Genomic DNA, 144,179 nt, shown 5'->3' with positions numbered 1-144,179 from the left:
AGAAGACATAGCACTGAAACAGCCCTGCTATGTGTGCTTAATGATCTTCTGATGGCAAGAGACAGAGGTGATTGTTCAATCTTAATCCTTCTGAATCTCTCAGCAGCATTTGATACTGTGGACCATGGGATTCTAATTGAGCGCCTGAAAAATTTCTGTGGACTGGATGGCACAGTCCTTAGATGGTTCAAATCATTTCTCACTGGCAGGTCACAGAGAGTTTCTCCTGGAGTAAACTCTTCATCACCAGTGTCACTTCCATGCGGTGTCCCACAAGGTTCTATACTATCTCCCATGCTTTTTGCAGTATACATGCTGCCACTGGGTGAAATAATCAGACGTCATGGCCTGGTTTACCACTGCTATGCAGATGATACACAACTGTACCTGTCCTTTGCTCCAGGTACAAAGGACCCAATAACAGCCCTAAATGGCTGCCTAGCTGAGCTTCAGGAGTGGATAAGTGCCAGTTGGCTGTGACTGAACCCTGATAAAACAGAGGTTCTTATGATAGGTCACAGGACAGGGCTACAGCATAGCCAACCAACAGGACTTACACTTGGGGGTTCAGAATTACAAAACACTAAACATGTGCGGAATCTTGGTGTTGTCCTGGATAGTGGTGACACTTAAACATCAGGTATCAACCACAATCAAATCCTCATTCTTTCATCTGACGAACATAGCCAGAATCAAGCACTTAATTCCCTCAGAAGATCTGCCTAAAGTCATACATGCATTTATATCATCACGCCTAGACTACTGCAACGCCCTCTACCTCGGTCTCCCAGCAAAAGAATTACACTGCTTGCAGATGGTACAAAACGCAGCTGCCAGGCTATTAACCAACCAGCCCCGTTCCAGCCACATAACACCCATCCTCTACTCCCTTCACTGGCTGCCTGTTAGATGGCGAATTGCTTTCAAGATTGGATTAATAACTTACAAAGCCCTTCATGACCATGGCCCAGGGTACCTGAAGCAGCTTCTGATTCCCTACTGTCCCACTTGATTACTGCGATCCGTTGATGAAGGACTATTAACAGTACCTAGAATCTCACGGAATTCGTCTGGGGGTCGAGCTTTCAGTTTTGTGGCTCCAACCTTATGGAACTCACTTCCCCGCACAGTTCGAGAGGCCTCCACTCTAGAATCCTTCAAAAATAGACTCAAGACTCACCTATTCACCCAAGCATTTCACTAATGTCCCTTGTTTAAGCTTATTTTGTATTTTGTACTGTAAATGTAAAGCACTTTGAGTGCTTTAGGAGAAAAGCGCTATATAAATAAAATTATTATTATTATTATTTTTAATGTATCAATTTTATGTTATAAGACAAAAAACTTTTTAATAAAACAACTGTCTAAATATTTGTTTATTTCATCTAATGGTTGGCCTTTGTGTCATTCTTTGGGTGTTCTTTTGGTGAGAGGGTCTTTTTTAGAGAATCCAATCAGGAGCTATAGATTCATCTATCAAGTGTTCAGAAGTTTATCTCTGAATATAGTTGAGAAAGGAGAATCCTAAGAATCCAAGATCACATCTTAAATTGGACATTTTATTGGACATTTTATGGTGCAATATTTTATTGCTCAGAATTCATCTTTTATAAATAAGATCCATTGGTTTATGTACCCACTAAATTTATTTGTGTATATATGCCTGTTTTTAGAAAAACTTTCTCAAATTGTTGATAAAAGTGAGGTTCATTCGAGTAGGTCTGTTAAGAGTTTTATAAATTGTAATTCAACTTTTGTGATTTAGCTTATTACCTGCCCTTGCGGGAAGAGGTATATTGGTAAAACTAAGCGTATGCTCAAAATACGTATACTTGAGCATATGCATAATATTAAGAACAGTGTGACCAATCATAGTGTCTCTAAGCATTTTAAAATATGTCATGCCTGTAATCCTCATGGTATGAAAATTAAGGGTATTGAATCAGTTCCCCAGAATAAGAGAGGCGGTGATAGACAGAAGGCTTTATTAAAAAGAGAAACATTTTGGATTTTAACATTAAATACCCTGGCACCGGTGGGTCTTAATGAGGGTTATGAGATCACTCCCTTTATTTAATTAGATATGCTGTTTATATCCCTCTGTCCCTCCAACTTTGGTCCTTTGGTCTATTAGATGTCCTAGTATGTATTTTATGCATTTTTCATGATATTATCTGTATCTATGTTTTATATGTATGTACTATTACTGTAACATCGTTCCGTAAATTTGTTGTACATTTTTATGTAATCTGACACTATTTGATTGGATTGTACTAGTAAGCCTGTTGTATACTGAATTGGCTGATATTAGCATACAAATTTATAGTTGATGTGAATGCATTATTAGTTACTGTACCAAGGTTTTTGTAGATGTGCTAATTTGTTGTACATTATGCTAAGATTAAGCAATCCAGTAGTTTTACTAAGTCTGCTTCGTACCGAACGGGCTGAGATTGGTATGCAGGAGTGCACCATTTAAATGCACGCGTCATTGGGGTCGTGCATTGTTTACATCTGTAATACCACCTAGTTAACGGGCTGATTGGTTGCACGCCAGGTTAAAACTGATACCAAGCGTCACTAGGGCCAGCCCTCTGATGAAGTAATCTGATGAAATGCGTTAGGGCGTGACCTTAGTGACGCAACTACAGACTGCCCGGCATCTCCCCCTGTCTCCTCGGTCTCTGTGGCACCGGCACGATCCTGCTTCTTCTTGCTGCTCGGAGCATGGGGTGTGTGTCCCTGGAATTTCCCTGGATGATGGTTGGTGTTTGCCTGGCTATTATATATTCTTGCCGTGTGGTAATCAGTCCACAGCGTTTTTTCATCTGGTACGAGTACACCTCTTACTGTGATTTTTATTCATTTCTGCTAGCAATTTATGAAATACTTCTATGCACTATGGAGCGCCCCTCCTTGTTTTGTTTTTACCTTCACTAGAAATCCACCCCGTGGGATCCGGGACTGTATACAAGAGGGAGCTGCAGTCTTCATTGTTGGACATTGGTGCCTCCACATGCTGCACTTGTTGCACGTTGTAGGTGAGCTCACTCCAGTCATTCCAGTCTCCAGCCAAAACCATTTGTTTTATATATATATATATATATATATATATATATACACATATATACACAATCAGGTGCATAAATATTGGGACATTTACAGAATATTCATATTTTGGCCTCTATTCACCACCACAATGGCTTTGAAATGAAACAAACAAGATGTGCTTTAACTGCAGACTTTCAGATTTAATTTGAGGGTAATTACATCCAAATCAGGTGAACGTTGTAGGAATTACAACGGTTTCTAAATGTGCCTCCCACTTTTTAAGGGGCCAAAAGTAATGGGACAAACTAAACAATCCTAAATATATCTATCACTTTTTAATACTTTGTTGCAAATCCTTTGCAGGCAATTACAGCCTGAAGTCTGGAACGCATAGACATCAGAAGACACTGGGTTTCATCCCTGGTGATACTCTGCCAGGCCTCTACTGCAAATGTCTTCAGTTTCTGCTTGTTCTTGGGGCATTTTCCCTTCATCAAGTGAAATGCATGCTCAATCGGATTCAGGCCAGGGGATTGACTTGGCCATTGCATAACATTCCACTTTTTAGCCTTAAAAAACTCTTTGGTTGCTTTTGCAGTATGCTTCGGGTCATTGTCCATCTGCACTGTGACGCGCTGTCCAATTAGTTCTGAAGCATTTGACTGAATATGAGCATATAATATTGCCCAAAACACTTCAGAATTCATTCTGCTGTTTTTGTCAGCAGTCACATCATCAATAAATACAAGGGAACCAGTTCCATTGGCAGCCATACATGCCCATGCCATGACACTACCACCACCATGCTTCACTGATGAGGTGGTATGTTTTGGATCATGAGCAGTTCCTTTCCTTCTCCATACTCTTCTCTCCCCATCACTCTGGTACAAGTTGATCTTTGTCTCATCTGTCCATAGGAAGATGTTCCAGAACTGTAATGGCTTTTTTAGATGTTGTTTGGCAAACTCTAATCTGGTCTTCCTGTTTTTGAGGCTCACCAATGGTTTACATCTTATGGTGAACCCTCTATATTCGCTCTTGTGAAGTCTTCTCTTTATTGTTGACTTTGACACATATACACCTACCTCCTGGAGTCTGTTCTTGATTTGGCCTACAGTTGTGAAGGAGTTTTTCTTCACCAGGGAAATAATTCTTCTGTCATCCACCACAGTTGTTTTCCGTGGTCTTCTGGGTCTTTTGGTGTTGCTGAGCTCTCCGATGCATTCTTTCTTTTTAAGAATGTTCCAAACAGTTGATTTGGCCACACCTAATGTTTTTGCTATCTCTGTGATGGGTTTGTTTTGATTTTTCAGCCTAATGATGGCTTGCTTCACTGATAGTGACATCTCTTTGGATCTCATATTGAGAGTCGACAGCAACTGATTCCAAATGCAAATGTCACACCTAGAATCAACTCCAGAACTTTTACCTGCTTAATTGATAATGAAATAATGAGGGAATAGCCCACACCTGTCCATGAAATAGCTTTTGAGTTGATAGTCCCATTACTTTTGGCCCCTTAAAAAGTGGGAAGCACATATACAAACCGTTGTAATTCCTACACCGTTCACCTGATTTGGATGTAATTACCCTCAAATTAAATCTGAAAGTCTGCAGTTAAAGCACATCTTGTTTGTTTCATTCCAAAGCCATTGTGGTGGTGAATAGAGGCCAAAATATGAAAATTCTGTCAATGTCTCAATATTTATGCACCTGACTGTATATATATATATATATATATATATATATATATATAATTATGAATATACATATATATATATATATATATATATATATATATATATATATAGCTTCATCCAGTAACTGGTTTTATTGACATTACTTCTGCCTGAACTGTTTGAAAATGACAGACAATGGAGTTGTTCTGATCAGAGATGGCCAGCAGATATTTGATGGAATCACAATGTAATCAAAGGCCTCTCCAGCGTATTTGGAAACTAAATGCTAGTTCCTTTAGGCATACAATAATAGTCATACTTAAAGACAATGGTTCATTCAAAACACTCATCTGCATCTCACAGTATGTGTGTGTTTTTCAATTACTAGTCAAAGACATGTACACAAGACTTGTCTCCCAGCCCTGACCAACTCTTGCATTTTTAAATATATATAAAGTCTTTAAATATATATGTGTATCCATGCACATTTATTATGTAAAGACTTTAACAATGTACAGTAACACGGCAGATGTACACAATGCTAATATAGCACTGTACACAATGATATTATACTGACTACACCAGATGGCATCATGCAGACAATGCAAACATGGCGTCTTCAGATATTTTCAAAGATCTGATCTCAGCCAATAATCCAGCTTCAACAAGTTGGATGATGATGATGTCTCCTACAGTCAGTACATACTATTCTGATATATCCTAAGTTACACTGTACACCCCACATTTATTGTTTAGGGTTTAATGTCCTGGAATAAATCTAGAAGTAACTGATGAAAACAGAGACACTCTATGGCTACACAGATGAGCAGTCTGCTGACTGCACATTAACATAACAGTAAGAAACACTTATTTTTAATAAAATTATAATGTGGAGAATTTAAACTTGACTGTGACACTAAATGATCTGCAGAACCTCATTATGATAATCCCCATGTGGTCACACATAAAGATAATGACCTACCTATAACAGCCATACACTGACCCCAGGCATCTCTTTTGGTCATTTCACAAATCCATCATTCTGCCTTGTGGTTCTACTAGACCAGTATATAAGATGCTCCAGAGACTGAGGTTACCATACAGCTAGATAGATTCTCTATAATACAATATAGAGGCTACTAGAACAACAAAGAGAGCGATATATGAGCAAGATGGATAAAATGTTCATAAAATGAACACAGTGACAAGTCTTCCTTTGGCCACATCACTACAGGTGAGATAATGAATGAATATGAATGAATCAATGGTGCCTTATGCTGGATTTTAGGGGACTGTGTGGTTCTAATATTCAGTTTTTGTGTATGAAAAATATTGTGTTTTTATAGGGCATACAGTACTGTATGTGTTAACTGTATAAATGTAAGGCTTTCTGTTCTCACCCCCTCCCCAGTATAGCACAGTACATAATTACAGACAGTATCTCTGTTTCTTAGTATGTGACTATAGTATAATCTATAGGGTACATATATCACTGTACACTTCTTCTATTCACTATGCAAGCAGTGAGCTGAGTGACCGTGGGAGTAGAGGAGTAGAGGAGAGATAGTGGAAGGGACAAGTAACCTACCACTCTTGTTTCTCTCCTTTCTTACTGTCATGATCATCAACCAGTGACTTCAGGAGGAAGCTCACAGTGACACGTGTCTCAATGCCCTTTTATTGTAACTACTGGTTGAGGAGCACAGTGATTGACTGCATAGTGGTAGCAGCTGATGAAGAGTCCAGTGACCATGAGCTGGGATCTTCATCACTTCTTCCTTAAGAATTAAAATACTTTAAGTGAGACCAGTGAGTAAAACAAATCATAGTGTGATCATTACCTAAACCAGATTTATCTTTCAGCTTTCCCAGCATGAAATAAATGGTTTTGGTAAGCTGCAAATTTTAATAATTCATTAACTATCCTTCATTTTCCTCTTCTAGTCACTTTCTCTTCAATTTTATTTTATCTACTTTTTCTCTCATGTCATTATTTTAATTAAATTATTCACTTCTCTCTTTTGCTGCATTCTGTCTCTCACCTACTCGCTCACTACCTCACTCAATCACCCTTTTTCTGCATTCTCTCTCTCTCTTTTTCTGCATTCTATATCTCACTCTCTCTCTCTCTCTATCTCTCACTTTGAAGAAACTTTCCTCATTCTTACACCATCACAATATTTCTTCTTGACTTTGACAGATCCAAAAACATTGAATATGGTTAAGGAGATGGGAACATTCCATAAAGGTAAGAATACTATGAATTGGCATAATCCACATTACAATAGTATTATTATAGTATATATATAATGATTTCGGTTTTATCCATCATTTCTGTCAATTAAGCCTTTTTTTAAGGACACAAAAAAAATGCCCATGACAGGACTAAGTACTCCCAAAACTACCTACAGTTAATTAACAATTGGTGACCGTGACACCCGCTCTACAGGAGGGGGCATTCCCAAAAGAAAATGCTGTGATTACAAGATAACTAAACAATTACAATAAGCAGTGTAACAGATCTTATAAATATAACAATATATCTTTTAGAGCAAATAGAATAGATTTCCTAAAAAGTTAACAATGTATATACATCCAAAATCAAGTAAGACAGAAAAAAAACACAATAAAATAACAAACTAAGCAACTGAGATAATGTATAAACAGTCTATGGTTAGCTAAGGGGTGATGCAAACAATTACATACTGTATTAGATGCAGTAAATCAGAGAACTGTTACAGAAATCAGGGGACACAATAATATAAAGTGACACCTAACCATGATGACTGTGAGTAATATCCAGTCTGTGTATCTATGTACTATGTTTTGGAGAGTGATTAAGTGGATGAATAAAAAACACAAACCAATCAGCTCCTAACTGTCACTTCAAAGGCTGTGTTCAAAAAATGACAAGAGCTGATTGGTTGGTATTTTTGCTCCCTCAAAGACTTAGTACATAGACCCGTAAGTCACCTATAGTAAGTATAGTAAGGCTGGTCTCACACCTGTCAGCACAACAGGTCAATTACAAATCTTTCTCTCTCTAAATCTCTCTCTACATCTCTCTCTCTCCATCTCTCTCTCCATCTTTCTCTCTCTCCATCTCTCTCTCTCTCTCTCTCTCTCTCTCGGTCTCTCTCACTCTCTCACATCCAGAGACACTGAACAATGAGAAGGAGACAGCAGCTTCCCATTCAGGTAAGAATTATAAGATAAAGTACAATCCATATTACCTTAGATTACTTATATACCAACAAGAATATATATATTTCCCTTAATAATGAGAAATGCTTATTTACATCATCACTATCACTGCTATAATTATTTGTCTAATTATAACAATGTTTCATGTAAGTACCATTTAGAAATGTACATGAGTATAATGTAATAGTGTAACAAATAGTGCAGTTATTACCACGTGTGTGTGTGTGTGTGATTGCACTGACACTGCCATGGTGACAGCACCTTCTGTAGTTTGGTTACTAGAATTACTCTCACTATTGGTTACACATCTTATACTACTGGCTAGAACATGAATGGAAATAATTAGCAAGGGTGTGACATTAATTACATTGTAATTATATTGGAATCGGTATGATTTACCGCCGGACCCATACCCAGCAGTTGGAATCCCGACACCAGCATTCCAGCAGAGGAAGAAATCCGGTTTGTCCTAAGGTAAGTATTGACTAACCTATTTCTATACCCTAGCCCTAACCCTCCCCTAGGGGTGCCTAACCATAACCTTCCCCCACAGTGCCTAACCCTAATCCCCCCTCTAAATGCCTAAACCTAACCCCCCCCTTTCCCATCACCTAAACCTAAGTTCCCGGGGGGGGATGCCTAACCCTAAGTCCCCATTGGGGGTGCCTAACCCTTACCCTACCTTCCCCTAGCCTAAACCTAACCTCCTGTGGGGGTGCCTAACCCTAACTCCCCCCAGCGAACCCTAAACCTAACCATCCCACCCCGCGGCTATCTGCGCTCAGCGCCCAGCGTTCCTTTCAATCTGGATGCCGGGCGCCGGTCTCCCGGCATTGGTAAAATGACAGGCATTTAGATGCCTGTCATTTAACCCTCACCAGGGTTGGGAAGCCGGCTGTCGGGATTAAGTCCGCCAGATTCCCGACTGCATACCAATTATTTTCTAGGTGACACTTCTAACATTCTAATATTTTCAAAAAACAATTTAGAATTTGTTTTAACATTATAACAGAATCTGTCTGGAGTGTAATGTAGGTAAAGTTGTCTTATATGTAGTCTGTACAATCCCCATCACACTAAAGCAATACTAGTAACTTATCCCTATCAATTACTTTGAGCCACATGTAATTGTAGGTTATAGCAGGTAAAACTGTGCCATGAGAAACTCTTCATAGAACATATGTATCTGGTCATAAGTAAGGACATGTATTGTATCTGAAAGATCATTGATAAGATAACTGATAGGAATTAATTTAGTATGATGCTGTTTATTGCACTTGAACCACTGCAATATATGCTCAATTTACTATCTAGGTAAATGTAGTATTTATGGTTATTATATTGTATGTACATTACTATTTACAGTAGACACTGATGCCGGAGTGCAGGAAGGGACCTTCGGCAAGATCATTGAAGTCAACAAAGGTATCAACATACTACTATATGCTAAAAAGATATAAACCAGTTAGGTTAAGAACTCTGTTGGATCCTTAATGTCTATGATGTGTGACACAGTCAGGATAGGGGTCCCTCTCCTGGGTAGGTGGACTCCCTCTTTACACACACAGCAGCCAGAGAAACAGGACACAATTCTGGGGTTCTCGTGCAAGCTGGTCGGAGCCAGTCATTATTGTACTGGACACACAAATAAAATAAAACACAAACAAAATCCTAGCCATTCTGGGCTCTATCTAGACAGCAGGTTCCCTCACTAACAGTAGACTAAATAAGTTCACGTCCACAGTACTTACAGGTGGTATCACACAGTGTGTTAGAGCAAACTGGCCAGCGGGCCTGCTCTCCCAGGTACGAAACCCTTAGCCATAACAAAACCCAGCTTATCTGAGCCACTTTCAGGTGCAAGCCCTAACAAGCCTGCTACCAGGCTGAAAGGCCCAACACCTGGAGTGGCCTGTGGATGGAGCCCTCCCTCTCCTCACATCCACACCCCCAGGATGCATTCCGGCTTTTCACTAAAGCCAACATTTTTATTTCTCCTGGGGGTTTTAAAACACATAGGATAGGAATATTGGACAGACATAGAAGCCATTCAAAACTTCTCCAATGCTTCTATCACATATCCTCCTTCTTTGTTTCAACCTGTGGGGCGGAACAACTGCAGCCCCCAAGCAATGAATGTGTGACAAAGCGTCTGCATGTTCCAGCTGGCTTCCTGGCCTATGTTCTACCAAAAATTTAAAGTTCTGTAATGCCAAGAACCACCTTGTTATTTTCCCATTGGTCTCCTTGTTCTCTGACATCCACTTCAATGGGGCATGGTCAGTGATCAGTCTGAATTTCCTTCCCATCAAATAGTACCTGATATTCTACAACACCCATTTTATGGCCAATACTTCCTTCTCAACTGTAGCATAGTTTCTCTCTTGTACATTTAATTTCCTGCTTAGATAAAAAATAGGTTGTTCCTCACCTTCCTTGCTCTGGGACAGGACCGCTCCTATACTTACTACTGATGCATCAGTTTGCACAGCAAACTCCCTGTCAAAATCAGGAGTCATCAGAAATGGTTGGGAACACAACGCTATTTTCAACTCCTGAAAAGCCTTCTCTGCTTCAGGACTCCATTCCAAAATGACTTTCTGTTTGCCTTTGGTAAGGTCAATCAGTGGGACTTCAATGGTGGCAAAATTCGGTATAAACCTCCTATAATACCCAGTAATCCCTAAGAAGGCTCTCTCCTGCTTCTTATTCAGGGGTTGTGGCCAGTTTTGTATTGCCTCGATTTTATTAAGCTATGGCTTTATCAAACCTCTGCCAATGGTGTATCGAAGTACTTCTTCCATCCCTAGACAACACTTTTTTGGGTTGGCTGTCAAACCAGCCTTATAGATAGAGTACAACACTGCTTGTACTCTGGGCAAGTGAGACTGCCAATCAGGACTATGAATGACCACATCATCTAGATAATCAGCGGCATACTGTCTATGGGGCCTTAGAATCCTATCCATCATTCTTTGGAAGGTAGCAGGTGTCCCATGTAGCCCAAAGGGCAACATCTTGTATTGGAACAACCCCTTTGGTGCAGAAAAAGCTGTCTTTTCTTTGGCATTCTCAGTTAACCGCACTTGCCAATACCCTTTGGTTAAGTCAAGTGTGGTTAAATATCTGGCTGACCCTAGCCTTTCAATTAGTTCATCCAACCTAGGCATAGGCATCGAACTTTGGCACACTGTTCAATTTCCGGAAGACATTGCAGAAATGCACACTCCCGTCGAGCTTTGGAATAAGCACAATGGGACTTGACCACTCACTATACAACTCTTCAATTACATCCAACTGTAACATTTTTTTAATTTCTTTCGATACTGATTCTCTTTGGGCTTCTGATAACCTATAGGGCTTTAGGTTAACCTTAACCCCTGGGTCAGTGATTGTGTCATATTTAATGACTGCGGTTTTTCCTGGTAGGTCAGAAAACAGTACCCTATTTCTGATAAGAAATTCCTTAACTTCCTGCTGTTGAACCGCTGACAGGGTTTTTGCCACTGTCACTTTGGGAACCAAGGGCCCGGCCTTTACTGGAGGGGCTCAGACAGCTGACAGAGCTGCTCTATCCTTCCAGGGTTTTATAAGATTTACATGGTATATCTGTTCAGGCTTTCTTTTCCCCAGCTGGTAAACTTTATAATTAAACTGCCCCACTTTTTCTAAAATTTCAAAGGGTCCTTGCCACTTAGCCAACAGTTTACTTTCTACTGTGGGAACCAACACCAACACTCTGGACCTCATTCAGAGTCGGTCGTAAGCGGCCGCTCGGTCGTACGCATCCGATGTTTGCACACCACGCATGCACATGGTTAGTTGTGCGCATGTACGTACGAGACCTTGCAATCCAAAATGCTGTCATTTGTACGTCTTACGAGCAGGAAGTGGCTTCCGAGAGTTGATTGACATGAAAGGCCGTTTGTAGGTGTTGATGCGGGTGGTGGTCTGAAAATGCAGGCGTTCCTCACCGTTTTCAGGGCATTTTAGGGGCATTCATAAATGTATTGCTATGACTGACTTAGAAGGCCAGAAGTAGGAAAATGTCACTCTGCGAGCAGGTTCAAGGGCTGGTTGATCGTACAGCTTGAGGTAGGGTACATGCTCCCGCAAGCCACAGAGTACAATCGATACTAGCTAATGTTACTGATGTTACAAGTGATGTATCTATTTGGAACCACTCAATGCTAGCAGCTAATAATCGTTTGTTGTAGCTAATAACACTGCTAATTGGCTTGTAAATGATTCAGGTGCGTTTGCATTATTTAGCCTTCACCAGTCTTTTTATAGCCTATGCTTTTTCAATACCTTTATTAATCATGTTTCTATTTCAATATTAAATCAGGCCTGATTTCAGTTGTTTGTTCAATATTTTTATTCATTTGTTTTTTAGAATAAAACAATACTTTTTTTGGCATTTGGCAGCAGGCCAAAAATTAAAACATTAAACAAATCAAAAAAATAAAAAAATTTTGGAAACCAAAAAAAAAAGAGGTGGAGGCATTGGTGACTAGAAATATGGGGACTGGACTTCAACAGGGCAAGGTTCATATAGCCAGGGCTATTTTCTACGTGTTGGATGGCTCGGCTGAAGAGGCTTTTTAGGAACAGTCGACTGGCGTGTTACACGCCGACTGGCCTGGCCAGAGCCAGATGGTATTGGCTCTGGCCTAGGCATAGAGCTCACCATACTTTGGGGGGGGGCTGTTGGGATGCCAGAGGTGGTGGTCCTTGGAGGAATGGAGGTTCGCTCCATCATGGCAATTCTGTTTGCCTGCTCTTGGCCATCGGCAATCCGAATCTGGGCCACAGCACATGTCTCCAGGGCCTCCGCCACCCTCAGCAATCTGTCATCTATCCTCACCAGAGTGGTCTCCATCCTCAGGAGAACAGAATTATTCTCCTGAGTTTTGTCAACCAACTCGGTGAGGAGAGACAATGCAGGGGAGGGTGGTGTCGAAGCTGAATAATTGGCTGAGACAAGTTCAGTTTAAAATTGAATCGCAGCGACACCATCTTGCGACTGGCCGCAAGACGCCATTTTGCGAAATGGCTGCCTAAGCGCCATTTTAGATAAACTCACATTTTAGTACATGTGGCGATAATACCATTAGCATCATATGAATGCATCTGTGACCATTATCATATGTTACGGTGATTCACTAATAGCCTATTTCATTACTTTACGTATTATAAAGGATATATTCCAGAAATGGCTTTATAGTATTGATGAGCAAGTGGCCAGGTGACAACTGGCTTGTGTAGATAAGCTTCCTGCATAGTGTTTGCCCACAATGGGTGGTCTGGCTAGAATAAATAAGCAGGCTTCCTGCAATGACATGATTTCAGGGGCTGGAGTGACACCTTGGGTCTGTCTCTTGTAGTTGGGATATTTTTCACACAAGAGACCGACAGAGGTGTATTTCCTTTGTACACAGGAAAGGTGGGAGGGCTGCTGACAGGACATGTAGAACTGTCTAACCCAGCATGCCACACTGCTAAAATGTTCACTCAGTTAGAGACAAATGCATTTTCATACACACATTAAATATGTCTTTATACCAAACCCTGAATACCCACATATTTCATATTCATACATAAGGTTCAATAAGCTTTAAAGTGTATGATTCAAGAAGGTTCAGATAGTTTAAATGCTAAGAAATAAAGATATTTGTTAACTATGGAATTATACAAGATAAACACGTCATTCTTGGAGTTGTCCTGATGCGTACACTTTCCACAGTTTCCCGGTGCTATCGGTGAGGAGATCATATTATGTATTCTCGAGTTATGGACCGCAGAACCTACAAGCAACCAAAATGTATATTTTAGATTCAACTGTTAGGATGCTGACAAAGGCGTGAGGAGGAAGACCCCTAGCTGTTAGAGGCAGGGAAAGTCTATTTGAAACAGACTGTTAGATGCACTGTAACAGATGCTTCACCTCTGAGAACCAATGACATCAGCAACAGACATACCTTTTGTCTTGTTTATACTGGGGGGGTATAAGTATGGGTGCACGGACACTATTTGGGAGTCTTCGTGCTGAATGCTGAATGACGAGGCGTCTTTTGCTGAAGCCTATCTCTGGGTCCAGAAGTGCCTGCGTACATATACTGTACTTGTGGTCTGTATGATTTACTTTTGCGCCTAAATTGTGTCTTGATCAATTGCGTGTAACTGTCTGAACTTTTACCTGAATATCACTTGTGCTTTGGAACCACAGGTTCTATGTCTAAGTCTTTATTTATGGTGTGACTGTGTACGCAAACTAGCGTCAACCTTAGAAGGTATAGGAGGTTCTGATCCATTATTGTTAGATGGGGGCTCATCGAGTGAAGTCACTTACCTACTCACACGGCACAGACATCTAGCGATATCTCAGCAAAGGGTGGAGTGGCCACATACAGGGTTTTCCTGTAACCGCTTTGTGCTGAAAGATCGCTATCCGTTTTCGTGTGAGCAAAGGAAGTTGACTAGAATCCAGGAACAAGAAAGGAAAAAGTTTTTTTTTCCTTTGTTGATAGAACCTAACGTTTAAAAGGGGTGCTGCAGTACTGAGTACGTGGCTGAGTCGCAGTTTTGCGCACAGTAAAAGATGCACTTTTGCGTACGCAGTTAAAAAGTAATTATACGGTTGTGTGGTAGTCGCATTAATGTGTGTGCGGCTGGGTGCACAATAGCGTATACGCACTTCCGGTTCTGCTGCCACATGTTTGAACAAAGCTGTTGAGGTTTACATGTTTTTAAATATTACCAATATCTGGGTTAAACATGTATTTTTCTGCGCAGAAAAAAAAAAGTGTGTAACAGTGAGTATGTGTTGGACAGTTAAGGGTGCAAGGGTTAGCCTAGCCACTTGGTAAGCAGCTTACCGTTCAGTACACAGAGCAGGTGTATGGTTTATTATTTTTGTTAGGGACCGGCTCTCAGTGTGACTGCAATGTTCAATAATATTTGAGCATTGTAGTTCAGCCGCACTAGGTGTGATTGTGAGCTGAGAGATAATAGGTGAGCGGGGGCATCTAGAATTTCTTCCGTAGGTGAGCGGGGGCATCTAGAATTTCTTCCGTAGGTGAGCGGGGGCATCTAGAATTTCTTCCGTAGGTGAGCGGGGAGCATCTAGAATTTCTTCCGTAGGTGAGCGGGCACATCTAGAAATTTCGTCCGTAGGTAAGTGAAAGTATCTTGATTGTCTTTCACCAGTTTAAATTTTTATTGAAAAGCGTAGGAGTTGTCTCAGAATGGGAGCCACGCAAACAGTAGAAATGTTAGGCAATGATGTGCTGCTAATGGAGGCTCCAATTGGATCAGCCCATCGTATTATGCATACTAAGTATGGTACTTATGCAATAAGGTATTGTGATTTATGGTTTAATATGACGAGGAAGAGTGTTAGACCGTTTCCCAGAATTGGTAGTTTTGACAAAAGTGTGTTAGACAATGTCCAGGATCACATCAGTATGGTGCGATCCCGAGAGAAAAAGATTAAGTATTTTGAATGTTTAAAACTATGGCAGCATGAAGGGGATGCTTGGCTTAAACATGTGCAAACAACACGAACCAGCGTTGCGAGCGCATTGCCAGAAAATACATCCGCGACGCTGAGTTGCAATACGGGCGAGCCACAAATTGGCGCGCACGTGCGGCAAGGTAGCGTCGTGGAGAGTATTGCCATCAGTTCACGCGCACCTCCCCCACCCTATGTGGATGGAGGTGTAAGTACAGTTACCAAAAATACCTATAAAAATGTAACAAGCAACTTGTACCCTCTCTTAAACAATTATAAAGAAAATGTTCATGATACGGATGATGAGCCTATTGTAATGTCTGCCATTTCCCATGCTGTGCAAATGATAGATGCTGCATCACCACAATCACGGGTGGTGCCGCCATCTCCATCGGTAACAGCAAGGGAAGTGTTGACACACTCTGCACCCATAGAGGAAGTTGTTAATACCATACATAGCAGCAGCAGATTAAATCCCCAGCCAGGTAACCAGGTCAGAGGTAGCAACGCTGCCGGTCTGCATCCCATTTGGACAATAACTGTTCCAAATGGAAATGCGGATGCAAACGGTGTAGTGCCCACGAGGGAAGTAGTAATGCATTGTCCATGGACAAGGGCAGAACTAAATTCCATCATAAATGATTTCCCTGATCCAAAAAAAGAATTAGCCAAATGTCAAAGATTTTTGAGAAATTTGGGTAGTTCTCATGAGCCAACTAATAAAGATTGGCGTGTGGTGTTAAGGGCCTGTCTACCATGCAATACCGACGTGACAAAATTTATCGCGGATTGTGTATTGGATGGCGATGTTCCCTTAACAGACCAAGTAAACCAGGGTAACATTTCCCGCATTGTGACTCAATTGGGTATATATTTTCCAGTAGTTGTTAACTGGAACAAAATTTTCACAATTAAGCAAAAGGAGAGTGAAACTGCAGGAGACTATTGTGATCGGGCTCTGCAGGCTATCACCCAGTACACTGGGATAGAAGATATTAAAGATAGCATTCACCACAGGGGAATGATAGTCACAGTACTCATGGACGGTCTGAAAGACGATTTAAAGATTCGGGTTCAGACCTCACAACCTGGCTGGAGGGGACTTACAATAGATAACCTCATAGAGTCTGCCATAGAGCATGATAAAAACATCTCCAAAAAGAGAGAAGCCCAGAGCGAGAAACTAATGGCTGTGAGTATACAAGCTCTGGAAGGAATGACAATAACATCACAGCCAACTGACACACCTGCACCCACACACACACCTGCACCTGAACAGTTACAGGTCCTCACCAATCCTACACCACAGCAAACACATCCTTACCCCACATATCATACACAACCACAGGTCCCATACTCATATCCCCCACAATATCCTTGCCCTACCTATCCTTACCCATACCCACCACCTTTCCCTCTTGCTCAAATCCCACAACAATCTTTTCATCCACCCCGTTCAAAATTATGTTTTAACTGTCACCAAGTGGGACACATAAGTAAGTACTGCAAAGTGAAGAACACCACACAGGAACACGAGTTTCCCATGGGTTCATAGGTAACCCCAGTATCTTCTTCCAGGCCTTATATGACTGTTTATAATCTTTTCAACCTATCAATGGGTCTGCTCTAATGTAAAATGTGGATGATTTATTGTTGTATTTTAGGTCATGTTTAAATGATATTAAACGGTTGTGCTTTATCTCCCACTCATAGGACACAAGGTTGCTGAGGATAAATGGCAGCCATGCCAGGCTGAGGTCGACTACTCGGAATATTATCCAAAACAGTGGCACAGGCATTATTTAGAACAGTAGCTATTAATAACAAGATTTAATTGCAGGAACCTGTATGCAGATACTATATCCCTAGAATTATTAAAAATGATAGGGGGACTTATTTTACAGGTGACATTTCCAAGAACATGTGTAAGATGATGGGTAACAACACTAAGATTATCCCAGACTGTCTTTTCCTTTATTTGCCCCCCTTTGAGATACTGTCCAAACAGGCAGACTCATGTGAAAAATTGATAATGAGTTTACTGTGCAGGGTCTCACGAAGATGAATGAGAATAACCGAAATTAAAAGTGTTATTAACTCACATGTCTAATGCAACCTGTCATGATGTCAAATCTGGAAGAATTTGTTATGATCCCCAATTTTTTTTTAGCTCAGGTTGTTTATCAGTGGAAAGGTCCATATCTGACGATACAGCATCCTCAAAGGGTGGCCGGGGAAGAAACGTGGGTCCATTCCACTCACTATAGGGAGGTTAACCAACCGGTGGAGATACAAGGCAGAGACAAGGCCGATAATGTGGACCTGTCGATTGCGAGCTTGTGCCGGAAGGATTAAAAAGGAGACGGTGAGATATCTGAGCTAAAGAAATGTGTAGATCAGTGCTTCCAGCAATGGAGTGGTCTGCTGTGGTCATCCTAGTTCTTTTTCTTTCCCGAGTTTTTGTCATGATGATCTGTTTGGGGATCCTCAGTGTCTGTGATGGGGGACCAATAAAGGAGATGTGAGCTGATGGCGGAGCTGATGGAGTGGAGTCAGGAGGAGAAGTGCAATGCCAATCAGGGAAGTTTCTGACCAATTGTAGTATTGTAATTGTTATGTTATTTGGAAAAAATACTTCCAAAAGTTATGACCCTCACACTTGTTGAAATGCTGGGTATAAATAAAAACACACCGTCACCATATCTTCACACACAATATGAACACAGAGGCAAGAGAAATATGATACCTGGTGATATGCATAAAGCCGCTCAGTTAATCAGTGAGACAACTGGCTTCCAAGTTTTAGTCGCCCTGGATCCCACCAGGATTGCTAAGGGTACATTAAATTTTTGATATATCCAAGAACTTGCTAAATTAATAGATAATATCACCGAGATGTACGATGACACATTCAGGTACACAGGGAGAGAATTGCAAGCGTACAAGAAAGAACTAGTGCAACACAGGCTAGCGTTGAATTATTTAACTGCTGTTACTGGAGGGTATTGTGTAACGTTAGCCACCAAATTTGGAGTAAAATGTTGCACTTATGTCACCAATGATACCAGCGACCCTAAGGAGGTGATAGACCAGAAGATGGATGAGATTCTGCAGCTAAAGTGGAAATTTCGTAAGAACCATAACGCATCAGTGGCTGAAGCAAGGGAAAAGATAGAAGGATGGGTGTCATGGCTGAACCCAGTGAAATGGTTCTCAGGTCTAGGGGAATGGGTCCAGGAAGTGATCGCCAGCATATGCAAATTCTTGATCCTTATACTGATTGTCCTCATAGTAATTGGCATATGCGCCCGGTGTGTTCCTATTGTGTTGAAGTGTGGAAAATTTAAAAACAGAGTAAAACGAAAGAATGAAACTATGATGTTGGTCAGAAATGATAATATGTATACCGAGGTAGATACAGAACTGCATTACAACCCTGAGCTAGGTAGTACCATCATTTAAATGTATAATATTTAGACATGCATAGAAGATATTATTGAAATGTTATTTATAAAACACCTGAGACAATGTAAAGTCTCAATTCCCCCTCAAGACTGCTGTTATAAGACTGGTGCATCCCCACACCTTTCACATGATCTTCCAAGATCCGCGGTGTGCGTATAATAGAAGTTTTATGTCCCCACTCAGAGACACATTATTGATGGAGTAAGAACCACCTTGTGCCATCCCATAATAACACTAAATAATATGTAAATGTAAGCCTAAATTAAATTTTAATAGCTGATTGTGATAGCATGTTGTTTGCTATCAAAGTGTGGACTGTCGAAGCTGAATAATTGGTTGAGACAAGTTCAGTTTAAAATTGAATCGCAGCGACACCATCTTGCGACTGGCCGCAAGACGCCGTTTTGCGAAATGGCTGCCTAAGCGCCATTTTAGATAAACTCACATTTTAGTACATGTGGCGATAATACCATTAGCATCATATGAATGCATCTGTGACCATTATCATATGTTACGGTGATTCACTAAAAGCCTATTTCATTACTTTACATATTATAAAGGATATATTCCAGAAATGGCTTTATAGTATTGATGAGCAAGTGGCCAGGTGACAACTGGCTTGTGTAGATAAGATTCCTGCATAGTGTTTGCCCACAACGGGTGGTCTGGCTAGAATAAATAAGCAGGCTTCCTGCAATGACATGATTTCAGGGGCTGGAGTGACACCTTGGGTCTGTCTCTTGTAGTTGGGATATTTTTCACACAAGAGACCGACAGAGGTGTCTTTCCTTTGTACACAGGAAAGGTGGGAGGGCTGCTGACAGGACATGTAGAACTGTCTAACCCAGCATGCCACACTGCTAAAATGTTCACTCAGTTAGAGACAAATGCATTTTCATACACACATTAAATATGTCTTTATACCAAACCCTGAATACCCACACATTTCATATTCATACATAAGGTTCAATAAGCTTTAAAGAGTATGATTCAAGAAGGTTCAGTTAGTTTAAATGCTAAGAAATAAAGATATTTGTTAACTAAGGAATTATACAAGATAAACACGTCATTCTTGGAGTTGTCCTGATGCGTACTCTTTCCACAGTTTCCCGGTGCTATCGGTGAGGAGATCGCATTATGCATTCTCGAGTTATGGACCGCAGATCCTACAAGCAACCAAAATGTATATTTTAGATTCAACTGTTAGGATGCTGACAAAGGCGTGAGGAGGAATACCCCTAGCTATTAGAGGCAGGGAAAGTCTATTTGAAACAGCCTGTTAGATGCACTGTAACAGATGCTTCACCTCTGAGAACCAATGACATCAGCAACAGACATACCTTTTGTCTTGTTTATACTGGGGGGGTATAAGTATGGGTGCACGGACACTATTTGGGAGTCTTCGTGCTGAATGCTGAATGACGAGGGGTCTCTTGCTGAAGCCTATCTCTGGGTCCAGAAGCGCCTGCGTACGTATACTGTACTTGTGGTCTGTATGATTTACTTTCGCGCCTAAATTGTGTCTTGATCAATTGCGTGTAACTGTCTGAACTTTTACCTGAATATCACTTGTGCTTTGGAACCACAGGTTCTATGTCTAAGTCTTTATTTATGGTGTGACTGCGTACGCAAACTAGCGTCAACCTTGGAAGGTGTGTATAGAGGTTCTCATCCATTATTGTTAGTGGGGACCCAAGAGTGGGCTCCACAGGGTCCCCATATGGAGAAATTGGCTCATCCCCTGCAGAACCGCCATATGTGCTGGGCCCAGCCATCACCTCAGGAGCTGGCACTTCCTCCTTGGGTTCTGTAAAGAAAGATAATTATTAAGCATATTTTAATGGGATATTTTGACCAAAAAAAATTTTGCTTTGTGTGTGCATTTTTTCTTAAAATGAATTACCTTCTCTGACATGTGGAGCATTAAAGTCAGCCATGTCAGTGTCCATGTTGGACATGCCAACTAACTCCTCTTCCTCCACACACCCCTGAGCCATCTCCTCCAAAGCTGTTAAGGTGAGCTCCTCAGGGATGGAACCACCACCTGTTCCCCTGGCATGGTCCGCCCTATTTCCTAGCTTCCTCTTCAGCCGATATTTGAAGTCCATCCATCTGTCAAGGTTAGGAGTTAATTTAGTTATGTAAATGCAGCTACATTCTACACTTTATTTTGTTATCAACATTCACACTGGAAAATCAGTACCTTTTGCGCACTACATCATTGGATCTGTGCGTAGTTCCAACACTATTAACAGCCCTGGCTATCTCATCCCAGATCCTGTCCTTTTGTCCAGCCCCCATATTTCTGGGTGCATGCACAATATTGTCCATGCACATAGTGAGCAATGCCTCTATTTCCGCCCTCGAAAAGGGAGGCTTCCGTGTCCTCCATCTTGAGCCAGCCACCTCCTCAGTGTGACTGTGAATATTGGCTCTTGGCTGGCTTGGGCCTGGCTCCTCCTTAGTCGTCCTTTTTTAAAATATTTTTAAACATTAGAAAAAATAAAGCAACAAACCAATAAAAGTGTATTTGTTTGCACATACAAACAGTGCATAAAAACACAAGGTACAGTATGTCACTTATGTTTTTTTGAAATATTTTTCAAAAAAGACATTTTACGGCCAAAAAACATTGAAGGACATAAAGTAAAGACTACTATTTTGAGGATACCACAGGGAATATTGTTGAACATATGATGTTGGTGTTGCTAATATTTTGTGGCTAAAATTTTTAAAACAAAAAATCAACAAAGGGTTAATGGTTATATATCCTTAATGCCGACGGTGTCGACATTTTGGAACTAGAAATGTTAACTAGATTTGAAGACACAAAACAAAAATGGAAATAATTACCTCCACAGGCACCAATTTAAAAAAAACTAAATTTTTTAAAAAACTATTAACACAGTTGTGCACAGTGCAAGCATACCAAGAAAAGAATTTACCTCTAAAAAAAAACTGCCTAATTTGAAACATTAAGACGTCCTAATAAAAAAAAAAAAAGTATCCCCCCCAAAAAAATATTAGATAAAAAAAAGGCCAGACAATTATAAAATCCTTAAAAAACAAAGAAAACACCATGGAGACCTACACACAAACATCCTGTTTGTCTTAAGACAAATATATTTTTAATGAAAAAAAAAACAGTACCATAAATCCATGCCCGGGAAGGGGATGCCTGCTCTTCCATCGGGGGAGGGTGTCCGAAATCCCCTTCTGGTGGGGTAATTTGGGATGATGTTTCTGGGTCAGGAGGGGTTATTTGGGATGAGTGGGAAGGGGAGGGAGGGTTACTTAGGAAGTTTGGGGCAAGGGAGGGAGGGTTACTTGGGGAGTACGGGGGCGGGGAGGGAAAATTGGGTTGGGAAGGGGCTAGGAGGGGAATTTGGGTGGGCATTGCACCCGCTTCTACATAGCCTTCTCCGTCTATGCTGATGTCCTAAGAAGTGACAAATGACATTTCCAAATTAGTTTCCAAATAACATTGGAAACAAAATATATTTGGCAAACACTTTTTTAAAAAATAACCAGTGCATTATATGTAAATATTACAAACTGACATTTAATGAAAGTAGTTTCCACAAACTGTCCAATAGGTACAACATATTTTACAGCTTGTTTACTTTTTAGTTCAAAATTTGTATTCATGGTTGAAATATAAAAAACAAAAACCGCAAAATGCATACTTATGCCGGCATATTTGCACACGCTGATTCGACAAAAGCAGGGGCGAACCCCGCCGGAGATCCAACCAGCGGCGCTCTAACTGGGAGATATTGCGCCTGAAGCCCAACGCCTGCAGGCGCCGTCGGACCTCCGCGTAGGCCTGCCTTTTAATCATATTCGAGATGGGGGGGCAAATTGCCCAGCTGCCTGTCCATCACATCGACAAGTAATAATAGCTCTTGTCGTGTAAGTGCCGCTGCTCTCATGATGGCAACGGCAGATTTTACAGTAAACAATTAATATAAATGGGTGACATGAAAAATGATTGGCTAAAAATTAAATCAAATTTAAATATACTAACTTCAATTGGACAATGCATTATTCATGTGACCCAAACTAAAAATTAATAATACCATATCTGATTGGCTCTAGCCCTTTATGTGCGAATGCACAGTAAACTGGGCAAATGACACTAACTTACATTCCTAATGTAAATTAAAACATGCATTTAACAACAACAGAACATTAGTATTCCAAAATCCTGCTTCAAAATCTATTTTAATAACAAACGCACTACCAGTAAAACATCAGCATGAACTAAATGACATTTGAACAATAGAGTTTTTAGAACAATTGAAAGGGTAGAAAAAAAAAGGCAGCGACACTTTAGAACACTAGTTAAATAATTCACAACAAGCTATTAACAAGTTGATTGATAGAGCATGGAAACATGACATGTGGGCATCAACACAACACAAGCGGCCGCAACCATCAGAACAAAATTAACATACAGTGACTGACAACAACTGAGAATGATTGACTTGATCGCTAGCGGATATCACTTGCTAGCTAGAGGAGGTGCATTGGTCACGAATGGGCGTCACTTTGGTTGCGACCGAATGGCCGTGCGATTGCTTCCTTTTTCACTTTCTCAGTCGTTAGGCATACAACCGAGCTTCCGCTTACAACCGACTCTGAATGAGGTCCTCTGTCCCCAGAAGCAAAGACGCGTAACCGAGCATTGCGGTTGTATACCCTCTGCTGTGCCTGTTCGGCCTGTTCCAAGTGCTCTCTCACTTTTGGCACCACAGCAGCAATTCTTTCTTGCATTTGGGAAACATGCTCAATAATGGTTTTATACGGACTGGACTGCCCCTCCCATGTCTCTTTGGCAATGTCTAGTAACCCCCTTGGGTGTCTCCCATATAACAAATTGATGAAAACCCGGTGGAGGATTGAGGTACTTCTCTTATGGGCAACAACAAATAAGGCAACAAGTAAGCCCAATCTCTACCATCTTTGTTGATTACTTTTCTTAGCATATGTTTTAAAGTCTTGTTAAACCTCTCCACCAACTCATCAGTTTGGGGGTGATAGACTGAAGTTCTTAACTGTTCAATTTTGAACAGGCGGCATAACTCTTTAATGACTTTTGGCATAAATGGGGTACCTTGGTCAGTCAGTATTTCCTTAGGTATTCCCAATCTGCCAAAGACATGGACTAGCTCTCTACCAATGGTCTTGGTTGATGTATTATCACCAGAATATATTGATGGCCCCGGGCAGACTTCATTAAGGGTCCAACCAAATCCATTGCTATTCTTTCAACTGGCACCTCAATAATGGGCAAAGGGACTAGTGGACTTTTAAAATGTGGCCTTGGAGCATGATAATGACATTCAGGGCAGGATGCACAATAGTCAGATACCTTTTTATGGACCCTGGGCCAGAAAAAGCTCTGCAAAATTCGCTTAGTGGTTTTCTCTACCCCTAGGTGGCCTACTGTTATATGACCATGGGCTAGATCTAACACTGTTCTACTGTATGCTTTGGGAACTATTAATTGTTCCACAATATATTCCCTTTCTCAGTCACCTGATACAAAAAATCCTGACATACTGCCATGTGAGGATATGACAAAGGACTATCGGGGTCTATGGGTTTACCATCTATCACCTTGACATTCTCCCTGGCTTTTACAAGAGTAGGGTCATTTAACTGCTCCAGGGCAAAGACCTCTCTTCTGACTTCTAAATCAGGCAGATGATCAACTGGCTCAACAACATTCCCCCACCTCAGTGGGAGGCACATAATTTGGTGAGCCACCATCATGCTCTGCATTCTCTAGTTCAGCAATCATACTAGAAAAAGTGAACATCTCTGACTCTGAAGAAACTTCCTCTGCTTCTACACCAGTATCCTTCTCAAATGGGTCAGGGTGATACCTCTGTGCAAAATCAGCTTTCCCACAATGTCCAGAAGTGAGCAAAGTCTCTCCCCAATATTGCATCATACATTAAGCCATGTACCAAACCCACAGAGACTATCGCAGAACCACATGGTATCTCAATGTTCACTTCTGCAGTAATATAATACCTAGTATCCCCATGTATGCAGGTCACACCAAGTTTTCCCCTTACGCTTCAAGGGGTTCACCAGTTCAGCTTTTATAAGTGTAACCAGGCTACCAGAATCTAAGAGCATCTACTCAGTTGCCTTCTTCAGTGAGTACACACATGTGCTTATCTGTCTCAGCCTGCCGGTCAGCAGTACAGGCTGGCTGTGCAAAGAAAACCCCCCTGCAGTTGATATGAGCAGTATCACATTGCATAGGTTCAGAGGTAAGTGAACAATTAGTCACAATATGGCTGAAAACACCACATCGGAAACACTGAATCATATTATTATCTAGTCTTTTACAGGGTGGGAACCTTCCTATCCTGGCTGGCCTATCTCCAGGTTCCACACCCTCAGTCTTAGGTAAATTCCATCGCCCAGCACCCTTCTCCCCTGGAACAGTCTTACGAGTGTCGATGGGAGTTCGCCGATGCACCATCGGGGCTCAGTGGGGCAGACTCAACAGCTCCCCAGCCACCAAGTACCTCTCCACCAGTTCAACTAACTGGTCTGTGGACTTAGGGTCTGCATGGCTCACCCACTTGCGCAGAGATGCAGGTAGCGATCGCAGATACCGGTCCATCACAACTCTTTCGACGATCTGTGGTCCTGTTAGTGTCTTGGGCTGTAGCCATTTTGTGGTTAGATGGACGAGGTCATGCATCTGTGCACATGGAGGCTTTTCCATTTGAAACTCCGAGCGGTGGATTCGTTGGGCACGAACAAACAAGGTGACCCCCAAGCGAGTTGGGACCTCCCATCATAGCTTTTCATTGTCCTTTGCATCAGCCATGCACAAATCATAGTAGGCCTTTTGTGATTCTCCAGACATGAAGGGTGCCACAAGACTTGCCCACTATTCCTTGGGCCAACTCTCCCTTTCTGCGGTTCTCTCAAATGCCATGAGATATGCCTCTACATCATCACTTGGAGTCATCTTCTGTAAAAAATGACTGGAGCAAGTGTGGGTTGGATGGTCAGTGGATGCATCTCCAGACCGGGCTACCAAGTGTTGTACTCTTTTAAGGCATGGCGGGTTTCCTCTATGGTGACTTGTTGTTGCCTCTGGGCTGTCTCCAAGGCCAACAGTTGCACATTGGTGGATTCCTGCTGAGTTCTGGTAGCTTCCTGTTGAAGTTTGTTCATTTCCTGCTGAGCTTCCGTAGCTTGGAGCGATGTCCTCCATGATGTCTTTAGGTGCAGGTTGGAAGCTGAATCTGGCTTCTCTAAGCATCTGCTAATGCCACCTTCATGGATTCCACAATTATGTGCCTGTTCCTTTAAATTTTAAAGGAAAAATTTTCCTTGCTGCAATTTCAGTGTGTGACTGCCCGCATTCTCCACCAATTGTGACACAGTTGGGATAGGGGTCCCTCTCCTGGGTAGATGGACTCCCTCTTTACACACACAGCAGCCAGAGAAACAGGACACAATTCTGGGGTTCTTGTGCAAGCTGGTCAGAGCCAGTCTTTATTGTACTGGACACACAAATAAAACTAAACACAAACAAAATCCCAGCCTGTCTGGACTCTAACTAGATAGCAGGTTCCCTCACTAACAGAAGACTAAATAAGTTCACGTCCACAGTACTTACAGGTAGTATCACACAGTGTCTCAGAGCAAACTAGCATGCGACCCTCAGCCATAACAAAACCCAGCTTATCTGAGACACTTTCAGGTGCAAACCCTAATGAGCCTGCTACCAGGCTGAAAGGCCCAACACCTGGACTGGCCTGTGGATGGAGCCCTCCCTCTCCTCACATCCACACCCCCAGGACCCTATTATGGCTTTTCACTAAAGCCGACATTTCTAGTCTGATTTTCCAAACAGAAGTCTCCTGGGGGTTTTAAAACACATAAGACAGGAATCTGGGACAGACATAGAAGCCATTCAAAACTGCTCCAGTGATTCTATCACAGATGGTACACGAGTATGCAGCTGAACACAAAGGAAAGTAATCATAGAAAGTATTATTAAGACCAGGGATAATTATAGAGTTACTCTGTTCTTTGCCTTTTCCCAAAAACTGACAAAGAACTGCCCGGTAATACCATTTGTAGTTACCCAACTGCTAGTACCGTAGTCTATACTATCAGCAGTCAGTACTTGTGAAGGAGGATGCATTACACTAATCCCTACTGACTGTACTGGGTGCCCCCTAGATGACCAGTCCCAAGGGTCAATAGGATGAGCTTTTATAAAATGGTGGAGAGAGTGTTTTTTTTTTATTCATTCATTTATTTATTTTAAACTACTAGACAGTAAGTATCCACCGCCCCTGTCCAGCTCCTTCCACCGGATGCTGGTGCTTTGTGTGCCTGCATGAACTTTAGTTAAACTCGGGAGTGCTAAGTTTCACTACTCCAGAAAGAGCAGTGGAAACATTTTGGGAGACAGATGATTATTGGATGAACTGTCTCCATGCCAGCACAATGCTGAATTGCTCCAGTGCTCACTGCAAATTAGTGTGTTAATTATCATTGTCCAGCCTGACCCTGATAATTAACATATTGAACAGACCCTTAAGTAAAAAGGCACTGTAGGTGTGTTAACAAGCTAAGAAACACATCTTTAATGGAAAGATAAATGGGTATAATAAGTATGTTATTATTACAACAAAGGATTGAATAGTCTTACATAATTCTTACATATATTACACTAATTTATGAATGCTTCTTGTCCATGTAACTGGTAAATGTAGGTATCAACATAACTGTGCATGAAGGAGATTTGCTCATGAAACCTGGACGCAGCGCCATCAGCTGTAAAAATTGCTTATGGCCTAAATCTGCAGATGGGACTGTCCCTGTTCCATACAACTTATCCTCTGCTTATAGTAAGTTATCCCTTCCTGACAGTATACTAAAGTAGTCATGGCCACCTATTTTCTAATATAATAATATAAGCACAACTTCCTTTCTCTACAGATGACTATCAAGTCAAGTTGTTCAAAACTTCTATGCAGGAGTTTGAGACATTGACGTGTGTGAGGTTTGTACCACGGACTGCAGAGAAGGATTATATCAACATTGTCTCATCAAATGGGTAGGTTCTTCCATTCTGTCTAAATTATAGAGTAACACTAACTTAGAGGTTTCTGGTAACAAAAGCAGAATTTTCTGTTCTTCATGATTACTGGTAATTCTCCATAAGAATAATTCTGGAATTGATGACTGTTTCTTTCCCTGTGTATATAAGTATACAGTAACCATTGAACAGACTGTCATACTCTGTCATACTGTACTGTCCTCACTGCCTCCAGCTGTATGTCATTAATCGGACGACAAGGTGGAGTACAGATGGTTGGACTAAATGTTGCTGGTTGTATGTCCAGAGGAGCTGTAGAACATGAACTAAGTCATGTCCTGGGATTTTACCATGAGCATATGAGGAGTGACCGTGATGACTATGTCACCATCAATTACCAGTATATCTCACAAGGTACTATGCACATGGCAAATGCACAAATATACTGATTGTCACACAGTTTTGTGTTGTTTCCATTCAGATGTGATGTGTAGTAATGGGGACATTTCTTGATACAGGTAATGCAGAGAATTTTATAACAAAAAACACTAATAACATGGGTCTGGAGTATGATTATAGCTCAGTGATGCATTATGACAGGTAAGCTGCTATGCATAGAGGTACTACATGATAGAGGATGGTGCGTGCATATAATTAGTGCACATTGATGTTATAACTGTCTCTATAATTCTGGACTGTACTGATTTCTACATGATATTGTCATTATTTATTGTCTGTGTGACAGGTATGCATTCTCTAACACTTCAAAGAAACCCTACATTGTACCCAAGCCTGATCCTACCATAACCATCGGTCAAAGAAAAGGACTGAGTATCTTGGATGTTTCTAAAATTAACCGGCTCTACCAGTGTAGTTATAGATGTCATATAACCTCATTTATAGTTAGGAGTAAATTTAGCTAATACCTACAATGTCACACCTTAGCTAGGCCATGTTGCACTGCAAGTGGTGGCAATAAGGGTCTCACGCAACCTATCCCAACTCTAAAACCCAATTTAAATATTTCCCTGGCCATTATCTGGGTGCTATGCATTTGTGCCTCTTGTGTCACAACATGGTTTATCTAGGTGTAGACTTGCTCATTTTAGTGGGATTGTTTCTTAACACAAAGTGAGGCCCATTACACTGAGTGGCTGTATCTGTCACATATGTAGCTCACCCTAGTACTATAATAACTCACTATACTTCACCACATCTATAGTCATTAATTTATATCACTTTCTACCTCTTAGGTGTTTGTGCAAATTTGTTTAATGATAAGAGTGGAACACTGACCTCAGCCAATTATCCCTCAGCCTATCCTAATGATGCCAGATGTGTTTGGTTGATCAGGACCCCATCTGGACAGGTATGGCAATGAATGGAATTAGCATATACATATATATGTACTATATATGTACTACCCACTTAATTCAGATATAAGAACGAGGCAAAACGTTATCTTTCATGGAGATCTCTGCACAGATATCCATGAAAGATGATGCTGACCGACTGCTCTGGGATAAAATCTCATAGAAGCCATCAGATCGGCCCCGAGCTATGGGTAAAGATAGAGGTGTATGGTGATTTGGAGCATTTGTGCCTGGGATTTATTTAGACTGCTGAAGCTGATGCTGTTTTTTTTTGTGATTGATATCATTCTAGCACACATAGGGCCACATTTAATAGGGTGAGAGTTTGGAAAATGTGAGAGTTTAGCAGTAAACGCTCACACTATTACATTGGTTGAGTTGTATCTTCAAAATGGGAAACAATCTGGAAAAGAATTTAAATCATGAGAGTTTTCATGTTCTCGGACTCTATTACATTGGCCGAGTTTAAAAAGTGTTAGAAAACTCTCACTCTTTCTAAACTTTCACAATATAATATTTGGCCCATAGTGTGGCTGTGACTACCTGTAGCCCCATTATACATTTGCAGTGTATTTGCAGTGGAGTGCTCCAACTATGGACTTCACAAATATTTACAATTTATTTACGTCAATTCATAACCTGGCTCTGTGCTAAGAGTAATTTACTTGGTTCCATATTTGAACATAGTGGAATGTGCTCCATAAAGACTGTGGGTCTCATTTATTAACATGTTTTATCATACGCAACGAGTGATAAAGCTCATTGCATATTATAATGGTGCTCCAGCCAATCATCTCCTAACTGTCATATGTTGAGCACCATTGGTTTGAGCACCAGTTATCATACCTAATTGATTACACCAGCTGGCGCAACTGGGAACCTTTTCTCTGTGTGCCTTATAGATTGGGCAGTTAAGCAGCTGTCACATCCCAGTTTGCTGCATTACTAGTATGTAATTATATCTAGGTATTATTGTACTAGCACCAGGTTCAAAGTATTTGGAGGTCATTCTCTGATACTTATCTGTTCTTTTTATAGTAATACATCCTCCTAAGAATTGTATAATTTCCAACAGGAAAGAAGGATGTGGGGGGGGGAAGTATATACAATGGTGACATACAGTATGATGGGTTGTTCTGCTCAATGCAAAGATGGAATTCTCCATTTAAGATTTCACAATACTCAAGTAAATAAGCCTAAATAAGGTGATCACATCCTTCAGTTTGATATACAGTGTGTACATTAAGCTACATATGATCTTATTTGCAAAATAAAAAGACTAAATAAATAAGTTATTGCTGACTCCCTGATATGTCTTACATTAAGGCTACCCTGAATTTTAATGGCTTTGATGTCCAATCCTCACCTGACTGTGCATCTGCTATTGTACTTCATGCAGTAACTTTTTCCTATACAGTAGGAGTAGAAACAGGAGGAAAACTACCATTAAACTATAATTGGAAACAAGTCCATGAGAGTCAGTTTTGAAAAAATGGATCTCAAAGTAGAAGAGCTGACATGAATTGGAATGTTTTATTATTATCATATGATTTAGCATGAAAAGTTTTTTGATATATATATATATATATATATATATATATATATATATATATTTATAGTATGGTAATTGCGCCAACCTATCACAACTCTCCTCTACGTAATAGTATTTTAAAACATGAAATATTTATGTAAAACAACCACACTCCCTAGGTTGCTGAGGCAACTGATATAGGACAATGGGTTAATTGCCCTCAGAAAAGTATGTATATGTATAGTCACATTAAGTGCCTGGTGTGTTGTACAACAATAGTGAAGTGGAACAACCATATACAACCTTTGTGAATTAATATTTGTGTGTGTAAGTATACCAAACATATATGTAATAAGTGTACCTTAACACAAGTGACATTTAAAACAATTTTTCTGACATATGACAAACATAAAATTTGACCGGTGGAATTGCAAACAATAATAGCAGCGATAATAGTTCTTTTTGTGAAAAATATGCTATAAAGTGCCATGTGCTGTGCAAACATATAAAGTGATTGAGTAGTTCATAGAATAAATACCTCAGGTTAAGCAGATAAATATGTTTTTAAAAACTCAGATATAAAACACAGAGAGAAATCTTTCTTAAAAATAGGATAAAAGAATTTTGTTCTAAAAGCATTGCTTATCTGAATTGATGATAAAAAGTTCAAAGTTCATCAGGAAAAAAAAGGCAGCTTACCAACGCATTTCATCCTTCTGGGACTTTATCAAGGGGTACTGCTGTCAGAGGGTGGCTCTTACTTATACCCCCATAAATTAGAACTGATTGAATTGTTGTTAGTGACATCTCTTCCTGTTTGTGATTTGCACAAGCGAAGTCCTCTGAAAGTTTAAATCAATGCAGCTTGGCTGCTGTCTTAAATTGCTGTTTATCTGTAAATAGCACCATACATCATCCTTTTTAAAGTTAATAATTATAGTGTTGTAATATACATGATCCAGAATGCGGGACCCACTTCCGGGTCTGCTCGTCACTTTCACCCACACACAGTTCACATCCGCCCGGCTCTAAGTTCTGCTTGTGCGCTGGGTCTCCTAGCAACATCCTCCAGTTGCTTCCGCCCGGCTTCTGCTAGATGTCCATCCGGCTCAATCCATCTCTGCACATGCGTTTGGTCCCTGTGCATGAGTCCTCGATCTCTACAGTATCATTCCTGGTCGCCATCTTGGTGAAGTCCAAAATGACATTCTCCTGTAGACAATGGAAGGTACTATTCTTTTCCGCCTATCCCGATGTTGTCTGATCACATGCTGTCAGTTTTTTGACTTGTATATATGTCACTATAGTTCAAGGACAAAAATTAGTTTAAACATGCAAGACTACGTTTTTCAGGGTTAGAATGCATGCCTAAAATGATAACTACCAGGGCTGCATATTCAAAGGTTATTATATAAATCCAAAGGGTAGGAGGTAATATGACGGATTAATAACATGATGGTTAGTGTAGCTACTTATTATCCACCAAGAACAATACTTCTGTATTTTTAATATATTACTAATTATTAAATATCCACTGAAAAATAATTTCTGATTTTTTGTAATTAAAACAAGGGGGGTTGGAGGAGGAGAATAATAGTTTTTTGAAGTAATTTGATGTTCACATAGTTCTTTGATATTCACATAGTTCTTTCAGTTATTAGATTGTAATCCATAATTCCAGACCAATTAGATGAATCCTGAATAGAAATAAGCTCTACATGTATATTAACTGGTTCATATTATTGGTAATATGCCTCTTAGGGAGCCAGTAAAATTCCTTTACTCTTACGCCCTTAAGCATATTTGCAATAATATCTACAGCACCTGGTATTTCCTGGAGGTCCCCCATCCAAGTACTAACCAGGCCCAATTATGCATAGTTTCCAAGATCGGACGAGGTTGGGCATTAACATAATGGCCTAGCTGTAGGTATCAATTTAGCCGTTATGCCATTTATCTCAACCTTCACAGGAACGGGGCTATTTCGTAGCTTTCATTAAAACCGTACAGAGCCAAAGTATTGAGTTCGAAGATCCAGAACATTTCTCTTCTTGAGAGTTTGTTTCCTAGGTCACCTCCTCTCTCGCCAAGGGTGACATGTTCAATTGCCTTAAATGTCAAATGTTCCGGATTGGATCCATGATGTGAGATGAAGTGTGTCGATATGGCATGGCCTTCTACTTTATCCTTAATGTTTTGAATGTTTTCCTGTATTCTTATTTTAAGTGGTCTCTTTGTGTTTCCAACATACTTGGTACCACACTTGCATTCCAATAAATAAATAACAGACGTTGAGTTGCAATTCATATAATTTTTTTAACTTGAATTCTTTGGTGTATCAAAATTGGAGAAGACCTTCCTTTGTGGATGTAGATATTTACATATAATACATCAGCCACATTTATAGCTGCCCAAGCACTTCAGTAATATTTGATTCTGTTTTGGGTCCATGTTCTTGATCATACTCGGTGCTATAGAGTCCTCAAGGTTCCTCCCCTTTCTAAAGAATATCTTCAGTTTAGGGGGTAGTATCTCTTTTAAAATTGGGTCCATCAGGAGCAGATGCCAGTGTTCATGTAAGGATTTGCAGATCTCTGTCTCATGTCCATTGTAATTAGAGGTGAATGTTACTATATCTCCATTTTGGCTGTCCTTGGTCTTATACTTCAGTAGCTATCTTCTATCAAGGTCTCTTGCTTTGTTTTCCGCCTTTAACAGAAGTACTCTAAGGTATTCTTTCTCTATGAATCTGTCCTTGAAGATCTGTACTTGTTCATCACAATCCTCATCCTTAGTGCAGTTGTTTCGTTTTACAGTGTGGAATTGGGAGTATGGGATGTTCTCTTTGCACGTTTTCAGGTGTCCACTCTTATAATGTATATAGCAGTTCATATCCACTTCTTTTATGTAATTCTTTGTACAAATCTCTGCTCCTTCACCTATCAAGATCAAGTCTAGGAATTCCACAGATGTTTTATTAAAATGAGACGTGAATTTTAAATTCATATCATTGTCTGTAATGTGTACTAAAAACTGTTTAAAAGTCTCTTCTGATACTTCCCAGATCATTATAATGTCATCTATGTATCTTTTGTAAAAGATGACATTCTTCTTAAAAGGATTATTCTCATACACAAAATGATTTTCCCAGCATCCCATAAAAATATTAACAAAGCTAGGGGCAAAACTGGTACCCATTGTAGTGCCACGTATTTGGTGATAAAACACATCTAAAAATGTAAAATAATTGTAATTCAAGATAAAATACATAAAATCACATAAAAAATTTGTGGCACTGATGGATTCATCCTTCTCCAACATCTCTCTACATGCATTGACTCCTTTTTCATGTTCAATACATGTATACAATGCCTGTACACCTGTTGTGACCGAGTTATATGACTCTTGCCATTTTAATCCTTGTATGTGTTGTAGAACATTAACAGTATCTTTGAGTAATGAGTCCAGTTTAATTACATATTTCTGCAGGAAGATATTCACGTACTCGGAGAGGTGTGAAGTCAATGAGTCTATGCCTGCCACTATCGGTCTACCGGGTGGGTCTTCAAGGATTTGTGTATTTTTGGCAAAAAATAGAATATGGGGCTAGTGGGATTGGTCATCATGAGGTACTGGAATTCATCTTTGTTTAATATTCCATTGTGTAGTCCATACACCAACAAGATTCTTAGTTCATCTGTGTACTCTTGTACGGGATCTTTGTCCAGGGTCATCCAATAGTCTCTTGGTTTTTTTTAAGTAGGATGATCTATTCATTATGATCAACCCCCCCGCCCTTTATCAGCTTGTTTAATGATGATATTAGAGTTCTTTTGTAGTGTTTTCAATGCCTGCTTTTTATCATTCCTTAAATTTTGCTTTTGTATAGGTTTCACATCTGTGTCGCATAGACATTTTTTATGAAAAAGTCAAGAAAGACCTATGTGGCTTCCTGTGGACTAAAGCGGGTAGTAAGTTGATTTCCCCTTCAAGCCTGATTTGGATGGGTTCTCATTATAAGACCTTATGGGTGCTTGTTCTTTCCTTAAAAAATGTCTCTTCATCATCAAATTCCTCACAAATTTATTCAAGTCTATAAAAACATTGAACTTGTTCATATTGCTAGTAGGAGCATATTTAGTCCTTTACTCAGTAACTTTACTTCAAGATTGGTCAAGGTGTGGTTTGAAAGAATGTAGATTCCTTTTTTCTTTAGGTCTATCGGAGGTAACTCCTTTTCAGACTTCTACCGCCCGTGTTCCTCTTCTTCTCTTTTTCTCCTTTTCATAGGTGAGGCTATTCTGGTGGTTTCTCTTACTGGTGGTCTCCGTATATTTAGTTGTGGTTCTGGTGATAAAAAATGGTCTGTATCGCTATTGGAGTTTAGATGCTGTAGTGTTGAAAATCTATTATTCTGGATTGTATTCAGTCTTGGGGATTCTTGGGTATCCTCATACCTTTTGTTGTTATAGAAGTTATGTTTTGAAACCTGCTTCCAATTATCTGAATGCTGCGTTTGATACCGATCACTAATTTTTGTGCCAGGTCTGCTCCAATGCTTAATCTTATTCAATCCATAGTCCTGTTTATCTCTGATTAATTTATTTTCTTTGTCTTTGATGACTAATTCTTCTGTTTTTTCCAATTTTTTGATAAGCATTTTTTCATTCTCTTTATATTCCTCTTTATCTTTCTGATCCTCCATCTGTGTCTCTTTGTTAACAATGTCCTTCTCCAATTCAGTCAATATTCCTTATTTCTCACATATTATTATTATCCTTTATTTATATGGTGCCACAAGGGTTCCACAGTGCCTAACAAGTACAAAAACAAAGTACAGAAACAGTACATAAACAGTTGAAAAGAACAAGAAAAACACTGATATACAGTATAAGACATTGCAGGACAAGTACATGGTAAATAAACATTGCTGCAACAGTAGCAGGATTGCAAAAGTCAAGGGTTAGGTGCTGTTATAAGGAGTATAGAGTAGATAATATAAGTAAAGGAAGGAAAAGCACATGAGGGAAGAGGGCCCTGCTCATGAGAGCTTACATTCTAAAGGGGAGGGGCAGACAGACAGGTGTGACACAGATGGGGTAGACAGTGAGCATGGAACAGAGGGTTAGAATGACAGATGGGTGGATTCCAGTTTTACATTATGTGAGCAAGTAATATGGAGTAAGATTTACACCTCTGACATTCTACTTTATGTGACAGTATTTGTAGGTGTCTGTGGAAAGCCACGGTTGGTTACTGTATGGTTAAGGTGTGAACCAGCAGTCTCAGGTAAATGTAGAAATTGGTGAAAGTAGTTGTTGTAAAGAGCTGTTCAGATGTAAAATAATGATAAGTTGTGATAGAGTGTGGATTCCATAAGGCACATTTATTGATTGGGAGGGTGATGGGGGACACATGGGTTTGCAGGGTATTTATTCCATATTAAAACTGCTGTGTGTTTGTGTGGAGCCTGGATTTGGTCATATGTCACCAGATAATAAAAGCAGAAGGTTAGAGAAGTAGATATAGTTGTAAAAGTTTTTTTATAGTGACACAATGAGGTTGTAATAGTCAATGTATGATGAAAAGAAAGCTCATGAATTTTAAGAGAAAGGGAGTGAATCAATATGCAATGAGTACAGGGAAGTGAGATGCAGGGAGAGTTAAGGATACTATATCCTTAGAGAAAATATAAAGAATAGTTTTGATGAAAAGAAATGTGTAGTACATGGTGAGTATTAGGTTTGTTACTTTAAAACTGATTTCCTTAAAATGTATCTAAATCTGAAATTACCTTAGATGTTGGTCACTGTTTGTTCAACTGTTTGATTAACTGTTATTTAATCACACTTTGTGCCTTTAACACTTGGTGCTATTAACCCCAGCTGCCAAACAGCCCCAGCTGCCCCCTATACTGAATATAAAGGAGTTGTATCCTTGTTTAAGACAGGCTACATCTGACTCAATTGGTCTGCTGATCAAAGGAGATAACTTGCTCTGAGTTGGAGCAATAAACCAGGCCAGATATATACCATAAGCTATGCTTCACTGAACAATATAGACTATACATGTAAAAAAAAAATCTATGTAAGAGATGAAATATCACATACATTTAAAAACTGCACATGATTGCATGAAGGTCTATGCAGAGTATATATGCAGTAGGCAGGATGAGAGATGAAATATCACATACATTTAAAAACTGCACATGATTGCATGAAGGTCTATGCAGAGTATATATGCAGTAGGCAGGACGAGTGATGAAATATCACATACCTGAGGGATGAAATGAAATAAACAGATGATTAGTCCATATTCATGCAGGGTAACTGTTTGATTAACTGTTATGTAATCACACTTTGTGCCTTTAACACTTGGTGCTTTTAACCCCAGCTGCCAAACAGCCCCAGCTGCTCCCTATACAATTTCATAAGGTCAAGGAAACATCTGTGTAAAATCCTGTCCCATATTTAATGAATTTGGGTTTATCTAGTCCAAAAGTGTGAGTTTTTACAAGCCTTAGGCCTCTTGGGATCCTATCCACAGAGATAGAGTGTTCTAGGCCTTCGTCCTGCACTCTTTGTTATAGTATTGTTTTCATTAAAAATCCTTTGACAAAGATCACTTCTTTTAGTGGTGTGATCATTAAATCTGAACATACTGATATATAGTGAGGGGAATTTATAGGCGGCCACACAAACCAAGAATACCCAAAAATGTAGAATTATAGTATAGTGATTGCGCCAACCTATCACAACTCTCCTCTACGTAGTAGTATTTTAAAACATGAAATATTTATGTAAAACAACCACACTCCCTAAAGTAATACTTGTCTGCTGAGGCAACTGATATATGACAATGGGTTACTTGCCCTCAGAAAAGTACGTGTATGTATAGTCACATCAAGTGTCTGGTGTGTTGTACAACAATAGTGAAGTGGAACAACCATATACAACCTTTGTGAATTAATATTTGTGTAAGTATACCAAAAATATATATAATACGTGTACCTTAACACAAGTGACATTTATAACAATTTATTCTGACATATGACAAACAAAAAATTTGAACGGTGGAATTGCAAACAATAATAGCAGCGATAATAGTTCTATAAAGTGCCATGTGCTGTGCAAACATATAAAGTGATTGAGTAGTTCATAGAATAAATACCTCAGGTTAAGCAGATAAATATGTTTTTAAAAAATCAGATATAAAACACAGAGAGAAATAATTCTTAAAAATAGGATAAAAGAATTTTGTTCTAAAAGCAATGCTTATCTGAATTGATGATAAAAAGTTCAAATTTATCAGGCAAGAAAAGGCTCTGCCCAATGCGTTTCATCCTTCTGGGACTTTATCAAGGGGTACTGCTGTCAGAGGGTGGCTCTACCTTATACCCCCATAAATTAGGACTGATTGAATTGTTGTTGGTGACATCACTTCCTGTTTGTGATTTGCACAAGCGATGTCCTATGAAAGTTTACATCAATGCAGCTTGGTTGCTGTCTTAAATGGCTGTTTATCTGTAGATAACACCATACATCATCATTTTTAAGGAGAATGTAGCTAGGAGACCCAGGTGTGCATGCGCACAAGCAGAAAGTGGGTCCCGTGCTCTGGATCATGTATATTACAGCACTATAATTATTAACTTTAAAAAGGATGATGTATGTTGCTATTTACAGATAAATAGCCGTTTAAGACAGCAGCCAAGCTGCATTGATCTAAACTTTCATAGGACATCATTTGTGCAAATCACAAACAGGAAGTGATGTCACCAACAACAATTCAATCAGTCCTAATTTATGGGGGTATAAGTAAGTGCCACCCTCTGACAGCAGTACCCCCTGATAAAGTCCCAGAAGGACGAAACGCATTGGGAGCTGCCTCTTCTTGCCTGATGAACTTTGAACTTGTTATTATCAACTCAGATAAGCATTGTTTTTAGAACAAAATTCTAAAACAAAACACCAGCTGCTTGATATGACTATACATACATATAAATATATATATATATATATATATGTATAATATTTTTTTATATATATATATTTTATTTTTTTATTTTATTATTTGTTATCTTATCAATTTGACTCTATTATTTAAATATTTCATTCATTTCTGTTTATTTCATATTTATGAGCTAATATGCATATAAAATATTTTTTTCTCTCTTTTGAGCAGCATGAAATATTTGTAAAAAAGTATCCTGTTACCTTAACTTTGAATTTAATAACAGTACTATTATACCCTTAGCATGAATAGGAGCTATGACAGTCTGCGATCATCTGAATTAATTTATTTACATAAACCCCTGTTTTGTCCCCTTATTGGTTCCACCACAGACGTTATACCTTGGCAATGGTCTGGGACTACATTGGAGAATTACCCTGTCAATCAGGGGTTTGTGTCCAATGAATTCACAGCCAGGTGTATTTACTTCTGGCTTTCTATCATGTGAGCCTCCTTGAAAAAGCCTCCTAGGTGTAACGCGCATCGGGCCACGTCTCCTCGGGAGTCCCTGAGTGCTCGGGGATCCCCTGCACCATGATCTCTAATACAGGCAGCATACTTCCTCCCCGCTTCTTGCTGACAGGTATCTTCTATTTCTCCTTTCACTAGACTCTCATCAGCTGCAGCCTTTGCTTTTCACCCTGCAATGCTGTAGCAACAGGGCGTATAAATTGCCCGCGCTGACAGCAGAGAAAGTACCTTGTTTTCTTTCATTGTGCCATGGGACAAGGACTCTCATTTCCAGTTCAATACATTGGTAAGACTGGCAAAAGTAGATCCTTGTTCTGTTAAGTACACAGACACTTTATTTTCCATCTTCTAGCATTATCTAAGGGAACATTATCGGGCTAATTGCCTACTGAGGGACGCCTCAATTTACTTACTGCTATTGATATGTCATGAGATTCATGGTGCTGCTGTCACATTCTACAAAATTTTGACTAATTCAATGACTCAATTGTTTATAAACTTATAACAAATGTGTCGGAATATTTTACACGGAATATTTATGTATATATATATATACATATATATAAAAAAAATGTCACCTTTTGATGTAGTAACACAATATAATTTCATAATATTAACAAGATTCATTGGATACTGTATGTGATTAATTTATTACTTGTCAACTATTTATGTTATGAACAGACCAAAACATTTTTTTTTCATGTTTCTGATTCATATATTTGCACTTAGCACTTTAGATTGGATTGGACAATCCTTTATATTGTGAATAGACAGATTTTTGTTGATTGATGTATTTACATTTGGCACTTTAGATTGGATTTGCCAAATGGGGCATCTGCACAATTACTTTCACACCCCAGCTTGTTTGACATACTTTATTGACAACTCTGTTGATTTCCTTGGCTTATTTTCATGTACATGTTAATAATTCCAATAATTCCATTATACTTTATATATTCTGACAGTCATTTTTGTTCAAGGATCTGCATTATTAACTCAATTTTTGCCCTACTTCATTTATATTTTTAGAAATAATAATTATTAAAAGTTATTTTTTAACATATTTACAACAGAGTGTGCCCCTTTTATAGGAGTTACTTTCTTCTTCTTCTTTGTCCATTGATATTAGACTCTTTGGGAGCACCTCTGTTTCACATTTGCTTTAGGGCTTGGTTAACACCAGTGTACAACATTACTGTTTCACTGCCATTTTAGAGTATCTTTACTCCCTGTGCTGTGTTCCCCCTTTCTCAATTCCCTTTTCCCCTTTTTTACTTTTACTATCATCTTTGTAAGATATCTTCGGCATCAGACAGGTCAGGCTGCTATTGTACTTCATGCAGTAACTTTTTCCTATACAGTAGGAGTAGAAACAGGAGGAAAACTATCATTAAACTATAATTGATAACATGTCCATGAGAGTCAGTTTTGAAAAAATGGATCTCAAAGTAGAAGAACTGACATGTATTAATTAATTAATTAACCACTGACGTTTGATTGTTTTTAATATTTCAGTAATATTGTACCATGATTAATTTACTATACACTAATTTATAAAATATTGTTTCCACTGGAAATGGCAGTGTTAGTATGAATAGAAACTATATCATATAAGCCCTCACTAGACCTCAATAGCTCCCTTTACATATAAATCTGACCTTTTCCTGATATATATCTCCTCTTGCCACCTCAGTATATCTAGAGACCTACTTTATACCTTTCCTACCCCTAGTAAACAGACTCCTCCTGCAGCGCTTCCCACCTGTGGGAATCCCTTTCTCAACTGCCCAACTCTTTCTCAACCTTCACTACTTCAAATGGTCCCTCAAAACCTATATCTTCACAAGTGCCTTCTTCTCATCTACCGCCAACATCTCCTACCACTCATCCCTTTAGCCCCTGCCCTACCAACTTTTTCTGCCTCCCTCTGCTGCCTACATCTAAAGCAAGGACCTCTCAACCTTATGTCTCACATCTATCTCTGGTTTCCATCCATTTACAAATTGTGCTATCTCCTGTGCTATCTCTAACAGTAAAACCATTATATGATATACACTACTCTGGATTGCATGATTATACCTACTTAAAATGCTCCAAGGTACGGGAAAACAGTCAAGCACATATCAGCTATAAGCTGAATGGACAGAATGCAATGTGTGATAACTCAGGGTAAATTATGACAAACCAGTTCAATAAACTTCAAGGATTAAACTCCTTCAGTCATAGTGTAACTTCCATCATCCTTTATGTATCTTTGTTTTAGATTGTTAGTTTCTTTTCCTATTCAGCACTGTGGAATTTGTGAAACCTTATGAATAAACTTTGATGATGATGATTAGAAAACCACAGGCACTTAGTAGTAGACATACACTTACAAACAGAATTATTAATGAATTGCTGTCTCTAATCAGTAACTACACCATAAACACATTTTTTATAGAACTAAGTAAGTTTTATGGAAGCTTTGTCATGTAATTCATCATATCTTAGAGAATTACATAGCCTGGGCCATTGCTGGATTTTGGATAACAAATGCTGTTTGTTCTCTGCTTTATATCATATCTCCCTAAAGTACAATGTGGAGGGAATATCTTTGCCTTTGAGAAGAACTTTACATCTCCTGGATACCCAAATGCATACAGCCCAAACATGGATTGTACCTTCAATATTACAGCTACTCAGGGATTTCGGGTAAGAACAGTTTTGAAGCCTAAGATAATTTGTGTAGTGGATTCAGTAATGTTATGGAAGCTTTATGTATAGATAAATAAAGAGAGAAAGAGATGATAGATAGATAGATAGATACTGTAGATAGATACTGTAGATAGATAGATAGATAGATAGATAGATAGATAGATAGATAGATAGATAGATAGATAGATAGATAGATAGTGTCTTATGTGTGAATGTAGGCTCCAGGCCAATATTAAGTTCATCGTGGGCTGTGATATGAGGTAAGTGGCCAACTCACCTCCTTATCTAAGAATATATTACTCCCATTTGTATGATGTAGTTTGCTGACTATAATGGCTGTGGAGATAGATTTATTTGAAGGAGTTTCATAGGCTCTAAAACACAATTTGCTTGATTGGTTAATAAAAATATTCTGCTTTAAGAATGCTCAGTATACAGGGGCGGATTGGTTATTAAAGTCACTGGGATGTTTCCCAATGGGCCGACAGGACTGTGGGGCTGCCTGTCACCCCTCCCCAGTAGCTCATCACTTACCCCTGGCCTTGTAGGATTGACAGCCGCAGCCTGTGAGCGGCCCCGCCTCCTGTAGCGCATCTTGCAGTGTCACTAATCGGGGGCCTCCTTTGATGATCGACAGCCCGGCGCCTCCTATCAGCGCCCCCAGTAGCGCATACACCATTACTTCACACAGGCACTAGCAGCCCGCCGCCCCTGGAGGGGCCGTTAAGTGCCAATAGCAAAACAAATGAAGAATGTCCAAGAGACATATTCCTGTCACAAAGCATTGACGGCGGCAGCGGCTCTTATTAGCCACCGACGCCGCCCGGTATTCCAAACCCCACTGTGCCTCATATTTACACACTACTCAGTATAAGCTGTCTGCCACTGAGGTTCAGTGACTGGCAGCCTATACCAAGCAGCGTGTGAGAGCTCCGCTGTACCTGTCTCCCTGAGCGCAGGTGCCTGTTTCCAGAATTTCTCCCCTTCTCTAGGAGCCTGATCAGATGCCCGGCTTCCAGTTTGTATTGTGAGGCTGTGACTGGTATGTACTCTTATGCAAATTTGTAACTGTATATATGAATATATGTGTACTGTGCATATGGATATGAATGTGTGCTTATGTGGTTGGTATCTGTATATTAGTATATGTGTCTGTATATATATACCTACAGTGTGTTTATGTGTATCTTAACTATGTGTATTTGTATATGAATATGAGTGTTTGTATGTACCTATGCATACGTGTATCTGATAACTGTATATGGATATGAGTGTCTCTATGTACCTATGCATACGTGTATCTGATAACTGTATATGGATATGAGTGTCTGTATGTACCTATGCATATGTGTATCTGATAACTGTATATGGATATGAATGTCTGTATGTACCTATGTATATGTGTATCTGATAATGTATGTGCATGTTCGTACCTATGTATATGGGTATAGAGTGTCTACTATATGTGCACATGTATGTATCTATGCATATGTGTATCTGTATATGGATATATGAGTGTCTGTATGTACCTATGTATATGTGTATCTGATAATGTATGTGCATGTTCGTACTAGGGGTGAGCGGGTTTGGATTTCTGAAATCCGAACCCCCCCGAGCCCCCCCGATCCGAGTCAGGCTCGACTTTTCCCGCCTGACTCGGATCTGAAATCGAGGCAAAACGTCATCATCCCGCCTTCCGGGTGTTGCGGGTTTTGGATCCTATATAAGGTACCCGCGTTGGGGCCATTTTCTCACTCGGCTGTGGACAGTGAAGAGGGAGGGTGGGAGTTAGGGCTGGCTGGGCTGTGTAGTGTAGTGTAGTGTAGTGCAGTGTTGTGCTGTGCTGTGCTGCGCTGTGCTGCTGTTGTTCATAGGGGCTGTGTCCACTACTTCAAAGTCCATAGGGGCTGGCTGGACTGTGTTGTGCAGTCAGTTGTCCATAGGGGCTGTGTCCACTCCAAAGTCCTGTGCAGTGTCCCAGTCCTAAAGGGGTGCTGTAGTGTTGTCCAGGGGGTGCTCTGTCCATCAGGGGTGCTCGCCCCAAGTGCAAAAAAAATATATTTTTTCTGTGTTTGTGAATTGTGTGCACTGTGGCAACACGTGCATCAACAAAGTAGCAGCGCCAAGCGTGCACCTGTGTCCCATAAGTAAAAGGCCAGCTGGCTTGTCCGTTAAAGGGTGCTGTAACCCCCAAAGGGCACTCCAAACAAAATAAAAAAATATTTTTTTTTGTGTTTGTGAATTGTGTGCACAGTAGCCGCACGTGCATCAACAAAGTAGTGGCAAGCGTGCACCTGTGTCCCATAAATAAAGGGCCAGCTGGATTGACCGCTAAAGGGTGCTGTAACCCCCAAAGGGCACTCCAAACAAAATTAAAAAAAATATTTTTGTGTTTGTGAATTGTGTGCGCAGTAGCCGCATGTGCATCAACAAAGTAGTGGCAAGCGTGTGCCTGTGTCCCATAAATAAAGGGCTGGCTGGATTGACCGCTAAAGGGTGCTGTAACCCCCAAAGGGCATGCCAAACAAAATTAAAAAAAAATTTCTGTGTTTGTGAATTGTGTGCACTGTGGCTGCACGTTCATCAATAAAGGAGCAGCGCCAAGCGTGCGCCTGTGTCCCATAAGTAAAGAACCGGCTGGCTCATTTCTTAAAGGGTGGTGTAACCCACAAAGTGCACTACTCTCCAGAAAAAATAAAAAAATATTTTCTGTGTTTGTGTGCCGCACGTATATATCAATATAACATAAATGGAGGACCAAACTTTCTCCGATAAAAATAATATAGGGAAAGATCAAAAACCACTTCCTCCTAGTGCTGTTGCTGCTGCTGGGAGTTGTTCATCATCCCAGAGAGGAAGTAGGAACACCACTACTTTTACTAAACAATTGACAATCCAACAGTCCCTAGCGAGGAGGATGAAGTACGACAGCAGTCATCCTGAAGCAAAATGTATAACTGAGGCCTTGACTGCTATGTTGGTGTTAGACATGCATTCGGTATCCGCCATTAGTGCAGTGGGATTTAGACAATTGATGGAGGTAGTGTGTCCCCGGTTCCAAATCCCGTCTAGATTCCACCTGCATCCTCAAAGCAGCAGCGACAAGCGTGCGTCTGTCTGTTAAAGGGTGATGTAACCCTCAAAGTGCGCTCCACAAACAATAAAAAAATTCTTCTTTCTTTTCTCTTTGTGAATTGTGTGGGCTGTATCCACACTTGCATCCTCAAAGCAGCAGCGACAAGCGTGCGTCTGTCTATTAAAGGGTGGTGTAACCCTCAAAGTGCTCCAAAAAATAAAAAACTATTTTTTTTATGTGTTTGTGACTTGTGTGCGATGTAGCCGCACGTGCATCAACACAGTAGCAGCGCTAAGCGTGCGCCTGTGTCATAAGTCAAGGGCCGGTTTGGACATCTGGTCCGGACTGAAGGACGTGCCAACAATTTCTGACAAGTCTACTGTCACTGCATATGATACTGTCCTCAAAGCAGCAGCGACAAGCGTGCGTCTGTCTGTTAAAGGGTGATGTAACCCTCAAAGTGCGCTCCACAAACAATAAAAAAATTCTTCTTTCTTTTCTCTTTGTGAAATGTGTGGGCTGTAACCACACCTGCATCCTTAAAGCAGCAGCGACAAGCGTGCGTCTGTCTGTTAAAAGGTGGTGTAACCCTCAAAATGCTCTCCACACACAATTAAAAAATTCTTTTTTTTTCTGTCTTTGTGAAATGTGTGGGCTGTAGCCGCACCTGCATCCTTAAAGCAGCAGCGACAAGCGTGCGTCTGTCTGTTAAAGGGTGGTGACACCCTCAAAGTGTGCTCTAAAAAAAATCTTCTTTTTTTCTGTCTTTGTGAATTGTGTGGGCTGTATCCACACTTGCATCCTCAAAGCAGCAGCGACAAGCATGCGTCTGTCTATTAAAGGGTGGTGTAACCCTCAAAGTGCTCCAAAAAATAAAAAACTATTTTTTTTATGTGTTTGTGACTTGTGTGCGATGTAGCCGCACGTGCATCAACACAGTAGCAGCGCTAAGCGTGCACCTGTGTCATAAGTTAAGGGCCGGTTTGGACATCTGGTCCGGACTGAAGGACGTGCCAACAATTTCTGACAAGTCTACTGTCACTGCATATGATACTGTCCTCAAAGCAGCAGCGACAAGCGTGCGTCTGTCTGTTAAAGGGTGATGTAACCCTCAAAGTGCGCTCCACAAACAATAAAAAAATTCTTCTTTCTTTTCTCTTTGTGAAATGTGTGGGCTGTAACCACACCTGCATCCTTAAAGCAGCAGCGACAAGCGTGCGTCTGTCTGTTAAAAGGTGGTGTAACCCTCAAAGTGCTCTCCACACACAATTAAAAAATTCTTTTTTTTTCTGTCTTTGTGAAATGTGTGGGCTGTAGCCGCACCTGCATCCTTAAAGCAGCAGCGACAAGCGTGCGTCTGTCTGTTAAAGGGTGGTGACACCCTCAAAGTGTGCTCTAAAAAAAATCTTCTTTTTTTCTGTCTTTGTGAAATGTGTGGGCTGTAGCCGCACCTGCATCCTTAAAGCAGCAGCGACAAGCGTGCGTCTGTCTGTTAAAGGGTGGTGTAACCCTCAAAGTGCGCTCCACAAACAATAAAAAAAATCTTCTTTTTTTTCCTGTCTTTGTGAATTTTGTGGGCTGTAGCCGCACCTGCATCCTTAAAGCAGCAGCGACAAGCGTGCGTCTGTCTGTTAAAGGGTGGTGTAACCCTCAAAGTGCGCTCCACAAACAATAAAAAAAATCTTCTTTTTTTTCCTGTCTTTGTGAATTTTGTGGGCTGTAGCCGCACCTGCATCCTCAAAGCAGCAGCGACAAGCGTGCGTCTGTCTGTTAAAGGATTACATCAGTGACAGCATCCAAGTAGGCATGTCAGACAGTCTGTACATGTACTGGCAGGAAAAAGAGGCAATTTGGAGGCCCCTGTACAAACTGGCTCTATTTTACCTGAGTTGCCCCCCCTCCAGTGTGCACTCCGAAAGAGTGTTTAGTGCAGGCGGGCACCTTGTCAGCAAAAGGCGTAGGAGGTTGCTTCCACAAAATGTGGAGAAGATGATGTTCATAAAAATTAATTATCAACTTTTCCAGGGAGACCAGCCTCCAGAACGTACAGAGGGACCTGTGGTGGTGGATTCCAGCGGGGACGAATTAATACTCTGTGAGGATGAGGATGTACACAACACTGAAGAGGGTGAGGAATCGGTGAATGAGGAGGATGAGGACGACATCTTGCCTCCGTAGAGCCAGCTTGTGCAGGGCCAGATTAATTGCCAGTTTGTTTTGTGGGGGCCCAAACGAACCAATCATTTCAGCCACAGTCATGTGGCAGACCCTGGCGCTGAAATGATTGGTTTGTTAAAGTGTGCATGTCCTGTTTATACAACAAAAGGGTGGGTGGGAGGGCCCAAGGACAATTCCATCTTGCACCTCTTTTTTTTCTTTGCATTATGTACTGTTTGGGGCCTAATTTTTCAAACTGCCATCCTGTCTGCCACTGCAGTGTCACTCCTAGATGGGCCACGTGTTTGTGCCGCCCACTCGTGTCGCTTAGCATAGTCATCCATCTACCTCGGTGCAACCTTTTGGACATAAAAACACTATTGTGAGGTGTGAGGTGTTCAGAATAAACTGGAAATGAGTGGAAATTAAGGTTTTTGAGGTTAATAATAGCATAGTAGCAGAAAAATCAACACATTCTGTGATTTTAGCTGTTTTTATGCTTTTTTAAAAAAAAATACAGATCCAAAACACAAAACCCAGAACCCAAACCACCGAAGGGTGGTTTTGGCAAAACCAATCCAGATCCAAAACACGAAGAAAGATCCAGATCCAAAACACGAAAAGTGGCCGGTGCACACCCCTAGTTCGTACCTATGTATATGTGTATCTGATAATGTATATGCATGTTTGTACCTATGTATATGGGTATAGAGTGTCTACTGTATGTGCACATGTATGTATCTATGCATATGTGCATCTGTATATGGATATATGAGTGTCTGTATGTAGAAATGTGTATCTATATGGCTGTCTGGTATTCATATACAGCTAAACACAAATATATATTAGTATTTCTGTTTATTTTGTATTGGTATAAGTGTGGTGGAGACCACATTGTTTTCTTAGCGCCATTTTCCATAACATCTTGGAGCTCAGATTTTGATTTTAGTTTTTGAATATATAATTCACCTGGAACAGCTAGAAAAATGTAGTGCTATAACTCCACTTCTTAAAAGTTTATATTATAGCTACCCACACACATTTCCCCAGAGGGGCTATAAACATTAGCTGCATTACAATCCACTGCTCTCTGTAAAATCTTCCCCTCTTCCATAAGCCTCTCCCCTTCTTTATTTATCCTCCCTCTCCTCCTACTGTCCTGTCCTTCCCTTTCCCTCTCACCTTCACCTGCTGTATACCCCTACTATGGTTCTAACTAAATTGACTTTAATGGAGCATACACACGGTCAGATTTGTCAGATGAAAGATTTAAATGATTTTACCAAAGATTTGAAATATTTCAACGACTGAACGATTTTTGACTGCATTAAAATGAATGGAATCGTCCAAGTCTGACTGCAAACACATCAGATGTCAGATATCGTTATCTGAACATCGGGAACGCGCATCGTTCATCGTCCATCATTCAGGCATGTCAGATATGTCAGATTTTCTTTCAGATATGAACGATTTAACGATTTTTTAAATCGTTATCGTTCAGATCTGAAGAAAAATCTGACCGTGTGTATGCACCATTATATGTGCGTTTGTAAAAATTAAAAGGTAATCTGTACTGGGACAGGAATGGCTGTGTCTGATTGTATAGCTCTGCGTTATATGATGGGAATTAGTGCAAGGCTGTCCAAGTTGTGGTCCCACATCAGAACGGAGTGTTCCGGGCTTATTTGTTTGCTTCTACAGTACTTGTCTGATAATAAATGGCTAACTGCTTTATATTACATAGTGGGTGAGCATGAAAGGCTGACGCTGCACAATCTGTAGGGTCTGACTTATTATTCTGGCATGAGATGGACTCACTCTGTATTAAGGGGCTGATTCAGAGATAGGCGCTATAGCACAGCCACTGCGTTTTTGTGAAATTAGGCTAAAGCTGCAGGAGGCATCTTAAGCAAAGAGATACTCATTGGAGGTTCTCTTATCCGCTGCTGCATCAGAAAAACTGCGTGATCATTGGACATCTGAGTAACCCTCAGGTTACTCACAATATCCAGCAAAATGACGCTGCCAGGGCCAGTGAAGCTGCATCCAAGGATGCAGCCATTTGGCTTTGGCACACCCAGAAAACGGTGCCGACACATCTCCAGCTGCATGTCAATCATGATTGGCGGGTGGGACACAGGGTGAGTGGGATTCAGTCCTGTTCACTAGGCTGCGTTCGCTCGTAGCCGGCCGATTGTTGCAAACTGCGCATGTGTATAAGTCGCAGTGCACGTGCGCGAACCAAACACTGCGATCGGGAGATGGTCGCTCTCATCATACTTCCAGATCGCTAGTTTGAGTGACAGAACGGGGCATGTGTGGGTGGTGGCTGGGGTTGGTCTGTGTAAACGGGGTGCGCTTGCACTAGCGCAGGCATGGCTGGGCGTCTTTACACCAATTTAAGGGCGTGCATAATTAAGATGCAGTGTCAGCATACACGTCACTGAGCTGTTACACACAGGGATGCTCGCAGTGCTTTTGGTAGGCTAGGGTCTACCTCAAGCACTGCATGCTAGTTCGATGTCACCGGATGGTTCCAATGGTTTCATACACTTCCAGGAGAAGACGTCTAAAAGTGGACGTCTTTACTCCAGGCTGGTGGGCGTCTGACTTCACCCGGAAATCGCACGTTAAGACATAGAGGGCGTCCTATGTCTTAGCGTTCAATCGCGGCATTTGCGACTGCACGCAGCCTAGCGAACAAATCTGAATCCAGCCCACAGTGAGCAATCTTGCAATAGGAGACCTGCACATGCACAGATCTCTAATCCCGCCTACTTTGGCTCCGTCTACAGTTGATTTGGTGCCGCCTACTTGAGGCCACTTCCAGAGATTTTTCCAGGGCCACTTTTAATCCCCAATCCGCCACTGTCAGTATAGATATGAAATTTACAAACATATCTATGTATGATGTTATTATCAGATTTATATGCTCACACATTATGCCTGTGGGGAATATTCTAGCTGACTTTGGTATTTCTGCCGTATCTGCTTTCTGTATGTCTCTTTCATTTAATAATAATTAATATTTCTGTGTATTACAGATATTACTGACTGTAACTAATTTTCACCAAGAGGACGCCGCTTACTGCATCCAAGACTATGTAGAGGTCCATTTTAGCTCTCGTGTGTATGGTCCATTCTGTGGTGAAGACGGATTTAATCCCATAACCTCCACTGGGAATACCATGGTGGTGATATTCCACAGTGATATCAAAACTCAGCTAAAAGGTTTCCAGGCTTACTACACCTTCAGTGAGTAATACAATCCCATCTGTTCACTACAGAACAATACTATAGGACATTATCTATCTTTTATGATATAATTTATTTGCTATAATTAGGTGTATTGCTCCTCACTGATACTGATTTATGATGTTCACATTCATTTACACACATCATATAGCTTTGTTGTAACCTCAGGTAGTCTGAACCCAGATGTCGCCTGAGCAAGGCTGGATTAAGATTTGTAAGGGTGACTACCAAGTAAATTGTCAAAATGATATAGTGGTGATGTTATTAAAAATTATAATGTGTAAATATACCCAGCACCACAAATGTGTTAAACACACTATAGTGCCCCCAGTTCACATTATGCCACAGTTCTCCCCACTCAAGTGATGTAGCTAAGTGTGGGGGCCCTGTTGGTAATCTGGCAGTATGCCTGAACCAGACTGTAGATGACACCAACCTTACCTCCCAACATGCCCCATTCCATTAGTGACAAAAAACTCTGTTCCTGGGCCTCCCTCTTAATTTATGATTGCTGTCACCTGTGTTGAACTAGATAATTGATAAGAGAGGTGCTTCAGTACAGGTGATGGCATTCATAAATTAAGAGGGAAATCCAGGAACAGAACATTTTGTCCCTCCTGGAATGGATTATGTTGGGAGGTATGCACCAACCCTTATCATCTCTCTGGGTGAATAAGGGTCAGCATGCTGATCACACAGACCAATGACGCTGTACTTCCTCTTGTAGCTGGTGAGGATGGCAGCTGCTGTATATCTGTGTGTGGCAGGAGGAAGAGGCAATACACTGGTCACATACAAGGCAGCTTTGAAAGATATATTCATCTTATGTTTGCAAATAAAATAATAAATACTCTCAACCTATTCAGGTAGATCAATGGTTCTCAAACTTGATCCTCAGGACACCGCACAAGTCACGTTTTGCAAGTCACCCAGCAGGTGCACCGGTGTAGTCATTACTCACTGACACATTTTACAAGATCCACAGGTGGAGCTAATTATTTAACTTGTGATTCTGTGAGGACACCTGGAAAACATGCACTGTTTGGGGTGCTGAGGACCGAGTTTGAGAACGTGTGAGGTAGATCATTGGTAGGATCAGTATCACAGTTTTTCCACTTTTTCTTTAACAAGTAATAACATAAAATAGCATGAAAAGCCTTTACAGGAATACAGTAGGATGATTTCCAATTAGAACTTGATGTTGTAACCGTATCATTTATATTTCAGTTTAGTGTAAGATATTTTGTATAACATAATTTTTTAAAAGTACCGTAAATTATATTATATAGCCTTCTTGTCCTCCAGCTTTTAGCCTCAAAAGAGCAGGTGATTTTCTTACACATAAGAAAAATAATATCCTCTTAAACATTCCTGATTTGTCTGTTAATGGATATCAGAGTACAACACTAAATTTGGATGTTAGTCATTGTACTCTTATTGGCCAAAGTTTTCAGTAATACCTCAAAATTTGCTGGTGACGGTGTGATTACAACAAAATAACCACTAGATTTAAAGTATCAGTTAATTTAAAGACAAACACATCCTGGGTTTGTCTTTTAATAATTGCTATTTTAAATCAAGCAGCTTTATTGTTGAAATTATGTACAGGAGCTGTCAGAGTGGTTGAAAAGATGCAGGAGACAGCAAGTGTCCCTTCCTAACCCCTGTACAGTCCACTAGTTCTTTTACTTTTGGGGCATATTCAATTAGGTGCGAGAATAGCGACAATCCTGCACCTGCGGGGGTTTTCCTGCAAGTGCGGCATTTTTTCTATTTTGATGATGGGGTTTTAAGCCTCCTTCCTGAGGACTGATTAAGCTATTGGAAGTTTCCAATTAGTTTAATTAGTTCTTAATTACTCACCTTCCGAAGCGTAGTCTTCTTCCTCCAGCGTCGGGATCCAGGTCTTCTGCGGCAGAGTGAGTATGTCAGTGTGTGTTAGTGTTTGCAAGCGTGTATGAGTGAGTGTGGGTGTGCATGAGTGTGTGTGTGACCCCCCCATGTAAGTGTATACCCCCGTAATGAGTGCTGGGAAAGCAGCCCATGCACCTCCCTGCAGCCCTTGGAGACTCCCTGCTGCCCAGGGACTCCCAGCAGCCCCCTCCCCAGTGATAACGCGATGTGTTTTGGATAGTATTTATAAACCTTACTTATTATAAGAAGAAATGAAATTATTCACACCAATACCAACTCTAAAATAAATGACAATGTTTTACTTAAAAGCAAATTAATTATACATGTATTATTGTATTATTGTCAAAGCAGACGTACAATATAAAAAACATAAGTTCAGCAGCAGTGACAAAATGATTATTTGCAATGCCTAGCATAGACTCACAAGGTGACAGTCAGCCATGTTTATACTTACACCCCAGCGCCCCGGGACGCTCTCGACCTACGATCGCTCCTGCTCAACCCAACTGCCTTCCCCCTCCCCTCTTTGATCAATCTTTTCTACTTTTTCCCTTTCTGCTACTTACATATTCTTAAATGATGAATATTAATTAATTAAATAATCATTTGCACTAAACATTTCACTGATAATATGTTTTAATCATAACAAAACCTATAATCTCCTTTCTAATTTCTCAAAATTCTGGTGACTGCTTATAGGCCAAGTTTATCCTGATCAGCTCCCTTCTTGTTTGGCCAGATCTGAGACCTACTGTCTCCTAGTCTGTTCGTATTAAACTAGCCCACTATTCTGTCTTGCTAAAAAAGAAATGGTTTTTATCAGTTCTAATTTACACCTATTTCCGTAATAGCACCTATACCTTTAGATTTAACAATATTAAACAATAATAACTGTTTCTTCAGACACACACCTGCCTACTTTAGAGAGAGGATAGACCTCATCTCTAGGCCTGAGGCCATTCGACAAATGTTGTCCTCTTACAACTAATATACTGTATATCCTGAATCATTTCTATGTACTCTTAATTGCAATTAAAATAATAATGAAAGACATAAGCATGCATATATTTGTGAATAGCTGAAGGAATATGTACAGTCACACATTCCAGCGTTATCACCAGTGACAAGAAGGAGGGGAGGCCACCGGTAGCCACAGAGACCCAGAGTATAATACTAAATTTGGAAGTTAGTTCTTGTACTCTTATTGGCCCAAATTTTCAGTAATACCTCAAAATTTGCTGGTGACGGTGTGATTACACCAAAATAACCACTAGATTTAAAGTATCTATTAATTTAAAGGCAAAAACATCCTGGGTTTGTCTTTTAATAATTGCTATTTTAAATCCAGCAGCTTTATTGTTGAAATTATATAAAGTACCTGAAAGAGTGGTTGAAAAGATGCAGGAGACAACAAGTGTCTCTTCCTAACTCCTGTACAGTCCACTAGTTCTTTTACTCTTGGGGCATATTCAATTAGGTGAGAGAATAGCGACAATCCTGCACCTGCGGGGTTTTTCCTGCAAGTGCGGCATTTTTGCTATTTTGATGGGGGGGGTTTAAGCCTCCTCCCCGAAGACTTATTAAGTTATTGGAAATTTCCAATTAGCTTAATTAGTCCTTAATTACTCACCTTCCGAAGCGTAGTCTTCTTCCTCCAGCATCGGGATCCAGGTCTTCTGCAGCAGGGTGAGTATGTCAGTGTGTGTCAGTGTTTGTTAGTGTTTGCAAGTGTGTATGAGTGTGGGTGTGCATGAGTGTGTGTGTGACCCCCAGTGTATGTGACCCCCCCCATATAAGTGTATACCCCCGTAATGAGTGGTGGGAAAGCAGCTCTTACACCTCCCTCCAGCCTTTAAAGCCTCCCAGCTGCCCGGGACTCCCAGCAGCTTCCTCCCCAGTGACAAGAAGGAGGGGAGGTCACTGGGAGCCACAGAGAACCACGGGCAGGTAAGTGTTTTTTTTTCTCAAAGCTGAAAACCCTGCAACCACATTTTTGTTATTGGATACCATGGGTATTGGATACCATGGGTATCCAATTTTGGATTACCCTCGGTAATCCAAAATTGGGCATAAGATTTTTTTTCCTCACTAAACTTTGCACCCAATTGGCTATGCCTAATAGTATTGGAAATGTAACCATATAAATCAGTAACTCATGCTAACATCACACACTTGTCAGCTGTTGCATATAATATTGTTATGTAAAAAGTTATTATACTTATTATATATGATTCAATTACAACAATGTACATGTGTAACCATTTTATTTTATAACTTGCATTTTTTTCTCTCTCATTACAGTATAATGGAGGTGTATTACACAATGTTATATCGTAGCAAGAAAGATCACTAATGGTGGAAATCAACAGAAGTTACTGGAATAAAATAACATTATAATTACCTTTCTCTATGGGGTGCAGGAAATCTGTTTAATTGTCACAAATTGGTGTGAATACAAAATATAGTTTAATCATTCAGTAGAAAATTATATTGATAGCTTTCTCTTACTATGAAATTGATTACATTGTAAGGACAGTAGAATATAGAATTAATAAAATGAAAATAAGATGAATTGTACAGGTGTGTGTGTAATTATTTATAGCATCATGTTTTATAGTCAGTGATTCTAATAAGAGAACTTCATAAAAAGTGGTGGCAAAGGAACTATAAATGAATATAGAAAGGCACTATCATGATATGCTGCTCCGAGCAGCTGCAAAATAGAGATAGTGAGTCTCTTGAAAATGTGGAGAAGGAAACAATAAAAGCACGCTAGAGAATACTGAAAAGTGCATAACAAATGTTATCGAATAATCACATATATTAAATAACAGATTACATACATTCTAAAACATGAAATAGATAAAAAGAGCAATATAATAATAATGAGCAGCAGTATGGAAATAAAATTACCCTGAGACACTGTTCAGTCACAATTATGCCCAAAACCGTGATATAGGGTGAAGTGAATGGAATTCCTGCAAGTAGATTAATGGAGTACAATTACCAACTGTGAGGAAATGTTTCAAGGATAACCTTTATTAGCGATGGGAGTAATTCGCTCAAAATCCAAAAGCCATGGAGTGTGTCCAGGTAGAACCAGTGCTTGGTAGTATTTGTAAACCGGTGGCAAGTGTCCCAGTGATGTCATGGAATGCATAAATACGCGTTTCACTGCGTCTGGGTAGCTTTTTCTTATTATATTGCTCTTTTTATCTATTTCATGTTTTAGAATGTATGTAATCTGTTATTTAATATATGTGATTATTCAATAAATGTGATACACTTTTCAGTATTCTCTAGAGCTGCTTTTATTGTTTCCTTCTCCAGAACTTCATAAAAAGGTAAAGTATTGAAGAGGTTGACCACTAGTTACATGACTAAAGAGTAGATGACATTTCTGTCCTCCATAAATGGGATATTTCGACCAGGGAATATCAAAATATTAGAAGTAAATAAACCTAATGCACTGACATGCTTGCGTTTCGCCATCCACCCCCCTGTCACCACTCCGAGGACCTCATTCAGAGTCGGTCATTGCGGCCGCACGGTCGTAAGGTAAAAGGGGCTGGATATGCAAATGAAGCGCTTGGAAGTTGCATCGTTAAGATGGGATCGTTAGCTGGACGAGCAAGGGGAGGATGCGGCCGTAAGACTAAAAATACGCCCTCTTCTCGTTCCCATTACACGTCATCTCTGGGCAAATAAGGATTAATCGAGACCATCGGGAACCATCGGAGCTGGTCATAGACCTTAAGGTTGACCATACCCTCTCTTAAGTACTACGATCAAGTCAGTGTAAAAACCTCCCATGTCACATGTGCCATGACACTACTTAGTTAATTATGCACTCCCATAAAATGCTATTTGCATAGTCAGGCATGCCTGCGTTCGGATCTCCACTCCCCCATTCACAAGCACCTTCCCCTGTTACCACCCACAAACACCTCATCCTGTCACTCAAACTAATGACCTGGCCAAGTTGAAGGAGAGAGCAATTTCTGATAGTAATAGCTAGTTTGCACACGCGCACTGCGAATTTTATGCATGCGCAGTTTAGCGAACATCGGTGGTGTACGACCGTGCGGCCACAATGACCGACTCTGAATGAGGTCCCGAATGCTCATGACTAATGACTTCAGCTTGATACAGAAGGCCTGATTCAGAAGTGGATGCTAATGCAGACACTATTGTGAATTTATGCTAATGCCGCAGCTGATGGGCTCTCTACTGAGATGCCCACCAGCAGCTGCGGTTTTAATCCACTGCAATGCAGAAATATGTGCACCACCGAATGGACATCGGCTGCACCATCAGACATTAGAGCAACCCTATGGTTGGTCAGAATGTCCAATGGTACATTGCTGCCAGTGCCAGTGGAACTGTGTCTTCTAATGTGGTCCCTGACACACACCCGACATGCCCATCGATGGAAATCACCCCCAGTCACTGCCCAGGAACACCTATCAGAATTGCTTAGATCTCGATGTAATTCCACTCTGCGCCCTCCATCTCTAACCATCAGGATGCATGCCCAGTGCTTCTTTGATGTAGGTGCAGATTTAAAACATCTAGCGCTTGTGCCCAGGACACTCCAACAAGAAAGATCTCCTGAGAGTGTTTGCATGGACGATGACGGCATCACCAATTTCATGCAAAGTGAGATCCAGCAAAGACACATTGGAATCGCTCATACTGTAGCTATGCAAAGATGTGTACATTTGCCGCAGTGCATGCGCTGTCTGGTAACACACACTATTGGCATCCATGTGATGTATCTGACTCAGAATCAGGCCCATTGGGATAGATGTACTAAGCCTTGGAGAGTGTTAATCTGGAGAGAGATAAACTACCAACCAATCAGAAGAGGTGCGTGGGAAATACTGTTTGGTGGGGATAAGTGGCATGTGACAATCGGTGACTGGGGACATGGGCTAGCAGGGTCGTCACCTGTAGTGCCATAGCTTTAAGGATGCAGCCCTGCACCCTGCCTAAACAGAGCCACTCACCACCGTCTGGCTCCAGAAAACCACACCCTCCACCCACCCCCCACCCATTGGTGTTATTGGTATACGCATGCTGCAGATTCGCAACTGAAAAATTCATTAACCATTTGCTTGCATGATTGCATCAGATACAACCATGCCAGGCTGGGTTTTCCCTAACATGGTCGCATCTAATGTGACCAAATCAGAAATGGCCTCTGGGTGGCTGCTGGAAGGTAACCTTCCAGCAGCCGCCCATCTCACAGGGACCCCAGGCCCCTCTGTACCTTTGGATTCTGTTATTGTGTGCCAATCAGCCTGGCAGCACCCTACAACTAGTAGCAAAAAGAAACAAGCGCTAGTGAACATATTTTATACAATATAATGAAATATTAATAATAATAATAATAATAATAATAATAATACTCAAAGTTTAAAAACACACATAGATTAAATAATACATTAAAGCAGCAGAAAACAGATGTGCTTGTGGAAGCACAACAAACATAAACCTGTATAACAGATAATACACAGATCTTTAATAATAATAATCTCTGTGCTAATTTGAAAGAGAATGAGACCTGACTGAAAGGAAACACATAATCAAAGTAGAAGAAGATATCTTTGATAAATGAATCAGTAGTGTTACACTATAGTATCTATATTAAACCTAAAGTAGGTAGATCCTAAAGAACCTGGTAATATCAGTGTAAAAATAGTTATATGTGATACTGGAGGATTATAGTTTACACCTCTAATAGATGCAATTTAATTGGAGTCCCGTAACTTGTTCAATAGAACTCAATCATAGGTTCTGTATAGTCCTGCGGATTTCCGCAATAAGAATGTTGGTTCCAGAGCATTTATCATGCAGTGAGCACAAAATAGAAGCAAGGAGAGGCAAAGGGAGGCAATTCTCCAGCCAGAGATAATAGGCAGCTGTTACCTGTCAGATGTACACAGTCCCATAGATTGCGTATTTAGCCCAGCCTCAACCTTATTGATAACAGCATGTCCAGCTGTATAATGTAGCATCTGGGGCTCCACAGAATAATAACAGGTATCAACGAGTATCCACGGTGGGTCTAGTATATCGGCACTGACGCGTTTCTCACCGCAGTATGGGGGCTTTTTCAAAGAGTGATTTGTTACTCCACAGGACCCTTCCTTAAAACAGGGCAGAAATCTTCTCATTGGTGATTGAATTGATTTCTATCAGCAGCACCTGTTAGGATACCACCTCCTGATCCACCTCTTTAGTTAAAAAACATATAGTATAACAGATTTTAACATGCATAATAGTGGGTTTCTTCAAAAGGCAAATCTTTAGAACAATATACTCTCTTCAACGATACTGAATAGCGTTATACTTAAAACAATATAAAAACGTATCAAAAATAGAAAAGAAAATTACCTAAGTGAATAGACCAAAAAATAAATAAAAAAATTAATTAAATATACAATAACTGTATAGATTAGAACCAGTAACCCATCAGATCCTGGACTGTAGCTCTACCACTACCCTATCTTGCTTCAAAGAGTATATCATTGTGAACTTATGATATCAGGTATATATGTAAGGTTGTTATAACATAGGGGACCTAAAAAGTATGTGTATAGCTTACATATAATAGAGAATATCCACAATAACATAGTAATCTAATGTTAAATAAGAGATTCTTTATATATATAAAAAAAAGTCAAACATATATAGACAGTTACATTCTAAAGCATACAAAAAATAAATAATAATTGCCAATATTGGGATTTGATACCAGGATCTATTACATTCTAATCTGTGTCTCTACCTCTTCCCTATCTAGCTTCTTAGAATCTGGTAATGTGAATTTGCAATATCAGGTTTACATAGAAAACAGCTGTCACATGGGGGGTATATAGAATGTATGTATGGATTAGCTGTACACAGTAACATAACAATCTAATATTAAATAAAAAATTGTTTTTATATTATAAGGGTCAGACATAAATGAAAAGTAAATAAAAAAAACATAATATAGATGCAAATAAAAAAGAATTGTCAATTGTTATTATATGTAAGCTATACACATACTTTATAAGTCCCCAATGTTATAACAACCTTCCAAATATACCTGATATCGTAAGTTCACAAAGATATATTCTAAGAAGCCAAATAGGTAGTGGTAAAGCTACAGTCCAGGATCCGAGGAGTTACTGGTTCTAATCTATAGAGTTATTGTATAATTTTTTTAAAGATCTTTTTATTTACAAAAGTGGGATACAGAAATATAAAACAAAAACAAGTGTACATAGCCGGAATCAACAAAGGGCGAATAAGGAAACATACAAATGTTACAGCTTGAAACAAAAAAGTACATATAAAATTCTTCAAACCACTTTTTTTTCTTTTCCTTCCATTTGTTTAATTACATTTTAACTCCTTATTAGATTTTTAGTTTTAGTCAAATTTTTTGAAGTAAACCAAAGTAACGCAGAATGAAAAGAGCTTGGGTACAGGGAACAGAGATAATAAAATAAGTAAAAAATAAACACTAAAGAAACAAACAGTAATTACTAAGACAAAACAGTAATAGACAGAGTATATGAAAATAAATGAAGTGCAATGAACTCAAAGCCTACAGTAGAAGCAGTCATTAATACTATAAAGTATCAGGATATTGGTTGTAGGAGCCAAAAACTCCAAATATCGTAAAAATGTAATCAAATTGTTACTTCGAAAAATATAAACATATGTAAAAAATCGGTAAAAGAGCTACAAAAGTTGTCAGAAAGACATTAATGGACAAAACTTCAAGGCAAGGAGGATGGACGGGAGAAAAAGAAATTAGGAGAGGCGAGCCGGGGAGAGAGAGAAAGGAGAAAGGAAGAAAAAAAAAGGAGGGGAAGGGGGGGAAAGGTAGCAGAAGGAAAAGATGTAAAACTAATACCAGGGTAGAGAATAAGTAATTAAGAGAGACCAGGAAGGGTCGCATTGTTGACCCTATACTATGGGGACCAAATGTTGTGAAACTTGTCCACAGTGTTGTTTTGAAGGCTAGTGATGTACATTTTGGACACAAACCAAACATTATTGAGGAACTCCTGCTGGGTTGGAGGGGAAGGGTTTTTCCAAGCCCTGGCGATCTGATATTTAGCCACACAAGAAACATGCAAAATCAATTTATTGTTGAACTTGGATAGCTGGGAAACTGGGGCACACAGGAGCAACAAGGACGGCGAGAGGGGGGGGCACAGTGGAATTATAGAGGATAGAAGCGATTTAACAACCGACCAAAAAAGAGCTATATTAGGGCATGTCCACCATATATGGAAAAAGGATCCTACTTAACCGCAATTTCGCCAACACATATTTGAAGTAGCGGGATATATTTGATTAAGACGTTCTGGTACAAAATATCATCGCGTAGACACTTTATATGAATTCTCCTTGATGGAAACACTAATAGAGCATTTTGATATATTGAGGCGAATGACCTCCCAGGTTTCTTCCCCCAGAGAGATTCCTAGGTCCAATTCCCAGGAAGGTTCATGGGCTGCCAGAGGTGGATGTTCCTGGATAAGGATAGTGTGATAAATGCGGGAGATGATGCCTTTATCAGCAGGGCTATAAATACAAATATGTTCCATCACAGTAGGGTTGCATAGAGAATAGGAGGATGGAATGGATGAGGTAACAAAGTTCTGGAGTTGGAGATATTGGTAAAAACAGGTTTGCGGGAGTGAATATTTCTCACGTAGGTCAGTGAACGTTTGCGGAGCAAAATTACCAAGAATGTGATGAAAGCGGGTAATGCCAGCCTCTGACCAGGTAGTAGCCATATCGGGTGAATTGCCAGGGGGGTAAGAAGGATGATACCACAGGGGAGTTTGGGGCGAAGGGTAGGTAGACAAAGCAAATTTAGAAGAAAGAGAATCCCAAATAGACAAAGTGAGAGCAAATGAAGGAACTGAGAGGGATGAGGGGGTCTTAGATTGCGGAGAAGCCAAGGGAGAATGCAGATGGAGGTGACTTTACAGAGTTCAGATTCCAAGTCAACCCATCATTTGGTACCTTTAGAGGAGTGCCAAGCTGCCAAGTGGCTTGGTAGTATTTAGATAATGACTGAAGGCCGAGACCTCCTGTTACTGAACTTTTGAAAAGGACCTCCCTGCGAAGATGAGGTCTCCTGATGTTCCAAATAAAATTACAGTAGAATGCTTAAAGAGAAGAGAGAACATGGGGAGGTACAGCAACAGGGAGGGTCTGAAAAAGATAAAATAATTTGGGAAGGACATTCATTTTTACCGCGTTTATGCAACCTATCCAGGAGATGAAAATAGTATGTCAGCGAGAAATATCTTGCTCGATGGCACAAAATAAGGGAGGGTAGTTTGCTTTTACAGATTATGATAAGATTTTGTGAGATGAATTCCAAGATATTTAATAGAGTCTGTCCTCCAATCAAAAGTAAAATTAAGATGAAGGAGGTCCAGGGATGAACTTGGGATATGGAGGGGCAGGGCTTCATATTTATCATATCATATTTATCTTGTAACCAGAGAAGTGGCCATATAGAGATAATTCCTGAAAGAGGTTTGGAAGAGAGATCAGAGGGTTGATGAGGGTGAGGAGGACATCATCGGCGAAAAGCGAGAGTTTCTATGAAGAGTTGCCAATAGAGATGCCAGAGATGTCTGTATTTGCTCGGATCCTGCAGGCTAAGGGCTCGATAATCAAGGCAAAGATAAGTGGGGAGAGTGGACATCCCTGCCTAGTGCCATTTGAGATATGAAAGAGGTCTGAGAGAAGGTCCCCTGCTAGGACAGAAGTGGTAGGATTGAAGTAGAGAGCTCTAATGGCCTGGAGAAAATTGCCGTTAAAGCCAAGTAGAGTGTCGATCATAAAAGACCAAGAAACCCTATCGAAGGCCTTTCTCGACATCAAGGGCAAGAAGGAGAGAGGGGGGCCTAAGGGTATTGGCATGGTGAATTAAGTCCACCATTTGTCTAGTATTATCAAGTGCTTGGTGGATAGGTACAAAGCCCACCTGATCTGGGTGGATGAGAGAAGGGACAATAGGGTTTAATCTATTTGCTAGAATTTTTGCGAAAAGTTTAAGGTCAGTATTTTAAAGGGATATTGGACGATAATTAGTTACAAGTTAGGGGTCCTTAGCTGGCTTTGGGATGACGGTAATCTTGGCTCTAGAGGTATCTCGGGGTAAAAAGCTGCCCTCAAGGATATGATTAAAGGAAGTTGTAAGGTGGGAAATGAGAGAACCTTGAAATTACTTATTTTAGGAAAAGGGAAGTCCATCTGGGCCTGGCACTTTTGAGGGTTTCTGGGTTTTAAGGGCATTAATTACTTCTTCAGTTATGGGAAGACTAAGATCCTCAGCAGTAACAGAATCAATCTGAGGTAAAGCACAGGAAGAAAGATATTCGGAAATGGGGATAAGGGGGGAGGGTTGAGGAGAGTCATGATTCGTGAGGTTGTAGAGATGAGTATAATAGCCCCTAAAATAGAGTTAATTTTAAGGGGGCTGTACTGGAGAGAATCAGAGAAATCCTTAAGTGCCGGAATTTCAAAAAGAGACTTACGGGTCTTCAGGCAGTTGGCAAGTAGTGTCTGCCTTATTACTTTTTTTGTAGAAGCGTTGGTTTAGCCATCTAAGAGATTTCTCAATCTTCTCCGAGATAATAGCGTTAAGTGTAGATTTCACTACAACCATTTGCCAGTATATGGTATCAGTAGGGGTACGTTTATCAAAGATATCTTCTTTTGTACATTATTGCTATTTATGCGAGATGTTTAACTTTTTGACCAGTCTTTTTGTTGTTTTAGGATATGAAATTTATTATTTGATACCTTGATTAAGTGTTTCCTTTCAGTCAGGTCTCTTTCTCATTCAAATTAGCGCAGAGATTATTATTAAAGATCAGCATCCTCCAAATGGCAGCTCTGCCAGGCCTCACTGTAACACTGTACCCGGTGGTTGCAGAAGAGCAGCCACCAGGGAAATATAAACTTAGGAGCACCTCTTACCTCTTTGGTAGCATCGATTATAAATATATATTGATTTCCGATACATTGGTAACAAGCAATATATATTTTTTTATTTTGCCACTTAGATTTATCTATTTATTTTTTAATATCAGTATTATTGTGAAAGGTCCGATGGCAAGTTTTTTTACATCAATGTCACATACATAGAACTCATCCATTGATTGAGAGAGAATTGCAAACCCTCCAACAAACGTGCAAAAGAGAGGGGGGAATAACTGCGCTGGTTTCCAGAATGTATATACTATTAAAACAAATAGAAAAGTAAGAAACCTCTTTAACTGTTTTTTAACAGTCTGAATCACTCCAATTGAAATTAATATATACGTTATTTATTGGTAACAATATTTCCTAATAGAGAAACACATATTAGCTCACACAAACTTTGACAAAAAAAAATCACATAATATGGAAAAAAGACATATTGATCAATTTAGAAATTTAGACCATATAACTTGATAAAAAGTCTCTGTGTATGTCAGTGGTAAAAAAGTGTCCCAGCAGCAAACCACCTATTGAGGTGAATATTGGCAATTATTGGCACCAAACAAAGGGCCTGATTCAGACCCGGACGCTATTTGCGGCCGCTCGCTGGCTAAAAGGGGCCGGCTATTTAAATCATGTGCTCGCACTGCGTCGCGTAAAGCCGCCCACTAAGTAATAGTGGCCGCACTATGAGCTCGCACCGGTATAAAGACCCCCCTATTATGTACTAAAGAGGGATTGGGGGTAAAGGAAATTCAGTCGGCGCTGTCAAACAAGCAGCTGATTCAGATGGAGTTGTCAACTCCTAGCACAAGCAAAAAAACAGAAAATATGTATGAACAGCGCTAAATCTCTTTTAAATAATTATATCTATAATGATGAGACCGATAACAATAAATATGATTAAATACAACAATTTGTGTTTGTTGAAACGAGGAACGACCCCCGCCCAATCATTGGGAAAGAGATCACATTTCCCATTATTATGTCCCAAATTACAAGAGATTAAGGACCTGATTCAGAGCCGGACGCTATTTGCGCTCGCTCGTTCAGAAAAAGGGGCTGGCTATTTAAATTGAGCGCTCGCTATTTTGTGAAGATGCCCCTTGGCCGCTCGCATCATATGTCATCTCCGCTATTTATTAGATTAATTGAGTACATCGAAAGGCGTATGAACTGCTCGCTATTCTTGTGGTAGCATTTTCCTACCGCAATTATGTGAGCAGTTCAAGCTAAAAGACAACCAAGTGACGTGGTCGATGACACTGCTCTGTTAATTATGCACACCCTTAAAACGTCCGTTTTGACTGTTTGGCATGGCTGCGTTCGGATCTCCACTCCCCGTTTTCAAGCACCTTCCCCTGTTACCACCCACAAACACCTCATTCTGTCAATCAAATTAGCAAGCATTCGCTATTTTGCGAGCACACAATTTCCGACCGCACTGGCTGGTTGGTGCATGCGCACTACAACCCATACGCATGCGCAGATGTGCGAACATTGCACGGAGTGAACGAGCGGCCGCTTACGAGCGGCTCTGAATCAGGCCCTAAGAGACAAAAGCCCAGAGGCAGAAGAGGAGGTTCCCACACCAACAAGAAAAGAACTAAAAAGATTCTAAGCTCCTCAAGGATTGACCAACAGAAAGAGAATGAGAGTCACATTGACACCGTACCATGTAATGTTTTTAATTTGTCAACCAAAAATTGGATCATGATCAAATATACCTACTCAAGAAAGGACTTAAATTTTCTCCTACAGTGGATCCAAATATTTTCGATCTATTCGTGGATCTTAATAAATTTGGTAAAAGCTGGGTAAGGCGCGCTCTCTATATGGTGGGGCAGTGTGTAAAGTGCTTGGGTAAGAGTGATCTGTATGACAGAGAGACGTAGACGGTGGTGTTGGGTCAAGGTAATTTTATTGGTTTAAGGTAGGTAGGCACAATGCTACTAGAGGGTAATTGACCCAGGAGCAGTGGGGGGAAGAGCAGGATGGGTGCACAGGGGTGAAGGTGGGTAGACCCTTTTAGGGGGCTCCTTTTCCGTTCAGTTCTGGACCAGCACGTTGTCCCTGCTGGACCTTTGGTCGACAGTCTTAACGCCCGGCACAGTGTGGGTGGAAGTCTGGTAAGGATGGATGATGTGGCGGCGTCCCGCAATTTGTACAACTTACCTACCGGTAGGTGCCTGTGTAGGCGTTGCGATTTGGGGGTGGCGGTCGGCAGTCTCTGATGGTATACAGCGGCAGGTTAGATGGCCGTTCTTGTTGTGCTGCAGCTACTGGTGCGGCTGTGCCCCGTGATGGTGGCACCGTTGGTCTTGTTTGCGCTGGCATGGTGGGTCAGCGTGGTGGATGGAGCCTGGCTGGATGCGGGGGCTACAGCAGGTCGGCGTCTCCGTGTTTGGGATGCGGGCCGGTACCTGCGTGTGTGCCACGTCATGCAGCAGGATGGCCGGGTGAGGCTGTTCAGATGAGGGATGCCGTGTGTGTGCAGTGAAAGCCGGCTCCTCGTGGTTCCTGCGGCTGTTGGCGCCCAATGTGGGGCGGGGGCGGGGAGGCTGAGAGCCGGGCGTGTCACGGTCACAAGGCGGGGGTGCCGCTCGCCGGAGGTGCTGGTGGCTCCTTGTGATCAGCGGTCGCTGGGACAGCAGGGGGGATCTTCAGCAGGAAAGAAGGTTTCCAGGACGTGATGGTAGGTGTGTGTCCCCAACGCGTTTCGGCTGTGCCTTAATCATGGAGGTTACTGTTACATGGTGCAGCAGTGTTTTAAAGGTTGGTGTGGAGGTGGGTGTGTACGGAATTGGCCAATGGGGGGGGAGGTGTGTGTGCACTGGGCGTGGTCAGGAATTGATGGCAATCTGGAGGTGTTCTGTTGTTGGAGGCCAATGGGATATTGCCGGATGGAAAAGGGTAATGACAGGTGTGTGGGTGGGGTTAATGACGAGTGTGCAGGTCTGTGGGAGGTGACGCTCTGGGGAGCGGAGTGTAGCGTGGTGGCAATGGTTAATAACAGAGGGTGATCGGACATGGTAGGGAAAGTTGGTGTGGCGATATGGGCGATGTCATGTGACCAATGGGTGTAGCCTGGGTGTGTAAGGGTGATGGGGTTAAATGACGTGGTGGTAAAGGTTAATAGCAGGGGGTGATCGGACATGGTCTGGGGAGTTGCTGTGACGATACGGGCGAAGTCATGTATCAAATGGGTGTTATCTGGGTGTGCAAGGGTTAAGGGGTAACGTGGGGATGTAGGGGTAGTGAAGTGTGGTGGAAGCGTGGGATGATGGCGCCAGGGGTTCAGCCGGTCGCACGGGGGGTCGCTGGTGGATGGGAGTGCGGGTGGGTCGTGGTAGGTGGTGATGGGTGTGTGTGGTGTGCTGCGTTCCAGTGTGATTGTGTGTTAGTGTATGGGCTCAACGGGTACTGTATATGTGTGTGTGTTGCACTTGGTGTGGTTGTGTGGTGTTGGAGGAGGATAACTGGACTGGGGGAATTCATTGGGAAATGAGGTTGTGGACAGTCATGCGGATACGGGGTGGTAAATTGACCTGTGGGTAAGTTGCTATAGTGCGGAGGTGGTTCTGGATGGTGCAGGTGTCACTGTCGAGTGGATGGGCTGGGGGGGTGTTGGGGATGTAGTGGGTCGGTGCGGTATTGAAGGGGGGCTGGTGACTGGGTGGTTTGGTTGTGGGGACGTGTGTGTGTGTGATATGGGTGTCGAAAGGGGGCTAAGTGTGGTTTTTGGGGTGTAAACGGCGTGTGAAGGGGGAGGGGTGCTGGAAGTGGGTCAGAAAGGAGAGGAGGTGTGTGATATAGCAAGAGGAGGGGGGGTTTCGGGGGTATTATTTACTAATGACAGACTTGATCTCGTTGTCGATGTTCAGACCACTGGGTGCCAGGGTACGAAGTGTGATTATCCATTTGAGTTCTTCCTTGTTGAGTATTCTTGTGTGGTCCCCTCCTCTCCAGTTCCTTTGCATGTGTCTGATCCCTATGAATTGTAGACCAGTGATGTTGCTCTGGTGATGTTCGAGGAAGTGTACCGGTATGTTATGACTGTCTGCTTTGTTAATGATATTTCTGAGGTGTTCCTTGATTCTGGTATGTAATGGTCTGATGGTTCTCCCTAAATACTGCTTGTGGCATGGGCACTGTATGAGATAGATCACATTTTTGGTGTGACATGTGATGTGTTCCCATATCTTGTAGGTGGTGCCCGTCTGTGTGGAGGTAAAGCATGTGGTGGGTTTTGTACTCCTATAGTTTAGATTGGTGCAATTGGAGCATGTCCCGCAGTGGTAAAAGCCTCCCTTCAGTGTACCTTTGTCTATTGTGGTCTGTGTGTGTATTGATGGGGGAATGTGGTTCGTGACTAGCTTTTTGTGTATGTTCGGTGCTTTCTTGTAGATTACTCTGGCTCTGGATGACTGGGTGAGGGTTGTGTCTTTTTTGGTGAGGTTATTGTTGTGGTGTTTAGTGGGGGTGTTCAGTCACTAAACACCACAACAATAACCTCACCAAAAAAGAGCTAGCTTCACTCAACAACCTAAGAAACAACCATGATCTCATCATTAAACCCGCAGACAAGGGAGGAGGAATAGTACTACTGGACAAAGCAGACTACATAACAGAATCCCTCCGCATCCTCAGAGACTCCAATACCTACAAAGTTCTACGCACAGACCCCACACACAACTTCAACCAAGAACTCTCACGCATTCTGACAACCGGTAGCACTACAGGCATCCTCTCCAAACAGGAACACAACTATCTACACAACCCTCACCCAGTCATCCCCGTTTTCTACTATCTCCCCAAAATCCATAAGAACACAACTCACCCACCCGGCAGACCCATCATCTCAGGCATTGACTCCATTTCCTCTAACCTTTCTGAATACATCGATCACTTCCTCCAACCATATGTCAAACAACAACAATCACATCTGAAAGACACAACGGACATCCTCAAGACACTAGAAAAGACACCCTGGGGCGATGACTACTGGCTTGTCACCAGTGACGTCACCTCACTTTACACCATCATAAACCACCAACACGGATTGGACAGCACCCGACACTACCTCCAACAAGATGACTCCATGGACCCACTACAAACAGCATTCATCCTGCAAGGCATAGACTACATCCTCACACATAATTACTTTTGGTTCAACAATAACTTCTACCTTCAGCAAACAGGGACTGCAATGGGGACCAAGTTTGCCCCCAGTTATGCTAACCTGTTCATGAGCCGGTGGGAGGATTCCCACATATGGACAGGTCATGACTGGCAGGCAAACTTGGTCCTCTGGAGGAGATACATAGATGACATCATTTGCATATGGAAAGGACCAGAATCCACACTGCTAGAATTCATCAACTACATTAACAATAATGACAAAAATCTCCAATTCACCACAGACTATAGCAAAACCTCGGTAAACTTTCTAGACCTACAGATATTCATACACAACGGACAAATACACACAAAGACCTTCCAAAAACCAGTCGACGTCAATAGCTACATCTTATCGAGTAGCGGTCACCACCCCAACTGGCTCAACAACATCCCCATAGGACAATTCAAAAGACTCAGAAGAAACTGCACCAAACTAACAGACTACATATCACAGGGAGAAACTCTTAAACAACAATTTGCAGATAAAGCTTATCACATACCCACACTACAAGACACAATGGATAAAGTAGCAGAAGAAGCAAGGGCACCACTTCTTGAATACAAACCCCACACCTCAACGACACATGACCACCCTGCTTTCATCACACAATATAACACCCACGCCCACGACATCAAGAAAATAATAAACAAACATTGGCACCTTCTACAAAAAGACGAAACACTAACACATATACTACCATCCAGAGCCAGAGTAATCTACAAGAAAGCACCGAACATACACAAAAAGCTAGTCACAAACCACATTCCCCCATCAATACACACACAGACCACAATAGACAAAGGTACACTGAAGGGAGGCTTTTACCACTGCGGGACATGCTCCAATTGCACCAATCTAAACTATAGGAGTACAAAACCCACCACATCCTTTACCTCCACACAGACGGGCACCACCTACAAGATACGGGAACACATCACATGTCACACCAAAAATGTGATCTATCTCATACAGTGCCCATGCCACAAGCAGTATGTAGGGAGAACCATCAGACCATTACATACCAGAATCAAGGAACACCTCAGAAATATCATTAACAAAGCAGACAGTCATAACATACCGGTACACTTCCTCGAACATCACCAGAGCAACATCACTGGTCTACAATTCATAGGGATCAGACACATGCAAAGGAACTGGAGAGGAGGGGACAACACAAGAATACTCAACAAGGAAGAACTCAAATGGATAATGACACTTCGTACCCTGGCACCCAGTGGTCTGAACATCGACAACGAGATCAAGTCTGTCATTAGTAAATAATACCCCCGAAACCCTCCCCTCCTCTTGCTATATCACACACCTCCTCTTGTTTCTGACCCACTTCCAGCACCCCTCCCCCTTCACACACCGTTTACACCCCAAAAACCACACTTAGCCCCCTTTCGACACCCATATCACACACACACACGTCCCCACAACCAAACCACCCAGTCACCAGCCCCCCTTCAATACCGCACCGACCCGCTACATCCCCAACACCCCCCCCAGCCCATCCACTCGACAGTGACACCTGCACCATCCAGAACCACCTCCGCACTATAGCAACTTACCCACAGGTCAATTTACCACCCCGTATCCGCATGACTGTCCACAACCTCATTTCCCAATGAATTCCCCCAGTCCAGTTATCCTCCTCCAACACCACACAACCACACCAAGTGCAACACACACACATATACAGTACCCGTTGAGCCCATACACTAACACACAATCACACTGGAACGGAGCACACCACACACACCCATCACCACCTACCACAACCCACCCGCACTCCCCTCCACCAGCCACCCCCCGTGCGACCGGCTGAACCCCCGGCACCATCATCCCACGCATCCACCACACTTCACTACCCCTACATCCCCACGTTACCCCCTTAACCCTTGCACACCCAGATAACACCCATTTGATACATGACTTCGCCCGTATCGTCACAGCAACTCCCCAGACCATGTCCGATCACCCCCTGCTATTAACCTTTACCACCACATCATTTAACCCCATCACCCTTACACACCCAGGCTACACCCATTGGTCACATGACATCGCCCATATCACCACACCAACTTTCCCTACCATGTCCGATCACCCTCTGTTATTAACCATTGCCACCACGCTACACTCCACTCCCCAGAGCGTCACCTCCCACAGACCTGCACACTCATCATTAAGCCCACTCACACACCTGTCATTACCCTTTTCCATCCGGCAATATCCCATTGGCCTCCATCAACAGAACACCTCCAGATTGCCATCAATTCCTGACCACGCCCAGTGCACACACACCTCCCCCCCATTGGCCAATTCCGTACACACCCACCTCCACACCAACCTTTAAAACACTGCTGCACCATGTAACAGTAACCTCCATGATTAAGGCACAGCCGAAACGCGTTGGGGACACACACCTACCATCACGTCCTGGAAACCTTCCTTCCTGCTGAAGACCCCCCTGCTGTCCCAGTGACCGCTGATCACAAGGAGCCGCCAGCACCTCCGACGAGCGGCAGCCCCACCTTGTGACCGTGACACACCCGGCTCTCAGCCTCCCTGCCCCGCCCCACATTGGGCGCCAACAGCCGCAGGAACCACGAGGAGCCGGCTTTCACTGCACACACAGCATCCCTCATCCGAACAGCCTCACCCGGCCATCCCGCTGCACGATGTGGCACACACGCAGGTACCGGCCCGCATCCCAAACACGAAGATGCCGACCTGCCGCAGCCCGCGCATCCAGCCAGGCTCCATCCACCACGCTGACCCACCCTGCCAGCGCAAACAAGACCAACGGTGCCACCATCACGGGGCACAGCCGCAACAGTAGCTGCAGCACAACAAGAACGGCCATCTAACCTGCCGCTGTATACCATCAGAGACTGCCGACCACCACCCCCAAAACGCAATGCCTACACAGGCACCTACCGGTAGGTAAGTTTTACAAATTGCGGGACGCTGCCACATCATCCATTCTTACCAGACTTCCACCCACACTGTGCCGGGCATTAAGACTGTCGACCAAAGGTCCAGCAGGGACAACATGCTGGTCCAGAACTGCATGGAAAAGGAGCCCCCTAAAAGGGTCTACCCACCTTCCCCCCTGTGCACCCATCCTGCTCTTCCCCCCACTGCTCCTGGGTCAATTACCCTCTAGTAGCATTGTGCCTACCTACCTTAAACCAATAAAATTACCTTGACCCAACACCACCGTCTACGTCTCTCTGTCATACAGATCACTCTTACCCAAGCACTTTACACACTGCCCCACCATATAGAGAGCGCGCCTTACCCAGCTTTTACCAGTCTATAAACTAGGTAGGAACAGGTACTCCTACCACAGGCGCAGCACTCTTACACCCCCTACCCCCATTCCTCCAGATACACGCACATCCCCTCCCCCCACCTCTCTTCCCCCCCATTACTCTTTCCCTCTCCCTCCTGCCTCAATCCACCCCCACAGTCATATCAGTGAGCGCGGTTCACCACCCTTTATTCACATCTTAATAAATTTGTCCCCAATTTATGCAGACAAAGATAATTTGCCAACAAACATTTAAAGAAAAATGAGGATGACTCATTTCCAATTCTTTTGGATCATACTGACTCTCTTCTTCTTTCTATACTTGAGGATCTTTGGGAGGAAGGTAAAACCTCCCCAACTGAATTATGTTCAAATATTAAAACCTTTGATATAAATACACAGGATTTACATAATAAATTGAAATCCAAATCCGAATTCTTTCCTATTTCTGCAAAAAGCAATACAGTTGAATCTTTCTATAAAATCACTCTAGAGGACTTCAAGTCCTTATGTTATAATATGAAAAAAGAGAGACCTGTCTCTAATCTTACTAGAGAAGAAAAGAGAGCACTCAATTCATTAACAAAAGATACTTCAATAATTATCAAGGAGGCAGATAAGGGGGGAGGTTTGGTGGTTCAGGATAGAACGGATTATTTAAAAGAGGCATCCAAACAACTAAGTGATATATCCTTTTATTGTGTTCTACCCACAGATCCTACCTCCTCCTTCCTTCTTGAACTTAAATCTTTATTAGATGCAGCTCTCGCCTCTGGAGTCATAACAAGAGAAGTCTGGTGTTTTTTATTTAACCCTCATCCGATTATTCCAATTTATTATCATTTACCGAAAATACACAAATCCCTTTCTTCACCACCCGGGCGTCCAATTATCTCTGGTATCAATTCCCTCACTTCCAACTTTTCTCAATATGTTGACACTTTTCTTCAACCCTATGTTCCTGTTCTGAGATCCCATATAAAAGATACCATTCACTTTTTGCAACAACTTGAATCCATAGAGTGGAAGTCAACTTATGCCTTTCTTACGATGGATGTAGTGTCACTCTACACCAATATTCCTCACACATTTGGTGTACAATGTATTTCGTCCCGATTATCTCAAGATGGGGATTTTCAACAGGAACATAGGAGTTTTATTTTGGATTGTATTTCTTTCATTCTTACACATAATTATTTTTTGTTTCTCAACACTTTTTATCTACAAGTCTTGGGGACGGCCATGGGGACCAGGTTTGCGCCGAGCTATGCAAACCTATACATGGGAACCTTTGAGGATCATCATGGTTGGGGGAGCGAGTTCGGTGCGAACCTGGTCTTCTATGGCCGTTACATAGACAATCTATTTTTTATTTGGGATGGGGATCTATCCTCTGCTTCACGTTTTGTTTCTACACTCAACGTTAATACCTTTAATTTAACGTTCACTTATCAGTATAATTCTAATCACATAGACTTCCTTGATGTGACACTAGAGGCGAAACACCATACCATACACTCTTCTAATTACACCAAATTGGTAGATACTCATTCATATCTACATTTTAATAGTGCTCATCATTACCCATGGAAAGCAAATATTCCAAAAGGACAACTGATGAGATTACGTAGAAATTGCTCGTCCCTAGAGAATTTTCATTTACAAGCAAACAAGATGTTGCTTTCTTTTAGAGAAAGGGGCTATCCAGAGTATATTTTGGAGAGGGCTCTATGAGAAACAGTTAATATAGATAGATCCAGCCTATTTGTGACAAAAAATATTAACATCAAAAAGAATAAAGAACAATTTAATGTTAAAGATAAAAACACTGCTTTTATTTGTAAATACAATTCTTGTCACAGACAGATTACAGATATAATTCAGAGGAATTATCATATTCTTCAACAAGATAATATCTTGAGAAATGTTTTGCCACCGAAACCAGTGATAATTTATAGAAAAAATAAATCTCTTAAATCTATTTTATCACCAAGCCATTTGAGGTCTAATTTAAGGACCACTGATATAACAACTAATAATTTAGAACAGTGGTTACCTTATAGACCACCAGGTTTTCATCGCTGTGGCAAAACTAGATGCAATATGTGCTCCTATACAGCCAAATAAATAGAGTACTATAACCCTTTAGGATACAAATAGTTTATACACAATAAATAATTTTATAAATTGTGACTCGTCATATGTGATTTATTTAGTCACATGTGGATGTGGATTATATTATGTGGGACGTACCACGAAACCATTAGAGACGATATATGGAACATCACCGGAATGTTATGAATAAAATAACCACACACAGTCTATCTCTTCATTATTTAAAAGTACATGACAGTGATCCACAATCAATGAATGTTATAGGTTTGGAGTATATCCCCACCACTCAGAGGGGTGGAGATAGATTCAAAAATCTGTGTCGACAGGAGGTCTTCTGAATGTTCAGACTGAATTCTTTACATCCAGATGGCCTCAATGAGTCCATTGAATTAAATACGATTATGTAATTTTGGTGGGTGGGTTGATGATTAGATAGGGTCCCCATCACCCAGCTTCCCCTTAGCTGGTTCATATATCTATATATACAACCATCATGTAAAGATTCCCCACTGAATTTTATTTTTACTATCAACATGTATTTGAATGAATATTTATGGGTTTATATGGAGTATATTGCATCTGAGTTGAACTAAAATAGAATAAGCTAATATTAGAATTAAACAGATGTATAACAATATAACAGTATATATGTGAAAGCTATCAAGACTCGATTTATATCATGGATGAGTTAATATATAATTATCACAGGAGTATTTATATCATGTGATCGGGGGTGTATTTTCCAGTTAGGCATGATTCCGCAACAATTGTCATTATACAACAATCATGTGATTACCCTTTGTACCACGTGATCGGAGTTAATATATCTAATCAATGTTATTATTTTTTTTTTAAATCAGCTGGATGGGACCACGTGATCTATATTCATATCACGTGACCCACGACATGTTACATTGATTTACATAGTCCCGCTGAACTTTGTGGCTTCAGTTATTTTTTACTTCAGCTGGATGGGATCACGTGATCTATACTTACATCACGTGACCCGTGACATGTGATATTGATTCATACAGTCCACTGAATACTGCGGCTTCCGTTGATAACACGTGACCCATTACTAAGCCATTACAGGCTATTTGGAGTCACGTGATCTTTAACGGAGTCACGTGATCGGATATTAAGCTCCGTAGATAAAGGTATCTTTTGAGAATTTATGTATAATTATAAAATCAAACTTTTATATGATGTATTTATTAATATGATCTATTGTATATGAAATAGGTGGTGATTTTCTATATGGCTTGATTGATTGTTTTCTTGATTGAACAACAGCTGCTCGTAATATCAAATCAAATAAGGGTATAAAAAGCCCTCCTCTGGATATGGGGACATATGCTACTGAAGAAGCTGTGGGTTCTACCACATCAAAATGCGTTTAGCCTCCCCACTTCATTACACAACACCTGGAATCTTTGTGGATTTATCCGGACCAGCATCACTTCACCCTTTTTTCCAGCCTTTTATGTCAGCATGCCAGTGCAGGAATATGGCACCTTCTTGAGCTGTGGACACTTCATAAGAGACTGGTAATATACTAAATAGCTGGAAAATATTCCGGATATACACATCTAGACCAGTGACTGTTGTTAAGCTAATTTGCATATACCATTTGGACTGAGGGCCTGATTCAGAGTCGGACGCTCTGAACGACCGCCCGCTCTGAAACAGGGCGTTTTGTTGTTTTTTGTGCATCCTCCTGGACGATCACATAGCTGTGGGTTACCACCCACAGCTTATGCGAGAGTCCATGATGATGGTTGCGATGGTCAAGACCATTGCGACCATCGGGCTTGCGACAAGACCCTTGCGGTAGGGTCTCGTTGCCGCAAGCCCTGGAGTGATTTTGGCTCGCGAGCGGGTCTGAATGAGACCCTGAGATTGCTGCTAATTCATAGAGCTTTTCTAAAGATCCAGAGACACCTTACTCATTGAAATAAGTCTGTCGTTTGGATACAAGAGACTTTTTATTCATCTCAATCCATTTATTTTATCATTATTCATCATGTTTTAAATATTTTGCATATATTGTGCTATATAAGCTATCATTATTATTTATGTGCACATTGATGATATATTCAATTTTTTAATAATAAACTGTATTATTGTTACAATCAAGCCATATAGATTATTCATGATTTCTACAAACACAAATTGTTGTATTTAATCATATTTATTGTTATCGGTCTCATCATTATAGATATAATTATTTAAAAGAGATTTAGCGCTGTTCATACATATTTTCTGTATAAAGACGCCCCTTTGCCACTCGCAACACACGTCATCTCCAGCAGTTGTAGGATTAATCGGGAACATCGAGAGCCATCAGAGCTGCTCGCAGTGCTTGTGGTAGCCTTTTCCCACCACAACATTGTGAGCAGTTCAGGCCAAAATACAACCCAGTCACGTGTGTAATGACGCTACTTTGCTAATTATGCACACACGTTAAATGCCATTCTGATGGTCGGGCACGCCTGCGTTCGCACATCCACACCCCCATTTTCAAGCACCTTCCCCTGTTACCACCCACAAACGGCACTATCTGTCACTCAAAATAGCGTCCCAACTGCGAGCTACGGGCGAGCACTTTCCCATCACAGTGATTGGTTCGTGCACGCGCATTGCGACTCATACGTATGCACAGATTGCGAAAAATCATTCAATGCGAGCAAGTGCAGCATAGCGTTCGGGTCTGAATCAGCCCAAAAGTCTCTTCTTAGGATGAAAAAACATTCACCAAGTCTCTTTAGTTAGTTGATGGTTTAAAGGTAATAGTTTACCTCTTCGCTCCGTTTTGATGCAGCAAAGCCCAGCAATACAGAGGATGACTGAGCGCTAATAATGTCACGCTATTGATGTTCCTGAAAATCACTGCATTGAGGGCCTGATTCAGCAAAGAACACACGGATGCAGACGCATACACCTGGCCGCTGTGAGAATATGCTAATCAATGCATACGCATGGAGACTGCAGCACTAGATGCAGACGCTCAGCCCCATACTAAGCCGCCCATCTCCCTTTACTCACAGCCTGATCAGTACCCAAGATAGCGTAAACATCGGTAACATCGAGAACCATCGGACCCATATGCACAACAGTGGTTGACCTCACCTGCCCCTGGATTTTGGCCGCTTCCTGTGTACAATTTATGCTATGGCTGCGTGTGCCGCCGCACTGCCTTAATTACGCACTTAATTATAATAGCGTCCCAACGCACAGACACGCCTTCGTTCACCTGACGAACCCCTGTCACCACCCACAAATGGCACTTCCTGTCAATCATTATCTGAAGGGGTCTACATACACCCTGCGTGTAGTCTGCGTACCCTAATCCATTTGCACTGGCTAGTTTGCACATGTGCTGTGCTATGCACAGTGCAAAAACATTGGCCAAGTGCGTGCGTTCTCTCCTTTGCGTTCCTTGCTGAATCAGGCTGAGTCCGGACTTCAGTGCAGTTTACAAGCGGCACTGAAATCCGGACTGATTCTCCAAGAATTGTAATTGTAAAGCTGCTGCACGCAGGCAGATGGTAATGCAGCAGGAGGCATCGCGCCTCCTGTACATTACATATCCGAGCTATGTTGTCCAATGCAGTATCGGAAAATCTGCGTACTATCAGCCGGCTGCAGTGACCCATGGGGTCCCACAGCCGGCCGCCGCAGGTTAGATGAAGAGGCCAGGAAATCTCCGTCAGCCGACAGAGATCTTGGCTTCTTCCCTCCCCCACAATGGCAGTGACATGCTGCCGTTTCGGGAAACGGAGGGCATCGCCATCCCCTCCCCGCCCACAAACAGCAGCAGATTGTCAATCACTGCCAGTCTGTGAGTGAGTTGGTAGGACCCATTCTGCACACTCACAGAATGGGGCCTGTGCTGATTCCCAAACATCGGGAATCTGCGTTCAGGAGCATCAATAGCGTGACATTATTAGAGCTCAGTCATCCTCTGTATTGCTGGGCTTTACTGCATCAAAATAGAGCGAAGAGGTAAACTGTTACCTTTAAACCATCAACTAACTAAAAACTTGGTGAATGTTTTTTGATCGTTACGAGAGTCTTTTAGTTTGGTACCAATACATTTCCAAAATTCACCTCAATAGGTTTATTGCTGCTGGGACACTTTTTTAACACTGACAAACACAGAGACTTTTTATCAAGTTATATGGTTTAATTTATAAATTGATCAGTATGTCTTTTTTCCATATTATGTGATTTTCTTGTCAAAGTTTATGTCAGTTAATATGTGTTTCTCTACTAGGAAATATTGTTACCAATAAATAACGTATATATTCATTTCAATTCGAGTGGTCCGGACTGTTAGAAACAGTTAGAGGTTTATTACTTTTCTATTTGTTTTAATAGTGTATACATTCAGGAAACCAGCGCAGTTATACCATAAAAATTGCTATGTTTATGGTGTACTGTGCTTAAAAAAATATATACAGTGTGTGTATATATATATATATATATATATATATATAATTTATTTTTATTTTTTTTTTAAATAAAATCGTGTTGGAAGTTATCAATAGATGTTCTTGACCTAATTCAATCATAAACACACTGACAATTTCTGAGCGATTTTTGGAAGAAATATTAGCCAGTTCAGTGGTTAGTGTGGGAATTGTTCCCAGCACCTGCTCTGACTGTGAGCAGCTTCTGCCATAATTATAGTCTATAGCTCTATTGGCTGAGAGCTGTCATTCTTCAAGGCTAAACAGCAAGTTTCTTTGGGAGATGTAGTATTGTTATACTTCAGCATATCAGGAAAGTGCTTCTCCAAGACTACAAGCTCCAGAGACCCATGCTTCCTCCTCTCTTCATTGGACAGATAGGCCCCAGGCAAACCTACACAAAGGAGTTTCCTGGAACAGGAGGTAGGAGATGCATGTTACCATAATAAACACAGAATGCAACATAGACTGTGACATGGGCTTGTTTCTTATGGTTCAGACAATCAATTGTAATGGGTGATATATAAATAAATATTTAAACATATGTGTATAAGAGTAGATATATATATATATATATATATATATATGCACACGTAATAGATAAAATAAAACAATCACCTAATTTCTTGATAACGCCATCCTTTCCTGTATATCTAGTCAATGCAGATTCAGCTGTTAGCTGCATTTTATTTTGCTTTTAGAAAATATTGCGGTTTGAAATTCTGATTTGATAAATCTCAATTCATTGCATTTCCCATTAGGGCGGATGGAGAGAGCAGGTGTAAAGTCACACAAGCTACTGTATACTTTTAATTCATTTCTGGTCTGTCCTTCAATGAGTATTTATCTTCTGATACAATTCTAATAATCTTACAACTGTTCTACGTTACTCATAGACTGCAAATGTTTCTCAAAGTTTTCTATATCCACGTTTTACTTACCATTAAACTAAGGGCCTGATTCAGAGCCGCTCGTAAGCGGCCGCTCGTTCGTTCCGAGCGATGTTAGCCCAACTGCGCATGCGTACGGATCGTTATACGCATGCGCCAACCAGTCAGTGCGGCCGAAATTCATGTGCTCGCAAAATAGCGAATGCCTGCTATTTTGAGTGACAGAAAGAGGCGTATGTGGGTGGTAACAGGGGAAGGTGCTTGAAAATGGGGAGTGGAAATCAGAACGCAGGCGTGCTTAAAGATCAAAACGGGCGTTTTATGGGTGTGCATATTTAAAACAGCAGCGTCATTGACCACGTCACTGGGTTATTTTATAGCCAGAACTGCTCGCAAAATTGTGGTAGCAAACACCAACCCCAAGAATAGCGAGCAGTTCATACCCTTGTCGATGTACTCGATTAATCTATTAAATAGCGGACATGACGTAGGATGCGAGCGGCCAGGGGGCGTATTTTTCCAAAAAACGAACGCAAGTTTTGTTCGCTCGTTCAGACATAGAGGCGTGAACAGACCGCAAACAGCGAACGGTTCATTTGAATAGCCACCCCTTGTTTTAGAACGAACGACCGCAAATAGCGAGTGGCTCTGAATGAGGGCCTAAGATCCTTAACTAGCCACGTAACATGTGCTATAGTCAGTGTTATGATGACCAAATGTGAGCTGGACTGTGTTAATGCATATATTCCAAACCATTTATGCAAATTGTGCCACCGATGTTGCTAGGCTCCTCTCACCATTGTGTTTATTTCCTGTATTACAGTTGGCATACATGTGCTTGTAATGAAGAGAGCTGAGACATCCAGTCTTGTGACAATGCAGAGCTCTGTAAGAGATATGGGGATGATGGCAGACAGCATTCTGAAACACGCCCAGGCTATAATCCACTTATTGACCGTAGAGGTGAGAATTGCGGGAAATACAACACATCAGCAATTCACACTAGAGTATCAGTTCAGTTAGAAGTGATGTCAGACATGCCAACATTTCTGTTCAGTTAGAAGTGATGTTGCATGCCAACATTTCTGCTGCCCCCTCGATCCAAATAGGCGGGGAGGGGTGTAGGGGGTTTGGCGCTGCAATTGTGTCACCACGTCTCTACAAAGCCTCAATTCCTGGCATTGTAAAGTAGGTGGATGGGGCCAAGATGCAGCAATTCAGCGCAAATTGTGTCATCAAGCCGCGTAGAAGTGGCCGGGGCAGCCAGTTGGGTGCTAATTCCAGGAGCCTTGCCTACACTTCCCAGGGTCCAGGACAGCCACCTGATTTTCAGGAGACTCCCGGACAATTCAGAAGGGTAGGCAAGTATGATGTAACATTGCCCAGTCTTGGCGCAATGTGCAGTAAGCACAAATCGCATACATAAGGTAGACTTACATCGTGCATGCTCATGTGCAGCTCTATGGATGTCATTGTCAGCATCAACAGGGGCACCAAGAGGGGGGGGAGTGGGTAGTAATTACCTGGGCCAAGGCTTGCTGGAGGGGCCTGGTGGGGGCCTAGGTCCGGTGCTGCCCCCCCCCCCCCTCTCTTACATCACAGCAGCCCAGCACATGCTGCTGTGTGCTGGGCTTCACTGGGAAACTGCTCATGGCTGGCAGTCTCCTATGCCTGTGAGGGGAGCGATCACACTGATTTCACCCCCCACTGGCTATGCGCCGGGCTGAGGGGCTCATAGCAACCCCTCCCCTGTGCGCAGAGCCGCTGAAAAAATATTTTTTCCCTAAGGGTGCGTGGCCACGCCTCCCGTGATTAGTCCACACCCCTTTACCCAGGCCCGCCACAGCTGTTGGCGTGCCTGGGCATCACATGTCGTCACAATATCGTTTTTAGCTTATTTTAAGTAAAATCTCCCTTTTCCCATATTCCAAGGTCTCTGTTGCGGGATCCTCTACATTTGCTGACTTCAACAGGGTGCTGGCAAATACAGTAATATATGACAGCTGAGTCAAATCGAAGCATGCTGCAGCTATATCTATTCAGAAGTCAGCTATCATTTCTGTACGGCAGGCCGATGCTCACTATAAGCTAGATTGAGCGTCGCATGCAATGCAGATATTCATGTAGTTGAGTCACTTTTGCAACTCCTATGGCAAATGCATTACAAAGAGGACCTCATTCAGAGTCGGTCGTTGCGGCCGCTCGGTCGTACGCCACCTATGTTCGCTAAACTGCGCATGCATAAAATTCGCAATGCGCGTGCGCAAACTAGCTATTACGATCAGAAATTGAACACAGCCAGGTCGTTAGTTTGAGTGACAGGATGAGGCGTTTGTGGGTGGTAACAGGGGAAGGTGCTTGTGAACGGGGGAGTGGAGATCCGAACGCAGGCGTGCCTGACTATGCAAACAGCGTTTTATAGGAGTGCATAATTAACTAAGTAGTGTCATGGCACTTGTGACATGGGAGGTTTTTACACTGACTTGATCGGTGAGCTTAAGAGAGGGTATGGTCAACCTTAAGCTCTACGAACAGCTCCGATGGTCTCGATTAATCCTTATATGCCCGGAGATGACGTGTAATGCGAACGAGAAGGGGGCGTATTTTTAGTCTTACGGCCGCATTTTCCCCTTGCTCATCCAGCTAACGATCCCATCTTAACGACGCAACTTGCGAGCGCTTCATTTGCATATCCGGCCCCTTTTACCTTACGACCGAGCGGCCGAAACGACCGACTCTGAATGAGGTCCAGAGTGTGCACAAAAAGGTCTATGCAGTCTGCCCAATCAATGCAGACTAACTTGTGGTTAGCTGCATTTCATTTTGCCTTTAAAAAAAAATAAAACATGTCACTTTTAAATCCCGTTGTAAAAATAGATGAAATTCTGTCATTTGTACAAATCACTGTTCATTGCATCTCCCGTTACGGGAATTTTTCAGAGGCAGGTCCAGAGGGGCCCCTGCACAGCACACCCTGCACCCATATTATCTAAAACTCACTGGTCCATGGTACCACGTCGGGTGTCAGTGCTGCACAGAACACCGGAAAATGGCCGCAGCGGCCATTTTTCCGGCGCTCGGGGCATGCGCGGTAGACTCTGGGCACACTCTAGTGCCTAGAGTCTACTGACTCTGCAGAGGCCGGCTGGCCAGCCATGTCAGTCGGCTGCCGGCTGCCGGGGAGAGAGGAGGGGACTCGGCAAGGGGAATGCACACGGGCCCCCACCTCTCTTAAGACGCCCCTGTTCAGAGGCATATATTGGAGCATGCGAAAAATCAAACAATCTATACTTTAATTTCTGATTTGTCCTCTTGGTTTAAAAAACTCTTCAGAATAAGGCTCTATGGGCCTGATTCAGACCCATTTGCTAAGCCACGGACGCACGCTAGGGCCGATAGTCGCCCATCTGTGCATGCGTATGCGGCAAAATACGCATGGGTGAGCCAGTCACTGTGATTGGGAATTGTACGCTCGTAGTACACAGACTGGACGCTACTTTGAGTGACAGAATGTGCTGTTTGTGGGTGGTAACAGGGAAAGGTGCTTGTGAACGGGGGAATGGTGTTGTGAACGCAGGCGTGTCTGGGCGTCAAAAGTGAGTTTTATGGGTGTGCATAATTAGCAAAGATGCGTCATTGTACACGTCATCTGGTTGTATTTCACACTGAAGTGATCGCAGTGCTTGCGGTAGGGTAGTCAACCTCAAGTGCTGCGTTCGCTTCCGATGGTAACTGATGTACCAATGGTTGCATACACTTCCTGGAGATGACGTGCGCAAGTGGGCGTCTTAAGACAGGCCGGGTGGGCGATTACATACACAAAGCGATCGCACGCCAAGACATAGTGGGTGTGCTTATGCCTTGCCGTGCGATCACCTGCCTTGCTGGGTATGTGCCGGATTTGCATATGCTGGGTGCGAGCGAACGCATCTAGAGAGTGGGTCTGAATGAGCTCCTATGTCCACAATAAGTACAGTATGTTGACATGACAATGCCGGTGCCGAGGTCACAACATGGGTGTATGCTACTTACATTTTTACCGTACCGGTGTTATAACTTTAAACATGCACCATTAAAAAAAATTATTTCCTGGCCAGTATTGTACCAGGTGCATGGTAGGGATTAGGGAAGCAATATATACTGTATCTAAGACCTTTAGCCTCATAGACAAGATCTGAGAAATGAGTGGTTGTTCTTCACCGCAGAAGGATGCAGCAAGCAAGTCTTCTCCATCCAGGGACCCACTCCTCATAGAGAAGGTTATTAACCATGCCTCGCAGATCATCCAACTTGTGACCAGCAAGGTGAGGTTATTAAAGATGTTCTGGCCGTCTACACCATGAGGAGGATTATTCCTTGTGAAGTCAGATAGAATTTCATGATAGAGTCTATGGTACTCCTGCTGAGTATAGAAGTAAGGGCAGGGCTATTTGGGCTAAAAGGAGCCTATTAAAAATGTAGTCTGTGTGGAAGCATGCACTTTGCTTCTAAATTAATATGTATATACTGTACATTAGAGATCAGTGTGTAAAATATCCAGAATATAAGAAAATAAAAAGATTGTATTACCTAACTTTTTAGACAAAGCTCCCGACTGCTGGTGGTTGCAGCCTTAGAAACGATAGTTGGTAGTGCTGGGGATCCATACTGTACCTTTGCATGCAGCTTCTGAGTGGAAAGGGGGAACAACTAATTGATTCAGATGTCACATTTACTAAACCCCTGCATAAATAGGTTCTGCAGTACTGACACTCTATCCTATCCTGGCTTTCAGTGCTATAGAAATCTCAATGCTGCTTGGGTGTTCTACACTAATGTAAGAATCTCAATGCTGCTTTGGTGTTCTACATTGATGCCCACCAGAGGTTAAAATCTGAATATGGCATCAACAGAAAGGGTTCCTCTGATCCCTAACTGGCCTCCAAGCTCCCTCATTTCATTCTATGCACTGACTTATGGCTACACAGAACCAGAAGTGATAGCTTCTGATAGAGTGATAGCTCCTACATGAGCCATTGTCCTGACTACCAGGTTTTTTTGATAAATGCAGACAAAATGCAACAATATGAAATTATACTTTACCACAAATGATAATCACAGTTCTAGGAAAACAAAGATCAGACAGGAAAGCTTTTGCCATTTGTGCTGTGTGAAACACCGGTTTGCAATGAAAGGATCATCGACATTTGTTAATCCTAGGAAGTGCTTGGAGGTCACTCTATACAGTTCAAAAATAACTACAGTATCCTGTTTTTTTTTATTTAGGAACCCTTATCTTTTGAAGAATTCTTAGACAACATCAAGGAGAGTCAGGATTATGGACAAAAAAACACTTCAAATACTCTAGAACACTTCAAGCTCCCAGGTTCATTGGGTAAGCACCAAGTTGAGTATTAAAATGTAGGTGTATTTTGGTATTCAGGAATTATTTACTAAAAAAATGGGAAAAACAAGAAAAAATGTGTTCTCTTTGTAATGTTAGACAGTTTTGTATATAATTTGAAAAATATATTTTATTTTGAGTTTAAAGAGACAGCATTCTAAACTTCTATATGAATTTATTGTAAGTAAGGGTATTGGGTTCCAAAAAAAACCTAAACATTTTCCTTTGCAGATATACAAAGCTAACGAGAATTTACTGGTGGCAATTTAGTCTGACAGATTAGTTTTGTTGGTTCTAGAGATGTGGAATTAAACTGGAGAACCGAATTTCAATACTAGACACACTTCACCATTTATCATATTCCAATACAAATGTAAAAATATACGGAAATGCATATGCATATGGGAAATGCATGTATAAATAATAGACTAATGTATTAAAATTGAAAATCTATATTTATAAAAAGACACAAATTCCATTCAATATTTTTTTATAAAATTCATAATGATGATAAATATGTAATTCATTATAATAAACAGGGCACCACTAAATGTAATTCATTACAATAGGGCGCCACTAATGTCTTTAGTGATGTAGTGTCTCCTCAGGTCATATCTCAAACTTCCTATGCTTGTAGGCATAGCAGGGACGGAATGGGGCGGGCAAGCAAAGGCTGAGTACAGTAAAGGCAGATTCATGTATGTGACCCAGTTAGATCTTGACCCGATGCTCATCTCCTAGTACAACATACACATTGATTATGATGATTGCAGCCACTTTTAGGGGTCAATCCAATTAGGTGCGAGTTGCTGTTTTCTCCTCGAAGTCGCATAGCGAATTCATTTTGCAATCCAATTAGAAACTTGCACTGAATCAGTCAAAGTGAGTCTGCATTTTTCCATTTGCACCTTCCGGAGGGTGAGAGATGGAAAGGAAAATCTTTATTTTAAGGTTAAAATGTCGGGACACTGTGCTGAACCCCTTAGACCCTCCCCCCCCCCCCCCAATGACTAATTAGGCAATTGAAAGTTTCCAATTAGCTTAATTAGACCAATAATTACATGTCCTTTTTTGGGGTTAAAAAGTGGCCTCAAATTACCCCAGAATAAACTTTTTCGTTAGTTTAGCCACTTCAAATTTAATGACAGCATTTTTTTTTAAATTAAAATAATTGTTTTTATTATATTTTTTTTTTACAATTTTTCAAAGTACCCCAAAATCTCTTTTTTTCATACCTATTTTTTGCATTTTTCATTTAATTTGTTTGAGATTACATGAAAATAATTATGTTTTTATTATTTTTTTGCATTTTTTAAAAAAGCACAAATCAGCCATTTGACACCATTTGAAAACCTTCAGTACTTTCCTAATGCCCACAAACAGCCTTCTATAAGGTCCTGCTAATGATATGATCAGTTTTGGGGGGTCCAGGATGGGATGATCTCCCCACTTTTTCATGCACTTCTATCACATCACATCGCATTTGCTAGTCAACTTGCACCCCTCCGCTGCGAGTACAGCGCATAGGCATTTTTTATTGGATTGGAGATTTCTCGGGAGGGCGCATCAATGCGAAGTCTGTGAGTTTCATGAAACAAACTTGCAATTCGCACCTAATAGGATTGACCCTCCTACTGTATATACATTAAATCGCTTTCCTGCACTGATGGATTGGCCTTCACTTTAGCCGCTTGTGTAGGAGACTGGTGGTGATGGAAGGAGAAGGATCTGTAGAGGGGCAGGCACAGTGCAATGAGGCTGGTGGTTACAGGAATGTCGGTGTCTCTGACTGATTGCATCAGATGCGACCATATCAGGGAAAGTTTGGCTTGGTCGCATCTGGCCAGGCAAGTGGTTAATAGACTGTGATCAGGTGCATCAGGCATCCTGCACACAACCATTCGGTTACTCAGATCTACAGCATGATGTATGATACCAGGAGAAATCCTACCAGCTGCTTGCCATCCACTGCCCTAGCAACAGGCACTTTGGGCATGATTTAGAGGCAGACGCTGATGCCGCTGTGACTGCGACTTTTTTATGCACCTTCCTGCTTATGCAACAGCCGATAAAGTTCGTACAGAGGCCCTGATTCAGAGCCGGACGCTCTGACAGAGCGCTCGCTCTGAATCAGGGCCGTCCCTGCTCCTTTTTGGAGCGGCCTCCTGGCCGCTCGCATAGCTGTGGGTGACCACCCACAGCTATAGCGAGCAGCCAAAATGATGGTCGCGATGGTCAAGACCATCGGGCTTGCGACGAGACCCTGCGGTAGGGTCTCGCTGCCGAAAGCCCAGGAGTGCTTTTGGCTCTATCAGAGCCAAAAGCAATTAACACTGACATTACTAATGATGTCAGTGGGGCCAGACCCAGACGGTAGGCGTTCCCATGGGAACGCCTCTGTCTGGGCAGCCACGCCCCCGGCACGCCCACCAAAGGGGGCATGCTGTCAATCACCATCGACAGCACGCCCCCTTTGGTGCGAGACCCTTAACGACGGCTCGGCCGTCGTTATTCGGGTCTCGCGAATGCGCACGAAGGAGGCGCCTCTGTCGTGCGCATGCGCACTTGGGCACCATCGACCCGCTTGCGAGCGCTCAGCGCTCGCAAGCGGGTCAGAATCAGGCCCAGAGACCCATCAACTGTGATGCTAATCCCCTGCTTTGTGTAAAAAGATATGCCATCGGTAGTACCATCGAAAATTGAACCAGCCCTATGGAGGTGCAGAATTTCCACCTGACCATGTCAGCAGAAATCAGTGCAACTGAAGAAAAAAAGTTGTAGTCACTGACCGCAATAATTCCCCTTCTCTGTATCCAAAGTAGCACTGCTTACTCCAACGTTTTCAGTCTGTGAGACTGGATGCATGCACAAACTGATAAAATCATCCGCTTCTGACATCGCACTGTCTACTGAATCAGGCCCACTAATGACTACTATTGTTCTGCAGTGCATTGCTAATGGTTACAATTTCCAGTCTGACAGGCCAGACCACTACAATGATGCAAGAACCTGATCTGACCACCCCTATTCATCACAAGTTTATCGTCTACTACAGGGGTGTCAAACTCCTGGCCATCCAGCAGCTGTGGACTATGTAGCCCAGCATGCCCTGCCACAGTTTTAGCATGCCGTAATAGCAAAACTATGGCAGGGCATGCTGGGATGTGTAGTTCCACTGCAGATGGATGGCCCAAGTTTGAGACCACTGGTGTACTGCTACCTGGATGTTCTTTGATCTCAGCCTTATTTATATCCCCATGCACCTGTTCATCTTAGGGTGGTAAAATTAACCAGCTAGCAAAACAACTACTTAATCTTCCTCAATATTTTTTTTCATGCAGAAAGGGACAAATATATGTCATGTGATATATTATAGCAAGTTTGTTTTATAGTTGCATACCACTGGTCTCCTGTTATCTTATTGTAGATGCAGCGCTAAACTATACCGGCAAAACAGGTAATCGGCTGCTCTTCATGCAGGATTGGAACCAGCCCATTACTCAAGCCTGTATTGGTAACAAGATCCAGAGAACATCAGTTCCAACACAGAAAGAGAAACAAGCAATCCAAAGTTCACTAGAAGAACTTATGTTGTGTCACAGCCAAGATCTCCAGGTTTCTCAAGGTACATCTGGTGGTATTGTGGAGCTAAGGATAAAACGTAAAGCGAGCACAGTAATAATTCCCAGTAGTCTTCAATCACAGAAACTTCAGAAAATAAGTTATAACAATGTTAAAGAAGAATGTGATGGTTCTAAGGATGATGCCACCAGAAAGCATGTCCCCGATGCTTACACCGAAAAGGCAAAGAGTTGTAGCAATGCTAATGGACAGCAAGTAGACCAACAAGATCACAGCCTGGTCAAATTGTTGGAATGTGGGGAAAGTCTTGGAAGCATTGCTCAAGAACCTCAAAACAACTTGGGAAGCCTGTATCCAGCTCCTGATCTTTATAGATGTTCCTCATTATTAGATAGAGGACCTCACAATGAAGAATTACCAAACTCTATTGCCAAAAGTGTAAAAGGTTTTGTCATCAGCGCCCATACATTGAAGGCTCAAGCAAACCACAATGTAGAGAAGTCCCATATCTGTAGCAAGTGTGGTAGTGCCTTTGTGAGCAGCTCGAGTCTTCTCAAACATCAAATAATCCACACTGGGGAGAAGCCGTTCATATGCAAAGACTGTGGGAAATGTTTTAGCTTTAGCTCAAGTCTCGTCAGACACCAGCGAGTCCACACGGGGGAGAAACCCTATGTATGTAATGACTGTGGGAAGAGTTTTAGTATCAGCACAACGCTGGTGAGACACCAGAGGATCCATACAGGGGAGAGACCTTATGTCTGTCTCCAGTGTGGTAAGAAATTCACGTGTAACTCACACCTTGTTATACATAAGAGGCGCCATACTGGTGAGAGACCCTATAATTGCATTGAATGCGGGAACTGCTTCAGCAATGGATCTGACCTAGTTAAGCATCAGAGAACACATACGGGAGAGAGGCCGTATTCTTGCAAAGGGTGCGGCAAGTGCTTCAGTATTATCTCCAACCTTATAACACATCAAAAAGGACATAATGGAAAGGGACACTGTAAAAATAGTCTTACTAAAAAGGACCAATAGCAACAAACAGGACAAATGAAGCATAAAACATAATGGAGAATTGTGCCTTAAATCAGGCCCTGAGTAACTATACATTTATATGACTTCGCATTCTACAAAAATATACTCCTTTTTATGTATTTGCTGTCAACGTTCATCATAGTTTTAACATATTTAATTTGTTTCTTCAGTCATAAATTATTTACAATAAATCAATAATAAGCTATCAAAATAATGTTTGCTCCTGAAATTCTATTGACATGTACAGGGTATCAAAGAAACTGAAGTATTAGAACATCCATTATATTCATATTACATCATATTATGGGTGGGATGTCCTAAGTGCAGAAATGCTGTGAAAATGCAGTTTTCGGGGGTATTACTGCATTTCTCATATGTACTAAGCATCGGAATGCATATACTGTATATACATACAGTATAGAGAGAGATATTTCACTGCCTCTAAACAGGGCTGCCATCAGTAATTGTGGGGCACAGGACTGACAAAATAGGCAGGGTCCCCCCCCAACCCCTCCTTCCCCAACCCCCCACAACCCAGCTACCTTAGTCATACACAATAAAAAAATGTACAATATTTTGAACAAACATTATTAAACCAGACTAGACCAGTTCTCAGACTGCCTTTCCCAGCATTTTCCTAATCCCCCCCTGGTTTATTACATATATGACTGTACCAGACCAGTGCTTAGACTGCCCTTCCCAGCATTTTCCCAACCCCCCCCCTGGTTTATTACATATATGACTGTACCAGACCAGTTCTCAGACTGACCTTCCCAGCATTTTCCCAATCCCCCCCTGGTTTATTATATATATGACTGTACCAGACCAGTGCTCAGCCTGCCCTCCCCAGCTTTTCCCAATCCCCCCTGGTTTATTATATATATATATAACTACCAGACCAGTGCTCAGCCTGCCCTCCCCAGCTTTTTCCAAATTCTCTACCCCCCCTGATTAAGTATGACTCGACCAGATCAGACCGCCCTCCCCAGCTCTTTCCCACTTACTGTACTTACCTTATTTCATTAAAAGCTCCGAGTCTCTTCTTCTCCTCTTTTCCCCTGGCAGACCTGCACCTCAACCTTCGGTGTCGTGGCTCTTCCAACCACGCCCTCCAAAAGCGCAGCACGACATGACATCATGATATCACGCGTGTCCAAAGCAAACTTTATTAGAAGCAGCATGTCCTTTAGCTGTAGGTTGGTGGAGCAGCCCATCCTCCAATGACTTAGTGGGAACCGGGCTAGTGGCGGCTGGGCGGTGGAAGTGGGCGGGCTTTTGTTAAAGCGGTAGTGTGGGGCTGCAGGCTGTGCTACCAGGGTCCAGTCCCGGCAGTCCCCCCTGATGGCGGCCCTGCCTCTAAACTCTGACACATCCTATACTATTGGGACTGGCTGAAGCGTGTGCCTGATAAACAACAAAATAAACCATCATCTGGCATTTAGACTGGCACATGTGATATCGTGAGGTGTTTTGGATATTATTTTTAAACCTTACTTATTATAAGAAGAAATGAAATAATTCACACCAATACCAACTCTAAAATAAATGACAATGGTTTATTTAAAAGCAAATTAATTATACATGTATTATTGTATTATTGACAAAGCAGACGTACAATATAAAAAAACATGCTTTCAGCAGCAGTAACAAAATGATTATTTGCAATGCCTAGCATAGACTCACAAGGTGACAGTCAGCCCTGTTTATACTTACAGCCCAGCGCCTCGCCACTCTCTCGACCTACGATCTCTCCTGCTCAGCCCGACTGACCGACCCCTCCCCTTTTTGATCAATCTTTTATACTTTTTTCCTCTCTGCTACTAATATATTATAAAATGGCGAATATTAATTAAGTCAATATTCATGCGCACTACACATTTCACTAATATGTTTTAATCATAACAAAACCTATAATCTCCTTTCTATGTTCTCAAAATACTGGTGACCGCATATAGGCCAAGGCTATTCTGATTAGCTCCCTTCTTGCGTAGACAGATCTGAGACCTGCTGTCTTCTAGTCTGTTAGTACTAAACTAACCCATGATTCTGTCTTGCTAGTGAAGAAATAGTTTTCCACAGTTCTGATTTATACCTATTTCCGTAATAAGACTTATATATTTTAGATTAAACAATATTAAACAATAATAACTGTTGCTTTGTTACTTCATACACACACCTGGCTACTTTAGATAGAGGGTAGGCCTCATCTCTAGGCCTGAGGCCATTCGACAAGTGACGTTCTTATAACTAATATATATCCTGAATCATTTCTATGTACTCTTAATTGCACTGAAAATAATAATGAAATACATAAGCATGCATATATTTGTGAATTGCTGAAGGAATATGTACGGTCACATATTCCGGCGTTATCACATGCACATAATGGGAATACTTTGTTGTGAAACCCAAACTGAATGATACCTGCACTGTGGACCTTATTCAGAGGTGGCCGTACGGTCTACGACCGCACGGCCACCTCAATGTTTTGCCAGTGCGCATGCGCACGAGGGAGCCGGCTCCCTCGTGCGCATGCGTGAGACCCTCTACGACCGACAGCACCGGTCGTAGCGGGTCTCTTTCCAAAGGGGGCGAGCTGTCGATGTTGATTGACAGCTCGCCCCGTTTGGAAGGCGTGCCGGGGGGTGGCAGCCCAAACGGAGGCGTTCCCATGGGAACGCCTGCCGTTTGGGGGAGGCCCCACTGACATCACTAGTGATGTCAGTGGAGAGCTTCCGGCTCTGACAGAGCCAGAAGCTCTCCGGGGCTTACGACAAGTGAGACCCTACCCTAGGGTCTCGTCGTAAGCCCCGATGGTCGCGATGGTCTCTGACCATCGCGACCATCACCCGAGCGGTCGTTAGAGCTGTGGGTGTTAGGCTGTGGGTTAACGACCTCAACAGAGGCGGGCGGTCAGGATGCAAGTGGCCGCCCAGTTTCTGAGTGACCGCTTGCATCCTCCGACCGCCTCTGAATGAGGCCCTGAATCTCAACATCTTAAGAGGAAATTAAAAGATACTTTACCAGGTATTGTGTCCTCAGTGGAGATACAGCCAGTCATGTAAAATCAAATTCTATTTAAATTTGTATTTCCATCTTCTGTAAGTGTGTACTAAGCAATGTGCCCATTTTATTTTCACTGTTTTTGCCGCATATTAATTAATTAACCTTGCTGGATGCCTATACAGTTATTCCCAGGTCATATAAAGGAGTATCCTAAGCCTGCTACAGGATACTTCTCTTATGGCCATAACTTAAATGTAACATTTCACTTTTTTTCATAGTGTCTTTTATGTATAAAGCAGGATACTGTGTCACCACACCCTTCACACTGTATTTTAGCACATATATCCATTTTGTTCAGTGTCATATTTAGTACAGTTTTGTTAAGTTTTTGACATTCACTGCCATTTATTTTGATGTAAATGAGCTATAATATGTTAAACCTCAGAGTTATCCAATCCTGACAGTCTGATTCCTAGGGGTAAATTTACTAAACTGAGAGTTTTTAGAAGTGAGTTTTAAAAGTGATGTTGCCCATAGCAACCAATCAGATTATAGGTATTATCTTCTAGAAGGTGCTAGTTGAATGTTAAGTAGAATCTGATTGGTTGCTATGGGCAACATCACTTCTAAAACTCACTTCTAAAAACTCTCACTTTAGTAAATTTACCCCTTACACTGGAAATGCAGAATCTAGCCTGGTGCTATTATTCAGCAGAGACCCCCTGCAAGGAGGTATGGACTTCATTACAACCGCCATGCAGATTGCTGGCATCTGTGTAAGTACCAGACATGACCGGCAGGTACAGTATAAGTGATGGAAAGCTTCCACAAAGGATGGTGTGGAAGAGTGTACACTAGGACAGGTCAGGATGTTGACATGGGAAGACTGAGCTGACTCAAATATGAAACTGAAGGATAGAATGTCCACCAGCGGAGAAATCCTGGACACCGGGACTGGCAATCAGGAGCAGTGAGATAAAACAGGATACCTGGCACAAGGAACCCAAAGAGATACTGGCTGCACTAGAACATAGACAATTCAGTTTAAGGATCCATTTAGAGCCTAGATGTAGGCAACACAGACAGTGATCTGACACCTAAAAACAATTATTGACTTGGAGGAACTAGCACTGATAGTGGTCATGTGACTGAGAGCTTAAAGGTAGACTGTGCATTAGAGATGTGCGCACACCCCATGTTTTGGTTCTAAATATCATCGTGTTTTGGTTTTGTCAAAACCGACCTCAAGTGTATTTGGGTTTGGTTTTGGATCTGGATTTCTTTAAAAATTAAAAAAAATTTAAATCATGTAACTTGGACCTGTTTTGTTCCTATAGTGTTATTATCATCAATGACATTAATGTCCAATCAAATTTGACCACCTCACAGCTCACAATATTGATTTCACCAGTATTGGCCAAAAGATGCAGCGAGCAGCGACAGAGCAGTGGCACAAACACACAGCAGTGTAAAAGAACATAGCACATATAGGAAAAACAATTGTAAGTACAGCTCACTTCAAGTTCACTTCTAACAGACATACACAAGAGCCTGTTTGCACTGGATGGCAGGGGCTAACTAGTATTTGACAAATAAACATACACAGTGACAAAGATTCCTGAGGGTATACCCATATTTACTAAAGTGGGGTTTTTTAGAAGTGTAGATGTTGCCCATAGCAACCAATCAGATTCTAGTTATTATCTTCTATAAGGTGCTAGATACATGTTAAGTAGAATGTGATTGGTTGCTATGGGCAACATCTCCACTTCTAAAAACTCTCGCTTTAGTAAATATACCCCCTGCAGTCTTTTACACGCTCCCCACCCACTCCATCTACCTACAGCTCTCTCTAATGGTGACTAGTATGTAGTACTGAAGTATCAACTACAGCCCACACCCTCTCCATACACTCTGCTGTGTGAAATGGTAGCTGAAATCACCAGGGAGGGACTTACACGCAATTCAAAAGACACAAGATCCGTTTTTGAGATCCGAAATCCAAACATGGCAAGCAGATCTGAGCTGGGACCGGGTTCTACTCTGACGCCAAAGCTCGGGTGTGTTCGGTTTTCAGCAAAACCAAACCACTCATCTCTGGTTTGTATACCATTATACCATGGGGGGGGGCTGTGCAAGAGTAAACATCGACTGGGCCATGAAGAAGAGTGGATCTGCTAAATGAAAAGTGTTTACAGCAGTTGTCAAAATGGGCCGGTATATGAGGGTATACTTATCCTACTGCAAGTATTGCCTGAGCCAGTGGATACAGCTCCGTGAAACACATTGTAGCAGTTGGACCCACTGATGCTAGGTGGTTTAACACTTGCACACAAAGAACATAATTCTTTAATATATTTTTTACCAGTTGCACAAGTGAATTTATATATCATTAGGACCTGAATGGAAAAGACATATATTTCCTCATTAAGGAGATGAGATCATCTGAAAGGACTGCACTCTTATTGTTCAGTTTGATTGCCTCACATAACTACTGAAAGGTGAGTATATTTAGCATCAGCTTTGTGCATGTAATGAAATATCTGAACAGTACATGCTATAATTATTTCTTCTGTGTTTGGGATCCATGTAAATGGTAAAGATGACCCACCTTACACACATTTTCAGTGGATGATTTTGGAAGCTTCCCTCTTTTCTTGGCTGCAATACTAAGACCTCATGATACATGAGCATTTCCTATTGGCACCAGTCACAGTCTACACTAGAGCATGCCTAGCACTTTTAAACATGCTGAGGACAAGTCACACTTATCCATAGCACTAATGGGCTTAAGCCAACAATGGGGCCCCTGTCTACTAAACAGTGGTCAGTCTTGAGGGAAAAGATTATTCTTATTCTTAGTACATGTTTATAATTAACAATAATGGTAACATTATCAAATAATTTTTGTAGCTAGCATAAATATATATATATATATATATATATATATATATACATATATATACAAGAGAACATAAGCCGGTGCCCTCCATAAGCCTGCTCCGTGGGTTAGGCTGTATGCAAGAAACTGTGTAGGCGGCACTCGGAAGAAGAACTCAGGTAGGCAGATATACCAACGTTTCAATGATTAATTGCTTTTTTGCCAGGGTGCTCAAAACAACAACACTAAAATAATTCACCTATATACCTAGAGGACTGTCCATGTCATTGCCCGCCGCGGACTCCTGAGCTGAAGAATGATGTCTCGTCACCGCGTCGTTCACGGACACGGAGGGAGCAAAACACCATGTGACCTGAAAAACCAATCACAGTAAATGAGTGTAGTTGCCAAGCAACAAAATATATATATAAATATATACACACCTACACTTATTTTTAATCAGATTTTCCATAATTGATATTTCAAAGCTGCAATAAAATATTAGTTAATCAAAATTCCAACAAATATTTTTTTCCTTTAATAAGTACTTTGGTTGATAATAATGACAGTATTATTATGTGTATTAACTTCTAAACTTTTAATTTTGTTAAGTCTTCACATTTTTCCCATGTTAAATAGTATCCCACATTCAGTATCACATCCCACTGACCACTATAATGTACTCAATGTCACATCTTTACTACTATTAATATCTCAGGAACACATGCATTATGATAATATCAAAGGATAGCAGATTTCAGTTACTTACAATGTATTATAGACTTATAGAAAAATATACAATTACAGGAATACACAAACTTCATGATGTGGAAACTGGCCTAGAGGCAGATTTGTTTCAATTTCTTTTTCTGAAGTCATAATAGATGACGACTTTTTTCCCCTTGGTATCTATTACATGATTGCAAAAAAAGACATTATACCTCTTGATTGGTCCTTGTTCTCTATGGCTCCTTTATATTAGTCACACCTATATATACTGTAGTATGATATAATGTAAATGAAACGATAGGAGTCTAGACAGTCACAAAAACTCTAGTTCAAGATGGAGTTGAGAATCTCTGCTGTTTTCCTCACGTGTATGATTGGTCTTGCAGAGGGTAAACCTTTACCTACAAAGGTGAGACACTATAGAGAGGAACACAAGTGCATTTACGTCTGTTATATTTAAAATGATTATATTATGCTCTTTAAATTGCAATATCTGGGATCTATATATTACACTCGTGATGGTTTGTCTCAATGTTTCCCTTATGACTAGAACCTTTTTAAATACTTTTAGTAGTAATTTGCACATTGACAAGTAGGACTATATAATTAATTTGAAAAAATTATAATGTATTTTTTTTAATTATTATTTTCTTTTAGATTTTTTTGGTTTAATGGATGTGCTCTATTATTTAATAATATTTTTGGGGGATATATATATATATATATATATATATATATATATAATTAACTATATATAGATACGTATGCTATTTTATATTTAGTTATATCTTGTATACTTATTTTTGGGGGATCTGTATATGTAAAGTTATATAGTTTATATTTTGATGTATATGAGTACATAATATTTGATTGATATTCATGTTAAGTCCTCCTTGAGCTCCTTTATTAGCTGCTGAATAGTCGTATGCTCTTTAATAGCACCGACCCTTGCTATTGGCTAAATATATATGTGTTTTAGATCTTGTTGTAATGATTAGCATTAGGTGGCACACAAGCGGGTAGTGAGTCTGGAACACATTGACACTCTGTATGACTCATTTCCCGTTATACCGGAGTATCCTCCAGAAGCGCGCCCGTCATTATGGAGTGATGCTGCGGAGATCCTCGGGACCTGACTCTTTGTAACCAACACGGGTGAGTGAATAATAGTACGTAATTTTGGCTGAGTACACCGCTACTCAGTTATGCTATTTCAGCCTATTTCTTTTGGCTGATGATTCCTTTGATAACATTGCATACTATACTTGTATGTTTGAGTTTCAATATCTGGAACTCATGGTAAGCTCTTCCTGTATCCCTTCTCAATTAATCAATTATTGTCTAATTAACTAGTTTTGCAGTGCTATATAAGGGAGCTCAGGAGTGAATGTCATTACACTTCCTGGCTGTCTGTTGTGCATACCTATTCTCCTGTATTGTGGTCTTGATAATGACCCTTTGGGGCCGAAACGTTGACCACTTTTTATGATGTAGGTGACCTAATAAATGCAACTTTTTTTACTTTACCTGGTGAGTGCCCTCATTTGGCTAAGAATTGGCCATACCCTAGATATAATTTGGAACCATTTGGTTACCATAGTAGAGCACCCAAACGCATGTGACTGTTTGGAAGATGTGAGTGCGGATTTCTACAAACTTATATATATTAAACTTCCAACATAGGGCGGCACTTCCTGGATTTGAAGAAAGTTCAGCCAAACACCAACTGTATCATCAATGTTTCAGATGTATTGTCACATCTATCATCAGAATGTGGATGTGACAATACATCTGAAAAGTTGATGATACAGTTGGTTTTTGTCTGAACTCTCTTCAAATCTGGGGAGTTCCACCCCATTTTGGAAGTTATGTACGATTGGAGTCTGAATGATTCCCGGGAGGGCACCCAGATTTAAGGTATATTTTATACGGAGTGCCGGTCATCTACCATTAATTACTTATATATATATATATACTGTATATATTACTGTATTATACTGTATTACCTGTACAGTCTTCTGTGTCTTGCCTCCTATCTCGACTAAAACTAGTTTTACATTATAAACTGGAAAAGTTATGTTAGGGGGGACTACTTTTACATCATGCTACCACTATCTTGTACAATCTGCTAATCTAACTTGTTCTTTTTGTTCTACCACAGACACCTTTTACAAGTATTGCCAATTATGGTGAGTTAATATATACAGATTTGTTTCACCCCATCTGTTTTTTACTACTTGCAATATTCCAATTATTTTTACAATAAGATAGAATCAACAAGTAGCAATTGACAGAGCACTTATATATGATAATTACAATACTCAAGGTCTAATATACAGTACCTGTGATTGTGTCCCATAAGTAGTCTATCAGTAGCAGTAGTAACAATACAGATGATCATTTGGAGTAATACAAAGTTATATGCACAATAATATCAGTGTTTCCAAAATAGAGGGTTATTAGTAGCTTTGATACCTTAAGCTAGGTACACATCAGACAATTTTTCAAAATATTTGACGATCAAATCGCCCAGTGTGTAAGCACTATGCGCACTCCCGCATTCGTTACATCTTCAGATTTGCCATACGTGCTGCTCAATCTGAAGATATCGGCAATGATTTTCCGCAAATTCGTGAAATGTGTATGCACTACCGGATAACCAGGCGATATGTCAAATGTTATATGGTTAACGATCTAAAGACCAAACGATGCACGATATATCGTCCGATTGTTTGGAAGATTGCACAGTGTGTACAGTACTCACTATATCGTTTGTCCGGGAGTTCAAGGGAAATTGGGTTGACCATTGCGTTGTTTGCACACGGTCAAATATGTACCCAGAAAGTATTCATGAGCAATAAGTTGCCAGTGGCTATAAAAGTGCCCAATAAAATGCAGGCCAGCCTGTAGTAGATAGATAGATAGATCTCCAAATTCATGAAGAAATGCACATACAAGCAAAAGGTATACTTTGTCAAATAACTCATACTTAAATGCAGCTACAATAGCAAATCATGGCAGACAGCAAACCTGTACAGTATATGAAAAAAATTGTTTGCAATTTATTTATGGTATAGTCATTAAAAAAGAAACATAGCAACAATAATACTCAAATAATCATAGTGAGGGATGGTATCTAGACCGGACAGCTGTTTCAATGCCATAGTACAGTATGCACCTAGCATAAAGCTAGTCTAATGTATGTTGCTAATCTGTGGGTCTTTCAGTTTCTTTTTACAACTATTTCTGTATTTTGATATATTTTCAACTTAACCACAGATCAGGGAGCATAACCATGACAATAAATGCAGAGACTACTATGTAGTATGTTCTAAAATGCTGAAATATGTGCAAATCCCATAATTACTGTATAACAACACCCAGGCCTTGTGCCATAAAAAAATGAGATTTCACCTATGATTTTAACAACCTCCCTTCAGACTGGTTGAAACGTGGCTCCCAGTCATGAGAGCTGTGAGATGTGACCTGATTAAAGAGCAAAGAGCACTCGCCTGAGTGTCTCTCGGGAATATCTCTCCTTTCCTTTAGACATTCTGTAAATGTATTGGACTTTCATGCAGGGAATTTAATACAGGCTATAGAAAATTAGGAAAACATTTAATATGGATAAAATCTACACAGAGTTTTCTTTTTTGACTTTGTACAGGTCACATGGGATCAAGTTGGCATGGAAGCCGTGTGTAAACAAAGAAGGTTACCTGTATTTGTCATGAGAGTGGCAGTGTCTAACCTGTTTTTCTATTGCCTACAGGAAATAATGGATCTTTAGAATATAAAGATATCTTCAACACAATAGTTCAATCAAACAAAGGTAAGATTGAACCCATTGTGAGTCTGTCTGTAGCTTTCACTGCAGTGAGTCATATGAACTCCTCATAATGTTTTATCAATGTGCAATTTAAACATGAATGAACAAAAGACACTGTACATTGGAAAACTCGTACTGTCAATTCTGTTTGCATATTTATGGTGACATATTTTGCCTAAAACCAGTATATACTCATTGACCTCCTGATTCATTTTTACACATTCACATAAATAGATTGTCACACAATTACTTGGAAAACTAGATTCAAATAAATCCTCCTGATTATGTGGGATCACTCCAGGGGCAGAATGGGAATTTAAATATTCTGAAAGGGCCTTATGTGTTCAGTGTAGTCAAAGTGTCCATCAACAGGATGTAGGTCACAAGTGTGGGTGCTGCCACGTATAGTCGGCACTCTACACATAGGTATGTTTCATTTCAACGCTTTATAGAGTGTTAGGTCATCATCTAACCACTTTGCCTTCAAACATGCTAGCAATGCTGCACTCACCACTGTTAAGGCAGTACAGCATGAAAAGGGACATATCTCCCTGCAGTTGAAACATGATTATGAGTGTGCAAGACTCCTACTACGATTACTGAAAGTTGACTGTCCCTCTCTTACCTGTACTTGCAACTTTCACTACAATACCTGCACCTGTCTTAAGATCATTTGCTGCTTTGCCAGATCCAGAAATAATGGGTTCCTGTTTAAAACACGATATACTGTATATTATTCACCTCCTGGATAAAATTTAATATACTGGTTGAATAAAAAATACTCTGAATTAATTCCAAAGCCAGATTCCTTCTACCCACAATAACAGTAAGTTTTCATTATCTGAGAAAGCGGTCAGCAACCCATGGAATGTGTTATACTGATGGAAACTCCCCTTTTTATTATCTGCTCAAAATGTATATGAATAATATAATAATAACACATTGTTTAGAAATCAATCCTTTGCTGGAACAATGGGGGTCATTCGGACCCGGTCGTTAGCGCCGATGCACTCGGACCGGGTCGATGGCCCCCCACAGAGCATGCGCACGACGGCGCCGTCGTGCGCATGCATGAGACCCGCTACGACCGGCGCTGTCTCGATCCAAAGGGGGCGAGCTGTCGATGTTGATTGACAGCTCGCCCCGTTTGGAAGGCGGGCCGGGGGGGGTGGCAGCCCAAACGGAGGCGTTCCCATGGGAACGCCTACTGTTTGGGGGCGGCCCCACTGACATCACTAGTGATGTCAGTGGAGAGCTTCCGGCTCAGACAGAGCCAGAAGCTCTCCGGGGCTTACGACAAGGGAGACCCTACCCTAGGGTCTCGTCGTAAGCCCCGGTGGTCGGGGCTTATGACCATCCCCGGAGAAGTCGTTAGAGCTGTGGGTGTTAACCCACAGCCTAACGACCGCAACAGAGGCAGGCGGTCAGGAGGCAAGTGGCCGCCCAGTTTCTGAGCGACCGCTTGCATCCTCCGACCGCCTCTGAATGAGGCCCTATGTCTTTTTCACATTAGATAAAATGTCCTACCAACCAAGGATCCCTCACATGAATATCCTTTGGAATGAATATTTGAACAATACTTATGAAACTGCACCCAAAGAGTTAACTTCTCATCTTCTACCAACCTTATATCAATAGCATTCACATTTAGCAATTAAAAAAAAAACAATTCTCCTAATGACCCTTGACATTACATAATTAGTTCTTCCATTGCATTGAGAAATATTCTTTCTATACACACTGTAGCAATTAGCAATGCCCCACATTACAGTACTATCCCTTAGCCAATTAACACCTCTCCCCACATATTATAACACCTCCACTCCCACATCTTTACCCACACATAACTCCACTACCAACCATACCGCTCACTCAAAATTAATCCCACTCATCTTGTGATTGATTTGTGAAAACACAAAGATGTTGCAGGGGGCCAGGTCTGGACTGCATGGCAGATTACCAAGCTCCTGGATGCATTTATGGGCCAGAAAATCCACCACTGTCCTGGACTTGTGGGCAGGTGCATTGCCATGAGGAAGAAGGGCACCAAAAGTGTGAGTTTTTGGATGGTGTCTGGAAATGGCTTCCAGCACTTGTGGCAGGCATTGGTTGGCATACCAGTCCCCGGTGATGGTGCACTGCTGCATGAGTGGTATGGTAGCTACATGACCAATCTTGGCCACAAAGAAAGCCACCATCTGCTTGGCCCTGCTGCGCTGACGTCGAAACTTCTGTTGTTTGGTCTCGGAGTCGAAACTGTAGATCCAGGAGCCATCACCACTGATGATCTCCCAGGCAGAGTTTGAGTGACCATCATCAAACTTGGCCAGCATGTTGCGGCACCTGAGTCTCCTTCTGCTCGTGAGTCAGCTGATGGGGCACCCAACATGGAGAAACCTTGCTCATGCCAAGCTTTCATGGAGTTTCAAGTGGATTGATCCCAATACCATGCCTATCTCCTTCTCTAACTGGGCCACAGTCACCCTTGCATCCACTTCTACAATGGCCTGCATGGTAGCAATGTCATCTTTGTTGATGGTGGACACAGGTTGTCTGCAGTGCTCCTCGTCTTGCAAGGACCATCTCCCTTCCTGAAATTCTGCAAACCACTCAAGCACAGTGGTTCTGGGTGGTGTTTCTTCCCCAAAAGCAGCTCACAGTTGGTCAAAACTCTGCTGCTACTGTAGACCAGTCTTGTAGTCATATAAGATCATGGCTCTTCATTGGCCTCTGTAGAGCTCCATAACAAGTTTGTGAAGGAAGTGAACAAGCTAACTTCTTTGGTATGCAGTGCTGCTTATATACTGTGCCCTGAAATTTCTCAAGAACTTTAGTCAGAGATTACAGTTCACAACCAGACAGTCAGATTGTGTCTACTCTACCTATGCACTGCACATCTGGAAACTTATTGCACACTCCTCGTACAACAATGCATACTTGACTACTCTTCCTGAATGTCAGGGACACACCAGAATATCTTTTAGTTGGACTACACACAAACTCCTGGAAGAGTAGATCACCCTCCCGCATCCTGCCCACAACTTAAATAGTCAGGAAATAGTCGAGGGCACAAAGATGCAATTCTCAAGAAACATGTTTTATTGTCCCAAGCCTACCTCATAGCATAATTTTTTAAGTACTAACAATAAACTGCATCTAATATGATAGAAAATGCTTAATGAAGAAGCCATTGGCTGATATTCCTGAAATATAACTTACAGATGAAATAACTGGTAACTGTTTATTTTTTAATGGAATACCCAGATAGCAAGATGATGATTCATGAGGGTGATATTGTCGTAATAAAAGGGCGCAGTGCTACCAGCTGCATACGATGCCTCTGGCCAAAATCTTCACTTGGGACAGTCAATGTGCCTTACATTCTGTCTTCTGTTTATGGTGAGTCTGCTCTATTGCTGTACTTGCTGTTGTTTATAGAGTGTCAATTAACTTGGAAATCTCAGTTAAATCCTGTTTCTTTATAATGCAGATAACCAAGAGGTGACTTTGTTCAAAACAGCCATGCAGGAGTATGAAACATTGACCTGTGTGCGATTTGTTCCCCGGCAGACAGAGAATGATTATATCAATATTACATCCTCAGTTGGGTAAGTTTTCATATAAAACACAACATAAAGGACAATGGGCCTGATTCAGACCCACTCGCGAGCGGCTGTCCGCTCGCAAGTGGGTCGATGTTATGGACTGAGCATGCGCACGGCGGAGGGAGCTCCGTCGTGCGCATGCGCCAGACGTGACGAGCGAAGGAAAGTCCTTCGCTCGTTGTGTCTGATCAAAGGGGGCGTGCTGTCGATGTTGATTGACAGCACGCACCCTTTGGTAGGCGTGCCGGGGGCGTGCCTCCCTGACGGGGGCGTTCCCACGGGAACGCCTCCCGTCAGAAGCCGGCCCACTGACATCACTAGTGATGTCAGTGGGAGTGATTTTGGCTCTGATAGATTATTGCTTATTGCCTGGGTTGGCCCCGCATACACAGGTGGTGTCATGACTTAAAAATGAGGATGATGCGTTGCCACCAGGATCTTAGGATGCTCTGGGGAACTCTGCTGTAGCTATCCAGGCTGCAGCGTGTCGTTCCAGATACCCTGCAAGACAAATGCAAGTGCAACTAGGGAAGCAATGGTGCTGTCCAATTGGCCTATCGCCCTGGGTGGTGGCACTGCTAGCACAACCTAGTTATGGCTCTGTTTATTGTTGTCATCACATTTTACATTTATAAGGCACAGCCGCATAGCCTAACAGGAAGACAGTTCTATTTTTATTTACAGAGAGGGTACTGCTCCTTATTCTTCTTTGGTTTATTTAATTTTTTTTTTTTTCATTTTTAGAAATACATATCTACAAAAATGAAAAATTGTTAATGAAACAAATTCACACAGTTCATCATACAAGCTGCTCCAGTGCCGAGTTTTAGGAATAACTTTTAAGTCTTTAGTTTTAGATACAGTGGCTCAATTAATCTTTTAATATACAGTTGTTTTTTTGTCTTCAGTATAATTTGTAAACTGTAGGCCTGGATCACTATGGATTGCTCCTGCGATCACTGCTGCGATTACACACACAGGTTTGCTGCAAAAATATGCTAATGAATGCAATCGTAAAGCTATCTTACAGCCAGCATAGAAACGCCCACTGCTGCCTACAATCGCTATCTCACATCCGTAATACCTGGCAGTCCTGCGTATACCTCGGAAACATCGAGTAACATTGGCCCCTCACATAAAATTCCACCGGTCAGACCTTATTGAGGAATTTGCTAATCTCGTCGCACGCAGTGAGTACTCAAGCTGCGTATGCCGTCGCAGTGGCTAATTTATGCACGCCCATGAACAGCATTCAAACAGACACGGGCGCGCCTGTGCTTCTCTGACCACTCCCCCATCACCAAACCCGAATGCTGACGTCCCATCACTCAATCTGCGCTGGCTCTCTTTCTGTGTGCGTAATCACAGAGTGATCGCCATATGCACCATCGGCATATCTGCATTCGCTGTTGCAGTTGATCTGCAATGAATTAGGCCCTGTGTGCGGTATAATGTATTAAATTGTTTGCCTGTAATTCCCCCAGTTGTGCATCTTACATTGGAAGAGTCGGTGGTGTACAGAAGGTGTTCTTATCAGCAGATTATTGCATGTCCAGAGGGATTATACAACACGAGCTAAACCACGCTGTTGGGTTTTTTCATGAACAGTCCCGGAGTGATCGTGATGACTATGTCACTATAATGATACAAAACATCTCACCAGGTAGCAGGATTCTATGTAAAATGTAACAGATTTCACAGGTTCTATGTAGATATAAAGAACATTGTATAGATAGACAGTCTGCTGTCGTTGGTGGGCCGGGAGGAGCGGTGACAGCCTCACCTTCCCAAAACTGAGGCGTGTCAATGTTACTGTTGGGGGGGGGTGAAGAGGCCAGGATCTCTGTAGGGTGCTAGAGATTTTCCTGGCCTCTTTCTCTCATCTGCATTGGCCAGCTTGCATGACCCCATGGGTCACTCAGCCGGCCGATGGTCACGCAGATTATCTAATGCTGCGTTGTACAATACAGCTCAGATAGGTAATGCATGCAGGGGGTGTGATGCCTCCTGCTGCTTTACCATAATATAGCTATAGGTCTTGCAACCAAAGCTGAATCAGTCCCCATATGTATTGTAGTAAACCTTCAAAAACAGCTGTTTAACTGCATTTTTTGCATTGATACATCCCACCCTTTGTGTGATACAGTAAGAGTCAGTCCCCTTCTTTAGACTAAACTCTACTAACCGATGAACACTGAGACCTAAGTTCTCACCTTCACTTATATTGATACTTTTTGATCTATTTATTAATATACTAATTCAACGAAAGCATCTGTTTTCAGAGAATTATTAAGTATTAAGGCAATTAAATATAAGGGTACCACCACAGGTATCAGAGATATCTGCAGTGTTACTTCTACATTTATTTGCCTCAACCATCCCTATAGCTATAGATGTTGTCAGGGGCTATTATCTACGCAACATGATATATTTATGTTTGATCATTGTTACCAAAAGTATTGTTGCCTCTACCAATTTATCCTGAATTCACCATATGGAAATATATTTTCTCTTTCACAGAATATTTGGCTAACTTTCAGAAATATCACACAAATAATCTGGGCCTTGAATATGATTATGCATCAGTAATGCATTATCCCAGGTAATTATTTTTTGTACATGTTTATATAGTATAAATAGAAGATGAGCAGTCATTATTATGTTGTGAATTATTATTATTATTATTATTAATATTATAACATGCATAGGGGTAAATCCAATTGTGTGTGAAGGGTGCGATGTGTTGTAATGGCGCTAAAATGCAGGCAACGGCACCGCATCTTGCACCCCTAGCGGCCCGCTCTGAGCCCAATTTTGCATAATTTTGCTCTGAGCATTATGGGGCTGTGAGCACTTTTATGCAGATTTGGGTAACCATAAAGTGTGGCTATACCACGATGACTCACACCCCGAGATCATCACGGCTAATTGGATCGAGTCCATAATGTCAGGTATATTTATGCAGAAAAGGTCTGGCTGCCTTGAATCATTGCTTACATGGTTATATAAGGAATTCTCTGAGCTCACAAATGATTGGTTAATCATATTTAACTGTAAATTCACCTATATATCTGAACTTGATATTTATAAAACAAAAAGCATCATCACCAGTGGCGAATTTTACCTAGGGTCTGGGGGACTGCAGCGCCCCCCAGTTAAATCTGCCACCTGCCGGGACTGCCTATGAGTGGTAGTGACTTCTCATTAAGGGGTCTATTTACTAAGCAGTGTTAGGAGACAGAGTGAAAAGTGATAAGAAAGTGATAAGGTGCCAGCCAATCAGCTCCCAACTGTCATCTCACAGGCTGTGTTTAAAAAATGACAGTTGGGAGCTGCTTGGCAGGCACCTTATCACTTTCTTATCACTTTTCACTCTGTCTCCTAACACTGCTTAGTAAATAGACCCCTAAAAGCACTCCCAGCTGATTACAGTAGTCCCAGATGGAGGTGGTTTCTCCCCGTGGGACAGCCAGTCTGGACTGCAATAGCAGACAGAGTGCATCCCATGGGAAGCCAGTCCCCTGCTATTATGGCAGCCCTATATGGCTTCTAGGGGCTGCAACTGATGCAGCACTGGGCTTAAGCCAAGCCCCCTTATTTAGGCTTTGCCCCTAACTGCCGCTAGACTTAATCAGCTGTCAATCATCGGGATGGCAGGGGGGAGAGTGCTGCAGAGACTGCAACCTATAACATGCAGAACCCCAGCAAGAGAGGTAAGGAGCCTCTGCTGATAATCACCATTACAACTGTTTAATTATAAGGCGACAGCTGTTACAAAAAATGATAAAATAAAGCAAATCATACCTACTGTAGAAACAGAACAAGAAAATAAGAAGGTGACAGAGAAGAAGCCGATGGTAGACAGGACCCAGCTGGTGAAAGTTTAGCATTTGGGTGAAATGTTTTGATTTGCTGTTCCTCATTGTATGTTCTTGGTTATCTCCATGCTGCATTTACAGCAACACAAAATATGCTCATATAACATTATGAATAGCACATGTCATACATTCACTTCAGGTACTCATGTATGTAATCTGTCCAGGCATGTGGTTTCAGGCTCAGACACTCAATCACATACACTGTAGGCAATACCAAGATGGAGAGTCTGCACCTACAATGGTGGATGGCACATGTCCCGATGGTGCTTCCGATGTTGCTCAAAATCGGCTTCCCAGCCACATTCAGATACACGCTTGTACACCAGAGGAAGGGCTTGTACTAGCCATACTTACCAACTCTCCTGCAGGGTGTGGGAGACTCATGATTTTTCAGAAAGTCCCCAGCACCCCTGGAAGAGTAGGCAGATCTCCTGCATCCCACTCACTCTCTAGCCAAGTGGGCAGGATGGGGCGATACTAGCAGGAACCGTGGCTCTATATGGAAGATGTAAGGCTAACATGATGCAAATTACATCATTTTAGCCCCTCACTACAGAGGCGGGATACGTGGCATTTTGCCACATCCGGCACAAATCCTGATGATGTAAAGACCCCATCCCCATAGTGGTCATTTGCATTCTCCCAGAGAGTAGAATTAAAAAGTAGGCAAGTATGCTACTAGCTACAGCATAAAGTCATAGTCGCAAATATGGCAAAAGATGATTAAACTGCCACAGCAGCAGCCGACTTAGAATCATCCCCTATGCTTTTGTTTTAATTTGTAATAAGTTGATTATTTAGATAAATATATACAGACCATGTCCTTTATCTTCTGTATCTCAGGAATGCGTTTAGCACGATCCCAGGACATGACACTATCATACCCAAACCTGACCCAAATGTACCCATCGGACAAAGACATGGACTAAGTGTCCTGGATGTTTCTAAAATTAACAAGCTTTATAACTGCAGTAAGTGCTTCCAGCAATGATAAGACCAAATGTTGGAAACTGTTCCACGAAATGCGTGTCTCGTTCAGCATATAGCTGTGGAATTTATTATTACTGTTGTGTTGTAAGGTTGGCAGTAACTTTTTGTTTACTGATGCAGGTATGCATTTTCCCTTTTGTTTCTCAGGCGCTTGGTATACTTCAATTTATTATTCTTTGTGTTATTGCCAACCAAGCAGCCGAGAAACAAAGGAGACCAACATGACAGAATTCACCTGGGTTAAGGATAGAAGAATGAGAGGAGATTAGCACCTTTCTAAATTCGATACAGATGAATTACCTATCACCCCAGAACTTGATATGAAAAGGGTTGTTTTAGAATAGGAATCGCTAATGTTAACTTGGAGAGAGCTGAACTGGAAAGAGATAACGTATCAACCATTCTGCTCCTAACTGTCATTTTTAAAACACAGCCTGTAAAATGGCAGTTAGAACCTGATTGGTTGGTACTTTGTCTCTCTCCACTTTATCTCCAAGCTTTGGTAAATCTCCCCCTATGCGTCACATTTATTTCATGTTCTAATATTATTCCCTGCCTCTTCCCAGCTTTAACGCTGCAACAGCTAACACTAGACAATCAGGTGACCCCCATTCATGCAGGATGGTGTCGGAGGGGAACCAAATAACAGATTTGTTGTATGGTTTTATTTATTTATTATTTATTAAAATTGATTTATATAGCACACACATATACCGCAGTACTTTACAGAGAATATTCACATCAGTCCAGTGAAACAATCTCTATTCCCTATAACATGGATACACATAGACATTACTATTACATTTTTAACAGATGACATGTAACCTACTAGCATTTTTATGGACTATCGTAGAAAATAAGAGCACCCGCAGGAACCCATATGCATGTTTACCCATATAAACAACACTCAGATGGGTCTTTATCAGAATAGAACCCATGACACCATTGATGGTCCATCATCTCTAAAACTTGAAATCAAACACAAAATTGCCTGCAAAGTTATTAGAATTTTCCAAAAGTCTTGTAAATAATTAATTAAATAATACATAATTATGGTGTGATTTCAGATCTCTGTGCTAATTTGCTTAATAATCTGAATGGAATATTTACTTCAGCCAACTACCCTTCATCATATCCTAATAATACAAACTGTGTTTGGTTGATCAGGACCCCAGCTGGACAGGTGAGTACTCATCTGCATGAGGTGTATATTGTATACATGGACAGCAATCTTTATGATATAGGTATTTTTCATCACACATTATGTGACAAATTTACTGCAAGCATAAAATTATTGTTGCGATAGTAGCTTGATGTTAGGTCTCGTAGGTGGTGATCATAAAAATTTTATGTGGTTTTGGCATTATTGGAATTCAGTCTGAGACAACTACAGTAATATTAAATTCAGTGTAGAGACCAATGATAAAGTGGGCATTGACCGAATAGAAAGTGGTCCTCCTTGAAATGAGCATAGTTGTGTTTGTATATTGCCATGGCAACCAAATATTTATCTGACGTATGATTGTGGTTTCTGAATGATACAAAGTTATGAGACAGTAACACAGGGAATTTATTCAGATAGTGATAAGATCTAATGATGCATGCACAAGTTCAGATGTCATTATAAAGTGTATTATTTTATAATAATTGCCGGTTTCATCAAAATATGATCAATATCAATTTATTAATATGCATTTGCTATATTTTAAGTAGAGATATGCGTAGAACCCCATGTTTTCGGCTTTAGTTTACGTTTTGCTTCTGATTCATCATCATGTTTTGTTTTTGGCAAAACCACCCTCAAGTGTTTTGGTTTGGACTCTATTTTGGTTTGGTTTTGGATTACTTATTAGTGAAAAATCGATGAAAAAAGCGATAAAAACAGCTACAATCATGTAATTTGGACCTGTTTACATGCAATCTAAAACCCAAATTCGTTTTTTAAATCCGAGTTTTGAACCGACAGCAGAATCGAGCTGGGGCTCGGTTTGACTCTGCACCCAAAGTGATTCTGAAATGGGACTCGATTTGACTCAGAGCTTCTAAGTTCGAGTGTGTTTGTATTTCATGAAAACTGTATCGCACATCTCTAATTTTAAGTGTGATTTACCCTAAACCAGTGCATTGTGATCAGTCATACATATGAAAATGTACCATAAATGGATTTTATAGGGGCAGGGCTCCAGAATGTACAGTACTAGATTGAGAATCACTGGCTTATATATTTCTAATAATTGTTTAAACACCTTAAATGCTGGTTTTACCAGCACACAAATGAGAGAATTAGGGGTGTGCACCGGCCACTTTTCGTGTTTTGTGTTTTGGTTTTGGATCTGGATCTTTCTTCGTGTTTTGGATCTGGATTGGTTTTGCCAAAACCACCCTTCCGTGTTTTGGGTTCTGGGTTTTGTGTTTTGGATCTGTATTTTTTTTTAAAAAAGCATAAAAACAGCTAAAATCACAGAATTTGTAGGTTTTTCTGCTCCTATGCTATTATTAACCTCAATAACCTTAATTTCCACTCATTTCCAGTCTATTCTGAACACCTCACACCTCACAATAGTGTTTTTATGTCCAAAACGTTGCACCGAGGTAGCTGGATGACTATGCTAAGCGACACGAGTGGGCGGCACAAACACGTGACCCATCTAGGCGTGAAACTGCAGTGGCAGACAGGATGGCAGTTTGAAAAACTAGGCCCCAAACTGTACATAATGCAAAGAAAAAAAAGAGGTGCAAGATGGAATTGTCCTTGGGCCCTCCCACCCACCCTTATGTTGTATAAACAGGACATGCACACTTTAACAAACCAATCATTTCAGCGCCAGGGTCTGCCACACAACTGTGGCTGAAATGATTGGTTCGTTTGGGCCCCCACAAAACAAGCTGGCAATTAATGTGTCCCTGCACAAACTGGCTCTATGGAGGCAAGATGTCATCCTCATCCTCCTCATCCACCGATTCCTCACCCTCTTCAGTGTGTACATCCTCATCCTCACAAAGTATTAACTCGTCCCCACTTGAATCCACCACCACAGGTCCCTCTGTACCTTCTGGAGGCTGGTCTCCCTGGAAGAGCTGATAATTCATTTTGATGAACATCATCTTCTCCACATTCTGTGGAACCAACCTCCTACGCCTTTCGCTGACAAGGTTCCCGGCTGCACTAAACACTCTTTCGGAGTACACACTGGAGGGGGGGCAACTCAGGTAAAATAGAGCCAGTTTGTACAGGGGCCTCCAAATTGCCTCTTTTTCCTGCCAGTACAGGTATGGACTGTCTGCCATGCCTACTTGGATGCTGTCACCGATGTAATCCTCCACCATTCTGTCAATGGTGACAGTATCATATGCAGTGACAGTAGACATGTCAGAAATTGTTGCCAGGTCCTTCAGTCCGGACCAGATGTCCAAACTTGGTCCTGCCTGCCCTGCATCACCGCCAGCGGGTTGCTTAGGATACCTAAGTTTTTTCCTGGCAGCCCCAGTTGCAGGAGAAAATGAAGAAGGAGCCGTTGACGTGTCACGTTCCGCTTCAGCTGACAGTGTGTTCACCAGCAGGTCTTTGCACCTCTGCAGGCTTGTGTCGGCCGGAAAGAGAGACACCACATAGGCTTTAAACCTAGGATCGAGCACGGTGGCCAAAACGTAGTGGTCTGATTTCAACAGATTGACCACCCTGGAATCCTGGCAAAGCGAATGAAGGGCTTCATCCACAAGTCCCACATGCCGAGCGGAATCGCTCCGTCTTAGCTCCTCCTTCACTTTCTCCAGCTGCTTCTGCAAAAGCCTGATGAGGGGAATGACCTGACTCAAGCTGGCAGTGTCTGAACTGACTTCACGTGTGGCAAGTTCGAAGGGCTGGAGAACCTTGCACAACACGGAAATCATTCTCCACTGCGCTTGAGTCAGGTGCATACCCCCTCCTTTGCCTATGTCATAGGTGGATGTATAGGCTTGTATGGCCTTTTGCTGCTCCTCCATCCTCTGAAGCATATAGAGGGTTGAGTTCCACCGCGTCACAACCTCTTGCTTCAGGTGATGGCGGGGCAGGTTCAAGAGTGTTTGCTGGCGCTCCAGTCTTCGGCACGCAGTCGCTGAACGGCGAAAGTGGCCAGAAATTTTTCGGGCCACCCAAAGCGTCTCCTGCACGCCCCTATCGCTTTTCAGAAAATTCTGCACCACCAAGTTTATTGTGTGAGCAAAACATGGGACGTGCTGGAATTTGCCCAGATGTAATGCCCGCACAATATTGGTGGCGTTGTCAGATATCACAAATCCCCAGGAGAGTCTAAGTGGGGTAAGCCACTGGGCGATGATTTCCCTCAGTTTCTCTAAGAGGTTGTCGGCGGTGTGCCTCTTACTGAAACCGGTGATACACAGCGTAGCCTGCCTTGTAACGAGCTGGCATTTCTGAGATGCTGCTACTGGTGACGCTGCTGCTGTTGCTGCGTAAGGTGATACATCTACCCAGTGGGCTGTCACAGTCATATAGTCCTTAGTCTGCCCTGTTCCACTTGTCCACATGTCCGTGGTTAAGTGGACATTGTGTACAACGGCATTTTTCAGGACACTGAGGACACTTTTTCTGACGTTTCTGTACAGTCTCGGTATCGCCTGCCTAGTGAAGTGGAATCTAGACGGGATTTGGAACCGGGGACACACTACCTCCATCAATTGTCTAAATCCCACTGCACTAATGGCGGATACCGGACGCACGTCTAACACCAACATAGCAGTCAAGGCCTCAGTTATACGTTTTGCTTCAGGATGACTGCTGTCGTACTTCATCCTCCTCGCTAAGGACTGTTGGAGGGTCAATTGTTTAGTAAAAGTAGTGGTGTTCCTACTTCCTCTCTGGGATGATGAACGACTCCCAGCAGCAGCAACAGCAGCAGCGGCAGCAGTAGGTGTAGCAATGCAGGATCCTCCAGAGGAATCCCGGATAGGAGAGTCAGTCATGCCAGTGACATGGCCTGCAGGACTACTTCCGATCCTGACTAAGGAGGAAATTGACGAGGAGGGAGTTGACGGTGTGGTTTGCAGGCGCTTGGATACAACAGGACAACGGGATTTAGGTGTCCCTGGACTGCTTACGGTCTTAGCCAAAGTTTCTGAACTTGACAGTAACTTTTTATGAACGCGCTGCAGGTGCCGTATAAGGGAGGATGTTCCTAGGTGGTTGACGTCCCTACCCCTACTTATTTCACCTTTACATATGGTACATATGGCAAGACAGTTGTTGTCCGGATTTGGATAGAAATATTGCCAGACCAAAGAGGTGGAATGTTTGGTCTTCTGCCCAGGCATGACCGTGATGGGCTTTTTCATCCCACGGACAACAACTGTCTCCCCCGGAGCCTGATTTAAACAAACCACATCACCATCAGAATCCTCCTCGCCAACTTCCTCCTCAGCGCCAGCTACACCAGTATCCTCATCCTGTTGTACTTCAACAGTGACATCTTCAATTTGCATATCAGCAAGTGGACTGTGGGTGCTCCTTTCAGCACTTGCAGGGGGCGTGCAAATGGTGGAAAGAGCCACCTCTTCCCGTCCAGTGCTGGGAAGGTCAGGCATCGCAACCACCACCACACTTGGACTCTCCTTGGGGATTTGTGATATCTTCTTAGAAAGCACAGTTCTTCGCTGTGCTTTTGCCAGCTTAACTCTTTTGATTTTTTTAGTGGGAGGAGGGCTTCCATCGTCATGTGAAGCTGAACCACTAGTCATGAACATACTAGGGATCGACCTTAGCCGTTCCTTGCCACTCCGTGTCGTAAATGGCATATTGGCAAGTTTACGTTTCTCTTCAGCTGATTTAAATGTCTTTTTCAAGGTCATTTTCCTGAACTTTGCCATTTGGGATTGTATGTGCCCTCTACTATGACATTGGGCATCGGCCTTGGCAGACGACGTTGATGGCATGTTATCGTCTATGTCATGACTAGTGGCAGCAGCTTCAGCACTAGGAGGAAGTGGTTCTTGATCTTTCTCTATTTTATTTTTATCGGAGAAAGTTTGGTCCTCCATTTATGTTATATCGATTTGATATATACGTGCGGCTAAACACAGAAAATAATTTTTTTTTTGGTTTGGACTGGAGTGTACTTTGTGGGTTACAGCACCCTTTAACGGTCAAGCCAGCCGGCCCTTTACTTATGACACAGGCGCACGCTTGGCACTACTTTGTTGATGCACGTGCGGCTACTGCGCACACAATTCACAAACACAGAAAATAAATTTTTTTTGGTTTGGACTGGAGTGTACTTTCGGGGGTTACAGCACCCTTTAACGGTCAAGCCAGCCGGCCCTTTATTTATGACACAGGTGCACGCTTGGCACTACTTTGTTGATGCACGTGCGGCTACTGCGCACACAATTCACAAACACAGAAAATAATTTTTTTTTTGGTTTGGACTGGAGTGTACTTTCAGGGGTTACAGCACCCTTTAACGGTCAAGCCAGCCGGCCCTTTACTTATGACACAGGCGCACGCTTGGCACTACTTTGTTGATGCACGTGCGGCTACTGCGCACACAATTCACAAACACAGAAAATTATTTTTTTTTGGTTTGGACTGGAGTGTACTTTCGGGGGTTACAGCACCCTTAACGGTCAAGCCAGCCGGCCCTTTACTTATGACACAGGTGCACGCTTGGCACTACTTTGTTGATGCACGTGCGGCTACTGCGCACACAATTCACAAACACAGAAAATAATTTTTTTTTTGGTTTGGACTGGAGTGTACTTTCGGGGGTTACAGCACCCTTTAACGGTCAAGCCAGCCGGCCCTTTACTTATGACACAGGCGCACGCTTGGCACTAATTTGTTGATGCACGTGCGGCTACTGCGCACACAATTCACAAACACAGAAAATAATTTTTTTTTGGTTTGGACTGGAGTGTACTTTCGGGGGTTACAGCACCCTTAACGGTCAAGCCAGCCGGCCCTTTACTTATGACACAGGCGCACGCTTGGCACTACTTTGTTGATGCACGTGCGGCTACTGCGCACACAATTCACAAACACAGAAAATAATTTTTTTTTGGTTTGGACTGGAGTGTACTTTCGGGGGATACAGCACCCTTTAACGGTCAAGCCAGCCGGCCCTTTACTTATGACACAGGCGCACGCTTGGCACTACTTTGTTGATGCACGTGCGGCTACTGCGCACACAATTCACAAACACAGAAAATAATTTTTTTTTGGTTTGGACTGGAGTGTACTTTCGGGGGTTACAGCACCCTTTAACGGTCAAGCCAGCCGGCCCTTTACTTATGACACAGGCGCACGCTTGGCACTACTTTGTTGATGCACGTGCGGCTACTGCGCACACAATTCACAAACACAGAAAATAATTTTTTTTTGGTTTGGACTGGAGTGTACTTTCGGGGGTTACAGCACCCTTTAACGGTCAAGCCAGCCGGCCCTTTACTTATGACACAGGCGCACGCTTGGCACTACTTTGTTGATGCACGTGCGGCTACTGCGCACACAATTCACAAACACAGAAAATAATTTTTTTTTTGGTTTGGACTGGAGTGTACTTTGGGGGTTACAGCACCCTTTAACGGTCAAGCCAGCCGGCCCTTTACTTATGACACAGGCGCACGCTTGGCACTACTTTGTTGATGCACGTGCGGCTACTGCGCACACAATTCACAAACACAGAAAATAATTTTTTTTTTGGTTTGGACTGGAGTGTACTTTCGGGGGTTACAGCACCCTTAACGGTCAAGCCAGCCGGCCCTTTACTTATGACACAGGCGCACGCTTGGCACTACTTTGTTGATGCACGTGCGGCTACTGCGCACACAATTCACAAACACAGAAAATATATTATTTTTTTAGCACTTGGGGGGAGCACCCCTGATGGACAGAGCACCCCCTGGACAACACTGCAGCACTCCTTTAGGACTGGGACACTGCACAGGACTTTGGAGTGGACACAGCCCCTATGGAGAACTGACTGCACAACACAGTCCAGCCAGCCCCTATGGACTTTGAAGTAGTGGACACAGCCCCTATTAACAACAGCAGCACAGCACAACACAGCCAGCCCCTATGGACTTTGAAGTAGTGGACAACAGCAGCACTACACTACACTACACTACACAGCCCTAACTCCCACCCTCCCTCTTCACTGTCCACAGCCGAGTGAGAAAATGGCGCCGACGTGGGTACCTTATATAGGATCCAAAACCCGCGAGACTCGGAAGGCGGGATGATGACGTTTTGCCTCGATTTCAGATCCGAGTCAGGCGGGAAAAGTCGAGCCTGATTCGGATCGGACTCGGATCGGGGGGGCTCGGGGGGGTTCGGATTTCAGAAATCCGAACCCGCTCACCCCTAGAGAGAATGCACAGGGATTTGACTTTTGCAGATCCACAGTGGGTTTTTTTGGCCTGCAGGAAGGAGAATAGATAAAAGGAGACCTAGAATACTGAGAGAGAAATACTACTACCATGTTTCTATCAAGATATCCTATGTCTCTCCAGTATTTCTCCAGCATTAAAAAGTTTATTCTAATGCTGGCCATGCACTAGTATGACCAGCTGGATGCAGTCAGGAAGCCGACGGTCAAAATGCCGACCGCCGGCTTCCTGACTGTTAAATCCCGGTAAGGTAGTAATGACAGGCGTCGAAATCCCGACACCTGTCATTAGACCTACGCCGGGAGCCCGACGCCTGGCATACCAACCGAAGGTAAACCGGGCGCGGACAGCCGCGGGCTGGGAGGGTTAGGGTTTAGGGCTCCTGAGGGGACTTAGGCTTAGGCACCCCCCGAGGAGGGTTAGGTTTAGGCTAGGGGAAGGGGGAGTTAGGGTTAGGCACCCCCGGGGGGGAGGTTAAGGTTAGGCACCCCCCCCCAAGAGACTTAGGTTTAGGCTGCGAGGAAGGGGGGGTTAAAGTTAGGCACTAGGGGGGAAAGTAAGGGTTAGGCACTCCTAAAGGAGGTTTAGGGATAAGGTAGGAAATTAGGTTAGCGGTACTTACCTAAATTAGCAGTCGGGATCTTCACCCCTGCCGGGCCTCCGCTGTCGGGATTAGAACCGCCGGCCGCATAAGATGCGATTCAACATATTATTTCCCTTGAACTCCCCGAGAGCTCCCTGGCAGTCCTGGCCACATGACTTGGTGCTTTTTGACACAAGATGTACATACGATCTCGCGTACAATCATTCGCCGCTATACGACGGGTTGTGATACAATCGATCATGTACCTCACTAAAAACATGCAATCATAATAGATTTAAATAGAGGAAAATGTCACTGAAATGATGCTGCTTGGACAGTCGGACGCACAATGCGTCCAATGCGCAAATTCACGGCACGATCTGCATACGTTTATGATGGATAATATGGGCTGCACGTCTGATCGAAGGATACGATATAAGAGCGGCGGGAGCTCGCATTGAATCGTATTCATACCTAAATACTACACGATTTGCACACAATGAATCGTAAGAGGCTTCTAAAATCGTGCAATCAACACAAAATCACGCTAGTGTATGGCCAGTATTACTAGAGTATCATGAAACTGTCAGTCTACCACTGGTGCCAATAATCACATTGCCTTGCCTACTTAAGTGCAATTCTTTAAGGTGTTCCCAAGGGCAGTTAAAGAGAGGAGAGCGCCTGTGTTCAGAATCTGTGGGCTTCCTCCTCTGTGATCGTACAGTATGGAACCTGGCACCAGCACTGTTATAATAGAAGTGGGGATTATAAATGCAAAAAAAAAAAAACATTGCAGCTAACACATGTAAAAACCAAGGGAAACCACCAACTTGTTCCCTGATAGACATCAATAATTTACCTATGCTGCACAATTTACTTCCCTTATGGATGAAAGTGGTCACAGGATCAGTCCTAACTTCAGTTGTACCTTACAATAAATACAAAAAGGAGAATATTGTGTAACAACATAGTGTGTCCCAATCCAATCAATCCTGGAGGAGTATGAAGTTGTAAACTGGTGAAGAAATTCCCTTTATCTTTTCCAAGGTGTGCTCTAATGATTAGATATTAAGAATTCCCCAGAGTGATAAAGTTAGACTTTGAAATATGGGGAGGAGATCCTCTCTGTGAATTTCCCTTATGAAATGACAACTTGTATGTAGTCCTATAAGTAGTTTCCTGATGAGTACAATATGGTAATATTGTACCAGTCACTCCAGAGATCATTAATGCATGTAGAGAGGAAGACTCAACATAGTGTAATCATTCACTCACAAGCAACATTAAAAAAGTGTATAACCACTCTTTTGAACAAGCAGCGTACCAAAAATCATTTAAAAACATAACATCACATAACAGTTCTGTTAAAATCTGCGGAGTTCTGGAGTAAAGACTTTAAAAGCCTTGAAATTAATCTACAAAATCCGGAACGTGCAGAGTTCTTCAAGGGGGGCATTCAGGTAATAAACTCCAGGCAGCTGGAAAATTGCTAGTTCAGTATGCACAAGTACTGTTAATGCATTTCCATTTTCCACTGACATTTTTTTCAAAATTGTACTTTGCATCTCCCTGGTTTCCTATTTTTTCCTGGTTTCCTAATTTTGAATCGCATCGGCCAATCAGAATGGTTTTTCGAGGCCCCCAATTTGGAACTCATGTGTACAGTAGCTTATGTTCAAGCATGGGGGAGAGAAGGAAGTTGATATGCGTTCCACTTCAACAACTTCCCTTAACATATTTCCACACACTGAGGCTGGGTACACACTTAATGATGTGTACCCAGCGCAATGTTGTGAGTGGCAGCTGGGGGTGCCGGCATCGGCAAGTGTGTATGACAGAGATGGAATGATGGCGGGGCCATGCTGAATTCGGCAGCATGGCCCCCCGCTGACAATATCACCCATCATACTTGCATTCACTGGCCGATATGGACGATATATCATTCGATCCGCTGGATCGGACAACATATTGTCCGTGTGTAACCTGCTTAAGAAGCAGATACTAAGCAGTTTAAAAGTTCACATTCCATAATAAAAACATAATAAGGCAAATTAGTGCAATTAAACAAATAAAGTTCTTTAAATCACCACTCATATTCCTCTGATTTAAAAAGAAATGTACTTATTTTATAAATTTTACAGACAAAATAGTGGTATAGAGGGGACTCACATCAGCCATTACTAAAACACAATTTTCATCCCACTCCACATCTATAACTTTGCATAAAAAGTCACTTGTATCACTTAAATAGGATTTATTTACTACTGCAAAGGGTTGGAGATAAGGATCCATAAATGCTGAAAGGTTACAAGTCAATCTCCCTGTAACCAAAATTACTTTTCTGTTCCCAGTGACTTCTCTACTGCACACTCACAAATCTTCAGGAAACTGGCCACGCACCATTTTCCTGATGATTTCTGCACCAGCCGATGCAGGACTCTGGAGAGGTAAGTATAATGATACGGGTGAAGGAGTGGAGTGCAATGAGGGCCCCCTGGACCCAGAGGTACATCTGTACCACTTACCTTGCACCCATTAATGTTCCAATTATAGTTATTAGTATGTTAATAAAGAAAACCTCCTAATGATCACCATACAATACAGAGAGCAGCCTGCATCCTAGTGGCCACCATACAATACAAAGAGCATCTGAGAGACTGACATACAATGCAGCAAGCATTCTAATGACTGTTTGGTAGGTTCCTTCTCAGATATCCACACAGACACACATGTGTACATACACTGATAAACACAGACATATACTTGCATGAATGCATATGCAATCACATTTCTGGATATACACAGACACTCATGTTTTCACATGAGTATCAAATATTATAGATACTGTGAGTAAAACACTTCTACAAATGTATTCACAAACATATATACAGAGACAGGCATGTCTCCATACACACTCAGACACACATGCTCTCAGAGACAAAGATACATGCATGTCCACACCCATGTACACCATATTTAACATCCTATTCCCTGCATACTGCTTCCCCTTCCCTGATACTTGCAGATACTGCACTAAGCACCTTTATTGTCACTGGTATGGGCACTAGGGTATTGGCAATATAACCAGGCAAGTGGGATAGAGCACACACTACAGCTACAGCTTTCTAGGTTACAAAATGTTTCATGCATAGCAAACTACTGAACATTACCAAATTCATCAAGAGTCCCCTGCCCTAGGAAACTTGAGACAGGGCTGCCAACATTTCTCAGAGAATCACAACTTTGTGACATCCTGCCTTTTTTAGAAGGAAGTGGAAGGTTTTCATACTCTTCCAGGATGTCGAGTAACTCCACAAAAAGTCTCCCAGATTTTCCAGGAAAGTGGGCAAATATGTCTTGGTATCTCCTCCTAGGGGTCTGTGATCATTGCCATTATAGGTAATTTATGCAAAAATATGTTTCTTGAAGGTCACATTTTAGAATAGGTTTGGAACTATCTTTCATGTCAAATCAAGCTGATATTTGCATAGTTTTTTCTTGTGTTGGCTTATTTTTGCTTATTTTTTACTTAATCCTTACAGTATTTCTGGACTATTAAGTTAACATCTAAAATCACCTTCAACCCACAAACTATTTTGACAATACTGACTGGGTTACTTTTGTTATTTTCAACATATACACAAATAAGTTTGAGTTAGCCACATCTGCATTTGTTAAATTATATTTTAAAATGTAACCACCAACTTATTATATTTTATTATGTCATTTTGGCTATATTTTTGAACACATTCTGTAATACAAAAATATATTCTTCTCAATGTAACTGTCAATTATGTTTGTCATACTTCTTTCTGTAATCATATTCCTGTAGCTCTACATCAGCAGTGTCGGACTGCAGCATGAAAGGCCCACTGGGGGACTTTGGGGTGTGGTCAGTTATCACAGGGATGAGGCCAGCCCCCACAGGCTTGGACAGACATTAGAGACCATGTAACTGACCCTCTAATAGAGTAACAATGTATAATTTAAGTGCACAGTCTGGAACATGACATTAGAGTAAGTGATGGGGCCCTCATGCACTGGGGCCCACCGGGGATTTCCCCTGTACCCCTGTGGGCCAGTCCAACCCTGTACATCAGTAACATCTTTTCAACCTTTCCACAGTAGTTATTATTTTACAGTTGTTATGCCAAATCTAATCTGGTCTGACAGTCTGTAGGTCTATAGAAACAGATCCCACCCACAAGGGACATGGCATCAGATATTTGAGAATTGTTCACACAGTGCAAGGGGCTCCAGTCACTTGATTGGATTTTTCTTCTCTATTTCTCTATTTATTTGCACACAACTAGCAATGATGAGTTGTTTAGTCTTCTGTGACATAACACACTAGCTCAGCCCCACTGACATTGTAAACCTCCAGGTACAGAGTCCTGAAGAACATACCTAGAGGGCCAACAGGTGATGGAAAAAAATGGACTTCTATTTTAATTCAAAACTTCAGGACAGTTGCTAAGCTTGTAAAAGCCCTATGACCTGGGAAGCACTATATAATCCATTTTGTTTTATTTAGGTAGCACTGCAGTTCAAAGCCTTCGATCTCCAGTCCTCAACAGGATGTGTTTCTGACTACCTAATGGTTTATGATGGTCCCAGTAAAACTTCACCTCTGTTACTGAACAAGACTTGTGGTGCAGGACTGGTTCCTTTATTGGTTTCTTCAACAAACCAGATGCTGCTGGAGTTTGTCAGTAATAAGGACATTACAGGGACTGGCTTTAAAGCTGTATACACTGCAGGTATCTGGCAGATGTTTTCTTCAGTGTTAAGCATACTTGAGCAGTTGAAATCCACTACAAGTAGATGCTTCAATAACTTTTGCTCATTAGTATTTACTTATTTGTTATACATATGTTGTATTTTTTAACTTAGATCCTACATTTTGCTGTCCCTCAAAGATCTGCTGTCTATTGTAGCATAATTAGATTTCTAGCCTTCAAAAGTATAAATTCAAATTATCTGATAAAAGCCAACTGTATTTGGTCTGTTTTCCAGATTACCCCGCAAAAGTGTAATGGTGCCCACACACATAGCGATGTGCTCACGATCAGCCGATGTGTACGATTTCCCTTGAAACTGTGCCCGGCAGCTCTGCACACGATTTGGTGTCCAATCTTCATACGATCTCTCCTGCATCCAGACTTTTTACAGTTCATCGCGTCCTAGATTGTCAGAGCTGCCCCACAGCACGGCAGATCTGACGATGCGATGTGCGACCAGCGGGGACGCGCATTGCATCATGATCGTGAGTGGGGACTCACGATTTACTCACGATTTGGGCTTATTTTGCATGATTTGTCATCACGATTCGTCGAAATCGGCCAAATCGTGTAAAATATCGCTATGTGTGTGGGCACCTTTAGTCAGAGTTTATCTAAATATAAGTTTGTTATTAGTAGAGATATGTGTGGACCCCCGTGCTTTGGTTTTGGTTCTAATTCTAATGCATCATAGTGTTTTGGTTTTGGCAAAACCACCCTCACGTTTTTGGTTCGGTTTTGGATTCCCTAAAAATAGATGAAAATCGATAAAAATAAATTCTATAAATAATTGATAAAATAGCTATTTTGGACCTGTTCACATTCAATCCAAATCCAGAATTAGTTTCTTAAATATGAAGTCTATACTGACTGCAGATACAAACCGGGACTCAGAGCCCGATTCAGACCCGTTCGCACGCAGCCATCCGCATTCAAAGTATGCAAATCTGGCGATCGCAAGCAAAACATCAGCATGCCCACTATGTTTTGCCATACGATCACGGTATGAAATGAGATGCCCAACAGCCTGACACAAGACGCCCACTTGCTCTTAGCAACATACGTCATCTCCAGGAAGTGTATTAAACCATCGGTAACATCGGACATCGGCCAACATCGGATTCATACGCAGCACTTGTGGCTGCCCATACCCTACAGCAAGCACTGCGAACGCTTCTGTTTTTTTTCAGCTGTGTGAAGTGTATGCTGAAGATGCGTCTTAATTATGTACGCCCCTGAAATGGCGTTTTGATGCTCAGACACGCCTGCGTTCACACCACCACACCCCCGTTACCATCAACCACCACCTGTCACCACCCACAAACGGCACGTCCTGTCACTCATGCTTGCGGAGCATCTCTGTACTGGCTGCGATCGCATCACGATTGCAGCAACTGGTTCGCGCACGTGCACTGCATCTTATATGCATGTGCAGATTGTGAATATCGACCGGCTGCGTGCGAACGCAGCTTTGCGAATGGGTTTGAATTGGGCCCTCAGTTCGGTTTGGAACCCCAAAGTAATTTCGAACTAGGACTTGATTGGACTCAGAACCTCTAAGTTCGGGTGTGTTCATATTTCAGAAAACCGAAACGCACATCTCTAGTTATTAATATGTACTATATACTTTGGAATCTCATGTGAGTAGTTACACATGTAGATGGAGTTCCAGCAGCCAAGTCAGGTCAGTGTACTGTTTTTACATTTAGGGTGCATGAGAAAAAGTTACACGCTCATGAGATATTCATTAAGGCACTAAACTTTAACCACAAGTAATTAATACATAAATAAGTATAATACATAAAAATCGATATGATCCCTATTCATTCTGACATCTGCCATGATGGAACGCTTCTTATAAGAAATGTTTATGCAAGCCTTGAATAAGGACATTACTGCATAAAAATCAAAATTTGGGAAAGAATCAAACAGTGCTCTATGTTGATGTATTTAGGTGTACAAATGTATACTTAATATTGTCCAAAGTAATATCCTTGTGGTGGTGTTTGATTTATTTCTTTGACGTTCTTTTCCTCAATGATTTTTAACATGAAAAGAAAAGAGAACCAACAATGTGTAGAGTCTTCATTGTAACAATCACTCAAAGTTAATGATGCAAACACCACGTGAGATAAAAGGTAATTAATAGCCCACAAGTGGTCTACGTATCCCAGAAAGTTAGAAGTGACATACCATACTTACTTTACAACTACTTTAAGACACGCATATAGAGGTATCTTTATAATATGGATCCTAAGGATAGACACCAACAGTGTAATAAATACCCAATGTGGATCATCCAATTGTAGCATTCCCTGCTCACTTAAAGAGATGTAATAAAGTGCATATACCCTGTATCTTTAATAAACTGCGTACCCTACTCACACAATTGGAGTGTTGATTTCTCATAAAAAGGTATATCTAGTCACTTAGTATATAATCATCATGATATCTATATGAAGTAAAACAGGATTTATTCCATATTATAATAAAAACATTAGAACAATATTAAAGTGCTATAAGTCCAAATAAAAAATTTCGAAAACAAATGAGGCCAAGATATTTCTGGATGGCTTAGATACAGTGTCTGGATCAGTTATATAGCCACAAAGTGACCTCTAATAGTTCAGGGATCCAGAATGTTCAGTCCTCTTAATTGCACTTATCCCATGGCCAACGCGTTTTGAATCAACCTATTTCAAGGCATAAATGGGGATCATGCCACATACCATCCTTTAAAGTTCCGGTCTGACTGACAATGCCCTATAGGGAACTCTTTGTGCTCCACAGCAAGAATGAAGATCCCATTTGATTTTTTTTAAGGCAAAGAAAATGGATAGTTGTATTTAACTTATGCGAGTCTAGCAAGCCAATCCCGATTCCCCGATGCCGATCCAATCCAGTGATCGGTGATCCGATCTGCCAATTGGCGGGCTCCGATGATTGGCAATGTCTTGGGGGATCAGCAAAATATTACATAAAAATTCATAAGTTGCCAATTCCAATCATTTTGGGTTGGAATCAGTGAATCGAGATTGTACAACATTTTGGATTTTGCAGATCGCCAGATCCCCAGGCATCAGTATAACGGGGAATTGCCTCGATAAATGCCTGATGAATGGCCAGCACAAGTTATTTCATTTTGTATTTGCGTCTGTATTTAATTGGTAAATGTAACTTTAAATGTAACTTTAGTATTTACTAATAACACCGTCCAGAAACAGATTGTCTTATGTATGTTATACTTCATTATAGTACTATATGGGCACAATTTGGGTACCAGTAACAGTATCATTTACTACTAATGCTGCCACCTCTCCTGGTGTAAACCAGGCTCATGTGTTACTGTTAAGCTCACCAAATTTCCGCCTATATTCGCCATGTCTATGTATGGACCACAATAAAACAGATTATATAATAACCTGATATATGTATTGACCATGTATTTGTTGCTGCATATGCAAATACATTATTAGGTGCATATGTAATTTTTATTTACAATACATTTATTTATTCGAATGGTTTATGTACGGATTATTTTTATCTGATTGTGCTGCGCAAATCCGTTTTTCTACCATGTACAAGTTCATACAATGCTACAGTACAATGCTTACTTTGCTATTTCCTATTGCAGTGCAATGTGGAGGAGCTTACTATGCCTCCACAAAGACTTTCTCCTCCCCTGGTTATCCCGTCCACTATTATGCAGATTTAGACTGTGACTGGATAATCATGGCTCCTGCACACTACAAGGTAAAAGGATAACAATAGCAGGATGAACTATCTATAATACATTGAACATTTTTGGTGCTGCATTGTCATCTTATAGCCACATGTTAACCAACAAAAAAAATACTTATATTGTAGAGATCAGACTAAGGGCTCCATGTACTAAGCCTTGGACCAATCAGCTCCTAACTGTAACTTTACAGACTGTGTTTGAAAAAATGACAGTTAGGAGCTGATTGGTTCATACTTTATATTTCACAATTGTATCTCGCTCCAAGGCTTAGTACATAGACCATAGTTGCCTACCTTTTAATATCTCTTCCCGGGAGAAGCCTGGGTAAGAGAAGCAGGAGGGTGGTGACGGGGTTGGGGTCTGACGATTTGTGCCATTAAGCCATGCCCCCTCACGGTAAAATTTACGCGATTGGCAAAAATTTACATATGGGCGGGGCCAAATTACATGATTTTTTTTTAGAATCACATCTTAAGCCCCACCCCCTACACAGAGACCCGCGATCACCACGGGAATTCTCATTCTGCCCACTTCACTAAGAAGTGGGCAGAATGCGGGAGAAATGCCTACCCTTCCGGGGGTGCGGGGGATTACCCGAAAAATCGGAAGCCTCCCGCGAAGACCGGGACGGTAGAAATAGACCCATAAGATTTCTGTAGGGTTATAGGTGTGAAACTTTCAATATATCTTGTGCAACTACAGTACATAAACAGTGCAATTACATACCCGCCAGCATTTAGGCTGGAAGGTCCTTGAGGTATGTAATGAAGTGCCCACATGTCAAACTATCGCACATCCTTTTGGGCCCATGACCATACCATGCACGCCATTCCCTGTCATGCTGGGGGCATGCCAAGCGCTCTCCAAGCAGCTGGGCCACCCCCTACCTGTTGTGTATGAATGTAGCACAGGTCAAACAAAAGCAAAAGGAGCCTGTGCAGATTTCTAGCTATAGTGTTTGTCCCTTTATCTCCCCTTAACATATACAGTTTAAAAGACAGTTGGCCTGATTCAGCAAGGATCGCAGTTGCTAATACGCACGCAATCGGCCGATTAACTCACACTCAGTGGCGTAACTAGGGCAGGGCGAGCGGGGTTCGTGCCCTGGGCGCCGTTGGACCGGCGGCGCGGGGGGGCGCCGCCGGCCACGGTACCGGCCCGCCCGCCCTAGTTAGCCAGTGTAGCGCCGACCGCAATGAGTACGGTCAGCGCTACACATTTGCACAGGACCGGTGCTAGGCTTCCAGCGCCGGCCCTGTGCTGCACGCCTGAGCCCGTTCCCTCCCCCTGAGCACTTGCCCAATAGCGCCAGGAGGCGGGCTCAGGCTGTGCATAACACACGCATCGCCGCCAGCACTGGCGGCGATGCGTGTGTTAAACAGCAGCCAATGAGAGTCAGATAGACTCTCTCATTGACTGCTGCAGCACCCACTGCAAGAGCCGGACTTCCGTCCGGCTCCTGCAGTGGGTAATGGGACTGACGTCATGACGTCAGTCCCATAATGCTGAGCGCGCCAGCCCGGGCGGACTGGAGGGCGGGAGCGGCATCGCGGACAGGAGCAGCGTGGAATCAGGTAAGTATATTTTTATATATATTTATTTATTTTTAAACCTATATGCACAACGGGGGAGGGGTTGGCTACTACTGGGGGGGGACATCTACTGGGGGTGCCATTGGGAGGACCTCTACTGGGGGGGGCTACTCTACTGGGGACTACTACTTGGGGGGGGACTAACACTGGGGGCATTCTAAAAGGGGCCTAGTATTACTAGAGGCACTGCACTCGGGGGACCACTAATGGGGGCAATAATAGGAAGGGCCACTACAGGGACCACTGGATAGGGGGGGGGTCACTACTGGGAGCCTGCATCTGGGGGCACTGCATGGGAGGGGGGGACACTACTGCTGGGGGCACTATATAAGGGGCTTACTGCAAGGGGCACTGCGGGGACCACTACAGGGGGCACTAGATAGGGGGGATCACTACAGGGTGCCTGCATAAGGGGACCACTACTGGGCGCACTGCATTGTGGGGACTGCTACTGGGGGCACTGCATAAGGGGGAACACTACGTGGGGCACTGCATTTGGGGGGCCACTACTGGGGGTACTGAGTAAGGGGAACTAATTGGGGGCTGAATAAGAGGGTAAGAGGGACCACTACTGGGGATACTGTATAAGGGGCACTACTATGGGCCTGCATGAGAGGGACCACAACTGCATACTGGGGGTACTACTGGGGTTAAGGTGCATATGGATAGGAATGTTCAGTTTGAAAATAAAGGGGTGTGTCATGTTGACACGCCCCATTTTTAAGTGACCACGCCCGTTTTTTGCCGCACGCGCCTTCGGCGCGCGCGCATGGGGGGGGCTCCTTTTTCAAATTTGCCCTGGGCTCCAAATACCCTAGTTACGCCACTGCTCACACTGCACATGCGTATGCATCACAGTGTGTGTGTGTGCGACTTGACCACTGCGGTCAGGACAGCAATCGCAGTGACCACACAGACCCATAGTAGAGTGATTGACAGGAGGTGCCATTTGTGGGTGGTGATGGGGGTGGTGGTCAGGTGAACGCAGGCGTGCCAGTGCATCTGAGCACTGTTGCACGGGCAAGCACAAATTATCCACAGTGTAGCCATACGCAGTGTGAGGTCACATAGCGTGCGTGGCTGTTAGCAATTTCTTAGTAAGGTCAGGGCTTGTGCAAGTGTGTGTATGGGTCAGATGGTACTCCATTGTACCAATGGTTTTGCTATTCTGCTAAGTGTTAAGAATGTGAGTAAAGGGGAAGTGGGCGTCAATTGCAATTGTTTGCATATCACCGCTGATATTAGCAACCGCGTTATGTGCGCATCAGCAAAATGAATTAGGCCCAGTTGAGCAAATTAGATCTTTGTTCAGCTAAGCTGGAAATCACAGTACTGTTTCTGCCCGCATAGACCATATATACTGTAGATAGACACCCTTGTGAAAACAATTGTAAGTGCAGCTCACTTTCAAACATACACAGGAGTAGCCTGCAGTGCAGATTGCCTGCTGCAGTGTCTGCCCTCACAGACACACAGATTAAAGATGCCTTAACTTCCACCCTTTTCACCTACTCCAACCACATCCACTCTCTCCAATGGTCACTATTGCAGCAAAGCTACAGCCAACAACTGTCTCTAAGCACTCTCCTATCTAAAATGGCACCTGAAATCACATGGGGCGGACTTATATACAATCCCAAACACACAAGATCCGACAATTCCGGGAAAATTACATTTTGCTTTGTTTTGAGAACAGACTATGGTGGAAGGAACCAAGCCATACCTTGGTTCAACTTGGTACCCCAAAATTCGTTTCTATTGGATTTCTCCAAATCTGAACAGCTTATTTCTAGTGTATAGGTTCTAAAACATTTACAAAGAAACACAGGAAGCACCAAAACTAAGTGCATTCAAAATCTCTATAATAATTGTCTAATTCTGTCCTGTCTCTGACATGGTCAGTAGGTGTCGGAACTCTCAGGTAGTGATGTAACTTCCACTGGTGGGAGGGATCAGAGTTCAGACCAAATGTCAGTAACTGTTATGTAGCTGTTACTAAATAAAGTTGTTGTTTACTGTTACTCCTTTCATTAGAACCAAACTAGAGAAACAGTGGAAAGATGGGGAGGCATTTTTTCAGAAATGCTTTGTGAAACAGTATGTCCACCTAATGGCCTACATAGAGACTGAGCCAAAAAAGATTGCTCTGCTCACCCTTTAAATCTCTCGCAACACAAATGTATACTGTACATATACCACCATTTTGAGCCAGCTTGGCCAGGCAACACGTCAACCTATCCCCTAATGTAAACATTTATTGGCTTGCAAGCCTCTATCAGGAAACTTTTTCTCTGTCTAGGTTGGCACAAGTAGGGGTGGGGTGGCGGGAGGGCATTTGTCAGGTCCTTTTACTAGAATATATATGAATAAGTCTGCCATGTCTCTGAGACATGACATATGAGGAAAGTCAGTATAATGGGGGTGGGGGGCAGGGACTCAGTGGGGATGGCCCATGGCCATAGGACTACCTCGAAAGACCTGTGGCCAAAGGACTCCCCCAAAAGGGATATTAAGTAGGTTTTTTTTATTGTTTAATACATTCCTTAATAGTTTTTTTTTTTTACAATTTTAATCTTATCTACTTAAAAGAAAAATACACATACCCCATTTTCTTGCACACTCAATGTACTCATGGATTCACAACCGTCCATCAGAAAACTCAGCGACAACATCATTAAAATACTGATAAAAAAATATATACTGTATATATATATATATATATATATATATATATGCAATTTACACAGTGGAGAGCTAGAAAAACAAGCAGTACTTGATCTTCTACCACAGGTGGGGTGAAATTCTTGGTGGTGGAGCACAGAGGATATAGGTGAGATCAGAGGTGAAGCAGGGGCTGATCTGGACCTGTCATAGGATAGGTCCAAAACTACTAGTTCTAAAATACTGTGTCAAAATAATTAGGGCCAATAAAAAAATGGGTTCAGAAAATAAATGATATGCTCATCTGTTAGCAGTGTCCTGGACTTCTCATGTGTTCTTATCATGACGAGCTATACCCCCAAAGTAATGGAAAGTATATACTGTAGTAGTACATTGAGTTATTATTTAGATATTCATATATTTATCTTCATACTTTATAGAAATTCAAAAAAGGTTTATATAATTCCAGGTTACATAAATGCTAAAGTCTTTTGGCTACATAACATCCTACAAAGTTTATCCAAAAAGGTAACAGATTGTGCTGGCAATGTCTAAGAAGATGTCCCATGAGATAATCCCAGGAGATGCGTTTCATTGTCCAATATACTTCCTCAGGGGGTTAGAAGTAATTGGAAAAAGAGCTCAACTTCAGGAAAAAGAGATCAACTTCAGTTGGTCTCATTTACATAACATTAGGACACATACATCTGTCTGATTTGTTGCCGTTCCTGCTACTTAAAATATATTTTTGTATGAACAATCTCCACTAATTCCTGCTCATGTAAACATTATGGGCCTGATTCAGAGCCGCTCGCTAGCAAGCCGCCGTTTATTGCAGACGATGTTCGCTGATGTGCACATGGCTGTAGTTCGCAGTGCGCATGGAATGTGCTCACTCGCCCTGCCAAGACTGTCCTGTGGAATGAGTGACAGAAGAGGCTGTTTGTGGGTGGTAACAGGGGCAGGGCAGTGGTAATGGGGGAGTGGAGTTGCAGTCACAGGCGTGCCAGAGTGTTTCAATGCCATTTCAGAGGTGTGCATAATTAACAGGCAGCATCATAGTACACGTCACCTGTTTGTTTTTTACACTGAACTGCTCGCAGTGCTTGTGGTAGGGTACAGTCAACCACAAGCGCTGCGGTCTGATCCGATGGTTCCCGATGTACCGATGGTTGTATATACTTCCTGGAGATGACGTACACTAGTGGGCTGCTAAAGACAGGCTGGTTGTCGTCTAAAAACACAAAGTGATCGCTCGGCAAGACATAGTGGGCATGCTTATGTCTTGCTGTGCGAGTGGATGCCTTGACGTCACTTAGCTGAATTTCCATACGCTAGGAGCAAGCGGTCGCATCTAGCGAGTGGGTCTGAATCAGGCCTTATGTTTCATAAAATTAAATCTTGGTTTCCTGGATTTCAAATAGCAAGGGTCATTATTGCATCTAACCCAGAGCACTTTGGAAAGTCCATGTTACACCCAGGTTTACCCATCACTATGTGCAAAGTTTTCTTTGCAATAATAAGTCCTATGTACTTTGATTTCTTATATTATTTAATGCAATATGTTTTGGTACCACCTGACTTTCTTTATGAATGTTTCTGTGTATACATACAGTATGTTTACACCCACAGTAAGCATGTCCTACAGTGCTCATCTGATGTGCACAATAATTATGCCTTGCCTATACAATGTCAAACACCAGCAGTAAACATACCTTACTATGACACCTGGTTTACCCCAATCAATCATTTAAAGACTTTGTTATTTACAGCAATATATCACTTGTTAGATAATTATTCATGTTTAATCTAACTAATCAATCTACTGAAACATTGAGACTAGCACTATTTCAAATAGCAATTATTTGAATTTCCAAATATTATACGCGTGTGTTTTATATATATTAGGGGTGTGCACCGGCCACTTTTCGTGTTTTGTGTTTTGGTTTGGGATCTGGATCTTTCTTCGTGTTTTGGATCTGGATTGGTTTTGCCAAAAACACCCTTCCGTGTTTTGGGTTCTGGGTTTTGTGTTTTGGATCTGTATTTTTTTTTAAAAAAGCATAAAAACAGCTAAAATCACAGAATTTGTAGGTTTTTCTGCTCCTATGCTATTATTAACCTCAATAACCTTAATTTCCACTCATTTCCAGTCTATTCTGAACACCTCACACCTCACAATAGTGTTTTTATGTCCAAAAGGTTGCACCGAGGTAGCTGGATGACTATGCTAAGCGACACGAGTGGGCGGCACAAACACGTGACCCATCTAGGAGTGACACTGCAGTGGCAGACAGGATGGCAGTTAGAAAAACTAGGCCCCAAACTGTACATAATGCAAAGAAAAAAAAGAAGTGCAAGATGGAATTGTCCTTGGGCCCTCCCACCCACCCTTATATTGTATAAACAGGACATGCACACTTTAACAAATCAATCATTTCAGCGCCAGGGTCTGCCACACAACTGTGGCTGAAATGATTGGTTCATTTGGGCCCCCACAAAACAAGCTGGCAATTAATGTGTCCCAGCACAAACTGGCTCTACGGAGGCAAGATGTCATCCTCATCCTCCTCATTCACCGATTCCTCACCCTCTTCAGTGTGTACATCCTCATCCTCACAAAGTATTAACTCGTCCACACTTGAATCCACCACCACAGGTCCCTCAGTACCTTCTGGAGGCTGGTCTCCCTGGAAGAGCTGATAATTCATTTTGATGAACATCATCTTCTCCACATTCTGTGGAAGCAACCTCCTACGCCTTTCGCTGACAAGGTTCCCGGCTGCACTAAACACTCTTTCGGAGTACACACTGGAGGGGGGGCAACTCAGGTAAAATAGAGCCAGTTTGTACAGGGGCCTCCAAATTGCCTCTTTTTCCTGCCAGTACAGGTATGGACTGTCTGACATGCCTACTTGAATGCTGTCACCGATGTAATCCTCCACCATTCTGTCAATGGTGACAGTATCATATGCAGTGACAGTAGACATGTCAGAAATTGTTGCCAGGTCCTTCAGTCCGGACCAGATGTCCAAACTTGGTCCTGCCTGCCCTGCATCACCGCCAGTGGGTTGCTTAGGATACCTAAGTTTTTTCCTGGCAGCCCCAGTTGCGGGAGAAAATGAAGAAGGAGCCGTTGACGTGTCACGTTCCGCTTCAGCTGACAGTGTTCACCAGCAGGTCTTTGCACCTCTGCAGGCTTGTGTCGGCCGGAAAGAGAGACACCACATAGGCTTTAAACCTAGGATCAAGCACGGTGGCCAAAATGTAGTGGTCTGATTTCAACAGATTGACCACCCTGGAATCCTGGCAAAGCGAATGAAGGGCTTCATCCACAAGTCCCACATGCCGAGCGGAATCGCTCCGTCTTAGCTCCTCCTTCACTTTCTCCAGCTGCTTCTGCAAAAGCCTGATGAGGGGAATGACCTGACTCAAGCTGGCTGTGTCTGAACTGACTTCACGTGTGGCAAGTTCGAAGGGCTGGAGAACCTTGCACAACACGGAAATCATTCTCCACTGCGCTTGAGTCAGGTGCATACCCCCTCCTTTGCCTATGTCATAGGTGGATGTATAGGCTTGTATGGCCTTTTGCTGCTCCTCCATCCTCTGAAGCATATAGAGGGTTGAGTTCCACCGCGTCACAACCTCTTGCTTCAGGTGAATGGCGGGGCAGGTTCAAGAGTGTTTGCTGGCGCTCCAGTCTTCAGCACGCAGTCGCTGAATGGCAAAAGTGGCCAGAAATTTTTCGGGCCACCCAAAGCGTCTCCTGCTCGCCCCTGTCGCTTTTCAGAAAATTCTGCACCACCAAGTTTATTGTGTGAGCAAAACATGGGACGTGCTGGAATTTGCCCAGATGTAATGCCCGCACAATATTGGTGGTGTTGTCAGATATCACAAATCCCCAGGAGAATCTAAGTGAGGTAAGCCACTGGGCGATGATTTCCCTCAGTTTCTCTAAGAGGTTGTCGGCGGTGTGCCTCTTACTGAAACCGGTGATACACAGCGTAGCCTGCCTTGTAACGAGCTGGCGTTTCTGAGATGCTGCTACTGGTGACGCTGCTGCTGTTGCTGCGTAAGGTGATACATCTACCCAGTGGGCTGTCACAGTCATATAGTCCTTAGTCTGCCCTGTTCCACTTGTCCACATGTCCGTGGTTAAGTGGACATTGTGTACAACGGCATTTTTCAGGACACTGAGGACACTTTTTCTGACGTTTCTGTACAGTCTCGGTATCGCCTGCCTAGTGAAGTGGAATCTAGACGGGATTTGGAACCGGGGACACACTACCTCCATCAATTGTCTAAATCCCACTGCACTAATGGCGGATACCGGACGCACGTCTAACACCAACATAGCAGTCAAGGCCTCAGTTATACGTTTTGCTTCAGGATGACTGCTGTCGTACTTCATCCTCCTCGCTAAGGACTGTTGGAGGGTCAATTGTTTAGTAAAGTAGTGGTGTTCCTACTTCCTCTCTGGGATGATGAATGACTCCCAGCAGCAGCAACAGCAGCAGCGGCAGCAGTAGGCGTAGCAATGCAGGATCCTCCGGAGGAATCCCGGATAGGAGAGTCAGTCATGCCAGTGACATGGCCTGCAGGACTACTTCCGATCCTGACTAAGGAGGAAATTGACGAGGAGGGAGTTGACGGTGTGGTTTGCAGGCGCTTGGATACAACAGGACAACGGGATTTAGGTGTCCCTGGACTGCTTACGGTCTTAGCCAAAGTTTCTGAACTTGACAGTAACTTTTTATGAATGCGCTGCAGGTGCCGTATAAGGGAGAATGTTCCTAGGTGGTTGACGTCCCTACCCCTACTTATTTCACCTTTACATATGGTACATATGGAAAGACAGTTGTTGTCCGGATTTGGATAGAAATATTGCCAGACCAAAGAGGTGGAATGTTTGGTCTTCTGCCCAGGCATGACCGTGATGGGCTTTTTCATCCCACGGACAACAACTGTCTCCCCCGGAGCCTGATTTAAACAAACCACATCACCATCAGAATCCTCCTCGCCAACTTCCTCCTCAGCGCCAGCTACACCAGTATCCTCATCCTGTTGTACTTCAACAGTGACATCTTCAATTTGCATATCAGCAAGTGGACTGTGGGTGCTCCTTTCAGCACTTGCAGGGGGCGTGCAAATGGTGAAAAGAGCCACCTCTTCCCGTCCAGTGCTGGGAAGGTCAGGCATCGCAACCACCACCACACTTGGACTCTCCTTGGGGATTTGTGATATCTTCTTAGAAAAGCACAGTTCTTCGCTGTGCTTTTGCCAGCTTAACTCTTTTGATTTTTTTAGTGGGAGGAGGGCTTCTGTCGTCATGTGAAGCTGAACCACTAGTCATGAACATACTAGGGATCGACCTTAGCCGTTCCTTGCCACTCCGTGTCGTAAATGGCATATTGGCAAGTTTACGTTTCTCTTCAGCTGATTTAAATGTCTTTTTCAAGGTAATTTTCCTGAACTTTGCCATTTGGGATTGTATGTGCCCTCTACTATGACATTGGGCATCGGCCTTGGCAGACGACGTTGATGGCATGTTATCGTCTATGTCATGACTAGTGGCAGCAGCTTCAGCACTAGGAGGAAGTGGTTCTTGATCTTTCTCTATTTTATTTTTATCGGAGAAAGTTTGGTCCTCCATTTATGTTATTTCGATTTGATATATACGTGCGGCTAAACACAGAAAATAATTTTTTTTTTGGTTTGTACTGGAGTGTACTTTCAGGGGTTACAGCACCCTTAACGGTCAAGCCAGCCGGCCCTTTACTTATGACACAGGCGCACGCTTGGCACTACTTTGTTGATGCACGTGCGGCTACTGCGCACACAATTCACAAACACAGAAAATAATTTTTTTTTGGTTTGGACTGGAGTGTACTTTGGGGGTTACAGCACCCTTTAACGGTCAAGCCAGCCGGCCCTTTACTTATGACACAGGCGCACGCTTGGCACTACTTTGTTGATGCACGTGCGGCTACTGCGCACACAATTCACAAACACAGAAAATAATTTTTTTTTTGGTTTGGACTGGAGTGTACTTTCAGGGGTTACAGCACCCTTAAGGGTCAAGCCAGCCGGCCCTTTACTTATGACACAGGCGCACGCTTGGAACTACTTTGTTGATGCACGTGCGGCTACTGCGCACACAATTCACAAACACAGAAAATAATTTTTTTTTTGGTTTGGACTGGAGTGTACTTTCGGGGGTTACAGCACCCTTAACGGTCAAGCCAGCTGGCCCTTTACTTATGACACAGGCGCACGCTTGGCACTACTTTGTTGATGCACGTGCGGCTACTGCGCACACAATTCACAAACACAGAAAATAATTTTTTTTTTGGTTTGGACTGGAGTGTACTTTCGGGGGTTACAGCACCCTTAACGGTCAAGCCAGCCGGCCCTTTACTTATGACACAGGCGCACGCTTGGCACTACTTTGTTGATGCACGTGCGGTTACTGTGCACACAATTCACAAACACAGAAAATAATTTTTTTTCTTGTTTGGATTGGAGTGTACTTTCGGGGGTTACAGCACCCTTTAACGGTCAAGCCAGCCGGCCCTTTACTTATGACACAGGCGCACGCTTGGCACTACTTTGTTGATGCACGTGCGGCTACTGCGCACACAATTCACAAACACAGAAAATAATTTTTTTTTTGGTTTGGACTGGAGTGTACTTTGGGGGTTACAGCACCCTTTAACGGTCAAGCCAGCCGGCCCTTTACTTATGACACAGGCGCACGCTTGGCACTACTTTGTTGATGCACGTGCGGCTACTGCGCACACAATTCACAAACACAGAAAATATATTATTTTTTTAGCACTTGGGGGGAGCACCCCTGATGGACAGAGCACCCCCTGGACAACACTACAGCACCCCTTTAGGACTGGGATACTGCACAGGACTTTGGAGTGGACACAGCCCCTATGGAGAACTGACTGCACAACACAGTCCAGCCAGCCCCTATGGACTTTGAAGTAGTGGACACAGCCCCTATTAACAACAGCAGCACAGCACAACACAGCCAGCCCCTATGGACTTTGAAGTAGTCGACAACAGCAGCACTACACTACACTACACTACACTACACAGCCCTAACTCCCACCCTCCCTCTTCACTGTCCACAGCCGAGTGAGAAAATGGCGCCGACGCGGGTACCTTATATAGGATCCAAAACCCGCGAGACTTGGAAGGCGGGATGATGACGTTTTGCCTCGATTTCAGATCCGAGTCAGGCGGGAAAAGTCGAGGCTGACTCGGATCGGACTCGGATCGGGGGGGCTCGGGGGGGTTCGGATTTCAGAAATCCGAACCCGCTCACCCCTAATATATATATATATATATATATATATATATATATATAACTCTATATATATATATAAATATATATATATATAAATACATGTTTATTTATATATATATATATATATATATATATATATACTGTATATATATATAATGTATGTATGTGAGTGTATATATGTGTGTGTATATATATATATATATATATATATATATATAGTCAGTTCTTGGTGGAGGTTATATAGGTAAGTGTTCTGTGTGTTACATGTTATGTCCTGATGAAAATTCTTTGAATGGAATTGAAACGTTGACTTGACTTATTCTACGGAGTTTCCGTGTCATTCTTTTTGGTATATGGTTTGAGTGCCGCCTGCCACTTCTCTTGAATATATATATATATATATATATATATATATATATATAGCAGGAAATAAGGAGCCAGCACTTCCAAGGTTAAATATCTGACACATTTTTGTATATCCATAAAGTGCATGCCGAAGTGCAAAATAATGCGGGGAGCCGATTATAACATAACAGCAGAGCTCAAGCAAGGCATATCATTTGTAGTGGCAAAGAAAACTGATACTTATCAGCAACATGTTCCCCTCAAAGAGACAGGATCAGCTCGACAGCTGTTTCGGTGTGAGTTCACCATCGCCAGGAGCACAACTGACCCAGCGTCTCAGACCTCTGTTTGTACCAACCCCAATAAACAAACAATCAACTCACCTGCAAAGAATCATGTATATAATCAGACACAGTTACTATGTACCGGCATCTCATAGACACCAGCAGACACCGGAAATTACATTGCGCTTCTCCAGCCAAAACGGAGTACATGTGTAAGCAATGGTCATTTAGTGATCCAGTGTCAAATATTGTACATTAATAAAGAATAACAATGATAATCCCTAATCTACGAGGAATTGTACATTTTTAGAGGTTTTGCTTGTCATAAAAATTCCATGTAAATTACTTTTATTATATGAATAAACTCCACCCATTCTGATCATATAGACAATTTGTTTTATAATATTAAATCTCGTTTTTATGGATTTTGAGCATAGAAAGTCAGCTAACCCTAAGCACTTGTGCCGAAACTTTAATTGAACTTGACATACAGTCCCATTAGTTGCATTGTGTATCAGCATTTCGGCACTGTTGTTGCGTATTCAGTTACTAAATTATTTTTCATTTAATATGTGGGTCATACTGTAGACAAGGCAGAAAATGCTTGATGGGACACAGGCACATGGAGACAAATTACTGATGCAAAAGAAAGGGGCAAACAACTGTAAATGTCAACAGACTTCACTTTAGAACAATGTTATATCAACTGTAAACAATTATTTCTTTCTTCTTACAGATTATTCTTAATGTACACGACTTTGCCATTGAGTATGAACCTACCTGTGGTTATGACTACTTAGCTGTTTTTGATGGAGCACAGACCACCTCTCCACTAATAGGAAAATATTGCTTACATGTGCCACCTCCTCTGGTATCCACTGGCAATTCCATGTTGGTCAAATTTCATAGCGATAACTTTGTTCAACTAAAGGGGTTCCAGGCATCATATACGATCAGTGAGTATCATAGTCTCATATACATCTCCATAATTATTGTGTAAGCTGTTTTGTCTCCTAAATGTGTGAGCCCATGGCCGCCGTCAGGGGGGGACTGCGGGTACTGGAGTCCCGGGCCCGGACCCTGGCTGAAGGAGGGGGGGCCCGCCGGGGCCTGCCCACTATAGGTACTGCGCAGCCTGCAGCCCGTGAACAGAAGAAAAAGGGCACAGCCGCCGGCTCCGCTGTTACCGGCCACCAACCCGGTCCCCATAAATGGAGGAGGCAGCAGGCCCTCTCGAGCCGCTCCTCCACCAAACTACATGATAAACACCCACCTGCGCCTGAGCCCTATGGTCAATAAAGTTTTCTAGTTTGAAGTTGGCACGCGTGATGTCATTACGTCGCGCCGCGCCGCTGGAGGGAGAGCCTGGAGGAGGAGCCGCAGATCGAGAGGAGCTGGAGCAGCCAGCGTCTGCAGTGCTGGGGAAGAGGCAGAGAAGTAGGACATAAGGTAAGTGAAATCGAAAGCTGTGCACAGCAGGCAGAGACTGGGTTTAATACCCTGGGGGGGTGTGGTAAAAAAAAAAAGCTGGGCAGAGACTGGGTTTAATAACTTGGGGGGGGGGGGTTACACAAAAAAGCTGGGCAGAAACTACTGACTTTAACAACCTGGGGGGGGTACACAAAAAAGCTGGGCAGAGACTGGGTTTAACAACCTGGGGGGGTGGTTAAAAAAAAAAGCTGGGCAGAGACTGGGTTTAATAACTTGGGGGGGGGGTTACACAAAAAAGCTGGGCAGAAACTACTGACTTTAACAACCTGGGGGGGGTACACAAAAAAGCTGGGCAGAGACTGGGTTTAACAACCTGGGGGGGGGGTAAAAAAAAAAAGCTAGGCAGAGACTGGGTCTAATAACCTGGGGGGGGGGCTGCCTATTTTGTCAGTCCCGGGCCCCACCATTACTGATGGCAGCCCTGTGTGAGCCACTAATGGAACTCACTGCGTGCGAGATGGGACAGCCTTAGGAAAGGAGGATCGGCTGCCGGGGTAAGTATGGGAGATGGGGGAGGGGTGTTGGTACGGAACCACATGTTGGGCAAGAAGGGGGGTCGGAGCTGCGATTCTGTGAAGAAACCTGGAAAACATGCACTGTTTTAGTGTGTCCCGAGGACTGGATTTGAGTAGCACTGACTTACATATACCAATTGTCTGTCCTGTTCAATTACTGTATAATTGCTTCTATTTTAAAATCTTTTGTCTTTAATTCCTATTTTTAATTTTCAGGTCCAATATAAAGAACAAAATGGAATACAAGGAAATCCACCATATGAGAACACACACAGAAAGCCCCACCTCCAAGTAGAAGCGACAGAATTTATATTTCTATTTAAATGAAAAATAGACTTTTATTATAAAATGTTGCAGTTCGCATTATTGCAAAATATTTAAAGAAATAAATTGAATGAACATATCCTATTTGTGGGAGAAAGCAATTATTTGTGTAATAGCATTTTGAACACTTGTGTATTTTACCATATAAATCCAAGATGCAATTGAATATTTTTAAATTAGTTTAATTTAAATGTTTTCATTTTATGATGATGTTGATGATGATGATGATTTATGACTTAGCAACAATTTATTCAAATCAATAAATATAAAGGAAGAGTTGGATGTGCATGTGTGGTTGACAATGATTAATTTGGGCATATTCGCTCCCAGGTGCTGACTCAGAGGTGAATTTTAATAGCCTAGACCAGTGGTAGCCAACCCTGGTCCTCAAGAGCTACCAACGGTGCATGTTTTACAGGTCATCTCACAGAATCACAAGTGATATAATTAGCTCCACCTGTGGATCTTTTCAAATGTGTTAGTTAGTAATGAATACACCTGTGCACCTGCTAGGTCGTCTGGAAAACATGAACTGTTGGTAGCTCACGAGGACTGAGGTTGGCTACCCCTGGCATAAACAATGCATCTTTGTATGTAGCGGCTATGCAAAATCCGCACAAGGTGTCTTTAATAAAAAAAACACCCACTGCAACCTTCTGTAATCTGCTGCACCTGAAGACGCAGCATCGGATCAACTGTGTGAACATTGGACATTTGAGTAACCCTCAGGTAACCATAGGCAATATCTCAACACTATTCATTTACAAAATGGGGTTATTATCACTCCCCTGAAGCTAACATGGTTGCCATTTCTCCTTGGACCCCCAAAAGGGTGGGGTCCTAGGATTTCTGGTAGTGTTATATCCACAACTACCCATAACTTGGAAGGTGCTCCAAAATGGGTTCCATACAGAATGTCAACAATAACACCACAAGGTCGATATGTACAAAAAGTCGACAGGTTCAAAAAGTCAACAAGGAATTGGTTGACACAAAAATGGTCAACACTTGTTTTTTTTTAAACAATTTAGGGTCAGGTTTAGGGTTAGGCACTTACCGGAGGGTTAGGGTTAGGTTGTGAAAGGGACAGTTAGGTGTAGACATCAAGGGGGACAGTTAGGTTTAGGCACCAAAAGTAAAGGTAAAGGATTAGGGTGAAGACCATTTCTGTGTTGACCATTTCCATGTCAACCTTTTAAACCTGTCAATCATTTGCACCAGACGACTTTCTCTATTGTAGAACTTTTTTCATGTCAACCTTCTTCCGTGTTGACCTTCTGTGTCAACCAAATGATTGTCGAACTTTTCATTGTCGATCTTTTGTTTTACTGCCCAAGCAAAGTAAAATAGTCAAGGATATTCCAGTCAACATAAGCTAGAGTCTACCCACTTAAGTATATATTCCTGGAATCCACTGCTTACATCCCATTGGCTCTCCCATACACCATTCATTCAGTTAACTCTTCACCACTCAAAACACATTTCTAGTTAAATAACTCAGACTCTGCATTGTGGTCTCATTTCCTTCTTGCTCAATCAGCCTTCTGATTATAATTGTTGTTAAACCCCATGACTCACAATACTGGGAAAAATTCAAAGTATCCAAGTACATTTTGGGGCTAATTGTCAGTCGCACAAAAAGTTCTGTAGTGCGTTTGTGTAATGTCATGGAAGCCTGATTTACCACCTTATGCTAATGCACATTTCTGTAGCACTGATGGAGGACCCATGTAGTTTCCAGTGGAAAACTGCTCTGTCCACTTGTTACCCATCCACCGCAGGTGGGTGTGGTATAAGAGATAGACTGTAAAAAGATCGACAATGTCTAGATACCAGACACCATATGTTAGACAGTCAATACGTCGACAGGGATAAAAGGTAGACACACTGAAGGTCAATAGGGACAAAAGGTTGACACAAAAATGGTCAACACATTTTGTTTTTGTTTTCTAACCCTAATCTTCACCCTTACACTCCCCTTGGTGCCTAACCATAACTGTTGGGGCATATTTTTGCAGCAGGTCTGTGTGCATAATCGCAGCTGCAATCGATCGCAATATCGATCCATAGTGAACATCCCTATACATGTTCACCAGTCAAGTCAAGTATAAGTCCCATCACAAAAATATTTTACTTTATTAAACACTGCATGTGCAACAGATTCACAGTCGGTTTTACCACTTGCGGCTGTGAAAAATATAAAAATACATTCTGCGACTGTCGCAGGGACTCACCTATGTGGCTGCAACATGATTCAAATTTATTCTCAATACCCCTGTCCTCAAAAGGAATCAAACAAAAAGTTAAGGCCATTCTAGACAGTCAATATACAAGAAGCCAACTACCGTATTCAGATGCTACACAAACCCTTTCTGATGGCCCTGATTATTCTCACTGTTATTGCATAGGGGCCTGAGCAGTATGAGACTCTCATGCTTTCAATAAGGCCGCTGTCTGCAACATTACTGCAAACAATAAGATACTGTAAAGTAAGCTATTAGGGGATATGTCAGCATTTATCTAGAGGGGATCGGTATGAAACACCGCCGGAAGACCAGCGCCAGTGAAGATCCCGACAGCTGTTAAGGTAAGTACTAACTAACCTAACCGCCCCCCTAACCCTCACTTAGGGGTGCCTAACTCGAACCTCCCCCCCAAGTGCCTAACCCTAACCCCCCCTGTAAGTACCTAAACCTAACCCCCCTACCCCACAGCCTAAACCTAAGTCTCTCAGGGGGGTGCCTAACCCTAACCTCCCCCTGGGGGTGCCTAACCCTAACCCCCCCTTCCCCTAACCGTAACCCTCCCGGGGGGTGTATAACCCTAAGGCCCCTCCCCGGGAGCCCCTAGCCTAACCCTTTCCCCCCGCGGCTGTCCGCACCCACCGCCCGGCTTACCTTTGATCAGTATGCTGGGTATCAGGCTCCCACCGTAGGTAAAATGACAGGCGTCAGGATTTCGACGCCTGTCATTAGACCCCTGTCGGGATGTTGGCATTTGGACCATTGGCATCATGACTGCCACCCATCTAGAGTTAGTTTCATTATGAAAGTATCTAATTTTATTACAAACTGCCCGTGAATCATATTAGCAGCCACATTTGAGACTTTTATGCAGAGATCCCTATGCACAGCTGCTATGGTGGTTTGCTGCATTCTACAACTGTGGCTTTATAGCAGCTACATCCACAAGCAGTACGCCTGTCAGGGCTTGCTATACTGTACAGCAGTGACATCTCCATCTACTGCTTCTGTTTTCAGTTCCAAAGTTTACGTCAGGGAGCACTAGCCACCTAGTGGTTAAGCTGTGTATTGCATACCGTGGATTCAGTTGCGTCTCACTGCACCTTTCCACGGTACAGTATATTTCATAACATGACTAAGACGCCTGTATGACACAACCTGAGCAACAAATGGGGAGGACACATCTATAGTTCTTTCACTTTTGTTTAAAACAGTGTTTTCCTGGTTATAAGGACAATTATTAATGTAGATAATATTAATACTGATAAATCAGGAATAATTATTACATAACTTCAATATACAAAAATCTATCCAACTTTTTAGTGAAAACATCATGGGGGAGATTCACAATGATAAAGCGAAGAGTGATAAAGTACCAACCAATCTGCTACTGGCTACAGGCTGGGTTTGAAAAATAACTGCTAGGAGCTGATTGGTTGGTACTTTATTGCTTTCCACTTTATTTCTCTTAGAGGCTTTGTGCATCTCCACCCTTTTCTGAGAAAATAAATAGGAACACTTG

General features: G+C 42.1%; 3 protein-coding genes and 1 pseudogene across 5 annotated transcripts; 3 read left to right on the top strand and 1 right to left on the bottom strand.

The window, feature by feature from the left end:
• Window positions 1–27,673: 27,673 nt before the first annotated feature.
• LOC148436128 (embryonic protein UVS.2-like) lies at window positions 27,674–50,581 on the top strand. Its single transcript, XM_088465279.1, has 11 exons — window positions 27,674–27,812; window positions 27,904–28,021; window positions 28,239–28,417; window positions 28,522–28,603; window positions 28,749–28,876; window positions 29,257–29,372; window positions 30,703–30,774; window positions 33,626–33,783; window positions 34,343–34,464; window positions 41,964–42,082; window positions 50,363–50,581. Exons 1-11 carry the CDS (start codon window positions 27,713–27,715, stop codon window positions 50,579–50,581), a joined length of 1,413 nt encoding a protein of 470 aa, XP_088321405.1. The 5' UTR covers window positions 27,674–27,712.
• On the bottom strand, window positions 32,720–32,838 carry LOC148436129 (5S ribosomal RNA; annotated as a pseudogene).
• A 28,331-nt stretch (window positions 50,582–78,912) lies between the features above and the next one.
• On the top strand, window positions 78,913–89,607 carry LOC148436127 (uncharacterized). 2 transcript variants are annotated; one of them, XM_088465329.1, is made up of 5 exons: window positions 78,913–79,008; window positions 80,299–80,438; window positions 83,681–83,779; window positions 84,741–84,849; window positions 88,286–89,607. In XM_088465329.1, the coding sequence occupies exons 1-5, from the start codon at window positions 78,936–78,938 to the stop codon at window positions 89,479–89,481; spliced, it is 1,617 nt and encodes a 538-aa protein (XP_088321455.1). In that variant the 5' UTR covers window positions 78,913–78,935; the 3' UTR covers window positions 89,482–89,607. The 2 variants fall into 2 exon arrangements, with proteins under 2 accessions (XP_088321455.1, XP_088321456.1); XM_088465330.1 differs by lacking the exon at window positions 83,681–83,779.
• Window positions 89,608–96,408: 6,801 nt separating this feature from the next.
• Window positions 96,409–140,682, top strand: LOC148436126 (embryonic protein UVS.2-like). 2 transcript variants are annotated; one of them, XM_088465283.1, is made up of 13 exons: window positions 96,409–96,506; window positions 98,259–98,286; window positions 99,870–99,929; window positions 103,191–103,325; window positions 103,417–103,534; window positions 105,016–105,194; window positions 106,052–106,133; window positions 108,253–108,380; window positions 109,467–109,582; window positions 121,896–122,121; window positions 125,777–125,895; window positions 138,821–139,040; window positions 140,307–140,682. In XM_088465283.1, exons 1-13 carry the CDS (start codon window positions 96,432–96,434, stop codon window positions 140,315–140,317), a joined length of 1,497 nt encoding a protein of 498 aa, XP_088321409.1. In that variant the 5' UTR covers window positions 96,409–96,431; the 3' UTR covers window positions 140,318–140,682. The 2 variants fall into 2 exon arrangements, with proteins under 2 accessions (XP_088321409.1, XP_088321410.1); XM_088465284.1 differs by lacking the exon at window positions 96,409–96,506 and adding an exon at window positions 97,198–97,252.
• The last annotated feature ends 3,497 nt before the right edge of the window (window positions 140,683–144,179 follow it).

This window comes from Taudactylus pleione, unplaced genomic scaffold (assembly GCF_031769625.1).
Source record: "Taudactylus pleione unplaced genomic scaffold, aTauple2 ptg001956l, whole genome shotgun sequence".
Lineage (NCBI taxonomy): Eukaryota > Metazoa > Chordata > Amphibia > Anura > Myobatrachidae > Taudactylus > Taudactylus pleione.
This window is presented reverse-complemented; position numbering and strand designations above follow the sequence as displayed.

Excerpts from the sequence above, each read along its gene's own strand:
- LOC148436128 (XM_088465279.1), top strand. The coding sequence starts at position 27,713 with ATGAAACCTGGACGCAGCGCCATCAGCTGTAAAAATTGCTTATGGCCT. Across the intron at positions 28,604-28,748 it reads TCAGTGATGCATTATGACAG|GTATGCATTCTCTAACACTT; the intron begins GTAAGCTGCTAT and ends TCTGTGTGACAG. Across the intron at positions 29,373-30,702 it reads TCAGGACCCCATCTGGACAG|GCTACCCTGAATTTTAATGG; the intron begins GTATGGCAATGA and ends TCTTACATTAAG.
- LOC148436127 (XM_088465329.1), top strand. The coding sequence starts at position 78,936 with ATGCTTCCTCCTCTCTTCATTGGACAGATAGGCCCCAGGCAAACCTAC. Across the intron at positions 80,439-83,680 it reads TCCACTTATTGACCGTAGAG|AAGGATGCAGCAAGCAAGTC; the intron begins GTGAGAATTGCG and ends TCTTCACCGCAG. Across the intron at positions 83,780-84,740 it reads TCCAACTTGTGACCAGCAAG|GAACCCTTATCTTTTGAAGA; the intron begins GTGAGGTTATTA and ends TTTTTTATTTAG.
- LOC148436126 (XM_088465283.1), top strand. The coding sequence starts at position 96,432 with ATGGAGTTGAGAATCTCTGCTGTTTTCCTCACGTGTATGATTGGTCTT. Across the intron at positions 108,381-109,466 it reads TAACAAGCTTTATAACTGCA|ATCTCTGTGCTAATTTGCTT; the intron begins GTAAGTGCTTCC and ends GTGTGATTTCAG. Across the intron at positions 125,896-138,820 it reads TGGCTCCTGCACACTACAAG|ATTATTCTTAATGTACACGA; the intron begins GTAAAAGGATAA and ends TTCTTCTTACAG.